Source organism: Mercurialis annua, linkage group LG2 (genome assembly GCF_937616625.2).
Source record: "Mercurialis annua linkage group LG2, ddMerAnnu1.2, whole genome shotgun sequence".
Classification (NCBI taxonomy): Eukaryota; Viridiplantae; Streptophyta; class Magnoliopsida; order Malpighiales; family Euphorbiaceae; genus Mercurialis; species Mercurialis annua.
Genome location: NC_065571.1, coordinates 6,803,962 through 6,925,406, shown reverse-complemented (window position 1 = coordinate 6,925,406; position 121,445 = coordinate 6,803,962). Strand labels below are relative to the sequence as shown.

The 121,445-nt window shown below is 32.3% G+C and overlaps 16 protein-coding genes across 20 annotated transcripts; 9 read left to right on the top strand and 7 right to left on the bottom strand.

The window, feature by feature from the left end:
- The first annotated feature begins 8,562 nt into the window (after nucleotides 1-8,562).
- On the top strand, nucleotides 8,563-12,558 carry LOC126669806 (oligopeptide transporter 1). Its single transcript, XM_050363367.2, has 7 exons — nucleotides 8,563-8,952; nucleotides 9,531-9,982; nucleotides 10,088-10,185; nucleotides 10,268-10,840; nucleotides 11,039-11,306; nucleotides 11,488-11,670; nucleotides 11,751-12,558. The coding sequence occupies exons 1-7, from the start codon at nucleotides 8,877-8,879 to the stop codon at nucleotides 12,372-12,374; spliced, it is 2,274 nt and encodes a 757-aa protein (XP_050219324.1). The 5' UTR covers nucleotides 8,563-8,876; the 3' UTR covers nucleotides 12,375-12,558.
- Nucleotides 12,559-14,475: 1,917 nt separating this feature from the next.
- Nucleotides 14,476-17,114, bottom strand: LOC126670508 (ER membrane protein complex subunit 8/9 homolog). The gene is made up of 5 exons (XM_050364259.2): nucleotides 16,824-17,114; nucleotides 16,446-16,592; nucleotides 16,304-16,360; nucleotides 14,941-15,107; nucleotides 14,476-14,820 (listed from the first exon to the last, which is right to left on the bottom strand). Exons 1-5 carry the CDS (start codon nucleotides 17,025-17,027, stop codon nucleotides 14,790-14,792), a joined length of 606 nt encoding a protein of 201 aa, XP_050220216.1. The 5' UTR covers nucleotides 17,028-17,114; the 3' UTR covers nucleotides 14,476-14,789.
- A 1,639-nt stretch (nucleotides 17,115-18,753) lies between these two features.
- On the bottom strand, nucleotides 18,754-21,337 carry LOC126669483 (uncharacterized). The gene is made up of 6 exons (XM_050362961.2): nucleotides 21,131-21,337; nucleotides 21,000-21,040; nucleotides 20,744-20,907; nucleotides 20,217-20,316; nucleotides 19,941-20,110; nucleotides 18,754-19,659 (listed from the first exon to the last, which is right to left on the bottom strand). The coding sequence occupies exons 1-6, from the start codon at nucleotides 21,184-21,186 to the stop codon at nucleotides 19,138-19,140; spliced, it is 1,053 nt and encodes a 350-aa protein (XP_050218918.1). The 5' UTR covers nucleotides 21,187-21,337; the 3' UTR covers nucleotides 18,754-19,137.
- Nucleotides 21,338-29,886: 8,549 nt separating this feature from the next.
- Nucleotides 29,887-31,041, bottom strand: LOC126669919 (uncharacterized). 2 transcript variants are annotated; one of them, XM_050363562.2, is made up of 3 exons: nucleotides 30,623-31,040; nucleotides 30,398-30,486; nucleotides 29,887-30,161 (listed from the first exon to the last, which is right to left on the bottom strand). In XM_050363562.2, exons 1-3 carry the CDS (start codon nucleotides 30,655-30,657, stop codon nucleotides 29,980-29,982), a joined length of 306 nt encoding a protein of 101 aa, XP_050219519.1. In that variant the 5' UTR covers nucleotides 30,658-31,040; the 3' UTR covers nucleotides 29,887-29,979. The 2 variants fall into 2 exon arrangements, 1 of the variants encoding a protein (XP_050219519.1); XR_007638590.2 differs by lacking the exon at nucleotides 30,398-30,486 and having other exon boundaries at nucleotides 30,623-31,041.
- A 158-nt stretch (nucleotides 31,042-31,199) lies between these two features.
- On the top strand, nucleotides 31,200-37,868 carry LOC126667849 (GBF-interacting protein 1-like). Of its 3 annotated transcripts, none has more exons than XM_050360946.2 (9): nucleotides 31,200-31,578; nucleotides 31,954-31,997; nucleotides 32,475-32,544; nucleotides 32,859-32,988; nucleotides 33,092-33,726; nucleotides 33,951-34,194; nucleotides 34,695-34,959; nucleotides 36,453-36,905; nucleotides 37,117-37,868. In XM_050360946.2, exons 1-9 carry the CDS (start codon nucleotides 31,359-31,361, stop codon nucleotides 37,402-37,404), a joined length of 2,349 nt encoding a protein of 782 aa, XP_050216903.1. In that variant the 5' UTR covers nucleotides 31,200-31,358; the 3' UTR covers nucleotides 37,405-37,868. The 3 variants fall into 3 exon arrangements, with proteins under 3 accessions (XP_050216903.1, XP_050216902.1, XP_050216901.1); XM_050360945.2 differs by having other exon boundaries at nucleotides 33,939-34,194; nucleotides 34,698-34,959; XM_050360944.2 differs by having other exon boundaries at nucleotides 31,201-31,578; nucleotides 33,939-34,194.
- Nucleotides 37,869-38,371: 503 nt separating this feature from the next.
- LOC126667036 (nucleotide-sugar uncharacterized transporter 2) lies at nucleotides 38,372-40,944 on the bottom strand. 2 transcript variants are annotated; one of them, XM_050359981.2, is made up of 7 exons: nucleotides 40,670-40,944; nucleotides 40,036-40,187; nucleotides 39,626-39,834; nucleotides 39,398-39,491; nucleotides 39,154-39,320; nucleotides 38,885-39,055; nucleotides 38,372-38,806 (listed from the first exon to the last, which is right to left on the bottom strand). In XM_050359981.2, the coding sequence occupies exons 1-7, from the start codon at nucleotides 40,746-40,748 to the stop codon at nucleotides 38,509-38,511; spliced, it is 1,170 nt and encodes a 389-aa protein (XP_050215938.1). In that variant the 5' UTR covers nucleotides 40,749-40,944; the 3' UTR covers nucleotides 38,372-38,508. The 2 variants fall into 2 exon arrangements, with proteins under 2 accessions (XP_050215938.1, XP_050215939.1); XM_050359982.2 differs by lacking the exon at nucleotides 40,670-40,944 and adding an exon at nucleotides 40,425-40,616.
- A 2,244-nt stretch (nucleotides 40,945-43,188) lies between these two features.
- LOC126670612 (uncharacterized) lies at nucleotides 43,189-46,048 on the bottom strand. The gene is made up of 6 exons (XM_050364377.2): nucleotides 45,724-46,048; nucleotides 45,121-45,591; nucleotides 44,650-44,873; nucleotides 44,389-44,535; nucleotides 44,075-44,299; nucleotides 43,189-43,615 (listed from the first exon to the last, which is right to left on the bottom strand). Exons 2-6 carry the CDS (start codon nucleotides 45,421-45,423, stop codon nucleotides 43,375-43,377), a joined length of 1,140 nt encoding a protein of 379 aa, XP_050220334.1. The 5' UTR covers nucleotides 45,424-45,591; nucleotides 45,724-46,048; the 3' UTR covers nucleotides 43,189-43,374.
- Nucleotides 46,049-47,568: 1,520 nt separating this feature from the next.
- Nucleotides 47,569-52,592, top strand: LOC126666876 (ABC transporter G family member 26). The gene is made up of 9 exons (XM_050359765.2): nucleotides 47,569-47,849; nucleotides 48,091-48,383; nucleotides 48,490-48,645; nucleotides 48,774-48,957; nucleotides 49,097-49,375; nucleotides 49,460-49,744; nucleotides 50,608-50,892; nucleotides 51,881-51,988; nucleotides 52,252-52,592. The coding sequence occupies exons 1-9, from the start codon at nucleotides 47,643-47,645 to the stop codon at nucleotides 52,519-52,521; spliced, it is 2,067 nt and encodes a 688-aa protein (XP_050215722.1). The 5' UTR covers nucleotides 47,569-47,642; the 3' UTR covers nucleotides 52,522-52,592.
- A 1,680-nt stretch (nucleotides 52,593-54,272) lies between these two features.
- On the top strand, nucleotides 54,273-57,413 carry LOC126667783 (uncharacterized). Its single transcript, XM_050360861.2, has 2 exons — nucleotides 54,273-56,529; nucleotides 57,028-57,413. The coding sequence occupies exons 1-2, from the start codon at nucleotides 54,622-54,624 to the stop codon at nucleotides 57,121-57,123; spliced, it is 2,004 nt and encodes a 667-aa protein (XP_050216818.1). The 5' UTR covers nucleotides 54,273-54,621; the 3' UTR covers nucleotides 57,124-57,413.
- Nucleotides 57,414-59,434: 2,021 nt separating this feature from the next.
- Nucleotides 59,435-62,940, bottom strand: LOC126667784 (uncharacterized). The gene is made up of 8 exons (XM_050360862.2): nucleotides 62,824-62,940; nucleotides 62,318-62,468; nucleotides 61,470-61,576; nucleotides 61,316-61,357; nucleotides 61,152-61,233; nucleotides 60,210-60,312; nucleotides 59,878-59,978; nucleotides 59,435-59,774 (listed from the first exon to the last, which is right to left on the bottom strand). The coding sequence occupies exons 2-8, from the start codon at nucleotides 62,446-62,448 to the stop codon at nucleotides 59,651-59,653; spliced, it is 690 nt and encodes a 229-aa protein (XP_050216819.1). The 5' UTR covers nucleotides 62,449-62,468; nucleotides 62,824-62,940; the 3' UTR covers nucleotides 59,435-59,650.
- Nucleotides 62,941-70,106: 7,166 nt separating this feature from the next.
- LOC126670407 (E3 ubiquitin-protein ligase At4g11680) lies at nucleotides 70,107-73,167 on the top strand. Its single transcript, XM_050364120.2, has 3 exons — nucleotides 70,107-71,500; nucleotides 71,928-72,312; nucleotides 72,804-73,167. Exons 1-3 carry the CDS (start codon nucleotides 71,037-71,039, stop codon nucleotides 72,948-72,950), a joined length of 996 nt encoding a protein of 331 aa, XP_050220077.1. The 5' UTR covers nucleotides 70,107-71,036; the 3' UTR covers nucleotides 72,951-73,167.
- Nucleotides 73,168-74,547: 1,380 nt separating this feature from the next.
- LOC130014517 (farnesyl pyrophosphate synthase-like) lies at nucleotides 74,548-78,648 on the top strand. The gene is made up of 12 exons (XM_050360833.2): nucleotides 74,548-74,841; nucleotides 75,730-75,754; nucleotides 75,855-75,970; nucleotides 76,082-76,168; nucleotides 76,305-76,421; nucleotides 76,524-76,612; nucleotides 76,705-76,756; nucleotides 77,132-77,224; nucleotides 77,358-77,402; nucleotides 77,497-77,586; nucleotides 77,679-77,750; nucleotides 78,192-78,648. The coding sequence occupies exons 1-12, from the start codon at nucleotides 74,731-74,733 to the stop codon at nucleotides 78,348-78,350; spliced, it is 1,056 nt and encodes a 351-aa protein (XP_050216790.1). The 5' UTR covers nucleotides 74,548-74,730; the 3' UTR covers nucleotides 78,351-78,648.
- Nucleotides 78,649-80,177: 1,529 nt separating this feature from the next.
- On the top strand, nucleotides 80,178-85,209 carry LOC126667764 (farnesyl pyrophosphate synthase-like). Its single transcript, XM_050360829.2, has 13 exons — nucleotides 80,178-80,371; nucleotides 80,830-80,854; nucleotides 80,968-81,083; nucleotides 81,195-81,281; nucleotides 81,392-81,508; nucleotides 81,611-81,699; nucleotides 81,790-81,841; nucleotides 82,206-82,301; nucleotides 82,435-82,479; nucleotides 82,574-82,663; nucleotides 82,750-82,821; nucleotides 83,188-83,206; nucleotides 84,759-85,209. The coding sequence occupies exons 1-13, from the start codon at nucleotides 80,210-80,212 to the stop codon at nucleotides 84,896-84,898; spliced, it is 1,110 nt and encodes a 369-aa protein (XP_050216786.1). The 5' UTR covers nucleotides 80,178-80,209; the 3' UTR covers nucleotides 84,899-85,209.
- A 1,105-nt stretch (nucleotides 85,210-86,314) lies between these two features.
- Nucleotides 86,315-88,757, top strand: LOC126667763 (heat stress transcription factor A-5). The gene is made up of 2 exons (XM_050360827.2): nucleotides 86,315-86,669; nucleotides 87,320-88,757. Exons 1-2 carry the CDS (start codon nucleotides 86,448-86,450, stop codon nucleotides 88,544-88,546), a joined length of 1,449 nt encoding a protein of 482 aa, XP_050216784.1. The 5' UTR covers nucleotides 86,315-86,447; the 3' UTR covers nucleotides 88,547-88,757.
- Nucleotides 88,758-92,982: 4,225 nt separating this feature from the next.
- LOC126669245 (protein RALF-like 24) lies at nucleotides 92,983-93,606 on the top strand. Its single transcript, XM_050362661.2, has one exon. The coding sequence runs from the start codon at nucleotides 93,149-93,151 to the stop codon at nucleotides 93,497-93,499; it is 351 nt and encodes a 116-aa protein (XP_050218618.1). The 5' UTR covers nucleotides 92,983-93,148; the 3' UTR covers nucleotides 93,500-93,606.
- A 7,523-nt stretch (nucleotides 93,607-101,129) lies between these two features.
- LOC126667394 (adenosylhomocysteinase) lies at nucleotides 101,130-103,183 on the bottom strand. The gene is made up of 2 exons (XM_050360354.1): nucleotides 102,384-103,183; nucleotides 101,130-102,194 (listed from the first exon to the last, which is right to left on the bottom strand). Exons 1-2 carry the CDS (start codon nucleotides 103,092-103,094, stop codon nucleotides 101,448-101,450), a joined length of 1,458 nt encoding a protein of 485 aa, XP_050216311.1. The 5' UTR covers nucleotides 103,095-103,183; the 3' UTR covers nucleotides 101,130-101,447.
- Between the last annotated feature and the right edge of the window lie 18,262 nt (nucleotides 103,184-121,445).

The following is a 121,445-nucleotide window of genomic DNA, read 5'->3' as shown; positions in this document are numbered from 1 at the left end:
TTGATGTTTGTTTAGTCCTAAATAGTCTAAGGATAATTGTTATGTCATGATTTCAGAATTATTAGCATATCTCTTTCCCCTACGTGATGAATGAGTTAAATGTGTTTTTAATTGTTGACAATAATTGGAGAATGTAGTTAAGCGTTTCTTACTTGATTTTGATGACATGGGTCAATGCGACTAGGGTGAAAATTCGAGTTTAATGAAATGCTTGTAATTTGATAATTGTTGTGAAATTTGGCATGTGAATTAGGATTGAGCAACGGTGCAAATTGCTGAAAACTTGAGTAAATAATGGCAATGTTTGATATAGTGAATGACATGGTGAACACACTACTAATTTTGTGAGATTTTGAGCCTATGGGAGCATATTTTTTTGTGCTTATTTTTCTTGTTGTGTGGTTTGAAGCATGTTTATATTCTCTAGAACTTGCCTGTTTTCCGTTGTCATATTGCAAAGTTAAGTTAAAGAACATGAAGATGATAAATGGCATTTAGGATTCACTTTTTCCTTAAACCACTTAAACAGCCTACCTTTTACCTTTAGTTTACCCAAGTTGAGCCTTTGCCTTATTTTTGTTGTTTACACACTTTACACACATTTTATCTTTTCTCATCTTTCCACTTTCTACCTTGATTGATTTGGCAAATTGACTGACATTACAGGAAACTAGTGTGAGGATGTAGTAACATCCTAGCTCGTGATTATTGTTTGACGATTTCTTGATTTTTGTGATTATTAGTGCCTCTTGGAATTCAGAAAAAGTATAGAAAGCAAAAGCTTAGAAAAAGAAAAAAAATGTATAAAAAGGAATAGAAAATCAGAATATTGAGCTTAAAAGAAAAAAAAATTGAAAAAGTTGAGAATTCGAGGAAATAAAAGAAGAGAATGAGAGATTGTATATTTAGAGAGCTAATGTGATTAATTTTCTGGTTTCCTTTGATCTATGTTGGTTTGTTAAGTCATGTTTACCCTTTCTTTTACCTTGTACCATACCCTCGCCTAAACCCCATTACAACCCGAATAAAGTCCATTTTGATTTATGTTTTTGACTTGACTGAGTAGTGGAATGATGGATTGCAGGCAAGCCTATGGTAGGATTAGAATGTTTCAATTTTGAGTGCTGAATTTCGAACCCTTGAACACATGAGTGTTAGAGTGTACCTTGTGAGTTATTTTGCCATGTGATTTTATGATTCAAGCATTATTGTTTTTGCTCATAGGACTAAATGTTTGTTATCTTTGCTTGTGGTGAGTTTGCATGCTTTGATTTAACAATGCGTATTAGGTTCAAGTATGAGTGAACATGTTTGAGTATTCTTGGTGGTATTGATTCATGTCACAATTTTAAGTAAGTTGGCTTGGTTTATATTCTCTTTGTGTTGTCGGTTTTAAAAGCACGATTTAATTGATTCATCACTTTAGGGGTTTGAAAAATGTTAATTTCTTGTTGATTATTGACATTCTATTTGATTTGGGCTATAGCATGATTCGTTTCTTGCTTGAGGACAAGCAAAAGTTAAGTGTGAGGATGTTTGATAGGAGTAGAATTACTCCTATATTATCGTTGTTTTACGAGTTATTTACGTGTGTTTAGTGATTATTTTTATGCATATTGGGTCTCATTTCTTATTTGAGCGTTTCAGGTACTACCACGTAGATTTCACGGAGTTTTGGACCTAATCGGAGCAATACGGTGAAGTTTAAGCAAGACCGGAGTTGGATAGGCGTTTCGAGTTAGTTTCAGAGCTTTTTCTGAGATTTTGCCTGAGGGAAGATGGAAGGCACGATGGAAGCAACGTGCCTCGCATCGTGCCCCTAGTTTTATTCATGTTTTGTGGAAGGCGAGATGGAAGGCACGATGGTGGCATCGTGCCTCGCGTCGTGCCTCTGTTTGGTCCTTTACTTGAAGAGGAGGCGAGATGGAAGGCACGATGGTAGCAACGTGCCTCCCATCGTGCCTATCTGCTGAGTTGTCCAAAATTACGTTTTGACCCCGATCTTTCATTCCGATTCTAAAATTATGAAGGGGCGACTTTGGGACTTCACCAAAATACGAATTTGAGGCTGACAACGGGTATATATAGTGGTGTTTACAACCAAATTAGGGTTGGCTTAGTTCGTTTACCATTACATTAGACTAAAAACAATAGATTAGCTTTTTTTTCAGTATTAGTTCATCGTTCTTTGATTTGATTACTTTTTGAGCTGGATTTTATTCTTCGATATTATATTGGGATTTTTATGCGATTAAGGTACGATAATTCAGAGAGATCTTTTTCATTGTTTATCTTATCAATTATGAATTCCATATATTATATTGTTGGTTTATCTTTGATCATGAGTAACTAAACCCATCGTCGGGGATTATTGATTGAATTTATGCTTCGTTAATTAATTGGTTTATTGGGTTTTTGTTATAATTGCGTATTAATTACTATTCTTAATGCTTAGTTTAATTTGATCACTTAAACTATTGGCTTGTGTTTTAATTGTAACTTGAGAGAGTTGAATTGAAATAGACCGTGTAATCAATAACACAGGAGTTAACAACACGAGAGTGAATTAGCGAATGTGTGTTCTTTAGGTTTGCTTAACAAACATCAATCAATTAATTATTTAGGTTAATTATAACACGAGAGTGAGTAGTTGCCTTTTAATTGTTTAATTGACTGTTTTTGCCTGTAGCGGCTTGAGAGAGAGCTATAGGTGCCTTAGATCAGCCTGAACCGCAATTTGATAACGAAATCCATAAACCATGAGATTAATGGCATAAAGTAGATTAATAATCCCTGATCTTTCTCATTATTGTTTAAATCCTATTTAATTTACAGCCTTAGTTTACTTTTATCTTTAATTGTTTAATTTAGCTTTTAAATTTACATACTTCAATCCAAATTATCTTTTTAACTATCCAAATCGAGTCTCCTAACTGGTTGTCTTTAGAAGCTTTCTCCGTGGGTACGATATCTGGACTTCGCAGTCTATATTACAAGTTGGCATACGTACGCTTGCGTATTTTTACCAACAAGTTTTTGGCGCCGTTGCCGGGGAAAGCATATCTTTAACAACTAAGTTAGGATAGCTTGACTTGTTTTAGTTTTTATTTTTTCTTGTTTTACGCCGTGGGTATTTGTTGATTTATCTCCAGGTACTTTTTCTATGGTGTACTTATTTAAAAAAGCATAATGGCTTGGGTCCAGAATTGTGTGGTTTGTGGGAGTTTCTATCACACTGAGGCTGAATGTCCAATACCTTATCCAACTTCAAATGAACATGTCAACTTTGTGGGTGGTCAATGTCAAGCTAGTGATCCCTTCTCCAACACATACAATATGGGGTGGGACAACCATCAAAATTATGGGTGGAACAACAATTGGGGTAACATCCAAACATATCAAGACCAATGGAACTCTGATTTCAACTTTGGGGATGAACTGCAGTATTCATATGAGACTGAACAGCAGAGAGAGCAGGAAGAGTCTCTCCATAGCAAGTTTGATAAAATGATGGAGATGATGATGAAGAATGATGCTGAGACGCAGCAAACATTGAGGAATCATGCTGCCACTATCCACAATCTTGAGTTGCAGAATCAGCAGATGGCCCAAGCACTGCAGACTCAAAATCAAGGGGGTTTACCATCCGCTACTGAGGTAAATCCAAAAGAACAAGCCATGGACATGGAGTTGGAGTTGGAAAGTGACAAGGCATTAGTGGAACGTCATTCCATAAAAGTGTCTGCAGAGGACGAGAAAGAACAGTGTGAGGGTAGTAAACTTGAAGCTTCAGTTCCTGACCCACTTACTTTTCCCATGAGCTTCAATGAGGAAAGTGAGGAGGAATTTGGTATTACAGTACTCTATGAGAAAATCAACAAAACCTTTGACTACAGGGATCCATTCTTAGAAGGGTTTGATTCCGAGTATGACGGAAATAATATCAAACATATGAATCTGCTTAACACTCCTCTTGTTCTTTATTACAGGGACAATGATTACTCTGTATTATCTGATCTATATTTGAAGGAGCCAACAAAGGAAAGAAGGAAGAAGATGCTACCAAGACGGCTTCCTCATGTTAGGTTGTATTATTAACAACCTTACGCGAAGAGTCTAGCTTTGGACTCTAACTAAAGCGCGCTTGGGAGGCAATCCCAAGGGTATCTTTCTTTTCACCCTTTACACTTTTATGTTTCAGTCATGTTTTTATTTATTTCATTGCATTGGGGACAATGCATGAACTAGTGTGAGGGTGGGGAAAACATTATGTTTTTATATTTTTATTTTAGTTGTGTCTTATTTTGTGTTTTGTTTTTATTTTACGTCTGTAGTAGTCTATGGTTGTGAACCCTTGTTTTTGGTTTATCTACTCATGTTTGATGTTTGTTTAGTCCTAAATAGTCTAAGGATAATTGTTATGTCATGATTTCAGAATTATTAGCATATCTCTTTCCCCTACGTGATGAATGAGTTAAATGTGTTTTTAATTGTTGACAATAATTGGAGAATGTAGTTAAGCGTTTCTTACTTGATTTTGATGACATGGGTCAATGCGACTAGGGTGAAAATTCGAGTTTAATGAAATGCTTGTAATTTGATAATTGTTGTGAAATTTGGCATGTGAATTAGGATTGAGCAACGGTGCAAATTGCTGAAAACTTGAGTAAATAATGGCAATGTTTGATATAGTGAATGACATGGTGAACACACTACTAATTTTGTGAGATTTTGAGCCTATGGGAGCATATTTTTTTGTGCTTATTTTTCTTGTTGTGTGGTTTGAAGCATGTTTATATTCTCTAGAACTTGCCTGTTTTCCGTTGTCATATTGCAAAGTTAAGTTAAAGAACATGAAGATGATAAATGGCATTTAGGATTCACTTTTTCCTTAAACCACTTAAACAGCCTACCTTTTACCTTTAGTTTACCCAAGTTGAGCCTTTGCCTTATTTTTGTTGTTTACACACTTTACACACATTTTATCTTTTCTCATCTTTCCACTTTCTACCTTGATTGATTTGGCAAATTGACTGACATTACAGGAAACTAGTGTGAGGATGTAGTAACATCCTAGCTCGTGATTATTGTTTGACGATTTCTTGATTTTTGTGATTATTAGTGCCTCTTGGAATTCAGAAAAAGTATAGAAAGCAAAAGCTTAGAAAAAGAAAAAAAATGTATAAAAAGGAATAGAAAATCAGAATATTGAGCTTAAAAGAAAAAAAAATTGAAAAAGTTGAGAATTCGAGGAAATAAAAGAAGAGAATGAGAGATTGTATATTTAGAGAGCTAATGTGATTAATTTTCTGGTTTCCTTTGATCTATGTTGGTTTGTTAAGTCATGTTTACCCTTTCTTTTACCTTGTACCATACCCTCGCCTAAACCCCATTACAACCCGAATAAAGTCCATTTTGATTTATGTTTTTGACTTGACTGAGTAGTGGAATGATGGATTGCAGGCAAGCCTATGGTAGGATTAGAATGTTTCAATTTTGAGTGCTGAATTTCGAACCCTTGAACACATGAGTGTTAGAGTGTACCTTGTGAGTTATTTTGCCATGTGATTTTATGATTCAAGCATTATTGTTTTTGCTCATAGGACTAAATGTTTGTTATCTTTGCTTGTGGTTAGTTTGCATGCTTTGATTTAACAATGCGTATTAGGTTCAAGTATGAGTGAACATGTTTGAGTATTCTTGGTGGTATTGATTCATGTCACAATTTTAAGTAAGTTGGCTTGGTTTATATTCTCTTTGTGTTGTCGGTTTTAAAAGCACGATTTAATTGATTCATCACTTTAGGGGTTTGAAAAATGTTAATTTCTTGTTGATTATTGACATTCTATTTGATTTGGGCTATAGCATGATTCGTTTCTTGCTTGAGGACAAGCAAAAGTTAAGTGTGAGGATGTTTGATAGGAGTAGAATTACTCCTATATTATCGTTGTTTTACGAGTTATTTACGTGTGTTTAGTGATTATTTTTATGCATATTGGGTCTCATTTCTTATTTGAGCGTTTCAGGTACTACCACGTAGATTTCACGGAGTTTTGGACCTAATCGGAGCAATACGGTGAAGTTTAAGCAAGACCGGAGTTGGATAGGCGTTTCGAGTTAGTTTCAGAGCTTTTTCTGAAATTTTGCCTGAGGGAAGATGGAAGGCACGATGGAAGCAACGTGCCTCGCATCGTGCCCCTAGTTTTATTCATGTTTTGTGGAAGGCGAGATGGAAGGCACGATGGTGGCATCGTGCCTCGCGTCGTGCCTCTGTTTGGTCCTTTACTTGAAGAGGAGGCGAGATGGAAGGCACGATGGTAGCAACGTGCCTCCCATCGTGCCTATCTGCTGAGTTGTCCAAAATTACGTTTTGACCCCGATCTTTCATTCCGATTCTAAAATTATGAAGGGGCGACTTTGGGACTTCACCAAAATACGAATTTGAGGCTGACAACGGGTATATATAGTGGTGTTTACAACCAAATTAGGGTTGGCTTAGTTCGTTTACCATTACATTAGACTAAAAACAATAGATTAGCTTTTTTTTCAGTATTAGTTCATCGTTCTTTGATTTGATTACTTTTTGAGCTGGATTTTATTCTTCGATATTATATTGGGATTTTTATGCGATTAAGGTACGATAATTCAGAGAGATCTTTTTCATTGTTTATCTTATCAATTATGAATTCCATATATTATATTGTTGGTTTATCTTTGATCATGAGTAACTAAACCCATCGTCGGGGATTATTGATTGAATTTATGCTTCGTTAATTAATTGGTTTATTGGGTTTTTGTTATAATTGCGTATTAATTACTATTCTTAATGCTTAGTTTAATTTGATCACTTAAACTATTGGCTTGTGTTTTAATTGTAACTTGAGAGAGTTGAATTGAAATAGACCGTGTAATCAATAACACAGGAGTTAACAACACGAGAGTGAATTAGCGAATGTGTGTTCTTTAGGTTTGCTTAACAAACATCAATCAATTAATTATTTAGGTTAATTATAACACGAGAGTGAGTAGTTGCCTTTTAATTGTTTAATTGACTGTTTTTGCCTGTAGCGGCTTGAGAGAGAGCTATAGGTGCCTTAGATCAGCCTGAACCGCAATTTGATAACGAAATCCATAAACCATGAGATTAATGGCATAAAGTAGATTAATAATCCCTGATCTTTCTCATTATTGTTTAAATCCTATTTAATTTACAGCCTTAGTTTACTTTTATCTTTAATTGTTTAATTTAGCTTTTAAATTTACATACTTCAATCCAAATTATCTTTTTAACTATCCAAATCGAGTCTCCTAACTGGTTGTCTTTAGAAGCTTTCTCCGTGGGTACGATATCTGGACTTCGCAGTCTATATTACAAGTTGGTATACGTACGCTTGCGTATTTTTACCAACAATTATTCAATTAGATTCTAATTTAACATTGGAAAGTCTTAGGAAAACATGCCATTTTCCGCTTCAGTATACCATTAGGAGTATATGAAATTATACGGCTATGATTCAATTGAATTGTAATTGATTCGTGTAAGAAATTTCCCGGTTAAGAAATAATAGTGTCGGAAAAATGATTTTGCAAAATCAATCGTTGATTAACTTCAAATTATAAGAAGTAATTTCAAAGATATGTTGACAAAAACGGGGCCATTTATTTCATAATAAGAGAATGATATAGTAGGAGCAAGTGGGTCGAACTAACACGTGAGTTTCTCTAGATTGATATTCTTTTTGATCAAGCACGATTACACTCGAACTTGTTAACAATTCAACAACTTTATCGAGCTCAAACTCGTTAAAATTGTGATAAATTTATCGAGTTCGAATTGTTTAAGGCTCAACTTAAGTTTGAATTCGATCTTGGAGACCCGAGTCAAGTTTGAAAATGCAAATATCCAATTATGCTCGACTCGATCACACCCCTAATATAAACCTACGTTGATAGCGAAATTCATGACCGCACGGGCATCACTTCACTAGTTCACTTATAGGAGGAAGTGATATCAAATTAAACCAAATAACCACTTTTGAACGATATTTTTAATATGGTTTAAAATTATAAAAGAAATTGGTCTTTTGGTTAGGTTTGATATTGAAAGTAAAAGAATCCGATTCATTTTATTTCAAATCGAGCTGAAAAATCAAATTAAACCAAGAAAAATAAACTAAAATCAGTTCAATTTCGATTAAATTTTAGTTCGTTTAATTTAAATTGAACATACATCTCCACTTGTAGTAGGAAGGCGTGACGGATTCGATCATTTTCTTTAAATAAAAATCCATATTTTATAATTTTTGATGGTTCAAAAATTTCCTGAAATGTCTCATCTAATGTAACACTGGACAGTTTCAAAATGACAACAGTAAACCCTAATTTTCCGGCTTCCACACCTTGCACTACTGGGTGTGAATAAACATGGATTAATCCTCCTTTAATTTCTGATATCCACAAATAAAATCATTTCTTTTTTGAATGTCTAAATTTAGCAATAATCTTTAATTTCTAAACACTAATTACGCACAAATACAGACACATATAGCAAACCAAGACAGAAAAAAAAACTTTCCAAATTAAATTGAATCTTATGAATTACTATTACATAGAAATTCAATATAAAGAATCTCTATCTTGATAATGTGTCTCTATTTATAGTAATAATAATTTGACAAAGCATGTAGACAATATGTCATTCAAGATACATTTTTGTTTACATTGAATCTTATAAGTTTATGACGTTTAAAGAACAGTTGGTTTCCATTGAAACATTGCTGTAAATAACTGAATGACAGGTTCTTGAAAGTGAAATCTGAGTTCAAGAAAATAATAAGATAAAGAAGAAGACGGAGGAGAAAGAAAGAAGGAGATAAATGGCGAGTTCGAAAGGGGATTCGGGTCCTCAGTCGAGGTTTCCGGATAAGAATCAATCTCACATCGAAACAAAAGGTAATTAATGCTTCGGCGTTTCTGCTTCGGAAAATGCTTGAGTGTTTCTTGTTTCATCTTTCGTGTTTCGAAGTTTCTTGTTTCAGCATTTTGTGTTCTAGCATTTCCTATTCATTGTTAATGTTTTAGCATTACTTTCGCACGATTCAGAATTCGATCAATTGCAAAAAAATATGAACTGTGGCGTGAAAAGTTGATATAATCGATTACTAATTTTTATATTTTGACAAATTGTGATACCGACATGTTTTCCCGTAGAAAAAGTGTTGTTGTGACAACTAGAATACTGTATATTCTGATGTCTACATCAGTATTTACTAATTTGCCGATACATTAACATGATGACCGCTCTTATCAAGTTTTAAAGCTTAAATTTTATTTGCAAATCACGCTAAAATTCGTGTTTAAATTTGTATTTAACCCGATAATATTATCTCATTTCAACGTTTTTTATTTCAGCATTTTATGTTTCTATCATTTATTTAACGTTTCTTTTCAGCGTTTAATATATAATTCAGCTTTTTCTTTATAGTACAAGATAAAAATTACTGAAATTTTCTATTTTTTAATATTCGCAGTGGTAGATGATGAAGAAGTGAACGACAGTCCAATAGAGCAAGTAAGGCTGACAGTTCCGATCACCGATGATCCAACGCAACCCGTATTAACATTCCGAACATGGTTGCTCGGGGTGATATCGTGTGTTCTTCTAGCATTCGTGAACCAATTCTTCTCATACCGAACCAATCAGCTCGTTGTCACGGCAGTTTCAGCACAAATTGTGGTTCTTCCGCTAGGAAAGATGATGGCTGCAATTCTACCAGAAAAAGAAGTGAAATTTCCGTTCACGAAATGGTCGTTTTCGTTGAATCCGGGGCCGTTTAATGTGAAAGAACATACGTTGATTACTATATTTGCAAACTGTGGATATAACGGTGTTTATGCTGTTCATATTCTTACTGCTGTCAAGGCCTTTTATAAGAGGCCTCTGAATCCTCTTGCTGCTATGATACTCGTGCAAACTACTCAGGTATGATTTTGCCATTATATTTCTGTTAAATTATGGCTAATTATTCATGAAATTTGAAAATTGTATGACTTTTGTGAATTACAATCAATTTCTATAAAAATGTAGTTGCTTGGTTATGGATGGGCTGGAATGTTCAGAAAAATCCTGGTTGATTCCCCGTTCATGTGGTGGCCTCAAAACCTGGTGCAAGTTTCTCTATTCAGGTATTATATTTACATTATAGTACAATTTCAAGAAAACAAACTCGAATCCATGGCTGAAATCTTTAAATTCTGCAAATTACAGAGCATTACATGAAAAAGAAAAGCGACCAAGAAACGGACTGAGTCGAATCCAATTCTTCACAATGGTATTCATCGGAAGTTTCGCTTACTACATTATCCCTGGTTACCTTTTCCCTTCCATTTCCGCCTTTTCCTTCGTCTGCTGGATATGGACAGACTCTGTCTTCGCTCAGCAGCTCGGTTCGGGGTTAAACGGCCTCGGAATCGGCTCCTTCGGCCTCGACTGGTCCACCGTTAGTAGCTTCTTGCTCAGTCCTTTAGCCGTACCGTTCTTCGCCATTGCAAACACTATGGCCGGGTTTATAATCTTTTTGTACATTTTGGTCCCTATTGCTTACTGGACTAATGCTTTTAATGCCACGAAATACCCAATTATTTCGTCTCACACGTTCGATTTTGACGGTCGACCGTACAACATTTCGAGAATTCTGAACGAGAAAAATTTCGATATTAATTTGACGGAGTATAACGATTACAGCAAGCTTTATCTGAGTGTTCTGTTTGCGTTTGCGTATGGATTAAGTTTTGCTTCTCTCATGGCTACTCTTTCTCATGTTGCTCTCTTTGATGGAAAGTACGTTCTCTGTCCTTTTACTTATTATTTTTTCAATTTATTGTTTACGGTTTGAACTTGTCGCATAGCAGTGTGTAAAAACCGAATCAAATTGAATAATCGAACTATATCATTGAATATAGTTCAGGTCAATTGATATAGTACGTAATTACCCGCTACCGATTATGTAACTCTTTTTTGGAATGGAAATTCTAACAGGAATATATGGAAAATGTGGATGAAGACAAAGGGAGCAATCCAAGACCAGTTTACAGATGTTCATACAAGACTTATGAAGAAGAACTATGAACAAGTTCCAGAGTGGTGGTTTTTGTCTATTGCCATTATATCCTTGGGTTTATCCCTTCTTGCAGTTGAAGGTTTTAATAAAGCATTGCAGCTTCCATGGTGGGGACTTATTCTTGCTTGTGCTATTTCATTTTTCTTCACTCTACCCATCGGAATTATTCAGGCCACCACCAATGTGGTAATGTACATCCTTTGCTTGCTTTTATTTTTAAGTTTAATTGCAAAACAAAATATAAACTTTAACGTGCTTTTGTAATTCGGAACATCGAATATTTTCTTTAACGAAAAAAATGGCGAAACATACACTGTTTTGATACCAAATTGAATTGGGTAATAATGAAAATGTTGTGATGGAACAGCAAATGGGGCTAAATGTGATAACAGAGTTGATAATTGGATATATGTATCCTGGTAAACCTCTTGCAAATGTGGCTTTTAAGACCTATGGATACATTAGCATGACTCAAGCACTCATGTTTGTTCAAGACTTCAAATTAGGCCACTACATGAAAATCCCACCTAAAGCCATGTTCTTTGTTCAGGTATCTCTTCTTCAATTCATTCATCGTTACTACTTTATTGCTATGATTTTAATTTATTGCTTGTTTAATGAATGGTTCAGTTAGCTGGAACAATAATAGCTTCATCAGTCTGCTTCGGAACAGCATGGTGGCTTCTAACAAATGTCGAAAACATCTGTATTCCCGACATGTTACCCGAAGGTAGTCCATGGACATGTCCCGGGGACGACGTTTTCTACAACGCATCAATCATATGGGGAGTCATCGGCCCTATGAGAATGTTTGGAAAACTAGGTGTCTACACAAAGATGAACTGGTTCTTCTTGATAGGATTAGTAGCCCCAGTTCCGGCCTGGCTACTTGCGCGAAAATATCCGAATAACAAATTTATCAAGAACATTCACGTGCCGGTTCTGATACAGTCGATCTCAGGTATGCCGCCCGCGAAAGCTGTGCATTATTGGACTTGGGGAGTTGTCGGAACTTTTTTCAATTACTATATTTATAACAGAAGCAAGGGGTGGTGGGCTAAGCATAACTATATTCTGTCGGCTGGTCTTGATGCTGGCGTTGGATTTATGGGCATTATTATTTTCTTTGCTCTGCAAAACTATAACATTTATGGTCCCGATTGGTGGGGTTTGCAGAGCAGCGATCATTGTCCGTTGGCTAAATGTCCGACTTATCCCGGGGTTGTCGCCGAGGGATGTCCGGTTGTTCAGTGATATTGAAGGTAGCGATTTAGATTTATGCATGAAATTTGTAACTCCAGAATGTTTTTTAACTTATGTTTCAATTTGATTTGGTGTTATATATTTGAAGTAGAATGTAGTTAGACTTGAATTCTTTTTCATTTAAGCTATGTATTGGATTGTAATAATTAAGAAGCAATGTCATAACGTTCAATAAGCCGTACGAGAAAAATTTGATTACGGTTATGCAAAAGTATTAATTATAATTTGATAACCGCAAAACAATAAAAATTAGTCTAGAAATTGCACCTTGAAGTAAAGAAATAATCTTCATATATGTTCATAGTTTGTATAATATGATTATTTAAGTAAAACATATAAAAGAAATTGAGCTTATTTTAATATTTATTGAGCTTGTTTCATGCTCAACTTCTCTTTGGTGCGGTTCTATCATTTGTTTTCATTCGGATCGTCCCTCTTCATTTTGTAACCACCTACGCTAACGCTAATAGTTTCATCACCTATTGAAAAGGGTTTATTTATAGGAAGAGTATGATATTGAGTTACTTTTTTACGTTCTACGTCGCCGCTAATAGTTTTGTCACCAATTGAAAGTGGATCATTTATAGGAAGTGTATGATATCGACTGCTTCCTGTCTTCCTTTCGCTATTGCCGCCAATAGTATCGTCAGTGTCGTCGCTAATTGACAGTGGTTGATTTATTACAGGAAGAGTACGGATTTGACTGCTGCTTCCTCTCTTTCCTTCTCTGTCGCCGCTAATAGTGTCGTCACCAATTGGATGTTGTTGATTTATTACAGGAAGGGTACGAATTCGACTGCTTGCTCTCTTTCCTTCTTCGTCGCCTATACTTGGTATATTATCTATAGCGACATCGGTACTACCGCTGTCAAATTCCCCGTTTCTGCCTGCTCCATCTAAACTACCACCTCCTCCGAAATTTGGAACCCAGTCTCCGTACGAGCCTCCGAAGTTGCCTGCTCCGTCTAAACTACCACCTCCTCCGAATTCTGGAACCCAATCTCCGTACGAGCTTCCGCCGCTAAAATCATCAGAATCGCCAGTACTACTGCTTCCATCAGGCCAATGACTACGTTGCACCGGTATTAATGGGATCGAATTCCCACCAATATTAGCGGAAATGTCATCGGAAGTGCTGTCAAACAGAAGCCTACTAGCAAAACTGAAGCTGATTAAGCTTACTAGCGCCACGAAACCTGCTACGTTGCATTTTAGTAGTGAAACCATTATCTTAGTGATTGCTACAAATACGTGTGGTAGTGTATAATTGAGAATTAGAGGAGTTTATATAAGAAGAATTGTGCATGGCCCCTGGAATGTGGAGTCATGGTTTTTGCATGAGTAGAAAACTAATTACGAAAAATTGACACAAAACGTATACCCTGAATTTACGTGACGTGAAAATGTAGTGAATGTTCATAGCAACATGAGGAAGATATTTGTGTTGTGTCTAACTGTCTATCAATAACTGTATATTTTAAAAACGAACATGTTGCCCGTAAGTTGTTGACTAATATTACAATCGACGTGGAAATGTATTCCGAGTTCAGTTGATCGATCCAATTATTACATTCTTTTGATTCAGTCATATATTAAGAGTTTTAAAATTAGGTTAACCAAAACAATTGAATTAATCGGATGTTTCTCGTTTTTCTTTATTCTATTTCTTATTATTATTTGGTTAACCGAATCCACTGACTACTTTAGTAGGTTTGTGTCTTGTATTTTTAAGATTTTGAATCAGTTAAAGAGATGAAATAGTTCAATCTTGATTAAATCCATCAATGTTACATAGAAGGACAGAGCATGAACATACATTAGAATCATACAAAACATGCTCACACAAAGACTTTAGAAACTACAGGCAAATAATTCATTACATTTGAAGACTTTAGAAACTACAGGCAAATAATTCATTACATTTGCACTCTTTAAAGAACCAGGCATTAAGCTTGCTTTAACTAATTTGCTACTTCTCTCGTTGGAGACCAGCGAATTGGACAATTTGGGATATGGTAGAAGATGAAAAAGAAATTCATTTCTCAAACTAATACTACATCTTTATCACTAAAATGAAGGTCATGTAAGTAAATTTGCTGGAAAAAAAAGTTTTTTCATAGCATGTAATTCCAACTTTTAAAGCAAAACTACAATAAATATATTTCCTCAAAGAACACATTGAGTTCCTAATCTTAAAAACTTCAAAATCTAACACAAAATAGATGTTTTGTTGAGGCACTCTGCAAAGTTTTCTTATCTAAAGGAAACCTGAAACCTGTTGTCTATCCACGACACTTTAATTCTTTACAGGTTTGTTCTGTCACCGATCAAGTTGTTGCATCATATCAACGTTAACTAGATGCGACAGCAAGAAAGAATATCTGGAATTCACTGCGGAGGTCAAAACTACTTGAAGAGATCGGGATTCAGCCAATCCCTGAAAATAAAGAAAGACGATTCGTTATGATTTTTTGATATGATTTGTTCAAAACTTATCAATCCATGTGCTCTGTACTACCAAATGCACAGGAATGCATACAGGTGACACTACACTTACTTAGTAATGTCGTCAAGGTGATCATCAAAATCCACAACATCCTGCCATTTTTTGGAAGAAATAAAATCCGACAAGACAATATTTGCTGCTGGCTCCTTCAGAATCAACTTGCTACCTCCATCTGATCCAGCTAGCTTCCAGTTCTTTGATGCATCCCTTGCATAAAGCTAGTGCAAGGAGATGAAGAGAATAAATTAACTGCAATTACTGATCTCAACAGTCAAATTAAAACATGCTGAACTCTAGAAAAATGAAAGTTGGCTATGATGGCTGCTTCTTCCTAATAGCAACCTATAACTAAATCAAGGACTAAATTGATGCACATAACTAAAATAGAAGTGCGTAAAAGCATAACTTATGCAATGTCAATGCATAAGTTATAGAATCTAATTAGAAGATGGCTGCTTCTTCCTAATAGCAACCTATATCTAATTAGAAGTGCGTAAAAGCATAACTTATGCAATGTCAATGCTGGCAACCATCTTTCTAACTAAAATGGTCCTCCCCTAAATAATCAATTAATGATTTCCTATGAAGCACCGATGCTTCTCGGATATTTCTTATGCAAGGGGGAGACATGGGGATGTGGCAGGAACACGTATGGAACACGTCAAAATAAGTGTTCCAACAGTTTTTACTTTTGAAAGGAGGGGATACGCCAGGAACACTCCAAGGGACGCGCCAGGAGTGTTTAACACTTAATATTGGAGTCAATTTCAATGAATTTTAAACTTTTTTTTAATTTACTTAAATTGAATGACTTACAATATTATATATATATATATATATATATTTTCTATGTCCCCGCCGTGTCCGTGTCTTTTTTTTTTTTTTCAAAAACAGTTGTTCACTGTGTCGTACCCGTACCCATACCTGTTCATGTATCCGTGTCTGTGCTTCATAGATAATTTGTGAACCATGTTCATCATAAAAAGAATGCAGAAGAGAATTAAGAATTTGATTCAAAGCAACAAAACTCCACAAATTTCAACCAAATAACTAATAAGCCAAGATCAAATCATAGAATTGCTACCGCAAAAGAGCTGAAATTTGGATAATGACACTTCACATAGCCAATTGACCACTACTCTAATAAAACAACAGGCAGCTAAACCACTACATTTTCATCACTTGACCAAATTGTTCCTCAGGATAAATAGCAGTAGAGAGGAACTCTGTAATCTAGCATAGAGGGCAAACAAGTGGCCATTCATCCATTGACAAAAACAATACCTAAAGCTAAAATATTTATTTGATCTCTCAACTGTTTCAAGCACCCTACATAGAAACAGGAACCCGTTTTCCTTCCTACATAATCCTCCAAGTATTCCAAATATAACAGAACAGAGAAAACAAAACTAACCTGCAAAACAGGGCTTTGATTCCCCTTTGGTAATGTTTCCAGCTTCTTATTATCTAACTGCAGAAAAGTTCAAGCCAAAACAGTTTCCAAATTCATAATCAAATTCAAACAGCAACAAAAAGTTAAATAAAGAGTGACATACCAAGAGAATAGCAGCTTGAGGGAAATAGCGAAAAATGTGATCCCCAATATTCTTAGAAACATTACCAAGCTCACTGTCATCAAACCTCTCATTTGCATGGAAATACCCTACTATACCCAGTCCTTGACTTCCATAATGGTCCTCTATCTATACATTAAATACAAAAAATCATCAAACTATACTCGAAATTACAAATTAGTAATCAGTCCATAAATTCAGCCAATTGAAAGTTTCTTCCAAGATAATACAGTTTTTGCACAATTGAATTGAACTTGCACGACATTCAAAATAGACTAAATTACCCAATAAAATTAACGAACAAAAACAACTAATAATGATGTAAAAAAAAAGGATTAGGATCAGTGATAAGGAAATTACCATGATTAAGGCGATCTCGAGAGGAGGGAGAAGACCTAAGTGGGGATTATGAAAAAGAGGAACGGATTCGACGATCTCCACGACGTCGTTTTGATTAGATCGACCCAGTAAAACGCCATTAACTGATGTTGACTTGTGCTTGATTGCGTGGAGTACTAGCTTTATGTAAGCGTTCTGTGATATCTCGTATTTCACCTCTCCCATCTTCTTCTCCGGTTATGCTAATTTCGAATCGCCGGCGAGATTATTTATTTGGTTTGAGAACTGAGACTGAAAGAGAAGTACGAGAGTTTAGTTTGTTTCTAAGCCAACGTCAGTGATTGATTCGACGTCGTTTCTCAACAGTCCAAAAAATACAATATTTCTCTTTTTTATCTTTTATTTTGTAATTTTTTAATGCTTAGTTTTAAAAAGAACGACGTAGTTTTGGTGAAAAGAGAAACACAATACGTACACTCAACTCAATACATAAAACAATTGACACTTAAAGAGATTGATTCTCGGTTGTTTAAAATCACTCAATTTATTTTTTGCTGTGTAGATATGGAGTAACTGTTGAATTCTTATTGCTGCTCATTCACAATGAACTTCGTGTTATGTTTGTAGTTAAAGGATGGGCGACAAGGAGAAGACGTTTATGTTTATCCGCCTTGTTTCAGCTGCTGGCAACGTAAAGAGAAAAGTGCTAAAAACGTTGCCGAGAAACTTGAGTTTCGAAAGTAATGATCCTCGGATTAATACAGAGGCTAAAATAAAATGAGGCGGGAGCTTATGTGCTTGATTCTATGATGATCTATAATTCATCTAGTTTGTGATGTTCGGTATTTCTTTGTATACTTCACTTTCTTTTTCTTGCAATATTAGCATTGAATTGTTAGCAGCTGACCTACTTACGGCACGTCTTATTAGATGGTTTAATTGAACTTGAGCTGTATCTCTAATACAGGAGCAGAGCCAATGATAGAACCATGGTTGCACATGAATATGGTTGTCAAGTAATGTGACAATGTAGCAATGTGACAAGCAATTTTGACATCAACATTTACCATTTAAAGATTTCACCTTTCAAACTTTGGGATGTTAAATAAAATTATTCAACTTCATGAAATTTTCGAATAATGGAGGCTGTCTATAAGTTTAAGTGAACTCTTTAACATTTGAATTTTTTTAACTATAGAATACTAATACTCGGCACATTACCATTAAAGACAATTACTACGAGGGTCGAGAATACAGAAAGATACATCCGATCAATAGCTTGTTTTACTTCACATTAGTTGGGATTTGTTCATCCATTAAATTTAAGAATACGATCTCATTAGAATCAAAATTTTATCTTTACAATTTGTGGAAAGCAAGGGGTACAACAACATGAAAGACACTACAATTAGTCCAGCATGAATGTTTAAAAACCTGCGAGAACAGAAGAAAAGAAAGGTCCATTGCTTGATAATACACATTCAAATTAGTAAGTCAAAACAACAGCAAAAAAGCAATCGGAATTGGATAACCTCCCAATCTCGTTCTGGGGAACACATCACAGAGAGCCCTCTCCGAGTCCGTAAAACAAGAAAATCAGCACCAGGCATACACATAAATATGTTGGTATTATAGAAGGCGTCCAACCACATCTCCAGATAATAGTCTATCTATGTAGTGAAAAGCTACAGACTAAGAAATAATCAACTTTGAAAGCATTTAAACATCAAATTAAAGACACCTATATTTATATTAACCAACCAAAGCACTCAGTTTCTATCTTCAAAGCTTACCAAGAGGTATTCAAGATAACCCGTCACGAATTCATTCGCATATTCGACCCGCTAGAGATTGCCTTTCTATTGGCATATTCTAACATACAGTTTTTGTTATTACTTTAACAGGGCCAACAAAAATGCATGCCTAATCCTTTTAATTATAGCAACAACTCTAACTGAATCTGATTTAAAGCATCAACATTAAAGATCCGACTGCTAAGTCGAATAGATAATCCAGCATAGGTATCAATTGCAAGATGCCTACCTAAATAAAACTAAAGGAAAGTAGCAATAAGCTCCGAGAAACTATGTCTAATACACAATCTATATCAATAATAGCTAGAACAAGTGACACCTTAAATCAAAACTAAGCAATCTGTCTAAAAAATACATAGAAATATTCTAATTCAGTGGTCTTCTTTCTTATCCTTAAAGCTTCCTCAATTGCAGAGATATGAGACTTCTAGTGCATGTAAGAAAGTGCCTATGGACTTCACAATGCTTTAAACTATTTGAAACTTCTAGGCAAAGCTTAAGCAACTGCATCACACTTCATTCTATCTTGAATAGGGATGGTATCGACTAGTGCCACTATAGCCTCCCCTTCCATACATACCACCTGCTCCTCCATAACCGGCACCTGGACCAGATTCATAACCCCCAGCACCACCATATCCCGCACCTCCATAACTTCCATAACCCTCACCTCCCCTACCATAACCTCCTATACCACTGCCACCGTAACCTCCACCAAACCCACCGCCGCCATAAGGTCCAAAACGACCAGAATAACCAAGGGAAGGTTCACCTCGGTAACCTCCTAAGCTACCCCCTCCAAAATTTCCATAGCCCCCACCAATATCCCCACCACCATTACCATAGCCATATCCACTAAGTCTACCACCCAGACCCCCAGGAGTCCTATAAGGACCGGATCCAAAACCTCCCTCAAACCCCCCATAAGAACCTCCAAATCCACCATAGCTGTCATTGTAAGAACGACTCCTAGAGTTACTACCGTATGAAGGAGCAGGTGGTGGGTTGGAGGCTTTCTTTGGTTCAGCTTTCTTGATCTCCACCTACAACAAAGCAGCTTAGTTAACCTAGGTTCTGCAGGAGCCAAACTATCATTAGCCCTTTCCTGGAATCTAAACCTGAAAATCTTCATTTCTACATTAGTACAAACATTAACCAAGGAAAGAACTAACAGTACTTAACAAAATCCAAAGACTGACAAAAAATTTTAAAAGAAGAAAAAAAAAAGGAATAATAAAACAGACGGGAACGCAAGTTCATGCAACGCCACAAAAATGGATCTCTTTATATTAATATTTGTTCGGGCCAACTTAACCAAGCTCACCTGAGTACCAGCCATATCAATCATATTTCCATTGGTTAACATTTCATCTACAGTATCTTCATTGTCAAAAATAACAAAACCAAATCCTCGTGAACGGTTGGTTTCATGATCACGTATGATCTGGTGTTCCACCACTTTCCCATACTTTGAAAAGAAGTTCTCAAGTTCATCTGAAAAGTTTAAAGACACCAATTTTAATTGTGTAAAAGAAGCACCATAAAACAATCGTCTATCTTTCACCTTAAAACAAAACTAAAAGAAGCTTGGATTCATTACCTTCAGTGACAGCAGATGGAATTCCACCAACAAATATTTTCTTAGTCTTGAAATCTTTCGATTGCCCAGAACCTTTAGGTATTGTCCTCTTAATCTCAACCTGTTCCACCAGCAATTATTAAACCAGACACTGAAAATTAAAGCAAACATTAAGAATACAAATGACAAGCTACCTAACCAGCCTAAGGTAACTGGGATCCTTCATACAGATTATGTAGTAAATGTTCAATTAGCAACTACTCGATGAGCAAACCAAAAAATTACCCTTAAACCCAACTTACAGACAACCTTCTACCTTAAAAATCAAAGCTCAAGGTTACATCAAACAAACAAAAAGGGCAACTTTATGTCCAAAAACAACCCACGAACCAAAACATAGAATCTCTATGACACATATGGATACAGCATGAAAACTAAACAAACAACATCATCCCAAGAGTCCAAGCTTGCTTACTTGGGCATTCATGCATAAAATTTACACATTACATAAAAAAATTTACCTATGGAAGATAAAAAATAATATTTACCTGTTTCCCATTGATAATATGAGTATCCTCGATAACTTTATCTACAACTGAAGGATCAGCATAAGTAATAAAACCAAATCCTCTAGGCTGGCCAGTGTACCGATCCTTCATAATTACTGAATCAGTAATTTCTCCATACTTACCAAAATGCTTATTAAACGTAGCTGCAAGAGTTCAATTCAATTTAATTTCATATCACAAGATGTAACATATAAAATTTAACTAAAAAGCAGATGCTCAGAAACCATAAACTTACCATACGTGGTGTCTTTAGCTAATCCTCCAATAAAAATCTTCCTAAACACACAGAAAACAAACAAATAAACGATTAAGATTAGAGAACACATTTAAAAAAAATCAATTTGATTCCTAAAGAAAGAGACGAACCCAGGGCTGGCACCGTCGCCGGTATGAGGATTATCGCTTCTGGATTTTGAACCCATTGGTTGCTTGTAGGATTTGACAAATTTTTGGGGAAATTTGTGAAATTCTGAGGAGAATAATTTGGGGTATAAAAAAGAAAATTGAGAATTAGGGTTCGGCAAGGAGAAGGGAGTGGACTACAATCGGAGAGGGATTGTGTGTTTTATGAAATTCCGAGATTGCCATTCATTAAAATATATAGAGACAGATGTGTACACCGACTTACCTAGGTGGACGCCACGCAGCTATATAAAATTAATATATATTTTTATAAAATTTTAAAAATAAAGGTTAATTTCATATAAAATCACAACCTTTACACGTTTTTTTATTTTAATCACGTCCTTTCAAATATGTCAAATAAAATCATCACCTTTCATTTTTTTGCAAATCTATCATCGATGAATAAAATTTGATGTTTTTTTTCTCCCAAATATATGTTTTAATCTGACTAATGCCCTATTAACATACAAAATACATTCTTCTTACTCTTTTCTTGTTGATTCCGATTGTCGAGTCAGTAAAGATACACCGAATTTTCACATTCGTGATAGATTTGCAAAAAAATGAAAGGTGGTGATTTTATTTGACAATTTTCAAAGGACGTGATTAAAATAAAAAAATGTGTAAATGTGGTAATTTTATATGGAATTAACCCTAAAAATAATCTAATACATGTCAATTTTTTTTTCTCAAAGTCTAAAACTTCCATTAATAATAATGAAAATTACAAAAAAAAGAACGATTCCTCAACACATTGAGTGAACTATTCTAAAAGAGATGATGAGAACTGTAAATATACAGTCATCGACTAGGGTTTTTCTAACCACCAAGCGGGTTACCCAAATAAGATTAGGCTTGATATTATTAACATGCTCGCACAATTTCGAAACGTTCTAGTAGAGCCTAATCACTTAACGTTCCAAACTAAGATGATCATTCATCTTGGTGGACCTGCATCGCAAGATCCACCATTGATAAATCATTCAAAGAAACACCTTCCTCAGCCGTCCACTCTAAAGATCGAATTGCAGAAGAATGTTCAGTTTGAATTTTCCCCTCAATTCCTCATTGAGTCTCTCCCAAAATATCCAATCTACTATGGCTAACATCTATTGACGACATCGTTTTGCTACGACTTGTTTTTTTGATTTTGCGAATTGGGCTAAATTTTAGATTAGGCTTTTTAGGCCCTTTCATTTTGCCTCTGGGTCAACTTTTACTTGGCCCAATTGTTTCAACATTTGGATCTGAATTAATACACTTTGATAGTGCCATCAGCTCCTGGCCTTTAAATTCAATATCCTTGTCAATATCAACTTCGACCAAATTCAAAATCTGTTTTGCCAAATCTTCTCCTAAAATAACGTTGCCAGACTTGGTAGTTGTTTGGTCAACAATACTTAAGGGAAGAATCTTAGATTTTCCTTTATCAATGGCTGAAATATATCCTCCTTCCTTAACGACTGAAACAGAATTCTTGTCTCCTGCCGTTACCGGAGTCTCATGAAAAACACCGTGATCTTCCATATCTGTTTTCTTCTCCGTCGCCGGTCTTCCTCTCTTTCCTCTGCTGGTCAGCATCTGCGACGGTCCTGCTCTTATCAGGTCATTATATTTGTACTCTTTGAACTCAGAGGTAATAATTGGACATTCTAGTATTGGATGCCCTATAATACCGCACTTACAACAAAACTCTGGTAGCCTTTCATATCTTAGTATTGCAGTGATCATAGTTCCTGCATTATCAATTTTGATTCTCATACCTCTTTTCAAAGGTTTTGACACATATACCTTTACTCTAACTCTGATATACTTCCCAATACAATCCCCTGAAACTCCAGGATCAACTTCTTCGACATCTCCAATCTGTTTACCTAAAGAAAGCCCGGCCTCTTTGTTGAGACACATGAGGGGTAGGCTATGAATTGTAACCAGAAAGGGAAATACTTGAATTCCATTCTTGAGTAATCCCTAATTCAAATAGGGATTTCAAAAGCAATGATAGATTCCAGATATTTCCATGCCCCCCTGCCATTACTCTACGTTTATCTGTCTCTGAACCAAAATGAAAAACAAAAATATTATTGCCTACCGTCTCCACTACTATTGGCTCTTTTGTTTTCCAGATAAAGTTAACTGTTGAAATAAATCTGTCTCTATTGATTCTTTTTGTATTTAAAACTTTGCCAATTAGAGAATTAACAATCTTCTGCTCACCCGCCGTTCTTGCCTTTTCCCCCAAGTCGCACACCACCAGGTCATCGTCGTCGTCCGAGAGTGACAGCGTTTGGCATAAACCTATGATATCCATAGCAAAGACTGATAATTATGTCGAAAACTGAGATGTATGAATAAGATTCTGCAGAGCAGAGACATCTATTATGCTGAGCAGGGTACTAGTTCGATTACATACATGTCAAATTTTCAAAAACAATTATATCAGCAAAAATATTTCACATTTACAAATTAATCATTTTTTTTTCTTGAAAACTTTATACTCTCTCTGTCCCAAGTTGTCTATTTTGACAAAAAAAATTATCCCAAAATTATTGTCCACTTTCAAAAATTAACTAATTTTTACACTTAATTTTTCTATGTTATTCCTATTTAAAATTCACTAATGAGCAAATTGAAAGTAAATCGTAAGTGGATCCTATATTAATTAAGAGTATGACAAGAAAAATAAAAAAAATTACAAAATTCATAAATAATAATTGTTTTTCTTAAACTGTGTAATAAATTTAAAGTGGACAACTCTAGTAGGACGGAGAGAGTATGTTTTTTATGAATTATTCCATTTATGAAAAGTTTGTTTGTCCATTTTTATAAAAACTTTATTAAATAATGGTTCAATTAAATGTCTTATAGCTAATGAATATAATTTAAATAGTTTAACATTCTATTAAGTCGTTGGTTAGCTCCTTCTCGCCATGGTACAACATTTTAAAGTCGGGATTAGCTTTCTCTCACAAACATTCTTTTTTTTAGTTGACAAAAAAGTGTTACTTATACTTTTTTATATCAACGTTCTTTGAAGATTAAGAGATATTTTTAAATTATTGTCAAAAGTTGACTAAACTCTAATGTTTTCAGATTTTTTTTATTTTTAGGCAAAATTAATTCAAGTCTCAATGAAATTTTATTATGATCCTAAATTAGTTTGCGGGTGAGTTTGCAGGTGAGTGAGAGGTGTTGAGCGAAGACTACATTTTATTAAAAGTAATTCTATTATTTACTTTTCATTTTCCATAAACAATCCTATAAATGAAGCAGTGCACTTGTAAACATAAATTTTTATACAACGTCCACTCATCAAATTTAATTTTTAAATTGTTTAACTATCTTAAATTCAAAACTTTATTTCATATCAAACGTTAGAATACGTGTATTAGCAAGTAATTTTTATTTATTTTTAATTATCTAATCAAACGTCGGGTGTAATTTGATGTTCTTATGTTTTGATATTTGATCTACACTGATGTACTTTATTTTTTCTTAATATAATTAACCCTTGATAAAAAAAATTAATAAAATAATATTAATTATGAAAGAGTCACTAAATATAATTTACCATTTAAATGCAGTAAGACCTAGTCCGAGTAGCTATGCTCTTTAGGTGCATTATTGAGATTTCGATTTTAAATATCATTGCAGTTTATTATATCTTTGCATGAATAGTTTTCCTCTCTGTTTCACATAGATAGTTTTTTACGTTTGTATTTCTTTTGTTATGGATTTAACTACAATGTGCCAATCATTATCCCTGTCAGATGATGAGCATATTGTTGTCTGTGATCTAGGAGACAAAGCAAGGTTAGTTGGAGAAGAAAAGGTTGCAAACTCAAGGTTTGTCCACAAAGAAGGTTAGTATGGATGGCTTTATTTCAACTATGAACTACGTCTGGAAAACTAAATATCCAGTAATCGTGGAATATCTACATATCAATATTTTTGTTATACACTTTGGGTCACAAGCTGATAAGAGAAGAGTTATGACTGGGGGTTCCTGGAATTACCTAGACTGCTTAATCGTTTTGGAGAGTCCTGAGGGTATTGGAGACCACATGAGTATGGTTTTTGATACAACTAATTTTTTGATTCAAATTCACAACCTACCTATTCTTTGTCTCACTAAGGAAGTAGGGTTGAATTTGGGATCTCAAATTGGAGAAGTAATCGAAGTAGACCCTGGAGCATTAGGGGATTGCATTGGTAAATATATGAGAGTGAGGGTAACAGTTGACATTACCAAACCTTTGAAGAGGGGACTAAAGGTTAAGGTGAACTCTGAATGAGCTATCGTTATAGTGTTACTTAGATATGAACGACAGCCGGAGCTCTGTATTAAATGTGGTAGTATCGGTCATCCCCTACTAGAGTGTGATGTGAAGTTAAACTCTAAAGTTAACATATATAAGTATAATGAACTGATTAGAGCTGGGTCGATCAGTGCGCTGAAAAATAAAGGGAAGAAACCTCGCTCGAATGAAAACAATGACGACAGTGATTGAGGAACTGGCTTTGCTACTTCGATGAAGGTAATGGAGCAGGCAGCTGAAATCTCTGCCATGGATTCAATGAGTAGACGTCTAAGGAGCATGGCCGGAAGTCAGGTCACAGTTCCGACGACGGTAGAGATAAGGAATCTTAAAACCGAACTACAAATTTGGTAGATATAGAGATTCGTGGAGCAAATATCATACTTCCCATTTTGAATAAGGAAATGGAGGGTGATAAGGTATGTGCAAATGGGAAATCTGCAGATAATGCAGGAATTAATTTGGTTAGCAAATATTTGATTGAGATTGAGGTGGATAAGGTAACATATTTAAAAGGAAAGGAGATTATGACACAATCCAAATTTTCTTTTTAAAATTGTGATTTTGGAAAAATGGACTATTTGGAATCAAGGCCCAGGATAGGAAAGAAAGGGCTTAAGGCAACTATTAGAACTCTAAGCCCAAAACAGAAAATTGGGAAGGGTTCCAAGAAGAAAATGCTAGGAGCAACTCACGTTAATGGCTTTTTTGGCGAAACGGAGGCACTGGCTTTGCGAAGCTCTGATGAAAATGAAGGTGATTCTTTTAACTATGTAACAACGACAATTCGAGTCTTGGAGTGTATTAACGAGGAAGGTGTTTCTGTGATTGTTGCTCCAACAGTGGCTCATGTGATGCAGGACCACCGAGATCAATAATCACTTATAATAGAACGTTTAGAGATTAGGCTCTTCTATAACGTTCTGAAAGCTGTGCGAGCATGTTAGTAAAATCAAGTCTAATCTTATTTGGGTGACCCGCTTGGTGGTTAGTGAAGCCCTAGTCGAGGACTGTATTTTTATAACACTCATCATCTCTTTTAGAATAGTTCACTCAACGTCTTGAGAAATCGTTCATCTTTGTAATTTTTATTATTTTAATGGAAGTTTTTAGCCTTTGAGAAAAAAAAAGAATCCGAGCTAATTTTATCCCCATTAAATAGAAATTAACCATTTGAATCAAAAGTCCAAATATACATAAAATATTAGTAGTAAAATAATAATAATAATAATAATAAGGCTTAATCACCAAAACCTCCCTCCTTTTAACCCCTTGTCAAATGCATCCCCACGTTATAGTTTTGTCAGCTGCATTCTAATTTGCACATTTGATTTTCAATTACACTCTCAAGTATTAAATTGATCTCTTCTTCATTTGGAAAAAATTAAAATAAGTCATTCATTTTTAACTTTTTGTGTGAAAAAAAGTTCAAACGAATACTTTATAAAGGCTGTTATGAATTTTTTTCCGAGTGAAAAAGAGTCCAATTTAATTTTGAGGGTGGAATTAAAACCCAAATGTGCGAATTAGAATGCAGCTGATAAAATTGCAACGTCAGAGTGCAAATGAAAATGGGCTAAAAGGTGAGGATTTTTTTTGGGTAATTTACACAAATCCCTCAAAAGTGGTCTTATCTAATATTTGTACCTCAGCTTTTTTATTTTGGCAGTAATCTCTCACTAAAATAAATTTTTTTTTACAAATCCCCCATAACCCAAAATACACTGAAAATAAAAAAAATAGGACAATCATGCCCCCGACACTCATGTTCCCTTCTTCTCAAGATAACACTGTACCAGAGAAGAAATTGAATGGACTTGGTGTTTCTTCCAGTTTTCTATTACTTATCATCACCTACTGCTACTAAAATCGTATCTTCTCAGATTTCACTAAGAATTCGATCATCCCAACAATTCGTTGTCAATTCCACAAAATTGTTCTCGATTGCTCCATTATCATAGACTTCAATATGGTTGATCGCTTCACTTTTATGTCAAATCATCAATAATCGTTGGTTGGACTCAATTTTCTGTCAAATATTCATCATAATATTCTGAATAATAAAAGTAGGGATTTGAATTCAAGAAAAATAGGGATTTCAATTTATTTTTTGATGAATAGGGATTTCAATTTTGAATAGTCAAAATTGGAGGAGGAACAGCGATGAGAGCGGCGACAAAGACCGGCCGGAGTGGGAGCGGTGAGCAGTAAATCCGAGGTGGACATCGCGAAGAATGATAATCGCGACATCATTTCCTCCCCTGAAGAAAGAACCGATTGCAGACTAGTAGAATTTGAAAGCTTCATTAAAACACAACAAGCATTGCTGGAAATGACTACAAACAGAGTAGAGTAGTAGAACAGAGATTCTTTTGCTCTGGAAAAAAAATATTATTTTGACATTATTTATATATTTACACTTGCTATGGAATTTGGTTTGTAATGTTTTTTGGGTAGTGGTTACTGCTGTATCAAACATTGCAAAGTTTCATATTCAAAGAATGAGCATACATTCTATGGATTAGGACATTGTTATAAATTTCATGATATGGTTAAATTAGATTTGCTACTACGACATCAATTTTCTCATTTAAACCAAATTTCTTGGGGTGATGTTTTATTCATTGCATTCCATATGTTTGACAAGAGTTCCAGAACCAACAAGATAACGAACTAGAGGTTAATATCAATTTTTTTTATAAAATAATTTAATTAAATTAAGTTAATATCAAATTCTTAATGTTTTAATAAGACTAAGTTGATTTTACATTTACATTGAGTTTGCGTTTATATTTAATGTATACGGATATTAGTTTAACTAGACTAAGTTAATTTTAAATTTTATAATCGGTGTTATAAAAATTGAATTAAGTTTGTTCAGTTGACATAGGTTCACATCGGGTTGATTTTCGGTTTTATAGTCTGTCAAATATATTTCATTTAAAATAGAAATTCAATTTGTATATCTCATTTAAATCTAAAAATTCTCTCTATATAAAATGTCATTTAAGATTGTTAAGAACAAATAAACAAGTTTTATTAAAAATTGTATTAAAGTAGTTCAGTTGATATAGGTCTACATCTGATTCACATCAGGTTGATTTTTGATTTTATAGTCTGTCAAATACGTTTCACTTAAAAGATATATTCAATTTGTATATTAAACTAAATCTCAAAATTTTCTCTACATGAAATTTCATTTAACATTGTAAAGAGCAGCAACACAAATTTTATTAGAAATTGAATTAAAATAATTCAGTTGATACAGGTTCACATGTTGGTTTTATAGACTATCAAATACATTTCAACTAAAAGAGTTCAATTCTATAATAAAAATAAAGTAATCATAAAAGTCAGTTGGAATAAAAGCTAAAAAATAAATTAAAAACCATCAATTTCATAAAACCATACAACAAGATAACAAACAATTCCATTATTTTTCAGAACTTTCTTTCTCTAGTATAAGATTTGATCAATTGACAGAATCCGCAACACTATTAGTTGCAGCGTTCTCAATTTTCCATTTCAAGCATTATGATATTGCATTCTACTATCATTAAATTCTTCTTTTGAATTCAACGATTCGCTGCTTGTGCTGTTTTGCATTACTTAAGTTCCCAAACGGAAATTTGCATCATCTGTGCCATTGTTATTGTACTCATTAACACAGCTTCTCAAAGGATAAACTCAAATATGTACTCTTCTTTTAAGTCGAATTATCTATTTTTCTCGAGTCCAATTGGACAACAAAACTTACATTCAGTTTATTTAGATTTATTTTAAATTAAATTTGGTCCATTATGTTCCAAAAAATTCAGTATGTGGTATTATTTCAGGTTTACATATGGTTCACTTTAGTTTGCTTTTCAATTTTATAGACTATCAATTACATTTCACTTAAAAACAGTTATTCAATTCTTATAATAGACTATATCTCAAAATTTTCTCTATATAAAATATCAAATAAGATTGTAAAGAGCATTAAGACAAATTTTATAAAAAAAAATGAATTAAGATAGTTCAGTTGATATAAGTTCATATCAGGTTCACATCAGGTTGATTTGCAGTTTTATAGAATATCAATACATTTCACTTAAAAAAGATTTTCAATTTGTATTACATTAAATCTTAAAATTCTCTCTATATAAAATATCATTTAAAATTATAAAAAACAGTAAGACAAATTTGATTAAAAATTGAACTAAAGTAGTTTAGTTGATATAGGTTCACATCAGGTTGATTTTCGGTTTTATAGTCTGTCAAATACGTTTCACTTAAAAGAGATATTCAATTAATATATTACACTAAATTTCAAAATTGATTTTATATAAAATATCATTTAAGATTGTAAAGAACAGTAAGACAAATTTACTTAAAAATTAAATTAAAGTAATTCAGTTGATATAAGTTCACATCAGGTTCACATTAAGTTCACAGGAGTTTACAATGTTAATTAATTAGATTATAGAAATGATAGTGTTGTCACCACAATCATGAATCAATATACATAACATACAAAAAGGTGACAAATTTACACCTTGCCCAAAAGCGAAAAAGGTCCAAAGTGAGCCCAAATGAAACACCAGTGGAGCTTCTAATCGCCGTTCTCGAAGATGCACTAACAAAGGAGGACGGTTGGCCCTTGGTTTTATGCTTTCCTCTCGCACTGAAACCTGTGAAGATAGTATAACAAAAGCATGACTTCTTACAAACATAAAATGAACGCGAAGTGCAAAATTTGATGTGTGAAATAAAAATTACCAACTCATATCATGTACAAACAGTTAATATATGCGGAGTTAGTTGTAGTCAGGAAATAAAGTTAATTGTTTATGTAAAATTGGAAAATATTACAGATTTCGATTATTATCCTATTTTACATATTTAGTCTACAAAAAGATCATTGTACCATTGAGACATTTTGTCGAACAACTAGTGTGCAAACTTATTATACATATAAAGAATAGCGAATTATAAAAGAAATGGCATAATAAGTGCCTGCAACAAAAAATAGAGCAAATCAAACAATTACATTAGAAGAAAAACCATTTTCAACATTAAAAGGATATTTTTGTGCAATTCTGTTAAACTTTTCCAAACAAAGTACTATGAATCGATAACACCGATTACTCACCGACAGTTGTCTCGCCCCCTCCTCGAAATCATCATGAACGTCAAATGTTACATCATCGTCATTTAAGTTCTCCTCCGGCACCTCGATTGAAATATTTTTTTGTAACTTAGGCAGAGTCAGATGAATGATTAAATAGAAGGCATATTCATAAGAGGATAGTGAGTTCTTTAAGTTGTTATTTGTTATTTCAATTGAATTTTTGACATATGCAGCTGAAACCCCCTCAATTCAAAAGAAAACGGTGCTATCGAACGGCCAACGCAACCGGACTATCATCGGCAGGACCTCCAGCCACCACTAACAACCTAAACTCTAATTTCTATACTCTTAGTCTTAACGCTTAACTGAAGGGTAAAATAGGGCTTATATAATATTGAGGTAGACTGTGAAAACAATTTTTAAAAAATGAGGAATTTTTGTATAAAAATAATTTTTGAGTCACTAATGTAAACATTTCAAATTTTGAGTGATATAGTGTAATTTTCTCTTTTTTTTTTTTGTGATTAAGCCCAATAATAATAATAAAAATATGTCACCAAAGGTGGAATATATAAGCAAAACCTACTTTCACCATCGTCTTGATTGTGCATTATTGTTATTATTTTTAGGTCAAAATTTCCTGACAATAAAAAAATTAACAAAAATCAATTTTTTTTGTTTGCCCTTCGCCACCACAATCACACTCTCACTCTCCTCTGCAACCTAGCCATTAGAGAAACACAACCACACCCTAACCATGAGCAATAGCGGCGGCGGAGGTAGAACCGGTCGTGGTAGTGGCGGCGGCGGCAGTGGAGGTGGGAGTGGTAGAGTTATGATCCCGGAAACAGTACGGAAAACAATTTTAAGCATAAGGGAAACTACAGGAAGACAACACAGTGATGAAGATATTTATTCTGTTCTTAAAGATTGTGCTATGGATCCTAACGAAACTGCGCAGAAGTTACTTTATTTAGGTAAAAAAAATATTTTTAGGGTTTAACGGGGTTGGTTTGAAAATAATGAAAATAATTATTTTTTGTTTTGTTTTGTTTGTATATATCAGTTAGGTTGAATGGGTTTTGATCTGTTTGTAGTTTTAATGATTATATAAGTGGTGGATTAGTATATGTGTTTGTATAAGTATAAACTTTATAAAGCTAAAGTTTTTTTAATTGATTTGTAGTGAATTATTTTTCTTTTGATCTAATTTGCACATTATTGAAACAGTTTCATCTGATTTATACTAATTTCAGAAGCTGAGGATGTACTTAAGGTGTATGAGCTGAGAATGACATGTTTGTTGTCATGTTACTCGCCTGTCATTTTCTAATAGTCTTTTGGTATTGCAGATACATTTCATGAGGTGAAAAGTAAACGAGATCGAAGAAAGGAGGTGAATTTTCTTTTCGTTTCAGGAAGTTTTTATCTTGGAAGTGTCTGCGCGATTATTTTTATTGGTTTTGCGTCTTCGGGTTTACCATGAAATTGATATCTATGCCACTTCTATTGATTGTTAATGAGAAGTTGTGAATAGTTTGTATCTGTCTTTTTTTATGACTGAGATTCATGTACTCTGCAAATATTGATGAATCTGAGTTTGTCCTTAATTATGATGCGCTGTAATGATTTAAACTATATGTCTAGTTTCCGTTGTCAGATTAATTGCTAGTTATATTGCCGCTAGATTTTGAGTGTCCCTAGGTTAGGCAAGCATTTCATCGATTAGAATTTTCCATTTTGTTTATTATTTTTCTGGGGAAGATTGATTAAGATTTAAGCAAATGATGGATGTATCTGATTTGATGAATCAGTTTTGGTGTTGCTATTGGGTAATGGAAATCATTTATAATTTGGTGCTCCTATTATGCAGATATCAAGCACCCAAAGTCGAGGGGCAAGGGGCGGTCGAGGAAACAATTATGCAAATCATATCCATCCTGGTACTCGCCTATTTCTTATCCGAAATATAAATTATTGCTCTAAACTTTATGTGTTGAGTTCATGAGCTTAGAAATTTTTATCCGTCTTGAACCTTTTTTGTATAATCAACTGTGTAAGACACTTATCTGGTACTCTACGAATTTCGTATTCATTCTCGCTTTATTTCTAATATGGCAAGATTTTGGTTCCTGATGCGCTTTTATTGGTTAATAGTTATAACTATTGTTGACTTAGAATTCAAATGATTGTCTGTTCTGAAAAATGTTTACTGCAAGTTGTATAACTGATGCCATTCCTTGTAATTTTTTGTCAGATACAATGGGTCGGAAAATTGCAGCTCCTCGAAGGGAAAATGGAGTCAACCACACGAAAGAGAAAGGCTATCCACCCTCTTTTCCGGTTATGCAGAATACAATCAGTAATCCTGTAATCAAGGAGACAAAGTAATAGAAGAGTTTAATTTTCTCTATGGTTGTAGATTCGATGTATAACTGTTCATACTGTTGCTTTATCTATGCAATTAATTCTTATCTTGTATTGTTATAGGGCTTCAGCAGTGATGCCTAATGGTTCTTTGACTTTACCCAATGGGGGTTCCACTCTTGGAAGGGGCCCACAGTCGCCTACAAAAGAAGCTGTTAATATTACTATAGATAGCTCAGTTATTGATGCCAAGAAGCCTGGAAAGACATCGATCTTCCCAACTGTTCCATTGTCTCCACTTAATCAGACATCTGAGTGTGTGGTTCAAGTTCAGCAAGGAAAGACTGCACCGATTCTGAATCATCTCCCAACTCCCAAATCAGCATCAGTTTCTGGTGTGAATTCTTCTACATCAGATCCTGTATTGGCACCATCTATGGCATGGCATACTGGTACCATGGCTGCAATCAAGCGTGAAGTGGGAAGCCGTCAAGGGGATGCAGGACATAATTACCTGCAAGGATATAAACCTGTGTCCCCTGATGTTTCTCCGAAGCTTCTTAAGAATGAAAAAGCAGGCTCTACTATTGCTCCATCTGGGAAACCGGAAAAGGTATCCTCCAAGATGCAGTCAACTGAAAAGAATGAGTTATCAAGAACTCTTCAACCTCCTTTGTCAACTGATGACAGTTCTTTAGCTGTCCGGCCTGGAAGCAGTGATAACCATGCATCACAGGATTCTGTCCTTCCTTTAGCAGGTATAGATATGCTTTGTTTAATAGTTTATACTTGCGTATTTGTTGTTGTATTTTCTCTTTGGTTTGGAAACTCTATGATCTAGTTATGCACTTTTTAGTCCATCCAGCGGATTTATAGAATATTGCACTTCGGGATATTGGAGCAGATGTTTTTATTTCTTTCCTTTACGTATTTAGTTTTTGGTTGTTTATTTTTTCATGTTTTCGTGCAGTGGTTTCATCAGAAGAGTCACAAGCTGAAGACAGTTCTCTGATGTCATCTGAGCAATCTGTACCTAATGGACATGTTATATTTCCAAATCACTTCAAAGTACCTGAAGCTTTGAAAAGTGGATTGTCTTTTGGAAGTTTTGAAACCAATTCTGGAGTGGGATCAAATGGCAATGACAATAGTTATGATGTCAACTCTGCGGATTCTGTTGAATTGTCGCATGGGACTGATGAAACTGCTAGAGAGGCTTCTTTAAGGTTGGTGATCAGTATATCATGTTTTGACTTTTGATGTTTATTGATCGGAAGCTTGATTATAGTATTGAGTATGTGAAAGAAAGTAAACAGAAAGTAAATATAACTGAAACTTCAGCTCTGATAATGCTGTTTGGATTTATGTGGTTATGCTGTCCGAATTATGTTTATTTCACCTGTTCTCTAATATAGTTCACTATTAACATTATCTGCTTCCAACTATAGCTGTAGGAACTTATTGACTTTTTAATAATGCAATATCATCAACTATTTAACATGAGAGACTAATATAGGGAAAAGAAAAGGTTGCAATAGACCAGTAAAGAGAAGGAAAGAACAAGGACTTACAGTAAAGTATGCTTTATTTGTTTCGGGATCATGGATAACACTTTGAAGTTAGATATCAATAAAAGAAAAGGAAAAAAGGGCTTTTACATTAAACTATGCTTTACTTTTATTTTGAAGTTTTCATCCATCATTTTCTTTTATAAAATTCTATGCAGCAGTCAGAGCGCTTCTTCTATTGTACAAGTGGATTATCCTGACCAGCCAGAATCTCCTCAAGAAGTGTGTGATGAATCAGGCAAATCAGATGGTCATGTTGCACCTAATGTTGACACAAATTCTGATAAGCCAATTCAAGAAACGATGCCCATTTTGGAAGGCCACCACAACCCTGCTGTTCATTTCCCTCCGAACTATGGTTTTGGATTTATACCACACATGCAAGGGGGACACTATGTACACTATGAGGGACACGAGATTCAGGTGCGGGATGTTATTTTCCTCTCTGCTGTTAGTAGATGTCTTAAGCTGTGTTATGCTGTTAGGCCTTTACTGAATTGTAATCATCTAATAAAGGGTTCCTACTTCCTAGTAGTGGTTGCATTTTAGCCTTCTTAAAAATTAGGATGGATTGGACTTGTACATCTTCAGCCTGGATTGCAAAGAACCACTGAACTATCTAAAATGATAGAACTTTTTGAAAATCCTGTGCACACCTACTTTTTGAAACCAGAAAATCAATCAAGATAAATTATGCATGTTGTTGCTCTCTGCATTTAGGGACTGCTCTTATAGATTAGCTTTGGTAATTAAAATTATAGGTTGTATCATGTGGTGTGTGTTTGAGTTTGTGGTTGCTCGTCTTTTTGGTGGGGTTTTGGGGAAAAGAAACAGGAGAATAGATTTTGCAGTTGCTGGGATATGAGAATATGGGAGATATATGATGTTGCAGAGTATGGGTTCAGAAGTTGCCAAGATAATTCTTGGCACTCTTAAATTTATATGTAAAATATAACTGTAGACCCTTCATCGGTCAAGTGTCCATTTAGACTGTTTATTTTGTTTAGAAATTGTCAACTGAGAATCAGTGGATAATTTTGGTTCATAATCAAATGTACAACTCTAGCAAAAAGATTAAGAAGAGAACTGAATCATTTGAATTGGTTGTCACGGGTATCTTATACTTGGGTTGAGCAGTTTGATCTAGATTCTTAGGTATATTTATTCAAAATTGTCCTCTTGCTCTTAAGTAAATAAACTTAATTATCGACTTCAGTCATTTCTAGTTGGAGAAAACATCATTTTCTGGAGTCCGTCGTTTGGAAATATATATTTGTATGTGCTTTGTGATATGCTATATGGATGTATTTAGTTAACCTATAAATTGTTTCTCATATACCCTTACTGCCTTACATATTTTTTTAATTACGATGAGCTACATTGCGTTTATGCTCTATAATCAAAGCATTTAACTTAGTCCTTTCTATTTGAACTAATAAGTGATTATTCTGTAGTCGCCAAGTCAAGACAAAATTTTAATATCTTGTGAAGTTAAGAATGTCAATTAATGAGGATATTTTTGATATGCTGTTACTTAACCTATGTAATCAACCAAATAAGGAAAATTTTTCTGTTAGGCTCAACAAAAACTAAAAGATGTCTATTAAAAGGGAGCTGAGAGATGATAATTTGCCTCATTATACGTTAAAGCAATGCTAGATTATTTTGTTGGCTCCAATGCTTTAGCTAAACTCTTATGAATTATCAAATAGGAGTGACGGACTGCAGAATATTTAAGATTGTTATGTCAAAAACCCACCTTGCCGAAGGACCAGAGCTCAGGGATCAATTATTTAAAGTTTATGCAATATAGGAATATCATAGAATATTTAAATCCTACGGATTGTATGTAAAGTCTATTTGTTATTTCTAACAATGCTGCTATTATTTCTAAATGGTGCCATATTGTATTGCAGAGTGAGAATCCTACAGCTTCATCTGGTCCAAGTCCAAGTCTAAGTCCAACGCCAGCGCAAAATTCTATAGCTGCTTCTCCACATCCTCTTCTTTTCAGGCCCCCCTATCCTCCAAGCTACTTCCCATATGGCTATTTTAACCCTTATTTCTTACCAGCAATGCACCAATTCTTAAGCCACAATGGAATTGCACAACAGCCATCCACTGGCAATCCGTATCTTACACAAGCAGCTCCTACGCCTGGTGTGAAGTTCCCTCTTCCACAATTTAAGCCTGGAACTAGCAATGGAAACTCAACTCCAATTGGAATTCAAGGATTATACGGTTCATATGGCACCTCTCCTATTGGTTTCAATCCCGGTCCAGCTGTGACCGCGGGAAGTGCTGTCAGCAACGAGGATCTAACAGCATCTCAGCTGAAGGAAAATCAAATCTACACGACAGGAGCACTGGTGGGTTTCATTTCCTTTTTAATTATTATTTTGTTCCTCCTTCCGTTGATTGATATATGATATGATATTGCATTTTCATTTTGTTCATTTTCAAGATGCAAATGAATCCGTAATAGATAAGAGATAAGGTTCAACTGTGCATATATGGTTATTTTCCAAGTAATTTTTTACTTTACTTCTAAAATTCTTATAAATTTTTCTCGTTCTGCAGAACGATGTTTCCGCTTGGATCTCTCCGCCGGGCCCAGATATGTCGAATTTGCACCTTAATCCTATGTACCATCTAACCCCTCAAGGGCAGCACCTAGCCTTCTCCCATGTACAGCCCGGTCATAGTCCTTATCCAGGAATTTATCCGCAAATGCAGACAATGGGTGCTCCTCCAACTGTCATGCAACAGTCTCAGCCGATGTCTGTAACTGCAGAAACCGTTGGACCCCCATCCGGTGCTTATCAGCAGGCTCAACTTGCACAAATGAACTGGAACTCTAGTTATTAATAGAACAGGTGAAACCTAAGTTGCTTCAAATTAAAATGTACGACAGGTGTGGATCAATGACAGCCTGACAGTGCTTCTGAAAGATGGCCTGATCTGAGTGTAAATATGAAGTGCGGCCGGGAAATTGTAGGTTAATATCATAGGTGGGGATAGACATGCTGACATTAAGTTTCAATATGATAGGTCAAGGCATTTTTGTTGTTCTAGTTTGCATTTCCCCCATCTCTTTTCAGTAGAAATTTTATTTTGGATAGTGTATTTTTTTTTTGTTTTTTTGGCCGTTATGCTGAAACTTATAATTTTCTGGAGATGCCCTTAGAAATTGGAGCGGAGGAGTTGAGGATAGGTGGGATTTTACCAAATTTTCCTTTTCAGATGTCTCACCTGTATATTAGAATTTGGGGAACAAAGATTTATACAATATCAATTGATATATCAGAATTTTCTGTTATATTTTGTTTTAATTGATTTTTTGACTATATTTTTATACTCTTTTGATCTATTCATGCCCAACAGTCTTCAGGTCTACACAATAGTCTTGTTTATTTAGTATCTATTTTTTATTGTGTAGTTCATATTGTTTACTTTAATTATGTAGTTCTTACAACTTATTAGACCTCTAGAAAAGAAATAATCAGATTATGTATAAATATGTATAAGGTTAAATGTACAATTTAGATCCTCATATTTGGTTTGGTTTGTCATTTGAATCTTAATAATTTTTTTTTGAAAGTGATTAAAAAATGACAAAATTGGCTCTTTTAACAGATTTTTTCCCCGCTATATACGTGGCATTGACAGAAGTTTCAATTTGTAATTTTTTACTAACATTAAGTTTTGAACTGAAAAAAATCATTGGTGTTGATAACGGCAAAAAAATCTGTTAAAGGGTCCATTTGATCAGTTGTTGATAACGTTAGGTACCACTCAAACAAAATAATCATCAAGTCTAAGTTAAAAATCAAGCTTAACATGAAGGCTAAAATTGCACATTTGGCCTAAGTCTAATCTATGAGTAACCATTTGTTATGTACATTTCATTCATTCATTTAATCAAAATTCCAACAAATGTGCTCTTTTAGAAGATCATCTACAATTATAATCTTAAACAGCATCTACAGTATTTGCTCCATTTATGAGTATGCTTTCTTCTGCAGCTGGTTCCGATTCCGTTTTCGGTTTTGATAAAGGCAGGGCTGGTTTTAAAATCTGATTGCTCACAACTTTCTCACTAGACCCTTTCAAGTTGAGTGTCGTGTATGCTGACATTCCACCTAAAGCTGTCATCGCTCCGCCGATGCTTATGTAACTTGTCTCGGAATCGAAAATAAGGTAGCCACCCAACAAAATCACGCACGTCTTGAACTGTCCTAACACCACATGAGATGTCGCAGAAGTTGCCCTGCATACAAAAATCAGTCCGAATCAAATCATTGTTCGGTTTCTCCGAGAAAAAATAATCAAGAGTTTTGAGTCTAACCCGAGAGCTAAAGCCCCGGACCATTGCAACAGAAACCCCAAGAGAGCTGATATGAATACTGCTGATGAGTTATGCAGATTCCACTTGAATAATAACACTCCTGGTGGATCCAACCACGGCATCAATGCGAGTAAAAACAATATGGTAACCGGTGTAGTCTTCCACATCAATCTGCGGTCATTATAACAAAAAACGATCATTTTTTGGTTATAATGAAAGGCTGCATTGTTCGTGATCTTACGGAAATGATGAGATTGTGAATTACTTACGCAAGCGCTGTCCAGTTGGCTTGTTGTTGCAGATGAGACCAGAGTATTTTGTTAATCGCGCTTGGAATTATCCACACGAGTGCAATATACGCTCCGAATAAGTTGAATTCTAAATCTGTTACGGTTGCAATTGCCACTCCTGCTGATACAATCACCAAAGCGAAAACCTGCAAGCTAGTAAGCTGCAATATCAGTACTTCCGTACAATTTTGAATCAAAAACAAACCATAAAGTTAGAATCGACCTTTTTATTCGAAATAGTTTTCCTGAACAGAATGAACTCTGCAAAAACAATGGTAGGAGTGACTGCAATTTTCGCCATTTGGTAGAAACCGACACTGCCAATACGAATAACAAGAGTAAGACATCGATACAACAAACTAAGTTTCTATAACGAGAAATTCTTGCCTAGTCCGGATCTATGATATGGTAGTTTCAGGATAGTAAACCTGAATTAGGCCAGAAATTTCACCTATTGTGTTTCAAGCTAGCATTGGCAAGGCCGGACGCGAAAGACATAACGACGCCTAACGAGAAAATGGAAGTGAAAGGAGTAGTTTTTGATGGAGGAGAGATCGGAAGCAGCGAAAACCCTTTGAAAATAGCAAGCAGAATCCATGCAGTTGTGTAATGAATCAATGTCAGAAAGATTGGGAAGTTAAATCCAATCTGTCCCATAACCTATAAACAAAAACCTGTAAGATTGAAAACTATGATCTGCCTTTTCCTGAAATTCTCAGAAACTGATACGAAACATTTGAGGTTGTGTTCCGTAAATAATAATAAAATTAGATACTCATTTCGCACGTTACCGCTTCCATGAAACTGATGCAAAACCTGACAGAAATGAATTCTGACAGAAATTAATGAGTTTGAACTTACTAATTTGTTCGTCAGAATAACACCAACAGCAACCATGAAATTGAATGTCATTGCTATAACCGGTCCACAAAACCGTTGCTGTTGGCGCTTTGCTCCCTCCGAAGTTCTAAGATCATTGTAAAGATTACTTCTGAGTTCTTCCAATGCTCGTCCTGAAATTTTCGACTACGAATTGTAAGAAATCGAAAAAAAAAAAACAATAATTGTCAAAATTGAGAAAAATATGATCAAATGTAATACACACAAAATCTAGATTATAAAATTACCAGTTTTTCGTAAAAAAAATGAAGAGCATCATACAAAAAAAAGTGAGAAAAAATTGCGAATTTGTTTATATTTCAAGGAAATATTGTATGAGAGTATATATTAATGTATACGTATAATTCGACCTGAAAGTCTCGAGTTTCGTTTTTCTTCCATTGTTGTTGTAAAAAAAATGAATGTTCATTTCTTTTTAAAAAGAAAGACGGCAGCTTCCAAATGGCCGGTATATGTTCAAAATCTCATAATAAAGCATACAGAAAAAATAAAGACAGAAAAATATATTAATCAAAGCAAGACAAGAACACTAAAACAAATAATTTAATTAAGAAAATGTAATATATATTAAAATTTTAATGCATTTGATCATAACCTGCTTCTCCAGCATCGCTGTCTTTTCTCTTGAGAAATTTTCTTGAATCATTTCCAAACAAAGAATCAAGCAACCCCATAAGCAAAAACAAATAAACAAAAAAAGAAACTAATAATTAATGGTTTTGCTTTGATATAACACAATTTTAAATTAGTTAGCCATTGATAATAAAACCAGATTAATATAAACCCATCATTGAAATGATGGTGATAGATTTTATTTGAATAGATGTTGAAAGAAATTGAAGAATGTAAATGAGATAATAACAAGTGGTTGATGTATATGAAACAATGTACATGTAGTAGTCTTTTATATAGAGTGAAACACTTTTTAAAAAAAGTGACAATAACTCTCAATTTTGAGCTTTAAAACACTAGCTAATCTCTAATATTTTTAAAATAAATTAAAATATTTATTATTATTAAATTATTCTTCTATTAGGTTTTTCGTTAGTCGACTATTAATTAACAAAATTCTAAAGTGTTTTAATTTATTGTGATTAAAATATAATTTCACAAATAATAATATATATTTTTGATATGGACAAAAATAATTTATATATTTCTATTTGGATACAATTTTCAAATTTTAAAGTTTGATAGTGTAATATTTCAAATTTCAAAGTGTTTATAGTAAAACTGAGAGTTCTTTAAATATATATTTTTAAATATAAGGGACCGATTAATGTAATTTGTTGATTTTGAAAATCGATTATCTCTTATTATCAAAAAAAAAAATCGATTATCTCTTTAAAAATTGATTATTTTGAACAAATAAATGAAGAAAATAAGATAGTAAATTCAATCATGTTTGACACTTAGGTTATGTATCACTTGCTTAATAGTATTTAAAACGTTGGTAGGGCAGCGTATAGCATACTACTAATTTTAATTGATGTAGATTTACGGGAAAGTTAAGGTAACATCAATACCTATAAATCTTTTTAAAACTATTAATTGTGTTTCTTTAATGATTTGAAAATATCAATTTAGAAAATCAAGAATCATTACCATGGGATCATACGCAAGTTCGATTGAAATTTGTGTGTAATGAACCCAATTTAGAGGGATTATCGCCTAATCAAGATGACGGGTAGAATTAAAAAACATCAACACATTTCAATCATCATTTTGTTTCTAATTTATTTAAATTATCTCAAATCGTTCCCTTCTATAACCACCTTTCCTTAATTTTATTCCTCATTTTATTTTTTGAGTTCGGCGTCATTTATTATGATTTTTAAATAAAAAAATCCGAGGGTTTGTTGGCACTAATGTTTCAATTAATGATAAAAATATGAACAATAATTGGATCTATAAAGCCACATTTGAACTACTCTCAAGTCTTGGAGTTTTTGATAAGTAAAAATGAAAAGAAATACGATTTCATTGTGAATAATGCTACGCATATAATTGCTCAAGCATCTTGTTCTATATCGGATTATTACAAATAATTTTAGACTTTTTTGAATTCTTATACTAATGAAATATTTTTTTTTGTCTGAAGAAAAAGAGCAATTGATGTTTCTCCTACCAAGGCATCAAAAACTATAGAGATCACTTTCGTCACCAAGATGAAGTGGTAGGTGCAACAAATTAGATTCTTTCGTTATGTCATGTCCTTATGTTTGATGGGTTGTGTTAATCTACTAATTAAGGAGAAATGCAACTTAACTACTTGAAAGTGATATCCTTCCATCTCAAAGTGTTTAAATCTCAATTTCCGACTTAAACATTAATTTACCCCTTCAATTTGTAAACTAACGTAAAAATTTACTTTATTATCAAATTAATCAGAAAAATTATTAATCGTTATCAATTTATATTAACAGATAAATTTCAGATCGAATTTAGTATTAAAATTAAATTGAGTAAAGCATATAAATTTTGGGAGAGTAAATTGATATTTTATGTCCCCATTACGACTAGTCGCTGCCAAGGATATCAATTTTTGTCGGATCTATGTATCATGAAAGAGCTATGTATCATATTTTTGTAGGATCTAAAAAATTGGCGGATATCAATTCACACAAGAGATTTGGTTGAACACAAAATGACGATACAACACCTTAATTTTTATTTTCTAGGCTTATTAGATCTTACGCTTATACACAAATCAAAGAGTAGCTGTAATTGGACTGCAGAAGACCAAGGATCATCGATTACAAAATCAGACCGGGAACCGGCCAGCTGCCAGTCTGATTTACTCCAAAAACCGGAAATCCAGTTGAACTGGATTGGACTATAGACTCGAAATGAACCACCAATTGAACCAGTGGTTGAGCCGACACTAGTGTAATTTACTCAGCAGATTGAATAGGGAACCGGTGGCCTCACCGATTTGGATTTTAAAACACAGCCATGGATGGCAAAATTGAATTTTGGACTAAACTGAACAAAAACAATCACTTTCAAAACTAAACCAACCCGAATTTGTCAGTTTGATTCAATTATTTGGATTGATTCGATTTTTGACACCCTTTAAATACCACCGAGCCAATATACATTAGAGCTTGAGAATTCATTCAACAGATAAATGCAACATAAGTAGGAGGAAAGAAGACTAACACGTTTGAATACAAATGAAAGATTTTTTGCTTTCAATTAATAATATAAGCATGAATATGAGGGTGTGATGTGGAAGCTCGAATAACATCAAACAATTAAAACCGTATAAAAGTAGCAATACCTAGGATGTTTCAGAGCTTAATTTTCTTTGAGTTGTTCAAGTTTTTCATTCTCCTTTCTAATGGCATCAAGATCATCTTGCAATTTCTCAACATCTAACCCTCGGGCGGCCATGGCTGTTAATTTTTTTTCATAATCTGCCATCTCTCTTCGAATTCTATCAGTAACGAGAATTTTCTCAGCAATCTGCTCAAAACACTCATGTATACTTGTGAGAAGCCTATAAGCTTGACGCCCTACTGGCTCTTTCTTTGCTTCCCTGCAGAGACATCCTTCTTTTCAGTTTAAAAAATGATAAACGTAGGGGTGTAAACAAGTTGGACTACTCACGAGTTAGTCAAGTCAAGATCGATTTAAAAAAAACTCAACAAAGTCGAGCTTGAGCTTGAGTTTAATATCAAGCCAAATGCGAGTTACACACAAAATAATAATTTATTTTTTACTAAATTAGCTTTTTATGCCTCTTACGTGTATATCCTTTTAATTGGTTGAATTCCATATTTCAAGGTGAATTTTTTTCTAAAAGCATCAGATTTCAACAATTATATTTGTTTTTACTCGAGTCAAGCTCAAGCTTTTATAACACCTTCAATTTAGTATAACTCGTGCTCGGCTCGGTTCATTTACAACCCTAGATAAATAGTAGTTTGTTCTCCTAAAGAAAGAAGGCAAGTCAGTATTAATGGAAGCCCCAAATTATGGAACAAGCTTTTCATACCTGAAAACCAATTCATCCAGAACAGCATAAGTTCTATGAAGGCTGTCTTGAATAGAGTTACTTTCTAACTGAAGCTCTCGAGTTTCTTTTAAAATCCGTTCTATATCAGCATCCTGTTTCCGGCTATTTTTTGTTATCTCTTTTATTCGCTCGATATAGGATATTCTGGATGGCAGTCCAGATAGCTTCTCCAGCTCCAGGCAAAGTTTTGAATAATCCTCCTCCCTAGAAATCAAGAAGATAGCTGTCGTAAGAAGGCCATACAATATTTGATATAATGTCATCATCATCATGATTTTGGTTTGACATCATACCGTCGCTTAACTTCAGACAGTATTGACTGCTTCTCCAATTCAACTTCCCTCAATTTCTGAAGCTTCTCTTGAGCATCTGGCATGTCTCCATAGAGCGACTCTTCTAGGCTTATTTTTTTCTCCACCAAAGGCTTTCTAAAAGCATCCCTGGACAAATTATGTATGCCGAGAAGAATCAATATATTATACTTATTTATTTATTTTCTGCTTAAGTATAGTTAAAATGAAACTTTACAGACTAATAGAACGGATATATCCTACCACTCAGACTCCAATTCTGTAATGTTATGCCTTTTGGAATCCACTTGACGGTTAAGCTGCTCCAGGTAGAAGTCAATCGGATGTGCCTCACTGAATGCCATATCTGCAGCAGCCTTCAACAAATTATACTCTTCTTCAAGTTGTTGTAGTTCAAAAGTCCTTGCGATCACCTTCCTCGCAAGAGCTTTTTCTTGACTTTGTGATACTTGGGTTTCATTTCTTATCTAATAGAACAGACAAAAGTGTAAAAAATCATCAGCATTTTTCCTTCATGTCTACTTTACTCACCATGAAACTAAGATATTTACGGAGCATTCTTTATATAAATTTTCGATATTAAATCCTTTTATTATGTCACAAAATGGCATTATAAACCTAAATCAGCTTAAACACAATTATGCTATTTTAATAAAATCTTAATTTAAAGCCATATAACCACCAGAATTCACTCGCTAAAAAAACTGAATATACCTTAGACGACTGATGGTTATCAGAAGTCACTTTCTGAAAATTCTTATCATCCCCTTCTTCAGCAGACAAATGGCTTTGGCTTGGAGCGCCACTTAGCTCGTCATCACCAAACTCTGGTGTCCTCGACCCAATGAAGGGTGCATCGTGAACACTGATATCAGACAACTCAGGTTCTACATTACAATGACTAGCGGCATTCATTTTATTATGTTGATGATTAAGATCTAATTTTTCAATATCCGCCTTAGCCATGAAGTATTCCAAATTGTCGCTAGAGTCACTCTCGGTTTTCGCATCCTTCATATCTTCGACTCCAACACCACTGGATGGCTGGAAAAGCCTCTCCACCAAGAATCTCACCAACTTATACAAATCCTCTTCAGATGGATTTCAGAATAATTTTTAAAACAACAAGTACAGCAGTAATCACAATGAGTGACAAATGAAGCAGATACACATAAATTTCAAGACCTGACCAAAAATCAAAACTAAGATATTTAAGTAGTAATTAAGCAAAATTAATTAACATCACTAACTAACTCAAACTTAATAAGTTAATCTAATACAACGAAATATTCAGATTATTGAAAAGGGCGCATTTACCTTAGTCTGTTACTTATAGACAGCGGAATCTGGAAAAAGACGAGGGAAACGACATCGTTTTGTCTAAAAGGTAAAGACCCTGACAGATCGAAACCAAAGTGGCCGGTTTCAGTTCTCCGATTGACGAAGTGTGACTTGGGACTGAAACGCCAGCGTTTCGTAGCGAGTTCAACAATATTATATCATCCTGCTCCATTAAAGCTTTTCCCTCTTGGACTGTTTCGAATTACTCTCTCTCTACTGTGTTTCTTCGACTGCTTGGTATTATCGGCCACGTCACAACATTTACTGATTAACCGTTGGATCACTTCGTTGTTTATGGGTAGAATAATAAAGATATTCATTGATTTAAACAGGCTAAACCCATCTAAATGCTCTTGTACTATATCATTTTTGTTTAAAAAATTCCTGTACTATTTTTTTTATTCTTCATGTCCCTCTACTTAAATTAATTTTTGATTTTCATGTCCTTTTTTAGTTTTTTTCAGTCCCTCTACTTACAATTTTTTTATTCCTCCAGTCCTTTAAAAAGACCTAAAAATCAAAATTTTGTCAAGTATAGAGACCTGAAAAAAATAAAATAGTACAAGGGCTTTTTGAACAAAAATGATATAATACAAGGGCCTCTACATGGGTTTAGTTTAAATAGCAATTTACCCCCTTAACTTATAAACAATGTATAGTTAGCAAATTAATTAACTTTATCAATAAATCAATCATAAAATTGGTAATTATAACATACCTTCTCAATTTGTAAGATAATTATCCACTCAATTGGCATTTTTCCCTTCAATTTGTAGATAAATTTGTAAATTTTATGATTGATTTGCCTACAAAATTAATTTATATGCTAATTGTCCAGTTCTACAAGTTGATAGGGCATATTGCTACCTAATTCAATATTCATATTATAGACACCTCTTTTTCAGACAAGTAAAAAGTGATACGTGATTGAAGCGTAAGATGATGATTTTCGGGGAACTTGTCCCGAAGACAAGTTAGCAATCTGTATGTTTGAATTCAAGCGGACTAGACCAGTGCACAGTGACAAACTTAAAAAATTGAAGCGTAATTAACCGAAAATTAGTTCATAAAAATCCAAAGGGGTTATAATAAAAATATAAAAAAATAAACTACTTGTAATGACTTAAAAATTGGATTAATATGTAGGTATAAGGAGAGCGAGCTTCAACTGGGGTTAGGTTAATTTCATTACATTAGTTAAAAAAATTTACAAGTTAGTCCACGTCAGCCGATGAGTCAGCAAGGGCAGACTAAATTAATTCTTAAATTTTTTTAATTAAATCTTTTGACTTAGTTGACTAACACCAAAATTTTAAAGAAAGACTAAAATATTAACGAAAATAAAAGTTGAAAATCATGTTGTTTAATTTTCAGACCAAAAAAAGTGTGAACTGTGACGTACGTTAGAATCATGCAAATAATTTGCTCTAAATATAACCTGACCTAATTAAGTTTATGAGAATTGGAAAAAAAAAAACTTATTTTTGATAGAAAAGTAAATTGCAGTAACGTATGCCAATTAAAATTTTCAATATGCTCAGCAATCTTTGGATGCGACATTTGTAATATTCTTGAAATGTTGAATTGGATGAGACATATGTTCTTGAAATGCTGAATTGGATAATACATATGCTAATCACATTTAGTATTAACAAAAAAAGGGCAAAAAGTTAAGGAAAAAAATGGATTAGATATATGAAATAAACAAAGAATTAAAGGCAAAAATGTTCATCTATCAAGCTTGAGCAATGGAAAGCATGTGTCCAACCAAGAAATAGTCTAAAACTCATTATTATCAATAAATAGGCAGGAATGTATTTGGTGTATTGCAGTTAGATTGAAGGCATTAGTATAGATTTTATTCTTAGGATTTTTGATCATATTAAGAAGAAAAAATGGAAACAAGAAACGAAGATGAAATTCAAGACACACCACTATCTCCTCCAACAATGGGGTCTATGCAAATTGCAGGAAGTAACGGGTTTGGTCATAATATTGAGTATATGTCTCAAGCTTATCTTAGAAATAGATACTCTGGAATTGACATTGAAGATCATAGCTTCAATATGAATCAAGATCGCCCTCTTCCTATATTTCTTAAGGTAAATCGACATTTTTTTTTAAATTTTGTAGTCGAAAAATATATCAGAAATCTCATGCACTGCAAAATATATATATATGCGACTCTTCAAATTCAGTTTAAGCTGGATTATGAACTTTTAATGATCCGATATTTAGCAGTCCAACATATAATAAGAATTCAAGTTATTAATATTCTCTCAATATGAAACTCAAAAGATCATCTTCATTTCATAGATGCAATTAATTTCTAATTTTGTGTAGTTTGAAGATGTGGAGTACAAAGTGAAGAATAGCCGAGCAAGCTCAGGCAATCCAGTAAAGGCAGTAGTGTCCAAAGTAGCCTCACAGCTACATTTGGAGCAAGATCACTGCAAGAATATCTTGAAGGGTATTACAGGTAGCATTGGCCCTGGTGAAATTCTTGCTCTAATGGGTCCTTCCGGCAGTGGTAAAACTACTTTACTCAAAATAATTGGTGGAAGATTATTAACTGACAATGTTAAAGGAACCATTTCTTACAATGATATTCCTTACAATGCTGCCCTTAAAAGAAGGTTCGTCAACGAAATTTTTACATAAACTATGTCGACCATGCCATTTGTAGACAGAGTTAATGATATTTTATATTGGTACGTAGTTAATTGCGGTTTTTGTGGACAGAATTGGGTTTGTGACACAGGATGATGTGCTATTCCCACAACTAACAGTGGAAGAAACTCTAGTGTTTGCTGCGTTTTTAAGACTACCCGGAAACATGAGCCGACAACAGAAATATGCTAGAGTTGAGATCATTATGAAAGAGCTCGGTCTTGAAAGGTATCGACATTAATCTTATTAGGATTGAACGAAAATCGAACTAGCTAGACTGTTTTTTCGAATTAGACAAGATTGAAGTTCATTTTGATTCGGTTAAAATAATTGATTCGGATATGAATTGATAATAGATGTCGGCACACAAGAGTTGGAGGAGGGTTCATAAAGGGAATATCAGGTGGAGAAAGAAAAAGAGCCAGCATTGGCCATGAAATTCTCGTCGATCCTTCATTATTACTGCTCGATGAACCCACCTCAGGCCTCGATTCTACTTCCGCAAATCGACTCCTTCAGGTTCTTCAACGATTAGCTAAGGTATTAACAAAATCTCTCAATATTCGCTATATTTTAAGAAAACTTGTCGCGTTTTATGTTTCAGCATTTCATTTCCATTTCCAAAAACGATTTTAAAGCTCCAAAACTTCATATTTATAACCGATTTATCTGTTGATAGGCAGGAAGGACAGTGATCACAACAATTCATCAGCCATCAAGCAGAATGTTTCACATGTTCGACAAACTTCTACTAATATCAGAAGGCTACCCTGTCTACTACGGCAAAGCTAGAGAATCCATGGAATATTTTTCTTCTCTAAGTTTCATACCTGAGATCGCCATGAATCCTGCCGAGTTCCTCCTCGATTTAGCCACCGGACAGGTCACCGACATCAGCGTGCCTCAGGATATCTCAACACCTCCGGGATCTCCCGACTCCGACAAGGCAGTCATCAAAGTAATAATCAAAACACACCTCTGATTTTATTTTTTTCATCAAAATTGAATGGAAAACCCTAATTTTGTTTGGTTTTGAAATTAGTATCTTCAAATGAAGTATAAGAGTGAAATAGAGCCGAGAGAGAAGGAAGAGAATCACCGGCGAACGAAGGCGCCGGAGAATCTGCAGTTGGCGATTCAGGTGAAGAAGGACTGGACGTTGAGCTGGTGGGCGCAATTTGTGATACTGTTTAAAAGAACGTACAGAGAGAGATGTAGAGATTATTTCGACAAGCTGAGACTGGTTCAAGCTGTTGGTGTGGCAGTGTTGTTAGGTCTTCTTTGGTGGAAATCTCAAACTGGAACGGAGGCTCAGCTTCGAGATCAAGTATATACTCTTCTTCAAATTTCAATTTCTTTTCTATTTATACGGATTCATTTCTTTACATTGGTTTGGTTCGAAAATAAAAACCTAAACCGGTTGAATTTTTTTAACAAAATAAAAACTAAACTGAATTTCTTCGGTTTGATTTTTAGTTTTACCGAAATAGAAAAATGATTGTTTTTTTTCCTCTAAAATTGTAAAGATTAAAAATTAAAAACAATTAAAAGATGTTGTTTTTGTAAATCAAATTTAAACAAATGTATTATTTTTTGAAAATTAAGAGCTGAACCAAATTGAATTAAATAAAGATTACATCTTCCTTCCTGTTTTAAAAGTTTCAGTTCTATTTCTAGAGCAATTTTACGTTAAATTATTGTTCTTCAAGTCATTTTAAAAGAAATTCTATGAAAAACTCCACTAGATAAAACAAGAATATATAATAATAAACGTTTTTTAATTATATTTTAAAATTAATTTTTTACTAAAATAAATGTACTACATATATAAAAAAATAAAAATAAAATTCATCAAAGTTTGATTAAGTTCGTAAATTTGCTGAGATGGGAATTTTAATGATCAAATTTAACTGGATAATTGACTTGACTAGCTCGTAGTAGAACTTGATTAATATAATTGAGCGAATTTTAAATATATATCTTTTAGTCAATTTTGAGTAGTTCGCGAGTTGATTCAGACTCGATGAGACTTCTATGCTCACCATAAAAGTGATAAACTCGTCTTTAAATATAAATGACAATTCGGGATTGAGAATACTAATTAGACCACTCTTTGAATAGTGTATCAGAATTCATCATTTTTAATGAAGTCCAATCGTTGTATAAACATAAAATTGTTGGAATGTTCAGGTAGGGTTGATGTTCTACATATGCATATTCTGGACATCATCGTCGATATTCGGAGCAGTATACGTATTTCCATTCGAGAAAATATATTTGGTGAAAGAAAGAAAAGCAGACATGTACAGATTAAGTGTATACTATGTTTGCAGCACTCTGTGCGACATGATGGCTCATGTCTTCTACCCTACTTTTTTCATGGTCATTGTCTACTTCATGGCTGGCTTTAAGAGGACTGTCTCTTGCTTCTTCTTCACTTTGTTCACCATCCTATTGATCGCCATTACAAGCCAAGTAAGTTCTTCAAACCCCTACATATATACTCTTTGGTACGGGGTGCATGCATTCAGTTCAAACCGAATCAAATTAAACTTTTCATTTTAAAAAATCAAATCCAACCAAAATCTTAAAATGTTTAGAGTTTCAAATTAAACCGGTATGTCGGTTTTTGGTTCAGCTCAGTTATTCCGATTTAGTTTGATTTTCGCATTACCTCTGTACTCTTTCGTGTTCCAATTTGATGATGATTGTCCCCTTTTCAATTAATATGATCTTTTGTTAGAATTTTTTTTAAAAGAGATTTGATGTATTTAATATATATATATATGAAGGGGCGAAGTCAAAAATTATTTTAAGGAGGGGCAATGGCCCACCTTAGGGCATGAGTAGCTCCGCCCTTGTATATTTGTATGCATATAATCGAACTAATCAATTTAAATTAAAATTGTAATTGATTTCATTTTCGGTTAACATGTCCGTTTGTGAATAATTTTTTTGAAAAGTTCGGTTAATTTGATTCGGGTTTTCAATTTGAGATTTTTGATTTAACCGAACCAACAAAATTAACCAAATTATATATGCAGAAATGGTATTTTTTGTAAATTTATGTAAGACTTTCATATCAACTTGCCTCTTGAATTTGTATGTAATGGAAAATTAACCCGAGCTTATTTTTTATTTTTTAAAATAATTTATGTTAATGAAATTTGTTATTCAGGTAACCAAAATAATTGCCATATAATTATTTTGGTTTGGTTACAATTCGATTTATATATTTCAATTACGGCTCGATTAAAAAAAATTCAAGACATTTAATTTCGGTTAATTCAGTTTGATAGTCGAACCAACTGATGTGCGCCCCTAACGAGAATATAAGAGTTAAAGTATGTATTATTAATTACATTTTTTAAAATAATGTGCATTGAGCATCTTTTTTGAAGTACATTGAGAGTATTAGTTTATGTAATCTGATAGCAGTGAAAATTTGTGTGTGTGATAAAAGGGGGCAGGAGAGCTATTTGGAGCAGCAAGCTTGAGCATTAAAAGAGCTGGAATGTTTGCTTCTTTGATTTTAATGCTGTTTCTTCTCACCGGAGGTTATTATGTTCAGGTACTAATAATTTAATTATTGACAAGTTTCCGTCTCGGGTAGAAATCGAATCAAATCAAATTTTAAAAAATTGTTATTTTTTTATCAAATTATATATTTTAAATCAGGTAAACCGAGCCAGGTTTGATTTTTTGGTTTAGTTTTTCAGTTTGTTTTGCTCCATCATGAACTGATTTTTTTTATAATTTCATGTCGAATCAGATTAAATTAATTTCGTTTCAATATGATGATGAAGAATTAAAATGTGATGTTTTTGGATGCAGCACATACCAAAATTTATGCAGTGGTTAAAGTATTTATCATTCATGTACTACGGATTTAGGCTTCTATTAAAGGTTCAATACGACGGAGAAGAACCCTACGAATGTGACAGCAACGGGGGTTGCCGGCCGCTGCAAAGCTCGCCGTCGTTCGACACGGTGAACTTGAAAGGCGGGTTGCAAGAAGTGTGGGTGCTATTAGCCATGGCTTTAGGTTACAGAATCATTGCTTATTTCTGCCTTCGTAGGAGAATTAATGTATGCCATCTTTGATTATATGATATTTATATTGAAAATAAAATTGATTTGAACAGAAATGAACAAAAATTTGATTATATTTTAAAGTTTTTCAGCTTATACCACTAACAAAAGAGCGTTGAACTATATTCAAAATGTAAATTACATAAGGAAAACTGAAGATCAAGATCCTATCTATTTCGTAAATAAAAGTATGTAATCGTAGAAGAAATGTCATTGAGAAACAAATTAAAAAGATTGTATGAAAATAATAGATGCAAAAACTAAATATACGAATAAAGACGAGATAAAATAATTAGAAAAGTTAATATAAAAAATTTAAAATAATTGATAATTGCAATTAAAGAACGGCGGTCCACCATGTCCCTAGTTCCACCACCCGGCCGCAATAATCTAATAGCGAAAAACTCCTTATGATTTGAAAAATTGATTTGAAGTGGAATTATTTCATTAATTAAATTAATTAATTAAAGTAAAGCATGACGTCATATTTCAACTATTTGGAACTTTTTAAACAGCATAACTGGCAATTTGGTAGTATATCATTTCACTGAAAGAAGCCAATAATAGAGACCTTAATTATTATTTCAAAATAAAATGGAATGTCTAAATAGTACTTTTTAATTATTAAAATAAAAAACATTTTTAATATAAATAATTATATATTTAAATTTATTCTAATAAGCTTTCTAATATTACTCTTTATTTTAATGTTACTTTTATAAAAAAATAAAAAACATTATATTTATTCATTTTTAATTTTAAAAATTTAAAATAATACATATCAAACGAAAAATAACCAACTTATTTTAAAATTTAAAATTTTGTCTTTTTAAAAATAAAATAAAGAATAAAAATGGCTCATCACATGTAGATAGTAATCTTCACTCTCTACTCTAAATTTAAATTTTAGATATTATATTGGACTTTAATTTATTGACAAAACTTTTTAAATTAGAGGGTTTGTCAATTTTAAAGAAACCATTTGAGATATTCTAATAATGCTCGCATGGAAATAAATCCTCACTCGAACCTATGTAGAAATTTCTCAGATTTAATATTTTAACCGAATCAGTATTCTGAGCCACACAAAATTTTTGTGTTAACAAAATTAATCATAAAAATTACAAGAAGTAATCTGAAGATTAATATTAGAACTACTCCTAAATTAATAACAATCTGAAGATTGCGGGATAAAAAATACATGACTTTGATTTTTGTTTGATTGATTTGAATGATGAACAATACAATAGATCGAATGAGTTTTGTTCTTCAAGAACAGACGGAGGAGCTGCTGCTCCGAGAAGTAGTAGCTTCTAGAAATAAAAAGATATTGATTTTTTTTGAAAAAGTTCAAAAAGGTCATGAATAATTAGAATTTAATTATAATTAATTAGAGTTTAATTATAATCATAATTAATTAGAGTAAATTATGTTATTTATGAAACTCACTCTCCAATTATGATCCCACGTCAGTATAGAAGGATTTTTAAGCCGGGTTTGACAAGTTCAGAGTATAAATTATCCGGTTTTTTTAGTATTGGACTTCTTTAATATTTTGTGTCGAGGGGTAAAATGATCCTTTGTTCCATAAGATATTCCATACAAGCAAAGGTGATGCCAATTTGGTCAAGTTCCATTTCCAAAAACTTTTATATCCATGTCCCACAATTAATTAAAATAAAAATATGTTAGTTAAAAAAGGAAAAAAAAAAAGTTCGCTCCCTCCAACTCATCATCAATCATCAATCATCAATCATCATGCATCCAATTCGAAACCAAAAAATGGTCAAAAAGGTCACTTTTTAATTTATAGTTACATTTATTTTTCTCTGCCATTCACTTCTGCAGAATCAAATCCAATTGAACTCTTTCAGTTCTGCAATTATTTCTCTCTAAAAATCCATTCATTTCTCTCCACTTGTCACTCCACCACTCTTCTTCTTCCTCTTCTTTTTCAAAATTTTTCCCTTTTTGTCCCTGTCCCTGTCCCTGCTTCTTTTTTCACTCTGTGTTTCACATGCACATAGTAACATAAAAACTCAATCTGTAATTCATTTGTCATCTTCAAGATTGTATTTATTTTTCCTTTCATTTTCTTCAGAAACCAAAAAAATGGAGTTAGTTCCATACACAGACCCAAATTCAACCCAAGAATCAACAAGCACCACACTTCCATGGCAAGACATGTTTAGATCCGGTTCATACAGAAAACCCACCACCACAAACCCACCAAAACCACCGCCCAATTCCTCAAACAACAACCAATCCGATTCATCAAACCAAAAACCCAATTCATCAAGCTCAAGTTCAAACGAAACGGATCACAAAACACCCGCCACCTTATCAGGCGACCCACAGGTAAGACTCGCAATTTACATAGCCATGGCTCACGCTGGTCTAGCTTTTACAATCTTCATCCTGTATTTCGCATGTAAACTATTGCAAGACTATTTAAGGCCAATTCAATGGGCTGTTCTATGTTCAATTCCATTGAGAGGTATTCAAGAGACCCTTGTTGATTTTTGGAAGGAGCCTCTAGCATTAGGGCTTACTGAGACTGTTTTTGCTATTCCTGTTGCTATATTTAAAGCTTTTGTGGGTACACTTGTTGATATTAAGGAGGTTTTTTTACGGGTTTTTCTTAAAAAAGCAAAAAGAATTGGTCCTAGAAGGAATCGAAGGCGAACCGGGTTTTCAAAGATTGTTAGATGGTTGGTTTCATTTGGGGTTTTTGTGATTGCTTATGAGAATATTGGAGGTATGGGATCATTAATGATTCTTGGATTAGGGTTTATGTGTGGTTCTAAAACTGTTGACTCTACTTTTTCTGCTATGTCTTCTTTTAGGAGTAATAGTTTTAGGCATAGTAAACTTAGTGCTTTTTTTACTAGAGGGATTTTGAAGAGATTGGGTACTATTGTTGCAATCGGGTTGATTTTCGCTATGATTGTTGGGTTTTTGGCTGGGACTATCTTTTTCTCTTATAAGATTGGTGTTGAAGGGAAAGACGCGGTTATTTCGTTGAAGTCGCATGTCGAAGAGAATAATTATGCCGAAAGGATTGGCATTAAGAAATGGATGGAAGATAATGATGTTCCTGGTATGGTAGATAAGTATACTACTACGGTCTATGATACGGTGTCTGATCAGATAGATAGTTTGGCTATGCAATATAATATGACTGAGCTTGTTACCGGGATCAAGCATTTTGTTATTAGTACTCCGTCTAATATGTCTCGACAATCATCCGCTTTAATGAGCCCTTCTCCGTACACGGAGAAGCTTGTGAGTTTACGAACAAAGATGAGTAATCGTCAGTGGCGAGATATATATACAGAATTAGATGCACTTCTTAGAGAATTGATAATTACTCGTGAGGATCTAGTTGAGAAGGCGAAAGGGTTTGCCGTTCGAGGAATGGATGTGTCACAACGGGTGTTTGCAAGTAGTGCCTCTGTGGTAGGCGGTGGTGCTAAGTTCATGTTTTCTGTGGGAAACTCCATCATCTCTGGTGCAGCTGAGGTTTTTAACTTTGTATCTCAGTCGATGGTGTTCTTTTGGGTCTTGTATTATTTAATCACATCAGAATCTGGTGGAGTAACGGAACAAGTGATGCAAATGTTTCCAATTCCAAAGTCGGCTAGTACTAGATGTGTTGAAGTTCTTGATAATGCTATTTCTGGAGTACTTTTAGCTACTGCTGAGATTGCATTCTTTCAAGGATGTCTTACATGGCTCTTATTCAGAGTGTACAAAATACATTTCTTGTATGTATCAACTATTCTTGCATTGATCAGCCCGTTGTTTCCGATCTTTCCGTCGTGGTTTGCAACCCTTCCAGCGACCTTGCAGTTAGCAATGGAAAGTAGATACATTCTCGCTATTAGCTTGTCCATTATTCATGTTGTGCTTATGGACTATGGTGCTTCTGAAATCAAAGAGGACATACCGGGTTATAGCGAATATCTTACGGCGCTCAGCATTCTTGGTGGAATGACACTCTTCCCATCTGCAGTGGAGGTACAGTCTTTCTGTCAATTGTTAGTTTTTCATCCTTAAGTTGCTGTTTTGAGAGAAATTTAATTCTACTCTATTCTTGAACATAGTAAGATTTCTGTAGCTATAGCTAGAATCTACATTGCATGGAAACTTGTTGAATCCTATGTTTTGGTGTTTCATTCCGTCGCAAAATCCAAAACTTTATTTTTACAACTTACTCTTATAAAAATGTGATTCCACTGTTTCCCGTTTCAGCATTTTCCTTCCAGCATTTTCCGTTTCCGTGCAACATAGGCTAAATTGAATATTAGATAGTTGTGGAAGTTGATAAAATTGCTAAAAGATATCCTAGAGGACTGGAATTATACATCTGTTTCATTAATCTTTGCCTTGTGAGCAGAAAATGATATTCGTCCTCAGTTTAGTTAGCTAGAATTTTCTTTAAGAACTTGTTAGTATTTTGAACAATACATTGTGTGGTATTATATTAACAAATAAATTTATTTACTTGAATAACAGGGTGCAATAATGGGGCCATTGATAACCACTGTTATGATTGCACTTAAGGATCTATACGCCGAATTTGTATTGGAAGAACCGACGAAAAATGATTAGCGGAATGAAATCTGAAGAACATTTCTGTGAGTGCATATTCCATTCTTTTATTTGCAATTCGTGAAGTGATATATATTAGTTTGTTCATTCTATTCTAGTTGTTTTGGTTTCTTTCTGTTATAGGATAGATTTTTACTTTGAATTTGCTTCATCTGGCACCATAAAGAAAAGGAAAATTTAAATTCAAATTGTATATTTATCATGTATTCATTGTTGTAAGAGCGTTGGAAAACCATATTGGAGTTGTAATGTTATGAATATGAGAATTTTTATTGTTGTGAGATTAATAATTGTCCGATACTTTACTTTTCAGAAGCATTATTAAAGTTTTGATATAAGGGTCTTCCCATGGCAGATCCCGTCACCTTCGAGAAGCATTATTAAAGATTGCGAACCTATTTTTCATTATATTACTCGACACTTTTCTTATCCGAAAAATCACAAAAACTGTCATTCTTAATTTTTCTATTTTACAAGTAAAAACATAAGAAAAAAGCATACATATTTGGGATGTGGTGGAACTCCTTTGGATCAAATAATCTTTTAATAGCAAAAGTTCAAGAAAATTGTACTTTTTTCAAACATAATTACAAACCTAAAGTATAAGAAAGAAGATTCACCCTTCTTTTTTAATTTTCTACAAAAGAAAATATGTTTTGTGTATTGTCATGGTATTATAAATATCAACAACGAACCTCTCTCCTTGTACTCGCTAGGAAGCCTAGGAAGTTTAAAGTAAAATGGTGAGATTCATTAAACGTCCCAAAAAAATTCTCAAACTAAACAATTTCACAATAGCTTAAAAAATAAAAGTATGAAAAATCAGAGCGCTAGTTTTGAACCTAGTTTGTCACGTATAATTATGAACCATCCATTTAAATGCATGACACATAACGTTATTAAAGATTGTGAACCAATTTTCTCACTATTCTCATTATTTTTTCTTTCTTCTCATTTCTCTAACAATTCATTGGATAGGTTTAGAAATTTTTCATGGAGCGGGTTTAGGTAAGAATTTCCCTCCAATCAATAAATAACACATTGATTAGAACTAAATGCTCTTTATTGATTGGATATGATATTTAATAACGCCACGTATCATATATTTAATGGATAGTTTATAATTTTATATGGCGAAGTATGTTCACTCAAGTATTTCTCAACTTGTAAGTGCTCTTCCTGTAGCAACAAAAACAGAGAAATGCATAAATTGCAATAATGAATCAACTTTTACAAAGCATATCAGAATACCTAAAATGCTTGCAGACAGATTCAAACTCAATAACCGGCCTAGCTGCCTAGGTGGTAATAATGAATATGACTAATAATAGAGCGAATTATTCTGAGGTCCCTAAAGTATACCATAATTAACAGTTTAATACTTTTTGTTTCAAAAATCTACTTAATGGACTCTCAGTTTTAATTCCATTAAATATTAGGCCTCTTCGTTAATTTCAACATTTTTCCAAACGATTTGATACCACATCTTTAATTTCGTGAACGGTTACATGGTGCAATAATGAGGCCATTGATAACCACTGTCATGATTGCTCGTAAGGATCTATACGCCAAATTTGTGTTGGAAAAACCGAGTAAAAACGGTTAGCAGAATGAAATCTGAAGAACATATATGTTAGTGCATATTCCGTTCTTTTATTTGCAATTTGTGAAGTGATATATATTAGTTTGTTCATTCAATTCTGGCTGTTTTGGTTTCTTTCTGTTATAGGATAAATTGCAAATAAAAATTGTATTTTGCGTACTGTCCTGATATTATGAATATCAAGAACAAAACTCTCTCCTTGTACTCTTTAGGAAGTTTTAGGTCAAATGATTAAACGTCCTACAAAAAAACATCTCAAAAGAAACAATTTCACAACAGCTCAAGAAAACAAAACTATGGCAAACCAGAGCCAATAAACATATTTCTTGGTACAAAAAAATTACAGATAAGTGCTATTCTTGTTAACTAGCGAATTTTTAGTATTCGTTCGGCTTAGGTTTATAAATTTAACTAGCGAATAAAATGAAAAACTAATAATTGGGTCACATTCTAACTAATAAATTAAAAGTCGAACGGTTTTTACATTTTAACTGATTCATTAGTTTCCAATTTTTGCATCCCTTCTCTATTCAAAGAAATTGAGTGCTTTTATTTTAAGAAAAAAATCAAACTATTATCGATGGAACCAGTTGAACTGGCCGATCTGGTTCAGTTCTTAAAACACAGGTATTGTCTTTTTAACTACCTTGTTTCTAAGCGGGATGAAAAAATGAAAAAGACAAGGTCCAAATGGGATCAAGAGAGAAGTGAAAAACTTTAACAGATGATTTGTCAATACCAGGTTATAGAGTTGGAAAAGGGATGATCACATATTCACTACGTAATGCCATACAAATCAAGCAAAAAACTCGAATTCTTGTGGACAAATTCAAACACCGGACATAATCGTCACTTTTACTACATACAACAATTTAAATCCACATTTATCTTCATACTTCTTGGTGATTCATATGATTAGCACAACTATTTCATGTATTTGTGCAAGAATTTTCGGTGAAAGTCATTCCTTATGGTGTCATTAATAAAGCGCTTAGGTGCTTTAGTTTCACCTCGAGTCTGGTTCTTGAAGACTACATCATCATCCCACCTGAGCAAGCAAACCCATACAAGAAATTAGGATAAAAGATTGTGTTTGTAAGTATCAAATAAACATAGGTATGAGCCAAAAGGAGAATTAAAAAGTTACCGACCTTTTTTTCACGTTAAAGGATGTTGGATTATTAAGCAGTGGGTTTCCTTTGAGAAGCTGCTCCTCCTTAACTTTAAGCTCTTCGGCTGCTTCTAGTTGTTCCTACAAGAGCATGAAAAACATTAGTTAGTTACTGCTACTAGCCTAGCCACTGACCAATAACAGCACAGCTTGCATCATTCTAAATGCAATACAACTCGGTCATCAAGCATTTATTATTTATTTCCAACTAAGAAGAATACTGAGTTCCTCACATCCAAATGTGCCGACTTATTAGTTTGAACAAGGAATCTCTCAAAACACACTTCTCAAAGAGGAATGACTTATGTTTACCTGACGGAACTTTTCCTCAGCTCTTTCCTTCTTTATTCGATCAAGCTCAGCCATAAGAGCTTCTGTGTCATCCTCCTCGTCATCGTCATCCTCATCGTCATCACTAAAGCACAAATAAAACAAAGAGACCATGTTACTTAAGGTGGGAACTTCAGAATTACAAAAAAAAAATTTTCAACAAAGATGTGAATTAGGAAGGATTGGTCGATTAAATATGAACCGGAGACTGAATCTTGATATACCTCATAACAATACATTTTTGTTACCGCGAGATATATTTGCAGCTGCGGATCATTTGATTGGAATGAAATTTGGAATGGGTACGCTTGACGATATGAATCATTTAAAAAATAAACGTATTCGTTCTGTAGCGGATCTTTTACAAGATCAATTCGGATTGGCTCTGATTCGTTTAGAAAATGCGGTTAGAGGGACTCTATGTGGAGCAATTAGGCATAAATTGATACCGACCCCTCAAAATTTGGTAACTTCAACTCCATTAACAACCACTTATGAATCTTTTTTCGGATTACACCCACTGTCTCAAGTTTTGGATCGAACTAATCCATTGACACAAATAGTTCATGGGAGAAAATTGAGTTATTTGGGTCCCGGAGGATTGACAGGGCGAACTGCTAGTTTTCGGATACGAGATATACACCCTAGTCACTACGGGCGCATTTGCCCAATTGACACATCTGAAGGAATCAATGTTGGACTTATTGGATCTTTAGCAATTCATGCCAAGATTGGTCATTGGGGGTCTTTAGAAAGCCCATTTTATGTAATCTCTGAGGGATTCAAAAAAGTACGTATGCTTTATTTATCACCAAATAGAGAGGAATACCATATGGTAATAAGTTGACACCAAATCCAAAAGATAAAGCAAATGCTGATTGCGTTTGTACATATATTAATGATACATAAGCCCAAAGTCCTAACCTATCATTGTTAACTTCGACATCAGAATCATCAGCATCCACACTACGAGGGATGATACGGTCTTCAACGTCCCTTTTTGTCCCTGAAAGTAACTTGAATACTTAGTACAGCAATCACATAGATTGTTAGTTTGATAAATAAGATGGATGGGCCAGTATACTTACCTTCCAGGAAAAGTTGATTACTCTTTCTACGTTCTCTATCATCTGCCATGCATAAAAGTTCAATTAAACAAAACACAAAACTAAAAAGCTCGCCGAAGAGAAAAAATTGAATTCAGAATTCCCGCAAGAGTTATATATCAATGCAATATCTTACCAGTATAAGATTTATTCTTTGATGAGTAATGTTTCCTTTCACGTTCTTCCAGCTCATCCCGGAGATTCCTCTTCTGCACTTCTTCCTGAGTGTCTTGCCCTTCCCTCCTGTAATGCACGCACAGGAGTCAATTAAAACAAAAGTCACAATTAAAATCAAACATAAAGGATCAGCATATATGCAAAAAAAAGATGACATGACATAAAGACAATGCATAGTATAACTCAAAATTCTCAAATAACAGTACACCAATTTAAAAATGCAGATTCAACAGATAATTATAAACAGACAAATCACTTTATGCATAATCAACATAGATGCAAATGCAACAGTTAAATTGAGCACAAAGCACAAGCAGAAGCATTAGTGGCTATCCCTATGGCCGAACTAAGTATATCTTCACATAGCCAAGACATACAACATTTGTGGATTTGAATTGAAGGCCTAGAGTTTCCAAATAAACTTATTAAAATTAACAAAAACATACTCACCCTCCATAATAAAAGAAATGCATGAAGCATGTTCTAGAAGGCGAGCAACAATATCATATTAATTTTAAGCATAAGGGAAAAAAATCCTTTATCCAGCTAGAACTCAAATATTAATGCGTCATGCGTGGAACAAGAAGGCCGGTATACTGCACATAGAAAAGATATATCCTAGCTAAGCTTTCAAACTAGATGCAAAAGAAACTATCAGAAATAAAAAGATCAAAGCACTATCTGATTCATCTTGTGCCACTTATCGTAGCTGATGTCAACATCCTAATGCCAAGCAGCAATCTCAAGTGCGGTCATAAACATATAATATCAGGTATCCACAGTTAAGTAGAGACAAGAAATACGCACCTAGGCTTTAAAGTGGTATGAGAGGCAATGTCCCTCGACGAGTACTTCTGAGATGGGCCAAAAATTCGAGTACCTCCTTGTTCATTACCACCTTTTGCAGGTGCCCATGTCGGTCGAGCTGCAGTTGTCATTGCTTCTTACTTTCTTTGAACTACCAACCAAAATATACACAAATTTCAACACAGAAAATAATCCCAAACAACAATTTAATAATCAAAAAAAAAAAACTAAAAAATTAAAACCCTAAAATCACAAATTACGCTAATTCTACATAATAAAAGCAGTAATTCATAATCACCGATCTTCTTAATTTTGAATTTTATGCAAGAAATCAGTTATTGAAGTTCTATCGGTGGAAAAACAGAAAATAATTCCAGAAAATCAAATTTCAATTGCAAGAAAATAAACTTTATATGAAAAATTAAGGTTATTGTAAGTGGCAGATTACAGAAACCCTAATTTGAAATCATGAACTCAATTTACAAAGACGAATGAGATTAACTTACGTTTGAATTACTTCTAATCTTTTCGATGAAGCAGAAAAATAGAGAGAAAACGAAGGAAAAATGATTACAACGACGGGTCCTAAAACGATTCAGAGCCGGTTCAGATGTTGGGTACTTTGGTTTTGGGTTTGGATTTTATGGACTTGCTAAATCACGGACCGGACCACTCTTCATTGAGCGAGCTTGACGAATTTATTTGGGCCTGACCTTAATTGAGGTTCGAGTAGGAACGGTGTCAGCCCAATCAGTTATATATTGAGAAAATTACATCAAATCACCCAAAATCTCAAATCTTTATGTTAATGACCCAGCTTTTTATTTCTTACAAAAATCTCTCAATTTTTAAAAATTCTTTTCATATCTACCTTTTACTATTTACCATTCCTATTATATCCCTACTTGCTCGTATGCCTAACTGCTATACCTAACTGCTCATCTATTATCACATTTGTAGTTGCTCACTATGCCTATGTGTGCCATGTGTGATTACAACGTCAAACATACTATTCTTTTTTTTATTATTATTTCTGAAGAATCAGACCTATTATTTTTATATTGCTACCAATTTTATCTACAACTATTATTTGCTACTCTTGATGTAATATCATAACAAGCTTGTCTAATTAATAGATACTTTAATTTATTTTAAATATAATTTTTGAATTTTATATTATTATTTGAAAAAAAATTATTTACTATAAAATTAATCTGCATGAACAAAATTATATATATATATATATATATATATATATATCAATAATATATATTAGAGCAAATTATTTTGAGGTCCCTGAAGTATATTATAAATAGCAGTTTGATACCTCTTATTTTTAAAGTCTACTTAATAGTCTCTCAATTTTAATTCTATCTACTATTAGACCCTTTTATTAATTTTGACATTTACTTTCAAACAATTTGGTAACCCACCTTTAATTCCGTAACGGTTTGGTCCCTCATTTTTGATTTTATTAAACAATTTCGTACCTCACTTTTATATGATTTCATATCTCGGTTTTAGTTCCGTTAAACGATTTACTCCTTCAAATTAATAAAAGAGTCTCTCAGTTAACTGAATTAAAACTGAGTGGCCATTAAGTAGACTTTGAAACACGAGATGCAATGCTATTAATTATGATATATCGTAGGGACCTCAACGTAATTTTCTCTATATATTATTTAGTTTGTTAAATTAAAAAGAATAGATTAGGTGGCTGTTTACATATTATTATATGTTTCCTTTTCTTTTTAATACTATTAGTTTTATTTTGCAAATTTTATTATTTAACTTTTTATTCTTCTAATTATAAATTATTATTTTCTATATGCTTTTTTTACGTGGAAAAGATTGCAATAAAGTGACAATTAAAAAATTATGAAAATAAAAATAAACTATCTAGCGTTTTTATGGCAGTCTGTATAAATTTAATGTTAACTTGACATAAAAGCAATAGAAATTTAGTGTCAACTCAATATAACTCAAAATCAAGTATTTAAAGTACATAATAAGTTGATTACAACTTTAAAATTAATTTATTATAATTAAATAATTTATTGATGATTTAATGATTTTTACTACAAAACTAAAGTGACAAATAAACTCATGGTTACCTAAAAATAAATTATCTATATACCAAAAAAGTAAATTATATAAATTTGTATTGAAATTAGATAGAAAGTACATTTATAATAAACAAAGAGTAAATTTAATGTAAACTCAATATCAACTTAATGTACATTCAAAGTAAAATAATATAAAATTTAATAAATTCAATGTTGACTCAAAATAAACTAAATGTGAACTCAATGTAAACTCAATATTAAACCAATATCAACTCAATATCAACTCAATGTAAATCCAATATCGACTCAAAATAAATTTATTTTTTATTATATTAATAAATTTATTTTTTCATAATTTACGCCATCTGAAATAAATTTTTAAAGGATAAAATAAACTAATAGTCAATTGAAAGCAAAAGATCAAAAAATAATTGCGATGGTTTGTGTAATTTTAATGTAAATGATCTAATGTAGGCTTAAAGTCAACTTAATGTAAATTCAAACTAAACTAATATAAAATAAATTTTTAATAAATTAATTATAAATTTAAAATTAACTATTCTAATCAAATTAGTTTACTAGTAATTAACACTATCAAAAATAACTCATGAAGTAATAAATGAACTAATAATATATTGAATGTAAATTATCTAAGTTCTTGTTGAAATGAAAACTAATTTAAATTTAACGTAATGTGTAAACTCAATATGCACTTAATGTGAACACAATGTCAACTTAATGTAAACTCAATGTTAACATAATATAAATTTAAAATAAACTAATTTAAACATTAGTAAACTCAAAGTAAATCATCTAAATTTTTACTAAAATAAAACTTAATAAATTGTCGACTCAAGGTAAACCGAATGTGAACTCAATGTAAACTCAATGTCAACTCAATATCAACTCAATATAAACTTAATGTAAACTCAATGTAATTTATTAATAATTTAAAAATAAATTTCTAAAGTGACAAATAAACTAATAGTAAATTGAAAGTAAACCATCTAAATTTTTACTGAAATAAAACTTAATAAATTGTCGAATCAATGTAAACCGAATGTGAACTCAATGTCAACTCAATATCAACCCAATGTAAACTTAATATGAACTCAATGTAATTTATTAATAATTTAAAAATATATTTTTAAAGTGACAAATAAACTAATAGTAAACTGAAAATAAACTCAATATAATCTTTCTAATAATTTATGCGATTGTTGGTGAACCTAATGAAACTTAATGTAAACTAGACGTAAAATAAATGTCAACTTAATGTAAATTCAAACTAAACTAATTTACATTAAATTCTTAGTAAAATGATGATAAATTTAAAATTTTCTTACTATAATGAAATTAATTTATTAATAATTTATATTATCAATTATAAAGTAACAAATAAACTAATGATAATACTATTTGAATTTTTAATGAAATTAATTTGAATTTAAGTGTAAAATAAACTTAAGTATATAAACTAACCTAAAATAAATACTTAATAGATTGATTATAAATTTAAATTAATTATTCTAATACAAGAGTAAACTAAAAAATTAATTTTATATAATTTTTACTTTAAACCAAATTTAAATTTAATATAAACTTGAAAAAGATGAATACAAACAAAATTCAAATCTAAAATAAATTTAATATAAAATTTAAATGAAATGTGAACTTAAAATAAACTAACTTAAAATAAATTATTATTAGATTAATTAAAGAGCTCTCGAACTATTTTTTTTTTCTTTTAGTAGTTAATTTGAAATTTAATAATAAAGATAAATTAAAATTTAATCACTAAATCATTTAAAAAATAGTTAGATATTTTCATAATTAATAATAAGTGAATATTTGGAAAAGAAAAATTGAAGATTAATTTAATATGAACTTTAAATGTTAAATAGTAATGGTAAACAATATTAGAGACTGTAACAGTATATTAAAATACTTTGCTAGGGATAAGTGCATTGTAATAAAATTAGATAAACATGGAATATGTGGCCACGTGCAATACAGGGCCAAAGAATATACATAGTACACAAGTATGCTACATGCATGCGTCAAGTAGCATAAATTCAGCTACATATACACACGTGTTCTAATATAGAAGGACAAACTTGTCCTATGTTATATTAAGATCAACTTATTTTGGATTATGAGAGATTTATAAAAAAATTCTTATTTTTTTGAGTGATTACTGCAAAAAAGAAAAAATTGAGGTAAAAACATTAGACTATAGCACTTTTGAGGGATTTTTGTAAATTACCCTTATATATTTATGGGTTTTTTTTATATTAATACGCATGTCGCATTAAAATATTTTCAATATTACAAGTTGACCAAAATTATTGTAACAAAATTGTTTAATTTTTTAAAAAATTGAATGAATACTATTTATTAAAATAATTATAAAAAAAGAAATATTAATATAATCATAAGATGTTAATTGTAATTATATTTATTTAAATTATTATATTAAAAATTTAACACTAAAATAAATTTAATAAAAATATCAATATCTTTTAGTAGTTGAATTAACAAATAAAATATTAATTTCATCATTTAAATAGTTTAATTCTCAATTTTTAATTTTATCAAAAACTGCCTAAATGTCATCAAGATCGATTAAGTAAAAAATTATAAGGAATTATTTTATTTTTAACCAAACTAATTAAATTATTAATTTTAGCCAAAACCGATCTCCTGACTTATTGATTTATTAAAGTTTTTTTTTGCCATTTTGTAATTCTTCCGTGTAATTATACATGTGCTATGGTTGTAACTACGGCGAATTCAAACCTAACTCAGCCGAATTTGACTCTTTTAAATGTATGTTCAAGTTTGAACCATAATTTAAATTATTAACTAGAATCAAGTTAGTGATTTAAATTATCCATTGTCGATATAATTGTTTTTTCAGCTACTATTTAACATAATTAAATATGAGGTTTCCCAAAACATCAAACATGAAAGAATTTGAATTCAAAATATGTCAAACATTACACATGTTACTATCATAAAATTACACCTTTGTATTTGTTGAATATGACCATTTTCTTAAACTAGACATCCTAACCCCCATAAAATAACACTTTTCCTTTGCTCATTGGTCAAAACATTTCAAACATTAATCGATCAAGTAACATATAATTTTATTGAGGAAAAAAATCAAATTACTTACAATTTATTTACTTCTATTCAAATTGTGTATATTTCATTTTCAATGTAGAAATCCATATAGTTTTTACACGTTTACAATTGAATGGTCAAATACAAGTCAATTAAGAAAACATGAATATTATCTTTGTTGGATTTCCATATGAACCTTGGAAGTTATATTTTAGTTAACATACTAATGCATTTACAATAGTAGTTTTAAAATTATGTTGATTATTAGTGGCAAAATTCTAAAATAAATATGGGAGAAAGGAAAAATGATTGGCGATTGAAGAATAAAATAACATAATTAATAAAATATATAACAAATATAAATAAATAATTAATTGTTTGCATACAGATAACAATAGCCCATATATATTTATTTCTTTAAAGTAATTTAAGTATCATTTTAAACATTTATTAAAAGAAGTTTTATTATTCAATCATACGAGTTTGAATTAAGAAATAATTATAAATTTGTGTATTTATGTATTTCCCTTTATAGGACATGACATGACAAAGGAATAATTAAAAATTTGAGATGATCTCTTAGATATGAAATGCATATGCGTGTTAAAATCAATATTCAATTTTTGTCAATAAAAGAACATTTAATCTAGCCAATTCCATAAGCAATTTGTTTTCAACCATAAACTAATCTAGAAGAAATAGACAAAACCATTACTAATTTTATCAATATAGATATGTTGACATTAAACAAAATATGGAAAGATGTAAAAATAGAAAGAAGAAGATGTGTAATAATACCAATCACCATCCAATTGTACTCTCTTGATTGCTTACTCTAAATCTCAATGAGAAATTAATTATCTTTCTCAAACTATGGCCTTACTTGAAGTAATAAGCTAAAAATCCTTAATCATAAAGAATGCAAGCTTTTAATATCATTCAATCTCAATTTGCTTAAAATTTCTTAGAAGAATAATGTTTAAATCAATACTTTCATAAAAATATCTGTATGGCAAACAAAATTAGAGTATCATTATGATAATAGTTGGGAGTTTGCATTCCATTCAAATCAAACTAAATCAAATTAATATTATCTTTCATTTTTTCGAAACCGACCAAGGTCGGGTATGTGATCAAACCAAATCATTTTTGCAATAATACGAAATATTTTAAATTGAATCAAACAAGTCGATTTGATTATGTTGTTAGTTATAATTTATAAGTTTGTTGGTTTGGTTTGGTTTGTTGGTTCGATTTTATTAAATAAATGAGTTATTTTTTGTTTTAAAATTTAATCAAACAAAAAAATTAAAATTTTAAATAATATCAATTGAATAAAAATAAATTTATTGGTTCATTTTAATTCTCCAATTCAATATAACTTTTGCAAATTCTAATTAGAAAAAGTGCATTACCTCATCATAATACAATCACAGATATTAAACTCCCTGCGTCACTCAAGTCTCAGGAAATTTCAAAAAGATCACTAAAGTCAATTTTCTTATAAAGTAGTCACTGAATTACCTTTTTTTGCAAAAATATGGATATTAAACACCCTATATCACTGAACTTATCTGTTATTACAGAAAGGGTACTAAACTTCATTTTGTTACAACAAGATCACTGAGTTATACCTTTTATTGCAACGGGATGTCACTACGGCGGATTCGGTCAAATTTTGTTACAAAAAGGTCACTAAACTTAACGTGAATTACAAAAAGGTCACTGAGTTATATTCCTATTTGTAATTCCGGCTTGCCACATAAGTAAAAATGGTGCGTTTTAGTGTCAAAACGGTGCGTTTTATGTTAGTGACATCTCGTTGTAACAAAATGTATACTTTAGTGACTTTTTTTGTAACAAAATGAAGTTTAATACCCTTTCTGTAATAACAAGTAAGTTCGGTGACTTACAGTGTTTAATATCCCAAAAATATTTCTATTGTTACGAAAAGAACACTAAACTTTTTGTGAACTACAAAAAATCATTAGGTTATTTCTTTTATTATAAAAAGGTCACTGAATTATGTTCCTCTTTATAATTTTGGCTTGCCACGTAAGCAAAAATGTTAGATTTTTACGTCATTTTATATAAGTGAACCCTTTTGTAGTAAAAGGTATAGTTCAGTGATCATTTTGTAAAAAAATTGACTTTAGTGACCTTTTTGAGATTTTCTGAGACTTGAGTGACCCAGTGAGTTTAATATCTTACAATCACAGGTCCTATATGAGTATCATAATCATATATCTAACAGAACGTTCGCCTTAAAATACTGGGATAGTCGGAAAATTTATTCGGGAGTTGGCGATTTTTTCATACCAATAAGGGCACAGCCGGAGTTTAAAATTAAAACTACCTCTTTAAAAAAATTTACGTCTCCGACCACTTCCGAGTAGGATGGACGCACGACTCCGCCTGGCAAAAACCCTAAAATCATAAAACAATGAATTAAGGTCGATCTCAATCAAGCAATAGCATGATCTCAATTACTCTTAACATTATAAAATCTCTTTATAATACCCCCACGTAAGGTTGAAGAAAATGGAAGCAAATAACTAACAAACAACAAAAAAAGAGGGCCATAAGCTCCCCCACGTAGGGTGAGAAGTTAATTGTTGAATTAGGTGGCTGGCCGACCTCTCATCATGGAATCAAATTCTCCTACATTTACTGTACCCGCCACAATTCAAAATCCCTTCCTTAATCCTCAGATATTAACACTTAATCCAAAATTAATCAATAAAATATCACAATAATCTCTCTCTTTCCCTCTTATCCAATTAATCTGCTGTTGCTGCTATCTATCATCTATTTAAGCTTTGCTTGCTTTCTAAACTAAAACCTCTCAAAATTTACGCTAACAGGCAACAGAATTAGCTACCTAGCTTCCCTCCAAACATCTGACTTGCTTATAACCCAAGCAAACGTTTTTTTTTTTTAATTTTTGTTGTTCACCAGTTGATTCTTGGTCACCATCTCTAACCCAACTCTCACCTTCCTGTCCTATTCTTCCCAACCCCTCCAATCTTATTACATGTTTGCTTAAATACCCAGTTGGGTTTTTCAAATTTTTATGTCTGTTTTTTTTATGAGATCTTTTTGTTTCATGTTCAAGTCAAAAACTTTGTCAACTAATTCCCTGTTTTTGTGTTATTTATAGATACCCTTTTGCTTTTTTGATTAATGGGTACTGAGATATTTTTAGAGACCTTGATTTTCGCTTAAACGGTTCAAAATTTTTGATTTTCGCTTAAACTGGTCCACCCCTAGTGGTGTTTGTACTTTTGCCTCACTGAATTTACATGATCACCCAAATTTCATTACAGTAATACTCAGTTTCTTTTATTTTCAATACAATATTTGTGATTCATCTACTTAGTGGTAACATACAATTCATGCTGCTGTTCACTTGTATAAGATCATGCTATTGCTTGATTATTAAATCTCTGAGGTGTTCATAGTATCTTCATATTTGAGCTGCTCAAAGCTCAGTTCTGTAAGTTCATATCTTAAAATACTTACAGATGAATACCCGGTTCATATCATTCTCGTCGAATTCTGCGGTTGGAGAGAATCATAGTCCTGTGAGTATTCGAGCCAGGCCTGCCCGAGCTCCCCCTGCTACTTTTCTGATAAGATTGGCAATGAGAATATCGAGAGCGAGGTGGTTTACTTTCTTGAGAAGGGTGTTTCACTATCAGAATGGTTCGAGGTCCAATCTTGGGTCTAATCCTTTTAATTCTAGCACTTGGATGATGCTCGAGCTTGTAGCTTTGCTTGTTCAAATTACTATGACTACGTTCACTGTGGCGATTTCTAAGAGGGAGAAGCCGGTTTGGCCTATGCGAATATGGATTGTTGGTTATGATATTGGTTGCCTTCTTAGCTTGCTGCTGCTCTATGGGCGCTACCGCCAAGTTCATGTCGCTCAGGGAGATAGTTTTGGCCTTCCTGATTTGGAACGTCAAAGAGGAAGTGAGGATTCTAGGTACGTATCTGAGTTTACGTTTCTTGCAGTGCTAACTATATATTGTGAAATATTTAGAATTCTGAAGTAATCTCAAGATTCTATAACATAAAATTGACAACTTGTGGGTAACAGCAAGAAATCTTATAGCTAGGTAATTACTGAAGTTCTATGTTGCATGGTACGGAAAACGTCCAAATAATGTTTTTCACAAAGTTGGCAAATGGAATTTTGAAATTTCAAAAGTGTTTTCAGAAATGAAAACAAAACACCGAAACATAGGACTCAGACAAGTTTCGTGCAATATATAGCTGAAGTTGGAAACTGATTTCTTTGTAGAAGAGACGAATTGAAAATTCATAAGGTTTCTTTTCACCTATCAATGGATTAGTAAAAAACTTCTGAACTTATTTCTGTATCCATTGATTCCTCTATACTATTTGTTCAGATGCACACATTTGATGAACAGATGCCGGACTTCCCTCGAGCTGTTCTTTGCGATATGGTTTGTAATGGGTAATGTTTGGGTGTTCGATTCACGATTTGGATCTTTCAACCGAGCTCCAAAACTCCATGTGCTCTGCATCTCTCTGCTTGCTTGGAATGCTGTGTGCTACTCATTTCCATTTCTTCTGTTTCTGCTGCTATGCTGTTGTGTGCCACTCATTAGCAGCGTCCTCGGATACAATATGCAAATGGGATCAGCTGAAAGAGGAGCATCTGATGATCAAATCTCCAGTCTTCCAAGCTGGAAATATAAAGCAGGTGACACCAATTCAGAAGATGACAATGATGTTGATTGCAATTCAACCCTCGTCGCAAATGATGACCCGGTAAGTCCTGGTTAATTTATTCAGAAAAGGTAGCTTACACTGCTTCATAGATCATGAGTTTGTCTCATAATCACTGAAAATTGGGTGTGCTTGTTCAGTTCAGTTTGGTTTGATTCAGCAAAACTTTAAACCAAACCATTTTTTTAAAGCATAGAATCAAAATCAAAGCACGCCAAATATTTATAAATTAATGATTCGGTTAACCAAAATTTACAATCTTCTTTGGTTTGGCTCAATATATTAATGCCAAAATTACCTATGATAACTAAATTAATCGAAAAGACTGTCGTTTTGAAGTTCTTTTTTGTTCGATTTGGTTTATCAACGGTACAAACCAAATCAAAATCGAAAACAAACTTCCTACGCATTCACATCCAAACTAATCCTTTTTAAACCATTTTAACCAAATCACAAGAAATTTAAGGGTGATCTAGTATGAAAAACAATCTAGTTCGATTTTTGCTGAGCCGTAAATGAAATGACATTGACAGGAATGCTGTATTTGCCTGGCCAAGTACAAAGACAAGGAAGAAGTGAGGCAGTTGCCATGTTCGCACATGTTTCACCTCAAATGTGTAGATCAATGGCTCAGAATTATATCTTGCTGCCCTCTCTGCAAGCAAGAATTGGAGAGATAACAAGTTTTCTATTAGGTTTTGTTCTATTTTTCTTTTAGTATGTATGTTTTTGAATGAAATTATAGTGGTTACTTGAGTGAGTGATTTGCTTGTACATTGAAGCTCACCAGTAATCTATACGCAATAGAGTTGTTTATGCATTTTGTTAGATAGTTTGAAAGAGAGATACATGTAAATGATTTTTATACATAGTTTTAAAAAATTGATGATTGATGTATACTTTTGTTTTTCAATATTAGCTAGTATTTCATGTTGTTATTCAAGGATTTTTTGTACGCGTATACGTAGAAAAATATATTACATGGGGCAGAATTAACGGTACGGTGGTCGCTCCTTTATTATTAGTCACCATTAGTCACAGGTTGTTTTTGGTTGTCTCTGATTTCTTTTGATATTATTTTATCCATTTAATCCTTTTCATATTATTATTTTCAGTCTTCGGGTTTTTTTTTTCATTTTCTGCTTTTTATTACTCCCTCAATAATAAGTCATTTGGACAAATACGGAAATTTTAAAAAAATATAGTTAAAATGATTAAAATTACCTTTTTATATATCTTTCCAATTTTGTCATTTTATAATTCTAGATATATAAATAATATATTAATAATAAGTTCTTTTATTGGTACATCTTGTATTAAATTAAGGTAGCATGTCAATTCGAGGCGGAGAAGGTATTATTTTTTGATTCCATCACCGATCGTACTCGTATTTAAAAATTATAATTTGATTAGTTTAGAGTAAAATTACAAGATTTTTTTGTATCCATTTAATAGAATTAGTGTATGCAAAATGCATCAAATATAGGCTATTTTTTATGATCTGTCAATATCCGGTATCCATAGTTCCTCAACAATTCCTTAATTGTAGTTACCATTTTTTGTTAAATTGTTCATGATCATGAAACATAGTAATTTATAAAGAAACCTTTTCGTAAATTATAGTAACTTTTTTCATAACTAATTTGACATTTGGAAAATCCATTAATATCAAATCAAATTTCATAAAAATAATAGGCATGATGTCTTAAAAAAACCCGACCTTATAACCGCTTTTCGATCCTACTCTTGTGTTGAAAATTTGTAAATTTTATCCTATTTCGCATTTTATCGTTTCAATTGTACCCCATTTTTTTAATTTTTGTCAATTTTTTTACCTAAATGATAAAATCATTCAATTAACCATGTTTAAAGATAAAATTAAATTCATTTCCATTCAAAAAAGTACAAATAAGTCCTTTATTTTTAAAAACTAACTAAAAATCATAATCAAATTAAAAGTAATTTAATTTTTTAATTAAATCTAAATAAATTTTAAACATGTACAATTAATATATGATATATATGGAGAACGTTTTTGAATTTTTTTTCCAAATGAAAAGGACGTCAATTTAATATTTTAGGGTACAATTAAAACGATAAAATACGAAATAGGGTAAAATTGATAAATTTTCAACGTTAGACTAGGAACGAAAAAGGGCTATAAGGTCGGGATTCTTTTAAGATAGGCCAAAATAATAGTACTATTAAAAATTAAAAGAATTATATCCTTTTACTTGGAATAATGAAGCGCAGACATATTTGAATCTGTTTTATTTTTGGTGCAGATAATATAGATTTTTATATTTGCACGTCAGCGTTAAGAATGGCGCATTTTCTTCTTCACTAGCATCCTCAAGAGTCCAGTAACCCAGATTTAATCCTTTGAATAACAGAAATAAAATTAAAAAAATCAGACTTCACATTCATAATTAACACCGACCGAACCGAACCGAACCAAACATGGCAGATCCAAAATCGAAGTTCTTGGAGGTTTATTCACTCTTGAAATCGCAGCTACTGAATGACTCTGCTTTTGAATTCACCGACGATTCTCGTCAATGGGTCGAGCAGGTATCTTTCTTTTACTCGTTTTTCTTTCAATTTGCTGTCTGTTCGTTTGTTTTAGAATTTGGGTACTCTTCATTTCGATTTCATATAGACTTAACATGTATGTAGTTGGTCGTATTCTCATGCAATGTTAGTTTAGAATGAACAAAGTTTCTTATAAGTATACAAATTTGGCCTGGTTTGTTATTTCTAGTTTTTAAATGACTTTGAAAGTTGAGTTTCTTATGACCCAGGTTGGAGATTGGTGAGCTCATTCTGTTTATATTACACTCATGTTTCTAGATACAACTCATTAATTTAACTATCATAGATTTAGGCTATGCACTTATACTAAGTAGCACGGAAACGGATACGGGAAACGGAAATGACATGAAATGGACACCGGGAAACAGCATTTTTTAAAAATGAAGGACACTAGAGGGGGAAGCGTGTAAATAATAAAAACATAGGAACATTTTCATAATATTAAAAATTATAAAATGTTATATATATTAAATTTTGTTTATACATTTATGCCAATTAATTGTAAAAATCAAATATAATTAACCCAATAAATTCAAGAAGATACGATTGATTGTAGATAATGTGAATAATAAAAATTGTGGGTAATTGATTAAAAAAATTATTTGTTAAGAATTTTTTTAGGTTTTTTTAACAACTGTCGAACTTTTTTTATTACCGAAACATTTCATATGAGTTTCCGGTTTCCGAAACGGGACACGCTACTTTGTCGAAGTTTCCGTGCTTCCTAGTGTTATATATGCATTAGAGTTACACTTATCTTACTCCATTCATGTTTTGGTAATCCTAGAAGTTTCTAGTGCTTGTTAAGAGATTTCTGCAATATGATCAAGTACTTGTAGTCCTAATTCTTTGCCCTTTTATTTGCAGATGCTGGATTATAATGTACCTAGAGGTGGGATTTGGAAGTCGCGTCTAATTTATCTCGAACTAATATATATCATTGAAGACTTGTTCATCTTAGTTTTCTAATTTTTCCAGTTGTGTTCTGGCAGGCAAACTTTACCGAGGATTGGCTGTCGTTGATTGTTACATGGCGCTAAAGGAAGGAGAAGACTTGACCAAAGGCGGACTTCTTCTTGCTAGTGTGCTTGGTTGGTGCATTGAATGGGTATGCTTATGCAACAAAAATTTATGAGTTTGGTTGAGTCAGGGTACTAGTAGGCATTATTTTAATTTGTTGTGTGAGAATAGTAACCCTTTCAGACACCAACTATTCCAGCTTCAAGCATGTGCAGTGGTTCTTGATGACATAATGGATAATTCTCATACACGGCGTGGTCGGCCTTGTTGGTACAAATTACCAAAGGTGTGAACGATTTCTTTTTTTCCAAATTTCTTTCAAAAAGCCAGGATTATCGTTGTCTGTTTATTATTTACTGGTTTGTAGATTAGCACGACCTGATGTAAAATTCAAACTCTATTTATCTTTCTTTCCATTATAGGTTGGGAATATTGCTTTAAATGATGGTATACTTCTCAATAATCAATGCCACAGAATTCTGAGGCTGTATTTTAGAGACAAGCCTTATTATGCTGATCTGCTTGATTTATTTAATGAGGTAATATAATCTTATTGAAACTAGTATGTCAAGGATGACGTTTATCTGCTTTTACTCATTATAATCAAAAACCAACTTTTGACCATAATCATGTTTACACAGGTGGAATTCCAATCGGTTTCTGGACAAATGATAGATTTAATTACCACCCATAAAGGAGAAAAGGATCTGTCAAACTACTCATTGTCACTGTGAGAGATATAAAGCATAATGGTTTTGTGTGCTTCATTATTTAGCTTGTAATTAAACATGTTTACTTATTCTCTGTTGTGATTTCCTGCAGTTATCACCGCATTGTTGAGTACAAAAATGCTTATTATTCAATCTACCTTCCGGTGAGTAATATAATTCTTTTGATAATGTATTTTACTTATTCTTTATAAATTACTGATTTGCTTTATTATACGATAATAAGTCTGAATGATTAGACAAAAGATATTTTCTTAGCAAATTTGTCAGGTGTGGTTTCATTGAAACTTTATGTTTTATTGCTTTCTATTAGCAAAGTTTCTACGATTTTCCTTGAGTAATATATGTTATAACCTATGCAACAAGCAGGTGCAGTAATTAGTTCATTTGTACCGCGGAAAATATTTGACTTCATTCAGTGGGCTGTGACTTTCCTTTGAAATGCACTGCTTGTGCAAGTAACTAATGATCCTACGAATCAGATTTGACGCCTTGTTAGTTGTATTCGCCGTATACCCCAGGTTGCTTGTGCATTGATTTTGGCGGGTGAAAAAGTGGAGAACCATGATGTTAAGAAGATCCTTATTGAAATTACTGTCTACTTTTCAGTACAGGTTATTTGCTATTCCAGAAGAACTCATATTCTTTCTTCATTCAATGCAGATAGAATTTTTGATTTCTGCTGACCGCTGAGCAAGTTGGTATATGTTCTCTTTCTTATGATCAATATGTATTCTTGTGCTGTAGGATGATTATCAAGACTGCTTTGGGGACCCCAACGTGACTGGCAAAGTAAGTTTGTTGTATTATAACGGACCAAATCTATTAAACTTCTCTTGTTAGCTAATTAGAGGATCGACTCGTGTTTTGTATTATTATTTCTTAGGTTGGAACAGATATTGAAGATTTCAAATGCACTTGGTTTATTGTGAAAGCATTAGAACTTGCTAATGCAGACCAAAAGGATGTGTTATATGTAAGAAATACGCTTCATCATTTGAATGGTGTACTTTTTTCTTCTATAAGATGCATCCAACTGATTATTTGATATTCACTTTTCTTTTCCAGGAAAATTATGGGAAAGCGGATCCGTTATGTGTTGCAAAAGTGAAAGAAATCTATGAAGTTCTTGATCTTCAGGTTGGTGTTGATGTCTTCAGTTTCTCTTTTAAATATGGACATTTCATTTTTTGTGGCTTATAAATAATTGCAATTTGACATGAGCAAATACTTGGTATTCTACCATTATTATTTCCCTAAATATGGTTAGATCATGCTAGCTATGTAGTACGGAAACAAAAAATACTGAAATGAGAAATAGCTAACTCTATTTTTTATCAGAGTAGATTATTAATATAGAGTTAATGAGTTGCAGAAATGTTTTCAGAAACGAAAGCAAAACTCCTGAATGTAGGACTCAAAAAGTTCCCATGCAATATAGCTCACTGGTCCCCGACTAATGTAGTTCATTTATTGACGAATAACTTGTTTTAAAATCCGCTGCTTTAGATGCAAGAAGTTCTTTTTTGAAGATGCTGATATCTTGATCATTCATGAAGATGAGTATATGTTGTTATGCAGGGCATTTATACAGAATATGAAAAGAATACTTACAAGAAGCTAACAGAAACCATTGAAACTCATCCAAATAAAGCTTTGAAAGCTTTATGGGGAAGATTTATCGAAACTATATGGACAGCTGATCGAGCACGAAATGCTCCAAGAACAGAGGGAAATTGAGATATTTTTCTTCACAGCTACCAGAAATTTTGACTCTTTTTCAACCAACTTCACTGTGAATATGTGATTCTAAATTTTTCTGTTGTACCAAAGAAAAAATTGCTGTGATTCTGTTGTTTTTCGCTTTTGAATAAGCGGATGATTCATCTGCTTCATGGCTACATAAATCGCCTGCAATTTTTTGTATAATCAACTAATCATGTCTTAAATTTTGCGAACATTTTTTTTATTTCCTGAAAATAATTACTCAGGACATGAAAGCTTCTTTAATGCAATAAGATAGAAAATTACAGGATTATGTTGTGTTCTTTATACGTCCAAATCAAACATGTACGATTTTTTTAACATTTGATTACTCGGGTCTATACATTTGTTTTTGAGTTGGCTAGGTATTTTGATTAACTAATTTCCAATCTTTAATTTTTTTTATCCTTGAATTATTATTTATTGTTAAATTATTTCATTTCTTAAATGTCCGTGCAACACATTCACCAATAGAAAACCACATAATTAAATTTTATGTATGAAAAAAAATCATTAACTGTCTCCACTTCTCTTTCTAACTTTCTTTCACTTATGGAAAAAAATGCATTATTTTCATTAATTGTCTCTTCTATCTCTGACTTTCTTTTTCAATAACTTTTTTATAACCGAATTTATTGATCTCATAACACCAAATAAATAAATAAAAAGATCACTTATGGAGGAGAGCGCTTGTGGGAGGAATAAAGACATCTTTAGTTATTGCATACTATAAAACTCTTTAATTAAGACACCTTTAGTTAAGACACCTTTAATTACCAATGAACTTTAACTCAAATGGTATAAAAGCTAAACAGAAAGGTTCACAAATTTCAGACATGATTAGTTGATAATTGATTACACCAAAAATTACAGGCAATTTGTGTAGCCATGAAGCAGATGAATCATCCGCTTATTCAATAGCAAAAAACAACAGAATCACATTAATTTTTTCTTTGGTACAACAGAAAAATTTAGAATCACATATTCATAGTGAAGTTGGTTGGAAAAGAGGGTACTAATTAAAATAGACTATTTTAACTATTTAATAATTATTATTTTAATTATTTTTTATTGTATAGAATTTTAAATAAGATAAACTATTTCAATGTACTACTATCTTAATTTTTACTTTATATCTTCTATTAAAATTATCTATAATATAAAATTTGAGCACAAATTTAACTTTTTTTAATAATTAAAACCGTCATCTTAAGTATTTAATAAGATAAACTATTCCAAATAAACCATTATTTTAAATTTTATTTGATAATTTGACGAGTCACACTACGAGTCACGTGTGAAACATGTAAAGCGACACTAGTATATAAAAAAAGGGTTAAATGCAAATTCATACACCAACTTTGACCTAATTGGCAAATCGATACACCGATTATTTTTCGGAGAAATTTTGCTGAGTTGGAAGTCAGAAAGAATACGTATACTGACACAGTGGATTTTCGTATTTGCCACGTAATTTGGCACGTTTGCAAATAAAATCACAAACTTTAGCGTAATTTGCAATTACAACATTAAGTTTAAAATTTTGGTAAAAACAGGCATCAACCTTTACTTTTTGGAAAATCGAAACACCGTTTATTTTCCAACTTGTCAGTCTACGTGACAATCCCGACTTCCAACTTGGTAAAAATGTCTTGGAAAAATATCGGTCTATCGATTTGCCAAAAGTGCAAAGTTCATTACTGATATTGCCAAGTTTAAAAGCTTACGTTATAATTGCAAATTAGGTTAAAGGTGGTGTATGAATTTGCATTTAACCAAAAAATAAAAAAAAAGACACCTTTAGTTAAGACACTTATAGTTAAGGACCTAATTAGATGTGTTTAGACAAATACCAAGAAAGAGCCGAAATTAACAGAAAGTCAAACATGAGAGATTCAAAAACTAAGTTTTTGGAGGTTTATTCAATCTTGAAGTCGCAGCTACTCAATGATTCTGCTTTTGAGTTCACTGATGATTCTCGTCAATGGGTCGACCAGGCATTTTACTTTCACTCCTTTTTTTCTTTCAATTTTCTTCTCTAATTTGCATAAGTTGCAGCTTTTCATTATTTCATACTCCTTACCTTATTTTAGCTGATCAATGCAACTCCATAATTTAGCTAATATGGATTTAGGCTATGAACCTGTAGCATAGACACGTTATTCGATCACCGCATTCCGTTCCGAAAATGTTTCGGACACTTGACTTTTCAAACAAGAAACTTCATTGTTTACTAGAAACCTTCAAATAACACTATTTCGCCGTGCCCGTGTCCAAGTGTTCCGTTTTCCCGAGTCTGTATCCGTGCTCCCTAGCTTATAGAAGCATTACAGCTACACTTTTCTAACAACCTTCATGGTTTGGTCCTATAAGTTTCTACTGGTTGTTATGAGATTGCTGCAATGTGATCAAGTACTTATATTACAGTCCTAATTCTTTGTCCTTTTATTTGCAGATGCTGGATTATAATGTACCTAGAGGTGGGATATGGAAGTTGCATCTTTTAATAGCTTTATCGCGAACGAATATATACCAATACCATTGAAGACTTTTTCGTCTTAATTTCCTAATTTTTCCGGTTGTGTTCTGGCAGGAAAACTTTACCGAGGATTGGCCGTCATTGATTGTTACATGGCGCTTAAGGAAGGAGAAGACTTGACCGACGGCGGACTTCTTCTTGCTAGTGTGCTTGGTTGGTGCATTGAATGGGTATGATTATGGAACAAAAACTTATGAGTTTGGTTGAGGCAGGGTACTAGTTGGCATGATTTTAGTTTCTTGTGTGAGAATAGTAACTTTTTCGGACACCAACTATTCCAGCTTCAAGCATATGCATTGGTTCTTGATGATGTGATGGATAAGTCTCATACACGGAGTGGTCGACCCTGTTGGTACAAACTACCAAAGGTGCGAACGGTCTCTTTTCTTCCTGAAGAACAAGGATTTGTTATTGTTCTCTATTTGTTGTTTTACTGGTTTGTAGATTAGCAACTATTATAACTTTCTTTCCATTATAGGTTGGGCTTATTGCTATAAATGACAGTATGCTTCTCGACAATCAACGCCACAGAATTCTGAGGATGTATTTTAGAGACAAGCCTTATTATGCTGATCTGCTTGATTTATTTAATGAGGTAATATAATCTTATTGAAACTAGTATGTCAAGGATGATTTATTCCCGCGTTTACTCATTATAATCGAGAACCAACTTCTTATCATAATCATGTTTACACAGGTGGAGTTTCAGATGGTTTCTGGAGAAATGATAGATTTAATTACCATCTTCGAAGGAGAAAAAGATCTGTCAAACTACTCATTGTCACTGTGAGATATAAAGCATAATGGTTTTGTTTGCTTCATTATTTAGCTTGTGATCAAACAGGTTTACTTCTTCTCTGCTGTGATTTCATGCAGTTATCACCGCATTGTTGAGTACAAAAGTGCTTATTATTCAATGTACCTTCCGGTAAGTAAGGATTCTTTTATAAATGCTACTATTTAATTATTTTGTACAAATTGCCGATTTCAAGTATTATACGACGATACTTCTGGATGATTGGACAAAAGATACTCACTTAGCAAACTTTTCAGGGATGGTTTCATTGAAACTTTATATTTTATTGCCTTTATTAGGAAAATATCTATAATTTGCATTAAGTACTTTATGTTATATATAGCCTATGCAACAAGCAGGTGCATTAATTAGTTCATCTGTAGTGCAGAAAAAATATTTGACTCCATTTTGTGGGGTGTATCCCTTCTATAAGATGCACAATGATCCATTGTATCAGATTTGACGCCTTCTTAGTTGTACTTGCTGTATACCCTAGGTTGCATGTGCATTGATTTTGGCGGGTGAAAAACTGGAGAATCGGGACGATGTTATGAAGATTCTTATTGAAATTACTATCTACTTTCAAGTACAGGTTATTCACTTTTCCAGAAGTACTCGTATTCTTCCTTCACTAAATGCAGATGAATTTTTTGATTTCTGTTGATCGCTGAGCAAGTTGGCATATGTTCTCTTTCTTATAATCAATATGTATTTTTGTGCTGCAGGATGATTATCAAGACTGCTTTGGGGACCCGAAAGTGACTGGTAAAGTAAGTTTGCTGTAAAAAACTAGACCGTATCTGTTAAACTTCTCTTGTTATGTAATTGGAGGCTCGATTCGTGTTCTGTTATTTTATTTCTTAGGTTGGAACAGATATTGAAGATTTCAAATGCACTTGGTTTATTGTGAAAGCATTAGAACTTGCTAATGCAGACCAAAAGAACGTGCTATATGTAAGAAATACGCTTCATCATTTGAATGTTGTACTATTTTCTTCCATAAGACGCATCCAACTGATTATTGATATCTTTTTTTGCAGGAAAATTATGGGAAAGCGGATCCAGTCTGTGTTGCAAAAGTGAAAGATATCTATGAAGTTCTTGATCTTCAGGTTGGTGTTGATGTCTTCAGTTTCTCATTTAAATAGGACTTTTTTTGTGTGTAGCTTATGGAAAAGATATTTCAGTTTGACATGAGCAAATACTTTATGATTCAATCATTATTACCCTAAATCTGGTTAGACCACACTCACTAGTTATGCAGCACAGAAACATAAAATGCTGAAACGGAAAACGCTGAGTATGTTTAAAATATCGAGAATCTAAGTTTAGAAGCGGTGGAAATAAAAACGGAACTCCCAAATATAAGACTCGAAAAGTTCATGTGCAACATATCTCACTAGTCACCGACTAATGTAGTTCATTTATTGATGGTGATATCTAGATCATTCAAAAAGTGAATATATGTTGTTATGCAGGGCATTTATACAGAATATGGGCTAATAATCATCGACGGTCCTCGACCTTTACCCTTAGCTTCCGTAAACCCCCCAACCTTTCAAAAGCTTCCCTAAACCCCCCAACCTTTGTGGCGGCGCCATTCACGGTCCTTATGGACGAAAACACCCTTACAAAAAAAAAAAAAATTGGCGGCTGGCGGCGCCACGTCATCTGACATGTCAGAATTTAAAAAAAAAATGAAAGCCCCAAAATACCCCTAAAATAAGCTAATCAAACCAAAATTCAATCATATTCGATCCAACCAAACCAAAAAAAAATGAACCAAACTAACCAAACCACCATCCACCATCCACCCGCCGCCGGTACAGTCGCCGGTCGTCATCTCCGGCGACCATCTGTTCTAAGAACAGATCTGAAAACCCAGATCTGTTCTTAGAACAGATCAACAAGGAACTCAGCTCCTGAGCCGGAAGAACTCGGATCAGCCGCGGCGAGTGAGTCTAACTCGACGGGGGTTGTGTGGTTGAGTAGAATATTACGAAACTCGTCTTCAAGTCGAGCCATGGCGATCTGAATGGTGCCGGAGTTGACTTTATCTTGGTCGTCGGAAATGGAAAGTTGGTCAATTGCTTTTAAGTAACGATCTACTTCTTCTCTATCTCCTTCGAATATCATTTTTTCTCTGGTTTCTTCTGATGCTGTTGAATCCCACCGTAGAATAATCTTCTCCGCTTCTTCAAATCCGCCGCTGTAATTCTCCGGTGGCTCCATGGTTGTTTAGTTCAAGAACCCGTCTTCTCAGTTCGTCTGAGAAGACGGCGTTCGTCTTCTCAGACGAACTGAGAAGACGAACCCGTCTTCTCAGTTTGTCTGAGAAGACGGCGTTCGTCTTCTCAGACGAACTGAGAAGACGGGTTCGTCTTCTCAGTTCGTCTGAGAAGACGGCGTTCGTCTTCTCAGACGAACTGAGAAGACGAACCCGTCTTCTCAGTTTGTCTGAGAAGACGGCGTTCGTCTTCTCAGACGAACTGAGAAGACGGGTTCGTCTTCTCAGTTTGTCTGAGAAGACGAACAGATCTGTTCTTAGAACAGATCTGATTTCCAGATCTGTTCTAAGAACAGATCACATCTGTTCTTCAAGAACAGATGTGAAATCTGTTCTTGAAGAACAGATCAGAACAGACGGTGGCGACCGGAGGTGGCGACCGGAGGTGGCGGCCGAGGTGGCGGCCGGAGGTGGTGGTCGGACCGGCGGCGGTTGTTGGCCATATGGTCTGATTAGGCTGTTTTGGGTTTGGTTAGATTAGACTAGGGTGTTTTGGTTTGATTTTGATTTGGTTAAATTAAGGGTGTTTTGGGGTTTTTGAATATTTTTGGACCTATGATGATGTGGCGCCGTCAAATTTTTTTCTTTTTTTGCGCCGCCAGCCGCCAAATTTTTTTGTAGGGATATTATCGTCCATAAGTACCGTGAATAAGCGCCGCCACAAAGGTTGGGGGGTTTAGGGAAGCTTTTGAAAGGTTGGGGGGTTTACGGAAGCTAAGGGTAAAGGTCGAGGACCGTCGATGATTATTAGCCCAGAATATGAAAAGAATACTAACAAGAAGCTGACAGAAATCATTAAAACTCATCCAAATAAAGCTTTGAAAGCTTTATGGGGAAGATCTATAGGAACCATATGGACAGTTGATCGAGCACGAAATGCGCCGGGAACAGTAGAGAATTGAGATATTTTTGTCTGCAGCTACCATAAATGTACCAGCAATTGTCATCCTCTTTCAACCAACTTCACTGCGAATATGTGATTTAAATTTTTTCCGTTGTACCAAAGGAAAAATTGCTGCGATTCTGTTGTTTTTGCTTTTGAATAAGCAGAGAATTTGTTTGCTTGGTGGCTACATTAATTGATTGCCTGTAAGTTTTGGTGTAATCATGTCTAAAATTTTGTGAACCTCTTTTTCTATTTCATCTCCTGAAAATTATTATTTAGGACATGAAATTTTTTGTATTGCAATAAGATGAAAAAGTTGCAGGATTATATTGTTTTCCTTCTACATCCAAACTGCGGCATAGTTAGGAATTTAAGTCAGAGGGTGTGCGACGAAAAATTCTTATGTGAATCTAGTTTTTTTTTTTCACGTAAGATTATACATGATTTGTATGAAGCCTAAGAAGTTTTGACAATTTTTTTTAAAGGCCAAACGCAATGTCATTTCAATTCAAAAGAAAATTAAATAAAAGATTCTCTATTTTAGAACTCTAACCCATGAATCGGGGCGGAGCGTTTTGACCTCATTCCTCTCTCAAGCAACTCTCAATTGGAGACACGACGGGCGTTCGGCTCCGCCATTTTGTCCAAATCTTGTATGTAAGATTTTTAAACATTTAATCGATTAGGCCTATCCAATTTTTTTATAGAGTGGCCTGGGGGAAATTTTCATTAACGAAATACAATCTCCTAAATGTATTAAAAAATTGTTTGAAAATTAAGTATAAGCAATTTTTTAAGATTTAAGTAAGATATTTTATTTAAACATTAGTAGTTGATGTAGTGCTTTGAAAATTGTAGTGGATTTGGGACCAATTGGTCAAGCTCGATAGCAGACGAATCAAACATTTCGGCCTGACTGGATTTAGTCTGTTGTAATCGAAAATTAAGCAGATGAAACTTATAAAAAAATAACTTTTTAATAAAAATAAAATAATTTAAATCTTTATAACAAATTAACTGGTCCAACACAGATTGTGTTCTACCAAACCATGAATTGTTTTTTTAAGTATTGTTAATTATAATATTTCAGAACTCGGATTTTATACAAACTAATTCACAGCGAGATAGCCAAAAATCAGCTATAAATTCATCTCGTAACAAAGGCGAAACTCGAATCCGATACCTGATAATCAAGCAAACCGAGCCATTTTAACCAACCAACCAACGGTTAGTAAACCCATTTTACTCATCCAATCCCATTGAGTCAAAAAAAATGTGCATGTAAATTGACTATTATTATAAAGACTATCAGCTGACCAATAAAATTTCAATACCAAAATAAAATTAATAAATTAGTAAAACAATTATTTAAAAAAGGGAAATTTGTGACGTGGCAATTGAAACACAATAAAAAGAAAAAAGAAAAGAAAACGAAAAGGTCTTTACGCTATCTTTTCCTCCTTCGTCTTCTTTTGTCTTCTGTTAATCGATCATCGTTATCATAAAAAGTTTAATTTTCATTTCCGATCCATTTTTTTATTTTAATTAAACAATCAAAATTAATCATGGAAGCAACAACCTCCGCGGCAGCCGGAGGAGGACCGGCGCCGTTTTTGTTAAAGACGTACGATATGGTGGATGATAAGGCGACGGACGAAATTGTGTCGTGGAGCTCGACGAATAATAGCTTTGTTGTGTGGAATCCACCGGAATTTGCTCGGATTCTGCTTCCGACTTATTTCAAGCATAATAACTTCTCTAGCTTTATCAGGCAGTTGAATACCTATGTATGTTTCTTCTTCCTCCTCGTCGTTAATAGTGATCTGTTCGTTTGCTTTAATCTAATTGTGAAATAATATTGTATGTGTTTGTTATGTGTAGATGAATTCAAATTTTTATGAGCTAAATAGAAATTGAGTGATTAATTGGATTGAATGTATTTGATTATGTTGTGTCACATTGCTATGCCAAAGTAACACATGATTTGGATTCAAACCAAACTTCTGTTTGATAATATTGCCTAAATTTGTTACAAATATTGCATTTTATCAATTATTGTGCTTGTCGAGGATGATGCGAGAGAGACATTGTATTCCAACAGATTGATGCGAGAGAGCCATTGTATTTGAATATTTTAACGTCGAGAGAGTCATTGTATTTGAACAGATAGATGCGAGAGAGACATTGTATTCGAACAGATAGATGTTTGAGTGGTAACTTTGTGTTGGTACTTCTTTTTGTTTGTTGAGGAACAACTTCCCCCTTTGTAGAAGTTTTCATTTCTTTGTTCTCTTGGTGAATGGTGGTGAAATTCGTTGTGTGATTCTTTTTTCACGCGGTTGCTTATGCATCTCTCTCGCTTGAATTAGGGATGAGGTTTTTTATGTGTTTTTTTGATGTTCGTATATCTCTCAGCAATGTAATTTGATGATGACAGGGATTTAGAAAGATTGATCCTGAGAAATGGGAATTTGCGAATGAAGATTTTGTGAAAGATCAAAAGCATCTTCTTAAAGGTATTCATAGAAGGAAACCGATTCACAGCCATAGTCACCCTCCGGGTTCTGCAGCGGATCCAGAAAGAGCAGCATTTGATGAAGAGATAGATAGGCTGACACGTGAAAAGGCCACACTTGAGGCTAATATTGTTAGGTCGAAGAAGCAACAATTAGCGGAAAAGTTTCAGTTGGAAGAACTCATGCAGAAGGTGGATAGCATGGAGCAGAGGCAAGAAAAATTGCTGGTATTCTTAGAGAAGGCCATTCAGAATTCTACTTTCGTTGAAAATCTTGCTCGTAAAATTGAATCTTTGGATTTTTCAGCATATAATAAGAAAAGACGACTGCCTCAAAATGATCATGCAAAATCAATTGCAGAAATTAGCTTTGTGGACAGTCACGGTACTTCTAGATCTGAGTTTGGGAATGTTTTCCATCAAGATTTTTCTAATAGGCTGAGACTAGAATTGTCACCAGCTGTTTCCGATATTAATTTGGTCTCAAATAGCACGCAGAGTTCTAATGAAGATGGTGGAAGTCCGCTGCTGAAAATATCAGAAGACCCTAAAGATGCACATCCAAAAACATCTCTATTGTTTGCAGCTGAAGCGACATATGAACTTTCAGATACCGGGGCATCTTATACATTTAAAGGGGATCAAGCTTGCCCAAGAAAAGCGACACCAAATGAAGCTCCAGGGCTGCATTTACTTCAACAGACTTTGAGTTCGAATGACGAAGTTGATGGCCATATTTCCTGCCATTTGAATTTAACTCTGGCATCTTCACCGCTTCAAATCAAGAGTCCTTACTCGGCTAAAACACCTGAGCTAGGTTCGGAAATTTGCACATCTCCGGAATCGAAGTTTAATGAGAATGGTAAAGAATCTGATACGAGAATTATCGTAACCGACAGAAGTGCAGGCAATGGGGACACACCTTTATCTTCCTCAAAGGAGTTACCGAATAAGAATCAAGCGGCAACTGCTCCTCCTCGAGTTAATGATGTATTTTGGGAACAGTTCCTCACAGAAAGACCAGGCTCCTCCGAGAATGAAGAAGCAAGCTCAAGTTATAGAGGAAATCCATACGAGGAACACGATGAAAGAAGGTCAAGCCATGGACTATTTAGAAATTCTAAAATTGTGGGGCATCTCTCTCTTTGAGCATCCTTTTCGCTGTAAAGCTTGCGACAGGTTTGTAAAGTTATCTCCTGTTACTTACTTTACCTTCATTAATTTGGTAATTCACTACTTCATATATGAAATATGACCATATGTAGAGCATCTGTCTGGTCTGGATAACATAGTGGCATGCCTTAGTGCCTTGCCTAATGGTTCTTCATGATCATGTGATCAACTCATATTTCCGGCATTACATTTCTGTTTTCAGTAGGGATGGCAATGGGGAGGGGATTCCCCGTTCCCCGTGGGGACCCGCCCCTAATGGGGTGGGGAATCCCCACCAATTACCCCCATTGGTACGGGGATGGGGGAAAATCATTCCCCAACCACGGAGATGGGGAGGGGACGGGAAGTATAGTCCCCATCCCCGTCCCCATGGGGATCCGATTTATATTTATGTATATTTATATTATATTATAAGTTTTATTATGTTATTTATAATTTTAAATAATTTAACATAATTTTTTTTATTAATTTCTATTTAGTCATAAATATATAATATTATAAAAGGTAATAGTATTTTCTATAATAATTTTTTTTTCAAATATTTTATGAAAATAATAAAATTATTTATAAATTATATTTAATTGTACGGAGAACAGGGATCCCCATGGGGATGGGGACGGGGATGATTTTATCCCCATTAATTAAATGGGGACGGGGATGGGGATTCCCCATACACGCGGGGATGGGGATGGCTTCCCCGTCCCCACCCCGTCCCATTGCCATCCCTAGTTTTCAGAAACGCTTATGAAACTTCAAAATTTTAAAAATCTATATTTATTTCTTATTTTAATAAAAAAGAATATTGTTTCGCCGTTTTTCATTTTGATATTTTCCATTTTGGCAATTTCGTTTTTGTTTTGTACGAGCTCTATAAGGAGGAGTGGACTGAGTTTAATCCTACTATAGTTAGGGGTGTAAATGAACCGAGCCGAGCCGAGCTTGGAGTGTTCATGTTCGGGTCGTTTAGCGAACAAGGTGTTCATGTTCGGTTCATGTTCAGTCGAGCTTTGAACAGAGTGTTCATGTTCGGTTCGTTTAAATTTTATAGTGTTCATGTTCGGTTCGTGTTCAGCTCGTGTTTGTTCGTTTAGCCGCTAAATGAACAAGTTCGCGAACGAGCTCATGAACTAGCTCGATAAGTACTTAACGAGCTCGTTCACGAACAAGCTCGCGAACGAACTCGATAAGTACTAAACGAGCTCGTTCGTGAGCCCGCTCGTTTAGCGGATAAACGAACGAACACGAACTTTTAAACGAACAAACACAAATATGAGCTGAATAAATTAAAAACAATCTAATCGAACTCGTTCACGAATATGAGCTGAATAAATTAGAAACATAATTATACAAATTAATCTAAATATGAATTAGTTCGCGAACACCTAATCGAGTTTCTAAACGAGCTTGTTCGTGAACTAGATACGAGCTCGTTCACGAACTTGTTTACTAACTCTTAATCGAGCTCGTTCACGAGCTTGTTCATGAACTCTTATCCGAACTGTTCGCGAACATAAATGAGCCGAACACCACTATGTTCATGTTCGGCTCGTTTATCTAAACGAGCATAAAATCAGGTTCAAGCTCGGTTCGTTTAGAATACGAACGAACATGAACCGAGCTCTTATCGAGCCGAACACCGAGCTGCTCGCGAACGGCTCGGTTCATTTACACCCCTAACTATAGTTAAGATTAATTTATCAACATATTTGAGTCAAAAATCAGTTCTGAATTAGCTTAGTGTTTGTACTTTGGGATTGTGGTGTGAACGAGGACACCACAAGTCAAATTTTCTTCACAATACTAATGATGATATTAGGCTAACATGCTGAAAATAAATATTTTTTTAATTGCTATTCTGAGTTGTTTTCTCAAAACCCTAAGCTGTAATCCTCTCATTAATATGCTATAATGAATAAGCCATATCCAGCCTCTTACCCACCAGAAGGTAGTGCCTTTCTTTTCTGTGCTATGCCTCAAGAAGGACCATTCAAAGGTATCTTTAAAATAATTAAAGAAGCAGCAAATGGAAATTTGAGTTTTGGTCCCCATTTTATGTGTCTTCCCCAAATCAATTATGAAAAGCTTGAGGTTTCTTTTTTAGCAAGCAATGCTCCAATTTCCTTGAGATGTTTTGGTTATAAAATATTTTTTACCCTTATGGTAATAAATTATGGAAAAACTATTTTAAATATATCAATGAAGTGCTATTATTCGTATTTCTGTTACTAGTTTGCATATGATATACTTGCCGTAGAATCAAAATGACAAACTATAACGGTAAATTTGAAATTTATCTTTTGACTTGTTAGTACTCCGGTGGTCGGAAAATAACATTAGGGCAGTTTCCTTAAGAATTAGACAAGTTAAAGGTGCAAAATAGTAGTTGGTCCCTCTGCATTTAAAGAGAAATACCTTCCCATTTGTTGAGAAAGTGACTCTGCCCCCTACCTCATTTATTTCTCTTTTAAGATTGCTGCATAATCATCATTTAAAATAATTCAATTCACCCATCAATTTGTACTAACCAATGCCCTTATAATTATAGTCTCGCTTCCCTTTTGTTCTATCTTAAATTATAAGTATATTTCCTTTTCATTTTTTTTTTTGTGATTAAATTCTTATTTAAAATGGATTGTTATTTTTGAGCAAAGGCTCATCCCAATTTCTGAATTTGTGCGTTAAGATGAAGATAGACGTCATTTTTATTTTTAGGTCAATAAAAGATAAAATTATACAACATGAACAAATCTAGGACTGAGATACTAATTTTATCCTTAATTGATTTAAAAATAGAGAATATATTAATCTTAATTGATTAAAATAAAATTGATCCTCATGCGCAAATTTATGTACCTTGACTATGAATTAAAAATATTGGTGGACAATGAATTGTTTCATTTTAATAAAGGAATATTATAGTGAAAGACTTATTATTTCAAGATTTTAACTACTACAGTTCTAATGTTTATATGTATGAAAATATACATTAGGCAAATAATTTTGGAAGTTTCGATTTATCATCTATTACTCACTCGTCTTATTATTTTGTTCTTCGATCACTTTATTGACACAAAATCAGTTCCATATGCATCGAATCAATATGTAAAATGCAATATAAAAATTATCCTCCAACCAACTAAAGACAACAGCTATCAAATTGTATAAAAACAAATTCTCTTTTTTTCTTGAAATTGGAAGTTACTGTCTTGCTGAATGAAAAACATATTATCAAGTCTTAATCAAATGATTCATCTTGGCCTAATTACTTTTTAAAAAAAAACAGCTTGAACATTTTTTTTGTTTATACCTGACCTTATCAAAAAACCATTTGTACCCAATTTTGGGTTTTTAGGCTTCATCTCTACCCAATAAAAAAATATAATTGACAATTTAATGAATTAAAAAAGGATGAAAAAATTAAAAACAATTAAATAAAAGGTTATATCATACGTCTAATTAGTATATAAACATAAATTAAAGGATTATTTTAAACTTTTTTTCAATTGAAAAGAGACAATTTTAGTACTTTTGGGTAGAGATGAAACCTAAAAACCCAAAATTGGGTACAAATGATTTTTTTACAAGGTGTATAAACGAAAAGGTGGGTTTTTTTTAAGTAATTAAGCCATTTATCTTCAAAGATGTTAATGTTTTTAACTTTCCTATATTCTATCGCTGATATTGATTATTTGGAATTGAATCGGGTAATTAGGTATTTCTTAAGCAACTTATTTTAATGTCATGTATATTATAAGGTTGAAAATGAATCTTCCATTAATGACAAGAGAAGATCTTCACTTGTATTAGAACTAAATTAATAACTTTTTGATCCAATTTAGACCTTGAGTTGGTCCAATTTGTAAAGAATGGAGATCCCATCGTCAATATAGCTAATGATCATTTATTTCAGTGTGCCGTAATCTCTATTGCAAGCATCACCTATAGTTGATAAAAGTTGGAAAATGCTAATGTTTTTAGTGGTAACCAAACAAACTTCACACTTTCACCGACTATTCGACTAATATTATACGAAAATGGAAACTAATACATTAAACCGTAAAATAATGAAATAAAACAATAAACTAACATTTAAAAAAAAAAAAGAATTTCAAAAGCGTTTTCAAAATAAAAAATCATCCAAAACATAGAACTCTATACATTTGCATACAATATACAAGCGATTGAGTAGGATATATATTTGGTTCGAACCGAACCCCTGCTGTAAGACATGACGTGATCCGATCCTTGAAAAAATTTCATTTTTTTCTAATCGAAGGCTCGAAGCAGACCAAACTTATAAGGATATAATTTACTTAAATCAAACCATATTAGATCTTATTTCGAACCAATAAATCAAAAAAAAAATTATCAAACTGATTTTGTAGAAAATATCAGACCGAACCAACCAAATCCAGTTCTCTATTTGTTTTTCACACCCCTGCCATTGGGTACTGTAAATGCCCACATACACACTCTACTGTGCTGTGTAGTCCCATCTAATGACCTTCACAACCACCAAAAAATCTCACTTCATCCCATAACTTCCCCACCAAAATCACCAAAACTCATCTCAAGAACATGCTCAAACCCACATTTCCCCTTCTACTCATCCTCTTACTCCATACCCATTTCACAATTTCCCATCAGATTTCAGTTTCCACCCTCAAAAACTCTGATGTCGACTCAATTTTGAGTCCTAGGGCTTGCTCCAACACAATCGGAGACTGCCTGGAAGAGCCGGAATTAATGGAGTCGGAGATTAGCAGAAGGGTTCTGGTGATGCAGAAAAAATACATAAGCTATGAGACATTGAAGAGAGACATGGTTCCTTGTGATAAACCAGGTGCGTCTTACTATGATTGTCATGCTGGTCAAGCTAATCCTTATAGCCGAGGCTGTGAAATGATTACCAGGTGTAGAGGCCACTGATCAATAAAATTGAAATTATATTAGTGGATTATCTTGTTAATTGGGTCTTTATTTTGTATATTCAAGAATCTTGGTTTAATTTGCTATATATAATGTTGAATTTTTTTTATGAGATCTGGGGTTCTTTTAGTAAATTGTTGGTCATTGTTTTTATGGGTGTGATCTAAAGTTTCTATTTGGTGCTAGACATAAAAGATTTGATCTTTGTTTAGATGAGTCCATTTATAACAATTGAATTGTTTTTGGATAAAGTGAAAGTAATGTTTTGTTGAGGGGTGTTAATGTGTAGGGTTTTACATTTTCATTTTAAGAAATTCTAGGAATATTGAAAATGCATTATGGAGGGATTGTGTAGCAAGATATATGATTTGTGAGAACATTCTTGATTTTCTAGGTACTGAGTTTAAGAGCTTACAGAATGTCATGGTTTAACATGTGATGCAGAATTATTTTTGTCATTGGTTAATGTTTTTTCAGTTTTATGAATTGCATGATAAGTTGATGTTCTTCTACTGAAACGGAAACATGATAAGCAACCACGAAAACAAAAATGCTTAAATCAAATAAGGTCAAATTTATAATTTTAAACAAAAAGACGATCAAAATGAGTGTTTTACCTCGTTTTACCCTTAAACTCCAACTTATACATAATGCTTCAATATTTGTTTGTCATTTCACTTCCATTTATACATCACGTTCCGATACTTTTTGCTCACTCAGTTGAGGAGATAAAACGAGCCGAAATGTCCACTTTAATTGTATTTTTACCACATCTACGAGTTTGGTCTTTTTGTATGCAAAGTTCCAGGGACAAAATGAACGTCTTTCCTTTTCTAAAACAAAGCTGGAATATGGTAGGGCATAGGGAATTTTCGGTGGAGCGATAAAATGCTTAGAGATCGGAAAGAACATCAACGACGAAAGGAAATAAAAAGGGCAAAATGTTTGAATTCAATATTTTTTTAAAAACACATTGGGTCATGGGCTTGGGCACCCGTCCAAACCTATCTATCTAGGGCCAGATTTTTTCGTCTCAAATCCGGACTGATTTCGAACCCAAGCCCAAAAAAATTGCATTTTACGGGTGGGCTCGGATTATCATTTTTATACAATTCTTTATATAAGGTTGGGCTTGGGTAGCAATATGAAATTCTAACTAGGCTAAGGCAGGATTTGGCCTTGCAAAAAAAATAAGATAGCCTGCTAGGCCTGGCCAGGGTCTGGCCCATAAACCGGTCTAGGTCTCATTAGGCGCCATCAGACGTTCAACGGACAGTCTCACGATCGGACATGAGTGTTCCGAAGTTGTCATAAGCTTTATTAACGTGTGACTATTAGTAGTAAGTATCCAGCATAATGATGATGCGCTTATCTTGACAAAACTTCACAAACTGCATTTTGGTTTGTTATGTTGGACTATCTAATCAATTCAAGTTTCATTTTAGTAGATCTTATGTTAACTGGTTTATAATATCTGTTAATAATTATTTGATGACAAATCATGGACTATCCAATTAATTGTTACATAGTATTACATATATGTATTAAAGTTTAATTTTCATTATATACCATATTTTATTATTGAAGACGGTCTTTTAATCCATAAAAGATCAAATCGTTTAATTCAATTCGTAATTATGTGATTAAATGAACTAATTTTCTATTCCTTTCGTAAATCAAAATGAATGCATAAATTAATAATCCTCATCTAAAAAGTTAGATTAAATATCTTAACAAAATCGTACTAAATTGATCCGATAATCAATTCACTTTAAAACAAAACAAAAATGTTTTTGTGGTGTATGCACCAAAAAACATATTTTTTGCTTAACTACAATCTCTGATCATGCATTTTTAGAGAAAGACTGGTCTTAAGCCTAGAGAGTTTATCTCTGGTAGGATTAGACGTAATAATTTGTTCGGGTATTGATCCGACCTGCGTAAGCCCAGTCCACTTATGCTGGGTTTGTATATTTATTTTTCCCATTGCATCCAATCAAAACCTGATTCCAAATTAATCACATTTTTTCAGTATACGTACTTGGTCTTTTAAAATTAAGTAAATTATAATTTAAGCTCAGAATAGGTTTGGAGTGAATTTAAATTTATATTTAAAAGAGTTAAACTTTATTGGGCTCAATTTGAATCCATTCAAGTCCGGCCCATGAATAGGCATAGGTGGGAATTCCTTATAATCCCAATACCTGACAGCTTTTTGTCCATTTCATTGTAGATTCAAAATAGAGCGTTTGATTTCTTGGGATGTCTAGATTTCGGTTCTTGACAAATAAGGCTCTGCAAAGTCAATTTGGCCCAACTTAACAAGCAAATTGGCGAACTTTCCCAGCAATTATATCATTGGGCTCATGGGGCTCAAACAAAGCTGGAATATAGTCGAAATCATGTGAAAGCAAGAAGTGGATATATATTTTTTAATCTTTAGGAATGGAGAATTGTTAATAAATAAAATTTGAACTTTAAGATTTAAACCATATTTAAAAAAAATGCTACAAGTGTCATTTTTGGCATTGTGATCCTCTTAACTTTGAGAGACAACTATTAGCTACACATAATATGACTATGTTTTCCTAAAACAATTACCTATAATAGAGTTCATAAATCACTGAGTAACTGAATACAATGGCAAAGCTATGCTTAAGATATCCACCAGTTCCGTGAGAAAGTAGTGATATGTAGATGTTTCGTCCTAGTCCGTCAACCGCTCGGCATTTATTAGGATTTTAATTTTTTCAACTTTTTGTATTTGAGTAAGAAAGAAGACGATTGAAAAACAATTGATAAATTTTAGTTTTATTTTTATTTTTAAATTGTAGGATCTTTATCTTTTTTTTAACAAAGACTAAAATTTTCATTAATAATAACGAAAATTACATGAATGAACGCTTCAACAAATTGAACGGACTGTTTTAAGATAATGATAAGTGTTGTAAATACAGCTGTACATACAGTCATCGATAAGATCTTTTTAAATCATTAAATGGGTCACTCAATATATTTATAGTTCAAATATTAAAATACAATTTTGAAACCACTATATATCTTTATCTATATTTTAGAATGTGGGATATTTTCTCAAACGGTTGCCAATTTCCTGACCAATAATATGAGCATGTTGTTTTGTACACTTTTCAACAACATCCACTCTCTATTGTCTCTGAATTAATGTAATTGTACTCTGACGAAACGACACCGTCACTCATTTGATCGTTTGATGGAGAAAATAAATATCTCAACACTCAACTTGTGAAAAAAGCATGTGGACATTACCAAATAGAAAAAGATGGGTTAACCTAACAACAACCACCAAGTTGTTGAATCCCAAATATTTAAAATCTCGCCGATTTACACACTTTTGTTCACCAACATTATCAATGGATCGATGAAGAGGGGTGAGGGGTCAATGGACCCACTTATTTTGGAAAGAATTTTAATATAATAAAATCAATAGATATATGGAAATATATTTGGAATTAAGTAAAATATTACAAACCAATGAGTTATAACTCAAATGGTATAAACGCTAGACAGTAAACTACTAGGTCGTGGGTTTGATTCCTTCCACAACCGCTCCCCCCTTCCCAATTATCAAAAAAAAAAAAATATAATAATAATCTATTATGTGTAAACAATGTTTTGGTTTCAATTCTCTCATTTTTTTCTGTGAAAAGTTAAATTAAACCGGAGTGTTATGTCAGGTACATGTATAGGCAGGTTAAATCCCAACATTTCGCACTTTTACACTATATAGCCTAAATATAATTATATTGATTCAATATTTTTTATTTACCTTTTCAATTTTATTTTTATAACTTTTTAAATATACAAGTAGTTTTTACATGATTTTTTCTAATTGATTTTATTTCGATTAAAATCTTATTATTACCCGCCTTTCAGTTATATTCTATTGGAACTCTTAAAATTATTAGATACCGATTCCTATAAAAATTGCTATAATATAAAAAAAGTGTTTCCTCTTTTTTTTTTCTTATCTATCGTCTTTCATCTCTATCAAAAACCTTTCAATTTTTTTTTTTTTAAAAAGCAAATTAAAAGAAAATATGAGTCTGATTGATTTGGTTTGGTTGTATTTTTAGATTTTAATAAAATTCATTTGATTTAATAAAAAATAAAAAAAAGTAGTGTTTTCTTAGTGTCATTTCGAAACAATTAAGAAATGCCGGAAACTGGATTTAAGCTACATAATGCAAAAGCGTGAAAGATTGAAAAATTATTTGTAACGTTTTAAAACATTGAGATTTAATACGCCAATATATCCACTTAATGATGTGGTATTATGATGAATAATGTAGTATTGAATGTGTGATGTATGAAAATTTAGGCAACCATGTATGCAAAAAATGACTGAAATATAAAAGGGCTTTTTATATGAAATACTGTTTTTTCTCCAACATTTACTTTTTTACCACCCCTTCTAAATCTTTACATTTCATACCAGTTTTCTTTTCTTTTATACTACTTTTTAAAAAAAACTTTACTTTTTATATTAATTCACATTTTCCATCATTTTCTTTCATCATTTTTAATTATTTTTTTCACCATTATATTCCTGCACTTAATATTTATCACATATTTTAAATTCAATTTTTTTTAATTTTTTTTGGATTTTGACTTTTTTTTACTGCTGATGTTTTTCGTCAGTTTTAACATCAACATGAAATCAACACGAAATCAACATATGTAATAAATTCACTAATTTAAATTTTTCAATCTTTTTTTGCACTAATTTTTATTTTTTAAACATTTTTTCAATTTGATATCAATTTTTTTATTTTATTTTACATATAATGTGTTCTTTTTCGTTAATGTTAAATCAAGTAAATATCAACATAATATCAACACAATATCAACATAAAATCAACATTGTAACATTACAATAATTTAACATCATTATTGTCTTCTTCACCGATGATAAAATCAACAAAATATCAACAAAATATCAACCGAAAATCAACACAATATCAACACTGTAAGATTACAATAATTCAACATCATTATATGTCTTCTCCTTGATGCTACATATTATTTCTAGTCTCAATTTAATTTAATTTAATTTTTTTAGTTGATTTCACAGACATTATTATCTTATTTTTCAATATTAAAATATAAAAAATCAGTTGATATCAACATAAAGTCAACATAAAATCAACAACACTGTAACATTACAATAATTCAGCAATCAATCATCATCAAGAAATCGTTTTGCAGAATAAAAAAAACGCAGAAACACAAAAAAATGCAGAAATAACAGAATTTTATTCTATAAAATCACAAAATTATTCTACATAACATGAAATGAGTATTAGAATCTTTAAAGATACTCTTTATACATGTTTAATGGTGAAAAAATAGTAATAAATAAACAAATTACAGATTTGAAAATAAAAGAAAAAACAAAAAAATTCAGATATGAAATCAAAACGATAAAAGAAAGCTAACGGCGGGACGAAGGCGGAACGGCGGAGGCGAAATGGCGGAGGCGGAACGACGAAAATGGAACGGTAGAGGCGGATTGATGCAAAGAACAAAAGGTGAGTTGAGAGAGAAATCTGAGGAGAGAGAAAATAATCTTGTTTATGAGGGTTTATGCTATTAGGGTTCTATTTATATAAATGGTATAAAAGTAATAAAAAAAATTTGTATGGTAATTTTAAAATGTCAAACATGAGTCAGTATAAAAATAAATCAAACTTGAATGTTGGTTATTTGAGTAAAAAGCCCAATATAAAATAGACTACAAGTACAAAAGGGAAAGGTTATAATTTGTTTTATAACGTTTTGAACAATGAGATTAAATCGCTGTAAAGTTAAAACATTAGAATTTAAACGAAATTGAGTTTTTTTATAATTTTTAATGCATTTTCAAGACATTAAGATTATTTTTAAAATTCAAAACATAAGGTGTTTATAAAGAACGCAGGTTATACATTAAGATAATTTTTGCACATTTTCTCTTTAAATTTAATGGAGTACTTTTTTTTCCTAAAAATCTGTTTATGACAGTTTATTTTCACTGTCTCTTTCCAATTATAAAGAGAAGTTCATTTAAAGAAATTCAATATATTTCAATACTTTGTATTCTTTACAGTAAATTGAGTTATTTTGTACTCCCTCCGTCCCAAATTGATAGACTCACAAGTATTAAAAAATTTAATAAATCTATATAAAATAAGTAATTCTATAAAAACATACCACACTTACCTTCATTTAATGCGTGACTTTATTTCTTAGTGGATTTTGCTTTTTTTAATGTAATATATTACTCCCTCCATTTTTTGTAGTTGTCCATTTAGCAAAAGTTGTACATATTAAGAAAGTGGGAATTTATCTTAAATTCTGGGAGTAAATACTCATATAACCCTACTATATAATAAATGTTTATGTAAATTGAGTCATAGAGTCATTTATTAGGGGAGGGATAAATTTGGAAGATAATAACTAATGTTATCTTTAATTCCTAAAAAGACAACTATGGATGGAAAAATGCATTTGCCAAAAGTGACAACTAAAAAAATAGAGGAAATATAATTAATGAGGGTATATATGTCATTTAAGCATTAAAGCAATAAATTACCGCCTATAATTTAGGACAAAAAAATTTAAAATAGTGCCTATCGATTTGAGACGGAGAGAATATTATGTTATAATTATATAATTCCCATTAATATAGTTTAGATCATATTATAATTAAAAAATTTACTATAACAAAACCATCTATGCCCACCAATTGAATCAAAAGAAACATATAAAACACAAAAAAAAATTACTATAAAGTCCCTCACATGTCATCATTCACAATTTGGTGCTTCTTATTTGAAAATCAAACGATTTGGTACTTCAGTTTTAGTTTTGCAAACACTTACAACTCTTTTGATAAATATAGATAGCAAATCGTTAACCGAATTAAATGTGAGGTATTAAATCATTTGAAAATGAGGTACCAAATCGACAATCGTTAACATAATTGAAAGTGAGATGCCAAACCATTTGAAAGTGAATACTAAATTATTAAGGGAACTAACAGAAGCTCTTAATTATTGCTAAAATTAAAAAAAAGGTACTAAATCGTTTAATTTTCAAATAAAAAGTACCAAATTATAAATTTTAATAAATATGAGGAGTTTTAGAATAATTTGCTTTAAAATACATTGTTGAATGGTGTGTTACTAAGTCCGCCGAGTATAAAACTATTCATATAAATATTGGTATCGTGAAATTCTTTGCACAAGTATAATTCATCACGTGGAATTATAATCGTTTGAATATGTGGCGAAAGTGGAAATACAAATGAAGAGGGGAAAAAATTTATTCAATTAACATTATTTTTATATATTGGGGACAAAAATTAGATCTAAAATTTGGTTTTTGTGGTTGGTTTTAGGAAAAAAAAACTCACCTAGAATCAAACAGTTATGAATTCATAAATTCAAACTAATATAAAATGTATAAATTATAATGCCAAATATATGGCTAACGCATGAGCCATTGCTAATTTAAAAATTTAAATTTAATCCTTTTTAATAAAATAAAGATTCAAAAAGAACAGTATTATAAACCAGGCTTAAACTTAATACTACTAAAGAATTTAAAATGACAAAAACAAATGATAAGTAATATTTTTTTGGGTAAATAATTAATAAAAAAAAGCTGCACCAGAACCCAAATGGCAGCAGCAATAGTACATCCCACACAACCCCATTCCAAAACCTTATTCTTCCCCATTCTGGTCTTCCATCAACAGAGACCCTCTCAATTCATTCAACCCAACTCCTCCCCTCCAAATCACAAAATCCTACCAAAATTAAATCCTACCATTCTACCACAATTCATCATCAAAATGTAAAAACAAAACAATCAAGCCGCCGCCCAAACATGCGCATCCTTTTCTCGAACTTCCGCTCTTCCCCCATCAATACCTGTAGTGAGCAGGCTTGTATGGACCCTCAACGGGTACGCTGATGTAGTCAGCCTGGTCCTTGGAGAGCTTGGTAAGCTTGGCTCCAAGCTTTCCGAGGTGAAGAGCAGCAACCTTCTCATCGAGGTGCTTGGGCAACACATACACCTTCTTCTCGTATTTGCCGGTATCCTTCTCATTCCATAATTCAAGCTGGGCAATAACCTGGTTGGTGAAAGAGCAAGACATAACGAAACTTGGGTGGCCAGTGGCACATCCCAAGTTCATGAGTCGCCCCTCGGCCAAAATAATAACACCAGACTTGGTATCGGGGAACACCCACCTATCGGTTTGGGGTTTGATGGTGATTCTCTTCACACCAGGGAAGGTCTCAAGTCCGTGCATATCGATCTCATTGTCAAAGTGACCAATGTTGCAAACAATAGCATTGTTCTTCATCTTCCTCATGTCACCAACCATGATGATGTCCTTGTTACCGGTGGTGGTAACAAAGATATCGGCTTCAGACACAACATCCTCAAGGGGCAAGACTTGGAAGCCTTCCATAAGAGCCTGAAGGGCACAGATGGGATCAATCTCTGTAACAATCACACGAGATCCACCTTGCTTCAAGGCAGCGGCACAACCCTTGCCAACATCACCATAACCACAGACAACAGAGACCTTTCCGGCAATCATAACATCAGTAGCCCTCATCAAACCGTCGGGGAGCGAGTGACGGCATCCATACAAGTTGTCGAACTGCAATGCACAAAATGGTCATTAAGAAATGAAATAACACAGCAACAGAAGTACGTTAGCTAGTTCAATTATAATAAAAACTACAGATCTAATAGCAAATCGGTAAAAAAAACAATAGCAAAAACTACAGATCTAATCAAATAAAATGCAGATCCAGACCAAATACTATGAAAATAAATAAAATTATACCTTGCTCTTAGTAACGGAGTCGTTAACGTTAATGGCAGGGAACAACAAAGTTCCGTTAGCTTGCATCTGATACAATCTCTTAACACCGGTAGTAGTCTCCTCACTAACACCCACCAATCTCTCCTTCATTTTACGGTACCTCTTAGGATCCGTCTTCAACCCATCTCTAATAATAGTCAAAACAAGCTGAAACTCAGTGTTATCAGTCGAAGTCGGGTCAGGAACCTCACCCGTCTTCTCAAAAAGCTCCTCAGCCTTAACACCTTCATGGATCAAAAGAGTAGCGTCACCACCATCATCAACGATCAGATCTGGGCCGCCACCGGGACCCCAGTCAAGAGCACGCTCAGTACACCACCAGTACTCCTGAAGAGTCTCCCCCTTCCACGCAAACACGGCCGCCGAGTCACGGGCAATAGCAGCAGCAGCATGATCTTGGGTACTGAAGATGTTGCATGAACACCAACGAACCTCAGCGCCCAAGGCGGTTAGGGTTTCAATAAGAACAGCGGTTTGGATAGTCATGTGGAGCGAGCCGGTAATCTTGGCTCCTTTGAAAGGCTGAGATGGGCCGAATTCGGTTCGGCATGCCATCAAACCGGGCATTTCGACCTCGGCAAGTTCAAGCTCAAGACGACCGAAGTCGGCCTGAGACATGTCCTTGACCTTGTATTCGCGGCCACTGGTTGTCTTCTCGACGAGCAAAGCCATTTTTGAATAGAAATGAGGAAGGAGATTTACTTTCTCTCTCTAGATTAGGGTTTACAGGGTTTTGTAGAGAGAAAGAAGACGAGGGATAACTGGAGGAATGAAGGGTGTATAAATAGGTTTGAGATGTGAAATTGACGGTCCAGATTTGTTTGATTTTTTAATCGTGGGTTTGGTGGATCTGGTAAAGGGTGAAAATATTGTAGAAAATTATTTGCGGAAGAGACGGAGAATTTTGCGGATATTCTTGTGGTTAAAAGTAAATATAGAACGGTGAATCTGACCTGTTGTATAGGGATTGATCCACACATGGTTTAATACTCGAGGAGTGTTTGTTTGTTTAGTGGTACTGACTTTGAATAAAAACGTCCTTTATTTTTCTAAAAACAATTAATATTTTAAGTGAAGAAAAAGTAAATAGATTTTTCAAAAAAAATATATAACTTTGAAATGATGATTTTAAAAAATTAACTTATAAAAATATTTTTTTTATCCAAACAACAATTTCATATAAGGATTAAATTGTCATCTAACTAAAGTGAGATTATAAAATATTAAAAAGTTATTAGATTTTTGTATTGAATACATAATATTTTTTGTGCGTAAGGATGGTATGTAAAAAAAAATCTGTTTAAAAAGAATGGTAAAAGTATGTTTTTTTATTCGGCTCAAACAACAAGAAGAGGTTGGTGTCGAACCTAAACTTCTAATGTAATTAGACTAGATCTCACTCAATATACTTGCTAAGAAGGGTGTAGATTTTAATTAAATAATATTCGATTAATTTTAAAAAAAAACGGAGTCGAATTCTTTACGAGAGATTCGACAACTATCTCATTTTTTATATTTACGATAATTTTGCACATTTTAATACTCTCATTTTAACAGTACATAAATAGTGTTTACACTATTAATTTTGATAATTTTAGATTTTCATATGATAGGAATTGTCACATTAGACTAACATACTTGTTAATTAATATTTTATATTATCAATAAATAATAATAGACTAAATATCACTCGGTGCTAAAAAGGATACAAATTAATTAAATGAGATAGGCTATATTCAATTTATTATTTAAAAATAATCAAAGTTAAAATTATACAAGAGATTCAACAACTATCTCAATTTTGCACATTTTAATATTAGTAGTTTCTGTTTCTTTTTTTGTAAAATATATAAAAAAATATGAATTTTCAAATACTAGCTTAGAGGGGGTAAGTAAGATTATTTTAAAAAATTAAAAATGTATTAGTGTTTAGGTTAGGAGTAATGTGTTTGTGTGCGATCTGTGCACACCAATACAATGATTTTTTTGTTAAGACAATTTAGTTTAATATATGATAAAATAAATCTTTTTTTAATATATAAATATTCATGTGTGCATATTGTTTTATCTAATATTAAATTGTATCATGATTATGAATGATAATTAAATTATTTAGGCTAAACCCATTTGGGAACCCCTATACTATTCACTTTTTTTTCATCTGGTTCTTGTACTAATTTTTCACTCATCTGAATCCCTCAACATACCATATTTTGTTTAAGAAGACCTTTTCTAACGGAAATATGATCGCGTGGTCTCACTTCCGTCTAACTAACGGAATATCCTTAATGAAGCCGCGTGTCTCACCATATAGTAACCAATGCCGCGCTGAAATTTTTATCTGTTCATCTTCTTCCCTAAACACAACCCCTCACATATTTTCATTTTTTTCTTTCCATATTTTTAAAATAAAAACGAAGAGAAACCCACAAAGCTGTTCCATTACTTGTAATGGCGTATCCAAAGAAGAAAATAATTACTCTCTCTATATATCCGCCATCGAGGAGCAATTGTTGCGATGGAAGCGAACCGAACGACAGACGAAACAACTCTACTTTTCCCAAGATTGATTTTTAAGTTTTTCCAAACCTTCTAAGATGGATTGTTCCATGGATGAAACTTCTTTAGCGCGCTATTCTTGTCACTCGTCTAACAGCAAGTCTCTTCTTTAAGCAAAATTGACCTACTTCGTCAATTCTCGTTAAAGAGGGGGCAAACTGTAGACACCTATTTTTCGGACAGGTAAAAAGTGATAAGGAACTGAAGCGTTCAATGATGATTTCCAGAGAAATCTGTCCGGGTGACGAGCTTTTGATTTGCTTGCTGGAATCTAAACAGGCGTAATTTGTGCACGGCTGTAAACTTGGAGGATTAAAACTTTTGCCTTTTCTCATTGCATGTAATTTTAGTTATTTCATCGCCGGAAGCAACTGCCAGAATCATTGGCGCCGCCTCTACTGCAAACAGCGCTATTAAACTAGCGGATCCCACTACCGGAGATCTCTACACGAGCAAAGATTGGATCAACGCCGTTGATATCTATTCATAAATGTTTCAAGATCTGATCATATTAAGTTTTTATTTTCTCCGGCTAAGGTTGTTTTGATAATTGTTGCCGCCGTTGAATATGGCATCATAAATCATAGAGGTATTGAAACTCAAAGGGTTTGTGGTCATTCATGTTAAAGATGGTTACAGTAATAATTAGTTTCTTAAATAATCATTAAATTCTTGAAAATTGATTAAATTGCTTAGTTCATATGGCTTTTTTTTTATCAGGATGGTATATATCATTGATGAGGATCGGAATCCAATCGCAAAAGACATTGCAGTTCAGGAGGGGGGTGCATGTACCAGCCCTCATTGCGTAAAAAAATAGGAAACTTGCTAATCCAGTCAGCTACAACATTTTGTTCTCTAAAAATATGCAAGAAATTACAAGACAAAATGCGCTTAGCAAGTTCCCTGATCTCCTCTATTACTGGTTTGATATCCCAGGGGACAACTTCATTGTGATGATTGCATAATTTAATCAAGACTGAAGAGTCAGACTCGCAATCCACGTAGTTCCAGTTGATGCGGATTGCATTTCTGACTGCGTCTCTAAGGGCCAGGGCTTCAGCTGCTAGAGGAGATCTGCAAAAGTGAGTAGTAGCTTGACCATATAACATCCTGCCTCGGTGGTCTCTGCAAACTACACCAGCTAAACTCGTGCAAGTAGTGTTGTCAAAAGAGGCATTGGAATTGATTTTAAGCCTGCCAGATGGAGGAAGTGTCCAGTGCTTGGGGGAGGAGCGGCTGGGAGCTCTGACTGAAGATCTTGACTCTCTAGAGGAGGAGTCAAAACAATAGTCTTTCCAGGCTTGGGAAGAAGTAACCCTTAGATCCAAAGGTCGTTGAGAGAAAATATAAGCATTCCTTGAGCACCAAATATGCCAACACGTATAAGCAACTAGTAAAAGCTTATCTTTTAAACCTGCAGCTGAAAGATAATAATGCAAATAAAGCCACCACTCAGAAAAATAAGTATATGCCATGGTGGATGGATTCATTCCGAGGCTGGAGGAGAACCAGGCTAGCTTTCTATTTAAGGTCGTTTGGAATAAAAACTGTGTCGTTTAGTGTTTTGAAAAATATGTGTCCATATATGTTTGTGGGTGATGTGAACCTAAAATAGTAAGTAAACTCGCTCAAACGGAATTTGAGACCACGCGATCCTGTTTCCGTTAGAAAAGGACTTTTTAAACAAAATATGGAATGTAGAGGGATTCGGACGAGAGAAAAATTAATACAGGGACCTTACGAAAAAAAACGTGAGTCGTACAAGGACTTATAAATGGGTTTAGCCAATTATTTATTGAGAAAAAGCAAAACAAGCTATATGGAAAAGATGATGTACTGTGCTCCCACAATGCACATCAGCAGATTCTGATTAATAATTTAGCCACTCTTTATCACGTCCGACTCGCACCTTATTTGCACGTTTAGTAGATATGCGTTTTTTTTTTTTTATGTTTGGTAGATATGCATATCATATACACAAAAAGAAAAACATATAGTTTTAGGGTGGATCACATATGTCCAAAATTCTTATGGTTTTATTGTCTAAATAATTCCTCCATTTGCTCCATTATGACCACATTTAGAAACTTATTGATCGGATTTATATCGACATTGAATTTTATAATATTATAACTCTATTATTGCTAAAAAAAAAATCTTTTTTGAGAAGATTGCTAAGTTGAATCTATGTTTGTCTTAGTAAGTTTAGTTATTTGTAAATTACTAAAAAAATTAAGTTGTTGAAAATACTAACTTTCCATGGGCATTTCCATTTATTTATAATAAAATTTTTAATCTCATTTGATATATTATATAATTTTTATTATTAATTGAAATTTAAATAATAATTATTTCACATGACTATTTTAATAAAAATTAATAAATAATAAATTCATCTAAAATCAAAATTATTATATACTTAAAATCATATTATAATGTACACATTGTTAAAAATTTATTACATTAGATTTAATTTGATTTGAATTGATTCAATCTGACATTAAATAAATAATAAAAAATCAATTATTTTATTATGATCTCAAACTAATTTAAATTTAAACAATCAAAATTAAATCGTCAAAGTGGAATTGATACAATGTAAGTGGAAGGGATATATAAAACCATTCTTTTTTTTATTTTGCTAAAGAAATTATCTCATCGATATAAAATCAACTATTAAGAGTGTCAAATCTAACCACGATATCAGGCTAGATAATTACAGTCAAGAAAAACATTCCAGCTACATAAAGTGTCACCCAAAAACGATCTACTACATCAACTCGAGAATAACTAAATCCATACTCGAATCTAGCCAAATGGCTATTAACCTTATAAATCTAAAAAAATTACAATGAGAAATTATAGATATATCATAAATCTACATCACAAATAAAGGTTTTAAAAATTATAAATTAGTAAAAATTCTACACAAAAATGTGATCCACTTGTTGCGGGCACCATCAAGCGAACTACAACTTCATATATCTTGCAAAAACTTCTTTATTTAGAGGAACAAAACCTATATATAATAGATAAACTAAAAATTACTTGAAAAATAATACTAAAACTGAAACTATAAAGTAAAAAATATGTATTTGTTGTGAAATAAAAAAAAAAACATTTAGAGGTGAGAGGTGATTTTTAGCCAAAAAAGAAGCCAAAAACCACCTCTCACCATAAAAGAATTAAAAATGGGAGGTAGGATTTATTGAGAGGAATAGAGGAAAAAGAAGAGAAGAGAACGAGGCTTCGCTTAAATTGAGAACACTAATATAAACAATCTATTTTATAATGTGTTTTTGAGCTACTATGTGTCTTCACAAACAGATTAATAGGTTAGTTTTCATTTATGTTGGAGAGAAAGGAATGAAAAACATTAAATCTACTGGGTAGATTGGGATAATATGTGACTGAATAAGTGGAATGGAAAATTAGATTTTAAGAATTTATCATATTTTAATCAAGCTTTATTGGCAAAATAGAAACACTCTTCAAAATATAAATTTCACGTTGTTTCAATTTTCTTTTGATAAATTGTTTCAAATACTTAAGGATCGTTATTTTCTACTAGAGAATTCTGGTCAATTAATCCTGGGGATGGCGTAATTTGCTCTGTGACAAAAAGCTTGTGCGTATGGGGCTGTTATGGCAGGTTAATTCAGGGTCTTCTATCCTATAATGTTAGATTGATCCTTGGATAACTACACTACCAGATTTTATACTTTATATTAATTTTGAATTGAGACTCATATTACTGATGTTCATGGTCTTCTATTATTGCTACATCTTCAGCATTAATGTGCCAGTGGTGTCTATCTTATGATGGTTTGTTTGAAATTAAGCTATGTCTAAGAAATATAAATATGGATTTGTTGCGGTAGTAGCTTCTAATTCTATAGAAATTGTATGCTATTTAGATATTATGGGATTCAAAGAAATTGTATGCTATTTAGGTATTTGTGGTTCCAAGATTTTAGAGTTTTTAGCATTGTGATTTGTGAGAAGGTGATCAGTTGGATTATGTGTAATCGATGGACAAGGACAATTTCAAAAAATGACGCTCAACTCGGATATATGTGCTTCTTGCTATACTTGGAGAATTTGTCGAGAAAAATGGCGTTTATGAATAAAAATCAAATCTCACATATTCAAGTTATTTGTGACCTCTAGATCTGTTTTTGAGTTGGGCTGGAATCAAGCCTACTTATTTTTTTTATATATTTTATGTAGGTCCAATTCCATCCGAATATAGGCCTAACGTGATTTTCATTATCTAAATCCGCCCTTACACTCTACTTTACGGACTCCGACCGGACTCTTCGAGCTTACATGAGAAACTATTCAAAAATAGAGCACCCGATCCTGCCTATGAAATAGTGAATTTTTTCGGATTGCGACTCGGAGCAGATCTTCACAAAAAATTGCTATACAAATCCGGTCTTAGGTGGACGGGCCTGGGCGGGTTACGCAGATACCACTCCCATGAACAGGTAGAGTGACCTCTAATTTTTATATATAAGGCTGTGGTGGTATGATTTTGTTAGTACTTGAAGTTGGATAGTGTGTGCACCATAGTATGACAGCAATTATTTGATGAAATGTTATTGGTGTCGGTGATCTAAGTAAGCTTAAAACTGTCTGTATGGAGGGCAATAAAAGGGACCAACGTTAAGAAAATTAAATAAAAGAACACAAAATCGATCCGTCACGTGATCTCACGGCGGTCCCACCTTGTTCGGTACTTAAATGAAAAACGGTCCTATAAGAGTTCAACGCCACACGAATATTACCATGTGCACTCGTCAGATTGAGGAGCGCACGATCACCGTCGACAGAGTAAATTACCATAGAACTCCTATATTATATGTTATTTATAACTTAGGCTTAATTCCTTAAAAAAAAACCCACCTTGCATTTTTTGTTCCTTTATATCCAAAATTTATAAAACACTATTTGTACCTAGTTTTGAATTTTTATGTTTCATCCTTACCCAAAAACATTAAATTGTACTTTTTTTTTATTTAGAAAAGAGTTTAAAACATACTTTTTTCTATTTTTAAAAATAAAAATAAATCTTTAAACTTAAAAAATAATCAAATACATCCAAATAATTAATTAACTTTTTAATTTTATAAAATAAAAAAAAAATTATTATTATTTTTAATTTTTTTTTGTCGGAAATATTTTTTAAAAAAATTAAAGAAATTAAAAAAAAAAGTTCAGAAATATTTAAAAAAAAATAAAAAAATTATTATTATTTTTAATTTTTTAAAGAAGATGGTATTTTTTGTATTATTAATAACATTAATATCTAGTTAGTATATAAGTTAAAAATGAAGGATTTTTTAAACTATTTTTCAAATAAAAAGAATACAGTTTAATGCTTTTGGGTAGAGATGAAACATAAAAATTCAAAATTGGGTACAAATGGTGTTTTTACAAAGTCAAGGTATAAACGAACAAAAAATGCAAGGTGGGGTTTTTTTAAGAAACTAGTTTCGCATTACGTGCTATGCACGTGGCTCATAACGCAACTCGTCAATGAACATATTAGTAAATTTAATAACCGAATATATTATATTTACTTTTAAAAAAATTCTTAACTAATTTAATATTAATTATAAATAAATATAATATATTCGGTTATTAAATTTTTTTCCATACTGAATTTATTTTTCTTTTGGTTTTATAATAACCATAATTAACTTAATTTTATTAATAATATCTTTAAAAATAATAAGATATAAATTTGAATAATATTATATTGACTAAATACAGTATTTTAATTTTGTAATTCAATCAAACTAAAAAATAGGTATTCCTACTAATTTTGAGACAATTTAGTTATTTTTGACATACTAAAAACTAAATTGGAGAAAATTTAGCTACCTATTCTAATTAGAACTTTAATTACAATAATGATTAATTAAATAACTAATTAGTTAATGACTATAAAACCTTTATTTAGTAGTAAACTGAAAAGAATTATTCAGTAAATTTGCATGTCCCCCCCATCCGTACTTTTATATATAGTATAGATTAAGCTTATAACTTACTATTTGAAAACTTTTATTTAAAAATTAAACAATTTGATACCTCATTTTTAATTATATAAAACAATTATAATTCTTATTAAATTTACTTAATCATCTCTATAACTTACTTAACCATAAAATAATTTATTTTTTTATGATTAAGTGAAAATAAATGCTAAATTATGCATTAAATTGAACATAACTTTTAATTTATGTTAAATTTAATATTGAAAAAAAATTACTAAACAAGTTAAGCTTTTATCCTATTTTTTGAAAAAACAAATTTTAAAATTTTCCCAAAAACAAAAATGCTATTGCATAAAAGAGTTCCTAATACTTCTAAAAATTTATACTAGTAAATAAATGATTCAGAAAAAACAAAATCAAATCTTGTGAAGATGGAACCAAGGCATAAGTGTCACATGGCACAAATGTGGTTGGTGATGCATATTTTAGTCCATGTTATGGTTGATATTTTTTTAATAGAGACCATCAATGGTCGTGCATGCACTTGGATTTCTTTTATGTTGTTGAATATTTAATCCTAACAATTTATAAAAAAAATTGTTAAACATTTGGATGTAACTATTAGGATACATTTCAGTAAACATTTAGGAAAATGCATTTCTATTTCACAAATACAAAGTTGTCATAATCTTATTGATCTTTATTTTGAGTCATGGAATTCATAAATTTGAACATTTAATTGCACCATGAAGAAAATATTAAGCACTAATTAAGCTTTTTGACCGAAGGAAAGTGACTGTAGATATTTCGTACGTGGAAGCAATTTTTATCACTTGAAAAAACAGCAACCTAATATAATTACAGTTTTAATTCCAACATGAAATGTGGATTAGATGGAAATTAAGACAAAAATTGGACAATACCCTCAGGCCAAAACTTTGTATCCTATTACGGATCAAAACTTTTCATCATAATGGGGAGGTTGGTGTAGGGTTGGGTTGGTAAGGAAAAAGAGTTTTCCAAAAATATAGTTAATTAATTCGTATTTGTTTACTAATACAGATTTATTTATGAATTATTAACATACAACAACCCCAATTGTTCTTCCTGTTTGTCCTCATTTTATGAAAATATCCAAATTGCGTACTGGCCAAGTAGCACAATATTGACTATCTTTTGATGTTTTATAATTACAAATATGGTTTAATCAATTTAAGATTAAATATTTCTAAACATAATTTTTAATGTCTACATCGACAGGAAGAGTTTGATTTTTTAGAAAGATACTAAAATTATAAATGTAAAATAATCATAAATAAAGTTTCCACTCCTTTACTTTAGTAGTTACTTAATAACATAAAATCTCTTTAAATTTCCTATTTAAAATTTGACATTTATATTAAAAAGAAAAAGGAATTACATCATGCCTGTATAGTTAAATAATACTAATAACAAATTACTTAAATTTTATATTTCATATTTCTAAACCTATTTTTTCTTATATTAAAACCATGAAAACGTGAATAAATCATGCATATAGGCATTGCCTAACAATAATATAACATTATTTAAAATTCAAATTTATATTTAAATTTTGATTTTTTATATTTGAATCATAACAAACGAATACATATATATATATATATATATATATATATATATATATATATATATATATATATATATAAGTATTAAGTTGATATGTTTTTATTTCTGCAAGCATACTCCAGTTGTATAATTATTGGAATTAAAATGGAACTCAGTTTTTATTTCCCTGTTTTGCATTCATCATTTTTAATGTCTACATCGACAGGGAGAGTTTGATTAGGCGTTCCTTAAAAAACAAAAAAGAAAAGAAAGTTGCTTAGCCAAGTTGTGTAGTGAATTGACTAAAACGACCTCCTAACAAAGGCTTAATTGCATCAAAAATCACCAATTTTAGCGTGTTTTTTGTATTTAACGTATTTTTTTCTTGACATAAAAAATCACCAACTTCCATTTTTTGGCATATTCGTCCACGAACCGTTTCCTTTAAAAAATTAAACGCAAAACGGCGCCGTTTTAGCGCAAAATGACGCCGTTTTACATTCAAAACAGCACTGTTTTACATCTCGAGGACAAATATGTCAAAAAAAAAATTGGTGATTTTTTATGCCAAGAAAAAAAAATATGTTAAATACGAAAAACACGCGAAAGTTGGTGATTTTTATGCAATTAAGTCTCTAACAAAGGACGAATTCACCAACTCAAATGAAAACTATTTTGAGTAAATGTTCATCCCAAACCTTAGACTTATTCTGATTCGTATATGTTAAATCTATATTTTAATAATTTAACTTATAATTTAAAAAAAAAAAACTATATTGAAATAAAAATATCATTATGTTTATTTTTATAATCTGAAAATATAAAAATAGATGTTATTATAAAATTTTAAAGATTACAGAAAAATTCATGAAATTCAATTTGATATTAAAAATATTAAAATTTTAATTATAAAATTTAAGATTTTTATGAATTGATCCAATGTTTACTTAGATGGAACCAAATAATCTCAAAATTAATTATAATAATTTAGAATTATATGAATTTAGGATTTGAAATGAAAAAAAAAACCATGACATTAAACTTCAGATCTCAATAAACTACCATTGGGTTAGTTTTAGTGAGGTGTAAACCATCCAACGAAAATAATACTATCTTTTTAAAAATATTTACAAAAATACAATTTGGTATACATTCAGTACAATTTTCGTATATAAATCAAATAATGTATGCATACAATTTTTTTATGAATACAATTTTATTGTATATAGTCCGTATAAAATACGAATTGTATACGAAGTATATATGTTTTGTTTTTAAAAAATTCAAATATGAGAATATCTGATCTAAAATTTCAAATCTAATATTTCAGATCTGACAAGTGGCGGCGCTGTAAAGGCCGATTAGCGACGTCGACGTGAAAAATGGCGAGTGGCGAAATTTTCGTGAAAGACCAGCAAGCGGCGGCATGGAGGAGCTCACGAGCGGTGGGGCAACGAACACGTGACAAAGGGCGGCGACGGCTGATGTATGCGGTGGCAAGTATTGGCGGCAACAAGCTTTATAAGGTAAAAGTTGATGGTGGTGGAGGATAATAATGGAAGAAAAGAAAGAAATTAAAATTTGAAAAAAAAAATGAAGAAGGATATTATTTTTTTAAATTTTCCTAAATATAAATTTGAAGGGAGTCACTTTCATTTTTATAAATATTTGTTGTTTTTTTAAGTATTTGTGTATACACCACCTAAAAAAAAAATGAATGACAATGTCGACATCATGATCGAAAGGAAGAGTTGCTTTAGGCTTTCCTTAGAAAACAAAAAAGAAAAGGAATTGCTTAGCCAAGTTTTGCTGTGAATTGACTAAAACAACCTCCCAACAACCCACGTATCCACCAGGCACCAACTCTCAGAGTAAACTTTTAGGGGTAAGGTACAAAAATAACTCTAATGTTTACCCAAAATCTCTCTTCACCTCTTTGTATTTTCCGGATTTCAATTAAGACCCTCGTGTTGCTATCGAAGTGCAAAAATAACCTTAATGTCTTGAAAGTTGAATATTAGACCCCTCTATCAGACGGGGTAAAATTTCACCGTTAAATGGAGAGTCATTTTCTCACCTTTCAAATCATTAGGGTCATTTTAACATTTCAGTGCAACATTAGGATCATTTATGTATTTGTTTGATTATTTATATCAAAAAATAAATTTTTAAATCTTTATTATAAATTGTTTATTTAAATATTCTATCAATAAAATAACTTTCTTTTGAAAAATTTATCTTTATTATTTTTATTCCATTTAATATTCACTGAATTAGGAGTGAGCAAATACCAAATTAAATCTTACCGAGATTGAAAGTGGATTGGTTAGTGGTTAATATGATTTGGTTGCGTTTAGGATTTCAATTTTGATTTTGAAGTTTGTTTTTGGGTTAGGTAAACTCAACTATGAAACCAAATCAAAACTGGAATTTTTATAAGTCCAGTCGAACCATATTAACCACAAATCAATCCACTTTCAACTTCAGTTAGGTTTGATTCGATGTTTGCTCACCTCTAATTTCATGGATACTAAATGAAGTAAGAACAATAAAGGTTGAGAATTTTTAAAAAAATATTTGATTGGTAGAATATTTACGTGAAAATTTATAATAGATGTTCAAAAGATTAAATTTTTAATATAAATCGGCTGAAAGGTATATAACTGAGGTGCAAAAATGACCCTAATAAATTGAAATGTGCAAAGATACCCTCAATTTAAGGGTGAAATCTAACCCCGTCTAATAAATGGATCTAAATTTCAATTTTTAAGATATTTAGGATCATTTTTTCACTTCGGTGGTAATATGATGGTCCTAATTGAGATCCGAAAAACATAAAGGGGTCAAGTGAGATTTAGAGTAAACATTAGAGTCATTGTACCTTCTCCCAAACTTTTATAAACAAACGAGTTAATTTACAATAAAACATCTTATATTATTGTTTCTCTCTCAAAACCATCCTTAAACTTTAAATCTTATTATAATTATCTCTAAATTTTTAATTAATAATCTCGTCATCATTCCTGTGATATAACTTCACTACAAGACGTCTCGCCTGATTTAATAGTCTATTTGATGCCAACTAATTTGAATCCTATCAAATTAAAAAAAAAGTCTAATCTATATAATACATGCAACTTAAATATAAAAAATAATTAAAAAATTAAGTCGTTTAGAAACTTTTTATGGTTCAATAAAATTACGACCAATTTTTATATTATAAAATTGATTTTTAAATCAAATGGCGTATCATTAAAATTAACATCGCTATAAAGATTTACGGAAAGAACAATCAAATCATTAAATAGTCCTTCTGACTCGAACTGACATATCACTTTATTATTTTTAGCGTTCAAATTATAAGCCACCTCCTATTGTTAGCAAGTAAATCAAAATTTAGAAATTATACTTGTTTTTGATAAATGGTTTGATGGTAAATTAAATACAAACCTTTGACGATTGCAATTATATCCAAATCTTTAAATTTTTATAATAATAGCTTAATTTTAATATTTTCTTGAAATTTTGACAGTCCTTTAATCAATTAGTTTTTTTAAATTTTATACCTCAATACATGCATATTAGTTTTATTTGATTTTTCCGGTCATTTTTAACTTCAAATTTACTTATTTTTTTGTTTCAACTATCGAAAAAGTTAGAAAATTCATAATTATATTTTAATATTATATTAATTTTTTTAAAATTAAAAGCTAAATTTTAAAATTCTATAAAATAAATTTTTCTAATTGTGGAGTTAAATTAAAATTTGAACAATTAAATTGATTAGAAAAAAATTGGTTAAAAATTACAATTAAATAATCAAATCTATACATTATTATAAAAATTAAACATTAATTGAAATACTTTTATGTCCCACAAAAATAGGTAAAATGGCTATTTTGGACGTCTCAAAATATAGACAATATTGCTATATTAATTTGAATAATCAACATGAAATATCAATATTAACTTTCATTAATTTCTACCATTTTTATTATATTCTATAAATCCTCAGTAATTATTACTTTATACAATATAAAAATTAATAACTGACTTATTTTTTAAAAAAAAAATTATAATTCCAAAACAATCATTACTTTTCCCATAATATGAATTGACAATATTAATAATATTTAAATAGTAAAATTAAAGTTATTATTGGAAGATCATAAAAAATAACTACTTTAACCTTTATTTTTTAATTTTTGTGTAAATTTTATTTTACATATCTTTATAAAATGGAGGGAATATTAATTTACTATTATCCGTTGAGTATAATATAAAAGAGAGATAAATTTGGAAAATTATTAAGTAATTATATTTCTTTTAACCGGATGAAAATCAGAATGTGTTTAAGGGAGGGAGGACTTGTACCAAAACTGGAAGACACTCCATATTTCGCCGACAATTACCAACTAAATAAAGAGACATTAATGTTAGGCAACCCATAAAGCTCAATTTCTTAATTTTTTATTATTTGTTTTGTATTTGTATTTTATAATTTTCTGATTTTTGTATTTTTTATTATCATAAATGCTCATTATTTTATTATAAAAATAATCTAGCAATAGTTATATGGTATAAACACCCTTTATTTTATACATTTTTCTATTAGATGAAAATTAAAAGAATAATTAAAAATTATGCATTTGTATACTTTATTATTTATAATTTTATTAATGTACGATTAGAAAATAACATATAAATTATATGTTAATAAATGTATAGTAAGTACTCTTAATAATTGTTCAATGCTTATTTTATTATAAAAATATTTCATATAAATATAAAAATACAAATATCACTTCTTCGGTTTTTGTTTAGTTGTCCATTTAGCAAAACTTGCCTATAATAAAATAGTGCTCTTTTTATCTTAAATTGTATAAAACAAAATACTAATATAGTTCTACTAGTTAATAAATGTCTTTTGTAGTAAAATATAGAGTTATTTATTAAATATGGATAAATTTAGAAGATAAAGATTAGCATTATCTTAGATCTCTAAATGGACAAGACAATTAATTAAAGACAAAAAAAAAACTCTCTCTCTAAAATTTTCTCTCCTTTCTCTCTAAACCATGGCTGTCAAACCCGGCCAGGTGATAAAACCGGTGAGACTAGAGGGTCAAGGGTTAAAGGTTCAACCGGGGTTCAAGCGGAATTAAATCCGTATTATAAAAATAAAAAAATAAAAAATTATAACTATTAATAATCATATATATATTATATAATAAGAAACATAGACATAAATAGTAAGTTAGCTTGGTGGTATTGAATGCTTCCACTAAAAATACTGAACAACCAAGGCTCAAATTCCAGCAATGACATTTAAATTCCTTATTTTTTTAATAAGGGTTTTGGTTTTTCAGTGATTGACCGAACCGGACCGGGTTTTCCGGTTACTTGACCGGTTAGTTGGTCCAATTCAGCGGTTATCCGGCCGGTTCGATTAAAAAACTGCGGGTTTGTGATTATAAAGGTTTTTAGTGCAACCCGAACCGTTAATATAACCGGTTTGAGGATTTTCCGGTCGAACCGGCCGGTCCGGTTCGGGTTTGACAACCATGCTCTAAACAACTTTCTCTCTACTTCATCTCTTAAAGGGTGGGAGGAGGTGATTTTCCGATCCCAATCAGAATTCGCCTCCTCTCTGCACATAAAAATTTAGTAATTTATAAATTTAGATTTTATTTCAATAAATTTACCCGTTTGATAGTTTTTTTCGATATGGGTGTTAATGTTTTTTTACTTGAAAGTTTATATTTTTTTGTTTTTATGGTGTGTTTTCTTAGACTGCTCAAGAATTTTTAGTAATTGTTCAAACTTCATAATCAATTTTTTATAGATCTAAGATTTTTGGATGAGTATTATTCTCACTTTTTAGATTTTCATTAAAGATGAGGATCGGAAATACTAAAATTCAACGGATCAAATGGATTGTCGGTCAAACTGGAAGGACAAATCGAAGACCCGCTCCAACAGAACTTGGTCTCAAGTTCTTGTCCGGTCCTTTTATGCGGAATCGATGTTTAAATTTCTCTAATTTCGATTTATATTTTACTTGTATCTTGGGATGTATGTTAGTATTTTAGATCAAAATTGAAAGATCATATATTAACTTTGTTATATGACTTTCATTGTAATTTACTCTTTATCAATAAATTCTATTTAAAAAAAAAATTATAGATAAAAAAAACTGGTTAAATAGACAACTAAAAAAAATAGAGGGTTGCATTATTTCCTCAAAATAGTTTAACCTTTTTATTTTTAAGTAGTGGAAAATACTCCCTCCGTCCCAATAGAGTTGTCCACTTTGAGAAAAATTTTGTCCCAAAATTCTTGTCCACTTTCAAAAAGTAACTAACTTTTATACTCATTTTTTCTATATTACCCCTATTTAAAATCCACTAATGAATAAAGTGAAAGTCAATTGCATGTGAACCCTATATTAAATAGGGGTATTATAAGAAAAGTAAGTAAAATTTTATAAAACCTATACTCAATAATTGTTCTTCTTAAACTATGTGATAAAGGCAAAGTGGATAATTCTATTGGGACGGAGGGAGTATTTAATAAATGGCTCAAACTAATTACTATTTTTGAATTTAATTATTAAAATTTTATCAGAATAGTGGATTAATTTATTTGATTGAATTTTTTTCAAAATCAAATCAAACAACGCCTAAAAACAAACATATCTTTAAAAATAATTTTAAATGGCAGTTTTGTGGCTCTCACAAGTCACAACCTTGCATTGGTGGCATCCTTATATCACAGCAAATAACAGGAATGGCTGTGGCATTTTTGATGATTCTATTTACATCTACTAAAATACTTACTATTACTCCCTCCGTCCCATTTAATAAGGGATATATCTCATTTTTATTTGTCCTATTTAAAAAGGCCATATCGTAATTTTTGTGCCAATTTATATTGAACTTCCACTTTTATCCCTTTAGTTATTTCAATATGCATTAAATGCAACTCAATTTACAATACATTTATTCCATTATTAGAAGAAACCATACTAATTAATAGGGGTAGACTTGACAAAATAAAATATTATCTTATTTTATTAATCTATAATAAATATAAAAGTGTATTCGCGGGGGAACACTTCCTTTCACGGACAAAAATACCCTCTACATATTTTATCCAAATTGATATTCTTAATTGTGACATATAAGAATATTTGTGCTTAACAAATAGAAACATGACATTCCTAATCCATAAAGGAAACATATTAAAAATAATTATCGCAGTAGCTATTATTATGTATTAAATTCCTAATTCTAAAAGGAATTGCGCAACAGCTATCATTATGTGTTAAATTCCTAATCCTAAAAGAAATTGCACAGATATATCATTATATATAAAAGAATATGATGAGTTTTATTAACATTAAATAATTATATTATAATATTTGTGTTAAAATTTTGATTTTTTTTATTAATTATTTACTATGAAAAATAATATAAATTTGCTTCAATCATATAATCATTTTTAACAATAAAAATTAAATCTATTACTTAATTCTAACTTTTAACATTTCCAATAAAAGAAATTAAAATTTTAAAAAATAATTAAACAAAAACAAATAAAAAAACACAAGTCCAATAAAATTTAAATAATAATATATTATTATAATATATATACAATTATAACCTTAAATAACGAGTCATATAGATATCATTAACGTGCGTAGCACGTGGCAAAAAAAACTAGTATTTGTAAAAACTCATTTGTCCCTTCTTAAACGGGACGGAGGGAGTACTATTTACGAACTGATAACGTCTCACTTTCATTTGATACTCTATTAGGCCTTAATTACTCTAAATGTATAAAATTAATTTGCTCATAGTAATCCGTGAAAACAAATTGAGCAAATTATGTGAAGAGTTTTATAATAAGAACCTTGTTTTTATAAACTAAAAATATAAGAACTTTATTTATAAAAATAAAAATACACAAAATTTTATTTGTATAAATTAAAAGTACAGAAATTTAATCGTTTTATATCAAATTATAAAAATGAATTCTAGTTCCTAACGTACTCACACTAACAAAAAATATATTAAAAAATAGAAATAAATGGATTTAATAAATAAATGCATTTTAATATTTTATAGTGCATGAATTTTATGCGTAAAAAGTTAAAAGTGTAGGACATGAAATTATATTATATTTAATAATAAGTGTCCCTAAATAAGAAAAATTAATAAAATATAGGAAGAATATGTTAAATAAAAAAAAATTTGAATACAGATATAAGAAATTTTTAAACAGATCTAGGCCACTACATATATAAATTAAATCTATTATATTATGACACGTCAATATTATAATAACATTATAAACTGAGTATATCTGTCAATTTTTCAATATATAGATGCACCTACTTTTGTCCAGAAACTAAACTTTTATTAGGTCCATGAAATTATTATGAATTCTTCCGAAAAATGACTATAATTTTTATGTAACTCCAACAAATATATGTAATTCATAGCTAAATTATGAATTGTACATTAAATACTCATTAGTTAAATGATAATATGCCAAACTAGTGTCGAATCCCATTACTAATCACGCAAAATAAATAAAATAAAACAATAAGAAACAGCGATTATTATTAATGGTTGATTGTTTTTAAATAATTGCAAACTTTAATTTAGAGAACTATAATTTTATAAAATTTAAATGTAATAATTATTATATTTATTTTTGTCTTTTTATATAGAAAAAAAGTATTAATATTTTAATTGACACTTCACACTTCTATTACTTTTTCTATTCCAAAACAATTGTCTATTTTTCTTTTGATATTTGTTTATTTCTAATAATTACAATTTTTTAAATTAATATTTTTATTTTA

What these genes read in the sequence shown, in the direction of transcription:
- LOC126669806 (XM_050363367.2), top strand. Translation starts at nt 8,877, where the DNA reads ATGGCGAGTTCGAAAGGGGATTCGGGTCCTCAGTCGAGGTTTCCGGAT. An exon ending in TACTCGTGCAAACTACTCAG is followed by an intron (nt 9,983 to 10,087) that starts GTATGATTTTGC and finishes ATAAAAATGTAG; the next exon opens with TTGCTTGGTTATGGATGGGC. An exon ending in AAGCCATGTTCTTTGTTCAG is followed by an intron (nt 11,671 to 11,750) that starts GTATCTCTTCTT and finishes TGAATGGTTCAG; the next exon opens with TTAGCTGGAACAATAATAGC.
- LOC126670508 (XM_050364259.2), bottom strand. Translation starts at nt 17,027, where the DNA reads ATGGGAGAGGTGAAATACGAGATATCACAGAACGCTTACATAAAGCTA. An exon ending in CTCAAGCTGCTATTCTCTTG is followed by an intron (nt 16,361 to 16,445) that starts GTATGTCACTCT and finishes ACTTTTCTGCAG; the next exon opens with TTAGATAATAAGAAGCTGGA. An exon ending in CACCTTGACGACATTACTAA is followed by an intron (nt 14,821 to 14,940) that starts GTAAGTGTAGTG and finishes CTTTATTTTCAG; the next exon opens with GGATTGGCTGAATCCCGATC.
- LOC126669483 (XM_050362961.2), bottom strand. Translation starts at nt 21,186, where the DNA reads ATGGGTTCAAAATCCAGAAGCGATAATCCTCATACCGGCGACGGTGCC. An exon ending in GGCGACGGTGCCAGCCCTGG is followed by an intron (nt 21,041 to 21,130) that starts GTTCGTCTCTTT and finishes CTGTGTGTTTAG; the next exon opens with GAAGATTTTTATTGGAGGAT. An exon ending in TTGATATGGCTGGTACTCAG is followed by an intron (nt 19,660 to 19,940) that starts GTGAGCTTGGTT and finishes GCTTTGTTGTAG; the next exon opens with GTGGAGATCAAGAAAGCTGA.
- LOC126669919 (XM_050363562.2), bottom strand. Translation starts at nt 30,657, where the DNA reads ATGATGATTTCGAGGAGGGGGCGAGACAACTGTCG. An exon ending in AGGGGGCGAGACAACTGTCG is followed by an intron (nt 30,487 to 30,622) that starts GTGAGTAATCGG and finishes TTTTTGTTGCAG; the next exon opens with GCACTTATTATGCCATTTCT. An exon ending in TTCGACAAAATGTCTCAATG is followed by an intron (nt 30,162 to 30,397) that starts GTACAATGATCT and finishes CTATCTTCACAG; the next exon opens with GTTTCAGTGCGAGAGGAAAG.
- LOC126667849 (XM_050360944.2), top strand. Translation starts at nt 31,359, where the DNA reads ATGAGCAATAGCGGCGGCGGAGGTAGAACCGGTCGTGGTAGTGGCGGC. An exon ending in TGCAAATCATATCCATCCTG is followed by an intron (nt 32,545 to 32,858) that starts GTACTCGCCTAT and finishes ATTTTTTGTCAG; the next exon opens with ATACAATGGGTCGGAAAATT. An exon ending in TCTACACGACAGGAGCACTG is followed by an intron (nt 36,906 to 37,116) that starts GTGGGTTTCATT and finishes CTCGTTCTGCAG; the next exon opens with AACGATGTTTCCGCTTGGAT.
- LOC126667036 (XM_050359981.2), bottom strand. Translation starts at nt 40,748, where the DNA reads ATGGGGTTGCTTGATTCTTTGTTTGGAAATGATTCAAGAAAATTTCTC. An exon ending in AAACTATTTCGAATAAAAAG is followed by an intron (nt 39,321 to 39,397) that starts GTCGATTCTAAC and finishes ACTAGCTTGCAG; the next exon opens with GTTTTCGCTTTGGTGATTGT. An exon ending in TCCGGGGCTTTAGCTCTCGG is followed by an intron (nt 38,807 to 38,884) that starts GTTAGACTCAAA and finishes TTTTGTATGCAG; the next exon opens with GGCAACTTCTGCGACATCTC.
- LOC126670612 (XM_050364377.2), bottom strand. Translation starts at nt 45,423, where the DNA reads ATGAAGGATGCGAAAACCGAGAGTGACTCTAGCGACAATTTGGAATAC. An exon ending in ACAGAATTGGAGTCTGAGTG is followed by an intron (nt 44,536 to 44,649) that starts GTAGGATATATC and finishes TAATTTGTCCAG; the next exon opens with GGATGCTTTTAGAAAGCCTT. An exon ending in CTGGATGAATTGGTTTTCAG is followed by an intron (nt 43,616 to 44,074) that starts GTATGAAAAGCT and finishes ATGTCTCTGCAG; the next exon opens with GGAAGCAAAGAAAGAGCCAG.
- LOC126666876 (XM_050359765.2), top strand. Translation starts at nt 47,643, where the DNA reads ATGGAAACAAGAAACGAAGATGAAATTCAAGACACACCACTATCTCCT. An exon ending in AAAGAGCTCGGTCTTGAAAG is followed by an intron (nt 48,646 to 48,773) that starts GTATCGACATTA and finishes AATTGATAATAG; the next exon opens with ATGTCGGCACACAAGAGTTG. An exon ending in CCGACAAGGCAGTCATCAAA is followed by an intron (nt 49,376 to 49,459) that starts GTAATAATCAAA and finishes TTTTGAAATTAG; the next exon opens with TATCTTCAAATGAAGTATAA.
- LOC126667783 (XM_050360861.2), top strand. Translation starts at nt 54,622, where the DNA reads ATGGAGTTAGTTCCATACACAGACCCAAATTCAACCCAAGAATCAACA. An exon ending in TCTTCCCATCTGCAGTGGAG is followed by an intron (nt 56,530 to 57,027) that starts GTACAGTCTTTC and finishes CTTGAATAACAG; the next exon opens with GGTGCAATAATGGGGCCATT.
- LOC126667784 (XM_050360862.2), bottom strand. Translation starts at nt 62,448, where the DNA reads ATGACAACTGCAGCTCGACCGACATGGGCACCTGCAAAAGGTGGTAAT. An exon ending in CATACCACTTTAAAGCCTAG is followed by an intron (nt 61,577 to 62,317) that starts GTGCGTATTTCT and finishes CGTGCATTACAG; the next exon opens with GAGGGAAGGGCAAGACACTC. An exon ending in TCCTTTAACGTGAAAAAAAG is followed by an intron (nt 59,775 to 59,877) that starts GTCGGTAACTTT and finishes TTGCTTGCTCAG; the next exon opens with GTGGGATGATGATGTAGTCT.
- LOC126670407 (XM_050364120.2), top strand. Translation starts at nt 71,037, where the DNA reads ATGAATACCCGGTTCATATCATTCTCGTCGAATTCTGCGGTTGGAGAG. An exon ending in AGAGGAAGTGAGGATTCTAG is followed by an intron (nt 71,501 to 71,927) that starts GTACGTATCTGA and finishes CTATTTGTTCAG; the next exon opens with ATGCACACATTTGATGAACA. An exon ending in TCGTCGCAAATGATGACCCG is followed by an intron (nt 72,313 to 72,803) that starts GTAAGTCCTGGT and finishes TGACATTGACAG; the next exon opens with GAATGCTGTATTTGCCTGGC.
- LOC130014517 (XM_050360833.2), top strand. Translation starts at nt 74,731, where the DNA reads ATGGCAGATCCAAAATCGAAGTTCTTGGAGGTTTATTCACTCTTGAAA. An exon ending in GGATTATAATGTACCTAGAG is followed by an intron (nt 75,755 to 75,854) that starts GTGGGATTTGGA and finishes GTGTTCTGGCAG; the next exon opens with GCAAACTTTACCGAGGATTG. An exon ending in CTGTCTACTTTTCAGTACAG is followed by an intron (nt 77,225 to 77,357) that starts GTTATTTGCTAT and finishes CTTGTGCTGTAG; the next exon opens with GATGATTATCAAGACTGCTT.
- LOC126667764 (XM_050360829.2), top strand. Translation starts at nt 80,210, where the DNA reads ATGTGTTTAGACAAATACCAAGAAAGAGCCGAAATTAACAGAAAGTCA. An exon ending in CTCGTCAATGGGTCGACCAG is followed by an intron (nt 80,372 to 80,829) that starts GCATTTTACTTT and finishes TTTTATTTGCAG; the next exon opens with ATGCTGGATTATAATGTACC. An exon ending in ACCCGAAAGTGACTGGTAAA is followed by an intron (nt 82,480 to 82,573) that starts GTAAGTTTGCTG and finishes TTTATTTCTTAG; the next exon opens with GTTGGAACAGATATTGAAGA.
- LOC126667763 (XM_050360827.2), top strand. Translation starts at nt 86,448, where the DNA reads ATGGAAGCAACAACCTCCGCGGCAGCCGGAGGAGGACCGGCGCCGTTT. An exon ending in TCAGGCAGTTGAATACCTAT is followed by an intron (nt 86,670 to 87,319) that starts GTATGTTTCTTC and finishes TGATGATGACAG; the next exon opens with GGATTTAGAAAGATTGATCC.
- LOC126669245 (XM_050362661.2), top strand. Translation starts at nt 93,149, where the DNA reads ATGCTCAAACCCACATTTCCCCTTCTACTCATCCTCTTACTCCATACC.
- LOC126667394 (XM_050360354.1), bottom strand. Translation starts at nt 103,094, where the DNA reads ATGGCTTTGCTCGTCGAGAAGACAACCAGTGGCCGCGAATACAAGGTC. An exon ending in ACTCCGTTACTAAGAGCAAG is followed by an intron (nt 102,195 to 102,383) that starts GTATAATTTTAT and finishes TGTGCATTGCAG; the next exon opens with TTCGACAACTTGTATGGATG.